General features: G+C 47.8%; 4 protein-coding genes and 1 long non-coding RNA gene across 6 annotated transcripts; 1 reads left to right on the forward strand and 4 right to left on the reverse strand.

Moving 5' to 3' along the window:
* Window positions 1–12,283: 12,283 nt before the first annotated feature.
* LOC123399735 lies at window positions 12,284–15,633 on the reverse strand. Of its 2 annotated transcripts, XM_045094121.1 has the most exons (4): window positions 14,033–15,633; window positions 13,416–13,537; window positions 13,018–13,344; window positions 12,284–12,931 (listed from the first exon to the last, which is right to left on the reverse strand). In XM_045094121.1, the coding sequence occupies exons 2-4, from the start codon at window positions 13,510–13,512 to the stop codon at window positions 12,684–12,686; spliced, it is 672 nt and encodes a 223-aa protein (XP_044950056.1). In that variant the 5' UTR covers window positions 13,513–13,537; window positions 14,033–15,633; the 3' UTR covers window positions 12,284–12,683. The 2 variants fall into 2 exon arrangements, with proteins under 2 accessions (XP_044950056.1, XP_044950055.1); XM_045094120.1 differs by lacking the exon at window positions 14,033–15,633 and having other exon boundaries at window positions 13,416–13,973.
* Window positions 15,634–17,633: 2,000 nt separating this feature from the next.
* On the reverse strand, window positions 17,634–18,988 carry LOC123399736. The gene is made up of 2 exons (XR_006610422.1): window positions 18,444–18,988; window positions 17,634–18,323 (listed from the first exon to the last, which is right to left on the reverse strand). It is a non-coding gene; the product is annotated as an uncharacterized LOC123399736 (long non-coding RNA).
* Window positions 18,989–33,122: 14,134 nt separating this feature from the next.
* LOC123396564 lies at window positions 33,123–34,305 on the reverse strand. Its single transcript, XM_045091466.1, has 2 exons — window positions 34,043–34,305; window positions 33,123–33,959 (listed from the first exon to the last, which is right to left on the reverse strand). Exons 1-2 carry the CDS (start codon window positions 34,214–34,216, stop codon window positions 33,123–33,125), a joined length of 1,011 nt encoding a protein of 336 aa, XP_044947401.1. The 5' UTR covers window positions 34,217–34,305.
* Window positions 34,306–37,948: 3,643 nt separating this feature from the next.
* Window positions 37,949–94,726, reverse strand: LOC123452495 (deaminated glutathione amidase, chloroplastic/cytosolic). The gene is made up of 9 exons (XM_045129152.1): window positions 94,502–94,726; window positions 90,603–90,739; window positions 90,107–90,235; window positions 87,973–88,031; window positions 44,655–44,767; window positions 39,233–39,325; window positions 38,753–38,855; window positions 38,290–38,372; window positions 37,949–38,177 (listed from the first exon to the last, which is right to left on the reverse strand). Exons 1-9 carry the CDS (start codon window positions 94,685–94,687, stop codon window positions 38,136–38,138), a joined length of 945 nt encoding a protein of 314 aa, XP_044985087.1. The 5' UTR covers window positions 94,688–94,726; the 3' UTR covers window positions 37,949–38,135.
* Window positions 94,727–97,464: 2,738 nt separating this feature from the next.
* Window positions 97,465–101,223, forward strand: LOC123396565 (probable isoprenylcysteine alpha-carbonyl methylesterase ICMEL1). The gene is made up of 7 exons (XM_045091467.1): window positions 97,465–97,584; window positions 97,891–97,922; window positions 98,761–98,898; window positions 99,417–99,482; window positions 99,615–99,758; window positions 99,870–99,960; window positions 100,270–101,223. Exons 1-7 carry the CDS (start codon window positions 97,465–97,467, stop codon window positions 100,285–100,287), a joined length of 609 nt encoding a protein of 202 aa, XP_044947402.1. The 3' UTR covers window positions 100,288–101,223.
* The last annotated feature ends 42,956 nt before the right edge of the window (window positions 101,224–144,179 follow it).

Here is a 144,179-nt window from a genome sequence, read left to right on the forward strand (position 1 = left end):
ATAGCACGAAGCTGAGGCATGAAACTTCAATAGAATAGACCAAGATATAAGAAAAACACTTCTTCGGTCTACAATGCAGAGAATGACAAGAAGGAACACCACCAAAATTACTCAGCCACTCCAGAATAATGAATGAGGAAAAGGTTGAGCCAACAATGAAAATTAATTGAAACCGATCTTGGAGAAGGAATGTGACTGATGGAATCCATACTTACGTCACACTTGAAAAGAATTAGAGATCTCCGAAAAAGGTTAAAAGAGCCAGATAAGATCCTCGAAAAACATGTGGGTTATGGGGCCACTCAAAAAAACCATAGTTGAACGAACTGCTTAAAAAAGAGAGATTGTAGTAGAAAAGAGAGATTGCACCGCTACAAAAGAAAGCTTGATGAGGTGAGAACCTCAAAATAATTGAAAGGACTGAAAACAAGACACTTGTGAGATACTTTCAACACTCCGGATAGAATAGAGAGAGGAATGAATAAAACAAGAGAGGCTTGAATAAAAATTACCAACATAGCAACCATTGAGCGAATGAAAAGGATATGATGAACACCGAAAGCTTTAATTGAATCCACCGGAGAAGAAAACAAGAATGAAGAGATGGTGAACTCGAAACTCCTGAGAATCTTCACAAAAACCACCGGATATGACACGAAAGAGAGGATATCGGAAGCAATAATGAAAGAACGGCACTTGGATGATAACTAAATCATGGAAGAAAAGGGCGGGAGGGTGGGAAAAGACAAAGACAACTTGGGACAGATGAGACAAACTACGGAAAGAAATGGGAGATTGATCTTGCAAATATTGGAGAAGACTGAATTCACTTGAAGAGAAGCACACCGAATGAGAATAATTGACATGACGACTCCGGTTTGAAAAGAATTGACAAGACAGTTTGATTGAGAAAAAGAATTAGCACTCCCATTTAAATATGGGAACGCTGCTTAGAAAAGATATGAAATCACCACTTGACATCGAAGCAACTCGACTTACCATACTCCAACAAAACAAAGGATGCGACTTACGGAACAAGCGAGAACAATTTCATGACAGAGATTATATTCGATATTTTTGTGGTAAAGTTCGCACGGGCTCGATCGTACATTGGATTGTCATATTGAAATGATGCTCGAATATGCTCCCTAGGCGTAGCGCACTACAAGGCTTGACGAAGCATATCTGATGACATATATCAAGACTGTCCTCTATAAGAACGACCATAAACAAACGAATCCACTAGATGTCAAACCCCAACGTCACATCATGCATCTGTTGGAAGATTATCCTAGGTAACTACTTGAATTCCCATCTGAGAACTCCCCAATTTTCTGGTTATGCAATCGGGTCCACGGATACAAGGAGTAAAATCCATCACTCAACTCCTAGCAATAATACTACCCATCCAGTGTATCACATCCGTCAACACATAACCAGAGATCCCAGAAACTCATCTAACTCATACCCTCGTAATCACAACGATACCAAGTATGGCAGTACATCCGGACACTCTCGGCCAGTACTAGGGATGTCGGACTCCTCTCGCCACTACTAATATTGAAGCAATTTCGAACATCCTTCGTCGTGAGATACTAAGAAATCTGAACGATAACGATGTGCTCAAGAATCACCTGGAGCTCAACTCTCTTGAAGAAATCAAGTCAGACAGGAGGCACCAAGACATAACTCCATCACATCGACATCATATAGATTCCAAAATACCCGTGTGATCCTCACAAAATGAGTGAGAAGAGAGGTAGAATTAAAATTCCTAAGTTGTAATTCCTCATAAGAGCATAGAAGAGGAGTAAAAACAATCGTACTCTCCGATATATAACTAGACCCAAAGTAGTTTTTCACTAGACTCGACTCGGCCAAGTTTGATCAATCAAGGGGGCTCCTAGGTCGGTACTGCTCTGATACCAACTTGTATCGCCCAAGATGCGATCTTATCCTTATTTTGGCAATAGGGCCTCGATAGGGATAGAAGTGCATCTCATCGTTTCACAAGAATGGATATCATTGCAAGTACATGTACAAAAAAGATGAGTATATGGAATTTGCTTACACTCGCCACAAGATACAACATATCATCTCAATACAACAATAGATTCAATCATCATGTAGAAGAGCAAGGTGTGACTACGAACAAAAACAAACGATAAAAGAACGACGTCCATCCTTGCTATCCCAAGTTGGCGGCCTAGGACCCGTCCTATGATCGATGAACAAGAAGAATAAGAAACTTCAAATAACACAACCATCGTGCTCACGTAAAAGTGACACTTTACATGTACATGCAATTGTTGTTGTAGTAATCTGTGAGCCACAAGGACTCAGCAATCTCATTTCTAAAGGTATGAAGACTAGCAAAGCTTAATGGGTGAGGTATGGTTAAGTGGTGAGGTTGCAGCAAGCGACTAAGCATTTATTTGACTGGCTAACTTACAAGTACAAGAATAAAAGGGGGGTGATCTACGCATAAACGGACGTGACTAATGATGATCAAATGAATGATCCTGAACACCTACTTATGTCAAACATAACCCCACTGTGTCTTCTTCCTGATGCAGAACACTGAGAAGAGACAGTCACGGTTATGCACATAGTTGGCTTATTTTAATTAAGTTTACTTCAAGTTATCTAGAACCGGATGTTAAACAAAGTTTCCAAGTTTGCCACATAACCGCGAGCATGACTTTTCGAAAGATTTAACCCTACAGGGGTGCTCCAACTAATCCATCACAAACTACCACACGCTGCGATGGAAACCTCGACTACGGAAAACTCGTGATCTCCTTGGATTCCTCGTGCAAAACCTCAACCTCAAGATATCCCAAAGTATCGTCGGAATCCCTTGCACAAGATGCTCGAGAAATGTAAAAACAAGTCTAGCAAGGCCGCTCGACGTGCCGACAATCCCGATAGGAGTCGTGTATCTCGTTCTGAGGGCACACTGGATGAGCTATGGTTACCACGCCAAAACACCGAGTTGCCCCGCGCAGCATTAAAAAGTTGCCTTGTTTGGAACCGACACCATCAGCATTGGCCCCGTGTATTATGTTGAATTACTCCTCGAGTAGCGCTAACTCCCTATGCGGCAATTAATTATCAGTATTATTATGTTGGGCAAATATAGTACCAATTTTGGGCCTTGCCAAATGAGTTGTATCCCCAAACGAAAGTCAAGGGGGTCCCCATAACAACCCCAAGCATGTTAGGAGCGCTCATTTATGGACAATACACCTGTAGCCGAAACTAAGGCGGCAAAGATGGAACAAAACATCAGGCTTGAAGGTCAGGCCTTCCACCTTTTACCAAGTATGTAGGTGCATTAAGTTAAATAGCATAATATGGTGTTATAATAAGGAACCCATGTTTTCACATGGAAGCAACTGCACCTGCAACTAGCAACACTATAAGAAGGTTGAGCAAGCGCTAACATAGCCAAACAATGGTTGTTGGGTTGTGGAAAGGTTAGAGGCTTTCATGGCAATATTGAGAGGCTGGCATTTAAATGGTAGGCAGCAAGACATAGCAAAAGAAACAAGACAACTAGCATGGGAATGGTAGTAATGGTATCTAGGAAAATACTCATCTTGCCTGGGATCCCACTTGTAAGAAGAACGAATACATGAAGTAGACGAACTAACGTAGTCGAATAGATGCTCACACTCCAAAGCGGTACAGAACTCTATCGAGAAGAAACAATCCGGAACAACAATCAACACACGATAACTCCACACATATTCATGACAAGATGCACAAACACATATGATGCATGTCCGGTTTAATTATGCATGGCATGACAAAGCACAACAATTTATTACTACACATTAAATGAAGCTCAATATGCAACAAGTTGCATATTGACGAAGCTCCACATTTAATTACTTAGTTCACTCTCGTTTAGGTACACGGCAATATTAAATATCGTTAAACATGGCAAGAGGTGAAGCATAAATAAACTACACTATCTAGGAATATTAAATGAGGCTGGAAACATCATATAGCATCTCCGAAATGAGCCCATGTGTAAATTTCAAACTCTATCTAGATATGTACTAAACACATTTTATATTTAATAAACAGAAAAATAAAGTGGAACATGTGATTCTACACGCCATTCTAGTCGATTTACATACATAGATCATTCACAACGAAGCTACGGTTTAAAAGGTATGACCAACACAAGATGACATGGCATGCATGAAAAATATATGCAAATGACAACCATGACATGTTAAAGCATGGATGCAACAAGTTATTATGAACTACATGTACCTCTAGGCAAGTTTAAATGAGGTCGGGACAGTGAACAACAATTCCGGTAAGTCCTCACATGTAATTTTGAATTTGCTACATGATGGGGTTGTACATTACGGGTAGGCCTACAGACCTGATTCCCTAGGCCCACCTAGGATCCCTTACGGACATCAATGTCCTTAAAGTCACCGGTGTAGCCTCAACCTCACTCGATACAGCATACCGTCAGTCGACGTGCCTGGAGTCACTCGGATCGCCTTATGCCAGTCGGATGCATCCTGGTACTCAGACCACAGCAAGGTGAAGCCACCGAAGAGGCTGCAATGGCTAAGTACTTAATCCATCACATGAAGTGCAGTGAAGACCCACGTTACCAGTAACGTCGAGAGTTATAGCTGTCGTTTCTAGTAACTTCCTTATTTATTAGCATTAGTTACCTTGTAATGAAGCTCGGCCGGTCGTGGCATGTACTATATAAGTCACTCCGGGGCTCCAACTCAAGGGTTCAACACCTTGTATTCTTTCATACTCCATAAGAAAACATTAGCCTCAGGGCTCGACATGTAGGGTTGTTACCACTTCCGAGTAGGGTGTGAACTCGTACATCCGAGTGTATCCACTACGCATAGTTAGACTTCGGCCCGTTGTTCGTACCCCTTGGTACTATTGTCAGGGTTATTCCAATGACACTTGGCGCCCACCATGGGGTTGTGCGTCTAGCAAATCTAGCGCAGTCGGAGATTTATCGCATTTTTTGTCAACACGATGACACTCGGTGGAGAGATCATCTTCAGTTCCCTCAGCTTCATCATCGATGACTCGGCGTGGCTGCAGGATGCGCCACTGGACACCAACGCCCTCCCTACATGAGGTACGTCCATTTTAGCGCAGTCGCGCACAGAGTCCTCATCCGGCAGTCGTCGGTGACGTATCACTCTGCATCCCCGCACTCCACTGTTGTTCGTCGCAATCTCTTCGGGCGCTCACGGATGCAGCGGTGGATCAAGTATGACATGGCCAATCACGCCATTTCTGGGCAGGTGGCCATGCTCAGCTCTGATGAGCTCACTGTTAGCCTCTTCCCATCATCAAGCGAGGAGTCACTCGGCGACTCCGACTGCGAAAGCAGCAGGGGTGCCACCAAGATCCTAATGGCCGACACCAAGAGGGGAGGCAACACAGGTTACGCCATGGAGAATTCTCCCATGCGTGACGGCGGAGAGCGTCGCCATGGCGATAACAGCCACCGCGTTCCGCAGCCGCTCACCGAGCAGCAGCGGGAGGAACTTCGGTGGAGGAGCGATCAAGCTCTCCACACCCCCATCACCGGGAACACCCCAGAGGAGATTGCGCTGGAGAACAGCGTCTGGCCAATCTAGTCGAGCGTGAGCGCCTTGAGCGACTCCAGCGGTCGCTCGACGCTCGGGCCATGAGGGACCAGCCAAGCTCCAGCCTCAGTCCCTTGCAATTGTTTCCGAACAGCCACGAGCGTCACATCGAGGTGATGCGAACACCTCTGCTGAACCTGGCCGCAACCACTCGGATCGCTGATTCAATTCATCGAGTGACAGTGCGGCTGGAGAAGGCATTCGACAGATCCAGACTCTGTTGAAGACTGTCATGCAGCAGAATTCCGCAGTGTTGCAGTCGCGACATTGCATTCACAGCAAGTCCGTCCACGCGGACACCGTGTAGCCGGCTCATAGCCCTAACGTGCATAGACGGCACCAAAGGTCTCCTCCTCTTCCGAGAGGGCCGCATGAAGACTGGAGGCAAGGTCACCGAGACAGAGGTAGGTCACCTCCCCAAGGAAGTGGCTCACTCGATCGCCGTCCTCATGATCACAGGCCAAGCCCCAACGGGCGTAGGGGTAATGAGGGCGACGACTACCTGGCCCCCGAGTTCAACGCTCGGTCTATAATCATGCAACACATGGTTAATCAATCGCGAGCTAGTCGGGGAGTGTACGGCCTCAAGTGCTTCGGTTGACACATCCCAGAAGCCGAAATCCCCTCCAACTACCAGTTGGCCACGGGGATCGGAAAGTTCAATGGTGAGTCGAAGCCAGAGACTTGGCTGGAAGACTACCGAGTGGCCATCCAGATCAGCGGTGATGACGACTACATCGCTATTAAGCAGCAACCCCTCATGTTGGAGGGGTCCGTGAGGGCATGGCTCAATCAGCTACCCTCCAGCAGCATCCACAGCTCTGGCGATCTCGCCTGACTGTTCGTCAAGACCTTCAAGGCCACATACAAGCGCCCAGGCGATCTGACGGAGGTGCGGCATTGTCTCCAGAAGAGCAACAAGACTCTTAGGGAGTACATCCAGCGGTGGACCACACTTCACAACATCGTTGAGAATGTCACCGAGCACCAGGCTCTTTGCGCTTTCAAAGCGGGCACTCGGTATCGGAAGCTCATTCTCAAGTTTGGCCGATCGGGTGACCTATCCCTCAGTCGGGCCATGGAGATCGCCAATCGGTACGCGAATGGTGAAGAAGAAGACCGCCTCCGCAGTGGCAAAGTCCGAGCGAGTGAAACCCCTTAGGCGGGTAACACTGGGAAGAAGCAGAAGCGAAAAGGCGACCAATTGGGCAAAGCCAAAGTAGCTGCTATCCCAGGGCAGAGCTAGAATAAATCCAAGAAGAAGGAGTGGGCTGGCAAAAAGAAGGCCGATTCCAAGAGCAGTCTTTTGGACCAGTTGTGTTCTCGCAAGGACGAGGAGGGGGAGACCATCCCCGCCAAGCACACAGGTCGTGACTACCGTCTGCCCCATAAGGAGATGGGCGGAGAGCCCTCCGGGGACAAGGAAAATGAGGACGACCCAGCGGACGCCTCCGGGTATCCGAACATTGAGGCGACCCTCATGATCTTCGCTGACGTCGAGAGCAAGAGCCGATTGAAAGTTATCAATCGGGAGGTGAACATGGCAGCCCCGGCTGTCACAAAGTACCTCAACTAGGCGAAGACGCCCGTCACACTCGACCAGTCGGACCACCCCGCCAACTTAGGCACCCCCGGGAGGTACGCGTTGGTGGTCGGTCCCGCAATCAATGGGTTCCTACTGCGGAAAGTCCTCATGGACAAAGGCAGCGGCTCAACATCATCTACATGAACACTCTCAAAGCCATGGACATCCCATTGTCCCGGCTGAGAAAGAGTAAAATGCAGTTTCACGGGGTCATCCCCGGGAGGAAGGCTGAATCACTCGGCCAGGTCACTTTGAGCATCGTATTCAGTAGCGAGAAAAAAAATCGCAAGGAGAGGTTGACCTTCACAGTGGTTGAGTTTCACAGCACCAATCATGCCATCCTTGGTAGGCCTGCCTATGCACGTTTCATGGCCCGCCCATGTTACGTGTATCTTAAGCTTAAGATGCCAGGGCCAAAAGGCGTGATCACGGTGATTGGAAATCGGAAGGTTGCCGAGGAGAGCCTCTAGCAAGGCTCTAGGATCGCCAACAAGCAGGTCCTTGCAGCCGAGCTTGATGGGTACAAGAAGGCAGTGGACACCGCAAATCTGCTCAAGTCGAAACGGACAGCTACTGAATCCACTTTTCAGTCGGCCGGTGAGACGAAGTAGGTCCACGCCCGCCCAACCGATCTGAGTGCTTCTATGACCAACATTTCCACCTCACTTGGAGATAAATAGGAAGCCGAGCTCATCTTGTTCCTCCGTGAGAACTGGGATATCTTTGCATGGAAGTCGTTTGACATGCCGGGGGTTCCCAGGGAGCTGGGTGTGTATCGCCTCCGAGTGCACCTGAAGGTCAAGCCCATCAAGGAACACATGAGTCGCTCCTCTGTGGAGAAGGGTAGGGAAATCAGCAAGGAGATTGCTCAGCTCCTAGCTGTCGGGTTCATCTGCGAGGTCTACCACTCTGAGTGGTTGGCGAACGTGGTCGTGGTGCCAAAGAAGAACAATTCACTCTGAATGTGTATTGACTTCAAGCACTTCAATCGGGCATGTTCGAAGGACCACTTCCCTCTGCCCCGCATAGATCAAATCGTAGATTCCACTGCCGGATGTGAACGCGTGTCGTTCCTGGATGCGTACTCCGGGTACCACCAGATTCGAATGTATGGAGCTGACGAAATAAATACAACCTTCATCACCACATTCAGGTGTTTTTGTTACATCATGATGCAATTCGGTCTCAAAAATGCTGGAGCTACCTTCGAGTGTATGATTCAAAATTGTGTGCAGGAACACATCAATCGGAATGTCGAAGACGACATCGTGGTCAAGTCCAGGAAAGGTTCCGACCTCCTGGCCGACCTCGCCTAAACCTTCGCAAACCTTGATGCTTCGGGATTAAGCTCAATCCGGCCAAATGCACCTTCGGTGTACCGGCCGGTAAGCTACTCGGTTTCCTTGTTTCCGAACGAGGTATCAATGCCAATCCCGACAAGATCGGATCCATCGTCCACACGAGACGGCCGGAACGCATCCACGATGTGCAAACGCTTACGGGCTACCTTGCGGCCCTCAGTCGCTTCATCTCAAGACTCGGTGAGAAGGCACTGCCTCTTTACCGATTGATGAAGAAATCTCATAGGTTCGAGTGGATCGATGAAGCGCAGGTCGCATTCGACCAACTCAAAGCTCTGCTTTCCACCCAGCCGGTGTTGGCTGATCCGAGCTGCTGGGAGCTCTTGCTCTTGTACATCGCTGCCACTAACCAAGTGGTTAGCACCATACTCACCGTAGAACGTGAATAAGCGGGCAAAGCGTACAAGGTACAAAGGCCCATCTACTACATTTCCGAAGTGTTGCCTGCTTCAAAACAAAAGTACCCACACTACCAGAAGCTGGTCTATGGGATCTACGTGACTGTGAAGAAGGTGGTCCACTATTTTCAAGATCACTCAGTCACTTTCATCAGTGACACTCCCATAGAGGAAATTCTGCACCATCGCGATGCAACCGGCCAAGTGGCCAAATGGACGATTGAGCTCCTACCACTGAAGATCAAGTTTGAAGCCAAGAAAGCAATCAAGTCTCATGCCCTGGCAGATTTTCTTGCCGAGTGGGTAGAGCAAGAGCAGCCGGCTCTAGTCATCCGCGAGCATTGGACCATGTTCTTTGATGGATCCAAAATGCTCCATGGCTCGGGGGCTGCAGTGATCCTCGTTTCCCCCAGGGAAGATCGATTGACCTACGTGCTCCAAATCCACTTCAGTTCGTCCAACAATGAGGCCGAGTACGAGGCCCTCCTGTATGGGCTCTACATGGCCATCTCACTCGGCATCCGTTGATTGATGGTTTATGGCGACTTGGATCTCAACGAAGTCATGAAGGAATGGGACATCTGAAGCCCGGCAATGACAGTGTACTGCTACGCGGTCAGAAAGCTGGAGAAAAACTTCGAAGGGTTGGAACTACACCATGTGCCCCAAGCCAAGAACCAAGCGGTCGACAACTTGGCAAAGATGAGGTCCACTCGGAAGATCGTTCCGAAGGGCGTGTTCCTCGAGCACCTACGCGCCCCCTCGGTCAAGGAGGATCCCTTCACTGAAGAGCCCCCACAAGAAATTGGTTTGTCTAATCCGGCTGAGATCAACGTACCGGTCGTGGTTGACCTCGTCCACGAGATGTTGGTCATCACTCCCGAATGGACACAACCTTATCTAGCTTACTTGCTCCGCAAGAGCTTCCCGAGAACAAAGAGAAAGCCCGCCAGATCATTCGGCGGTCTAAATCTTTCAAAGTACTCAGAGACAAATTGTACAAGAAGAGCGTTACACGAGTCAGGCAAAAGTGCATCTCTCCGGAGGAAGGACTACAAATCCTGCACGAGATCCACTCAGGAACCTATGGACACCGTGCGTCCTCTCAGACCCTAGTAGCAAAGGCCTTCCGAGAAGGTTTTTATTGGCCCCGAGCCATTGAGGCAGCAAGGGACTTGGTGGACCTGTGTCTCGGGTGCCAGTTCTACAAGAATCACTCGCACAAGCCTGCATCCGCACTGAAGACGATTTTGCTCACTTGGCCATTTGCTGCATGGGGCCTCGACATGGTCAGCCCTTTGCGCACCAGGTCGAGCGGATTCACCCACGTGCTAGTTGCGGTGGATAATTTCACCAAGTGGGTCGAAGCTAAATCCATCAAAAACTTCGACGCGGCGACTGCCGTCAGCTTCATTCGGCGGATTATCTTCAGATTCAGAGTCCCTCGCGACATCATCACCGACAATGGAACCAACTTCGACTCAGATGAGTTCCGCGAGTTCTGCCAATCCCATGGCACTTGGGTTAACTACGCCTCCGTGGCGCACCGGCAGTCGAATGGGCAGGCGGAATGGGCGAATGGCATGATACTTCAAGGATTGTCGCTGGCGCTTGGGTCGAAGAATTACCATCCGTCCTATGGGGTATGTGAACGACTTTGAATCGTTCAACCAGGTGTACTCCATTCTTCATGGTGTATGGGTCGGAAGCTGTCCTGCCGAGTGACTTACGTCATAAATCTCCCCGAGTGGAGCAGTACAACAAAGTCGAAGCTGAAGCAGCACGCCAAGACAATTTGGATCTTCTGGAGGAAAAGTGGGAGCTAGCCCTCTTTCGGCCCACGACGTACCAGCAAGACCTTTGATGCTACCATGACAAACAAGTCAGGGGCCGAGCGTTTCAAGAGGGGGATATGGTCCTCCGATTGGACCAACAGAAACCCCACAAGCTGGCACCCCCGTGGCAAGGGCCATTCGCCATCTCCAAAGTCCTGCACAACGGAGCTTATCGACTGTACAACATCAATAACAACGCGGAGGAACCCAGAACCTGGAACGCGGACCTCCTCAGCAAGTTCTACACATAGAACTTTCCTTTTTTATTCCTGTAATGAATCTGAATCAATAGAAGAATAAGGTGCTTACTTTCTTCAGCTATCCTAAGACACTTCACTCCAGTGCAACACACCCCTAGTGGGTGGAAAAACCTTAGCTGCGAACCTATTTTTCGCTTAAGGTAAAACATGCCTCGAGTGCAGACAATCTCCTCACTCGGGGGCTTAGCTGCGAACTAGTTTTCCCCTAATCCATGTTTGCAAGAACAAAACCATCTTGGTAGCGAACCTGTTTCGCCTAAGGTAGACCATTCCCCGAGTGACCGTGGAAACCTCCACACTCAGGGTCTTAGCTGTGAACTAGCCTTCGCCTAGGTTAAAGCGGTTCCGAGTGAAGACAAGATCTTCAATCGGACGCCAAGATGAACAAAACAAACATTTCTTGGTAGCGAACCTGTTTCGCCTAAGGTAAACCCTTCCCCGAGTGAGGACAGCCTCCACACTCGGGGGCTTAGCTATGAACTAGCCTTCGCCAAAGTTAAAGTCGTTCCGAATGAAGGCAAGATCTTCATTCAGATGCCAAGATGAACAAAACAAACATTTCTGGGTAGGGAACCTATTTCGCCTAAGGTAAACCCTTCCCCGAGTGAGGACAACCTCCACACTCGGGGGGCTTAGCCGTGAACCAGCCTTTGCCTAAGTTAAAGTGGTTCCGAATGGAGGCAAGATCTTCATTCGAATGCCAAGATGAACAGGACAATCATCCCAAGCTGCTGCTTTTGCGTAGGGAGACACAATCCCGAGTGAGGAGAACCTCCACACTCAAGGGCTTAGCCGCAAACCAATTTTTGCCTAAGTCACAAACGAGCCCGAGTGAGGACAACCTCCACACTCGAGGGATTAGCCGCGTACCAGCTTTCGCCTAAGCCACAAACGATCCTGAGTGAGGACAACCTCCACACTCGGCGGCTTAGCCACAAACCAGCTTTCGCCTAAGTCACAAACGAGCCCGAGTGAGGACGACCTCCACACTCGGGGTCTTAGCCGCGAACCTGCTTTCGCCTAATTCACAAACTATCCCGAGTGAGGACAACTTCCAAACTCAGGGTCTTAGCCGCAAACCAGCTTTCGTCTAAGTCACAAACAATCCCGAGTGAGGACAAGTTCCACAATAGGGGACTCGTACGCAAGCCAGCTTTCGGTTGAGTATAAACAACCCCAAATAAAGATGACCAAGCAAATAAGATCCAAAATCAATTGCGGATAAACGGGATCAAGTTCAGCTAAAGTGACGCAAAAGAGAGGGCCCAGAGCCCACTCGAAGTTTGAGGTTACATAAAATCACTCGGCATCCCGAGGCAAATTAAAGCTAAAGTGTGTTTCCTCCAAGCATCACTCGGAGGCCGAAGACTCCACCACTTCCATGAAGGTGTCAAGATCGATTCCCTATGCGATCCGTGTGGCCGCCTCCATGAACATATCCATGCAGTCTTCAAACTTGGTGCTTTTGCGGTTGACGACCCAAAGATTCTTCAGCTTCTCTTCATCCACCCCCTTGCAATGGATGTGGACGAGCGAAAGGGCAATGTGAGCTCCGGCCTTTGCTGACGACTTCTTCCACGACTTGAGTTAATTGGGAATGGCCTTCACACAGTTCACAACGGACTGGGCATCCTTCACGGTAGCATCTTCATGCACTTTCTCATGGTCAATCTCTCCAACGGTCGATTGAAGCAGCTTGAAGCAAGCCATTACATAATCAACGCGATCCTCCAGCCTGAGGAGAGACAAGGGAATGTTGTCCTTCAGAAGCCCTCTCTTGGGATCAATCTCCTTCTCTATTCGCGTCGTCTCTTCTTCAACACCGGCAGCAAAGGCTACACTCAACGGAAAATGGAGGATGAGAAACGTCACTCGGAAATTTTGGAATGATCATGGGGAAGTATTCAGACGCTCGACATACCTTTGTTCTTCTCAGAGAGCTCCACACTAAAGTCCTCGATGAACTTCTCCAGCTCAGCTTTCTTGGTAGTTGCTTTCTCGAGGTTGGTTTCCCACTCGGCGTAATGCTTCTTTAGCTCGGCAAGATCCGTCGTGGTCTTCTCCGCACCAGCTTTCACAAGCCAATTTTCTTCCTCCAAAGTGCCAACCATTTTGAGCTTGGCCTCAACTGCCTGGGTTTTCTGCTTGACATCCTTACAAGCGGATGCGAGTTCTTCGTCCCTCTTCTCAAGGGCTTCCTTCATGGTCACTAGAGAAATGTAATTCTTCAACCTCTCAAAAAGGCGATCTGAAAAGACAACCTCAGTCGGATAAGAAAAGACAACCTAATGGAGCGTTAGTCGGATGGCGAGGACATACCTTCAGCTATTCGCTTTTCCTGCTCCAGTCGCTTGCTCTCGGCGTTCTCTGCATAGGCTAAGTCAGAGTTCCTGCAACTCGTTTTCCATGGCGTCATCGCGGCCCACGGGCCCACAAGCAGTCTGTAGTCAACAAATACAAGAAAGACATAACATTATGCCGCGACTCTAAGACTACCGCCGACTGCCACAGTCGATGGTAGCCTCGGGGACTACACCCAATGGGTGCGCTCAGCGCGCCCCCACTAGAATGATAGAGGATAAGGGATTCATACCCGACCAACCTCTATCAATCAAAACAAAGAAACTGAGACTATTGCCGACTGCTCCAGTCGAGAGTAGCCTCGGAGACGACACCCAGTGGGTGCACTCAGTGCACCCCCACTCGAAGGATGGAAGAAAGAAAATGGCTCCGCACCTACTGTACTATATCGAACATACAAATAAAAAAGACTATTGCTAACTGACACAGTCGACGGTAGCCTCGGGGACTACACCCAGTGGGTGCGCTAAGCGCACTCCCACTAACACCCGATGGGTGTACGCCTCTGGGCATGCCCACTCGGGATTCCTACTAAGGATCAGATTCAAAAACAAATACATGCAGAAAGGACTTACCCGAATGTTCTTTGCCACAGCTTCACTCGTGTCGTATGCCTCCTTCCATCGCCCAACTATCACGTCTAGTTGAGCCAGGCCTCCTTGTGCGCCCCCTCCTGGTCTTTTGGGGTAGGGTGGAGCTAGAAGATGTTCCGATCCTTGGGGTTAGACGACGGAGTAGTCAGCGGATACTGTCTGAGTGACACTCCAGCCGGGGCAACCTCCTGCACCACAGGAGTCTTGGCCTTGATGCTCACTCGGCTGGGAGTTGGAGCCTGCTTCGGCACTTCTCCAGCTGTAGAAGGGACATCAGCGTCGAGTTCAATCACATCATGCGGCTCTGCACATGTCCACAAGATAGTCCAAACACCACTCGAATATCCAAAGCCCAAATTTCGAATGAATTGCTGGAAAAGCTCAAGGGTTACATTTTGATGAAGCAACATCAACTCAGCTCTACCTTTGTCAGAGGTCTTGGGATCTAGTGAAGCAGTTGAAGTATGAGGCCTACAAAAGAAACAACAAAGCCCGATCATCACTCGGAAGACATTGTTCAAACTGGGACAAATCACTTGGTAAAGATACTTACGCCGAAGCCACACGCACATCGACCTTGATACGCGGCAGAACGACCTTACGAGGCTTGGAGCTCGAGATCTTGGGTTGCATGGCAGCCTGCTCCGGCAGTGCCTCGGGCTGGCTCCGACCCCGCTTGGAGCTGCGAGTCGGCATGGCTGACGCACTCTGCTTCACTGTCAATAGAGTCTTTAGAGCGCATGTGCGGACTCCAAGGTCCTGGCGTGCCTTGGAACGGGTCTCGACCTAGGCTTCATTAGACAGAGAAGATTCCTCCTCGTCTCCACGCTCCTCCTCACTCTCCTCCGTCTCCTCATCGTCGCCTTCTTTGTCTTCGTCGTCCTCCGAGCCCTCTGGGATCTCGGCGTCTTGGTTTTCAGTGTCACTCTCCACATCAATGGGCGAGTGGTCAATCGCCGGTATGGAACTGACCAACCCCGTGAAAGCCTGCCGAATGAAGGGAAAAATGACAAATGGTAGTTGAAACAATGAAGAAATTCATTCGGTACACATGCTCGATGATTCACCTCATTCGGGTGATTATCCGCCGCGAAAGGAGGCACCTGCCTGGAGCCCCTGGGGTTATGTCTCATTGGGGTAATGGCCTTGAGTTTATTCTCCACCGCCTCTTCCCCGATCTCCTCGGGATGGATTCGAGTCGGATCATCCGGCCCTTCATATTTTCATATTGGGTGGACTCAAGCCTGAAGAGGTTGGATCCTACGATGGAAGAAGACCTCTAGGAGGTCCATCCCGTTCACACCCTTCCGGATCAAGGTAACGACCACTATCATCAATATATCTGCATCGGTCTTCTCCTCCTTGGACAAGGTAAAGGTAGGGGCCGCGTGGATCCTATCAATAGTATAGGGTGGGAGGCCCGAGTGACCCTCGAATACGGGGACGTCTCGGCAATAAAACCAAGAGTCCTTCCAGTTCTTCACTGACGCCGGGAAACTCATCTGGGGGAGCTACTCTTGCCCCTAAGCTGAATGCCTAAGCCACCACAAAGTTGTGCTACATTGGTTCTCCCCCCCCCCCCCCCCCCGAGGAGGAAGACTTCTTCACGGTCATCACTCGACACGTGAACAGGCGCTTGAACAAACCCCAATGCGGGTGACACACGAGGAAATTCTCACACAAAGACACACATGCGGATAGATACGAGACAACATTGGGGCGGGTGGTGGAGCTGAGCTCCGAAGAAAGCAAGAAATGCTTGGAAAAATGGATGCGGAGGCAGATAAAAACTTATGTCGATGTGGGTGACGAAGAGCACTCGCTCATCGTTCTGGGGCGTTGGCTATATCTTGCCATCCCGGGGCAGTCACCAGTTCCCCTGAGCGACCAGGCCTTCGCCCTCTAGCTCTAGCAGCCGCCCCTCCAAGACTCGGGACAACATCCAATCGCCCTGGATCCATCCTCGCGGGAGCACTCCGACGCTCGAGGAAGATCCACGCGACCCTTTCTTGGCCCTCTCAGCCTTTGACGTCGCTCCCTTCACCATGCTGGGCGGCGGAGAGGTCGGGGTCGGGAATCGATGGGGGCAGCCGGCGGTTCCTGTTCTTGGTGGCAAGAGGAAGAAGCGGAGATGGAAAAGGACACGATTCTGAGGCACGGTCTCCTCTCCCTTCCACCTCTCGTCTTAAATACCCAACGGGGAGATTCCCCATCAAGTACATCGCCGGCCCGAGGAAGATATGCAGTATCACGAGGATGGCGTGCACTGTAGCATGACGGCGACATCACACGCGCGGAAATTGGGGGGTCACCCCAGTACTTCCACTACATGTGTCTCTGCCGAAACCGCCGCGAGCGCACACACTCCCTCAATTCAAAAAGCTGCGAAAAAACCATCCCGCGTCGTATCCCGAATGGATTCTGTATCCACGGCGTGTGACGAGGTGAGCCGAATGTTCAGTGTGGATGACCAGATCGTCCCCCCTCCCACTGGACCCCGATCATTCGGGAAATCAGTGAGCAAGACCACATCGTCCTTGCCTCAATGTGAGTGGGGATCCGTCCCAACTCGCTTGAGCATGCAGAGTTCAGAGCTCTCGTTCGCCCGACTCGTGGAATCTATCTTCCTGAAAAATAGTCTATCACTACCGACTGCGGGCATACCTGTATGACCAAGCAGTCGAAATTCGTCACTCTTGAATCCATGGAGGTTTGCCGAGAGTCTGAATAACACAGGCCCGAGCTACAGCCCAAGAATCTCCAAAATGTTGGAGACATCGAAGGAAGTCATTCACTCGGTCTCCAAAACCTCAACCGATTCGGGGGCTACTGATGAGGTTGTACATTAGGGGTAGGCATATGGGCTTGCTTCCCTAGGCCCACCTAGGACCCCCTACGGACACCAATGTCCTTAAAGTCATCGGTGTAGCCTCAACCTCACTCGGTACAGCATACCGTCAGTCGGCCTGGAGTCACTCAGATCGCCATATGTCAATCGGATGCATCCTGACACTCAGACCACAGCAAGGTGAAGGCACCGAAGAGGTTGCAATGTCTAAGGACTTAATCCGTCACATGAAGGGCAGTGAAGACCCATGTTACCAATAATGTCGAGAGTTATAGTTGTTGTTTCTAGTAACTTCCCTATTTATTAGCATTAATTACCGTGTAATGAAGCTCGGTCGTTCGTGGCATGTACTATATAATCGACTCCCGGGCTCCAGCTCAAGGGTTCAGCACCTTGTATTCTTTCATACTCCATAAGCAAACATGAGCCTCAGGGCTCAATATGTAGGGTTGTTACCACTTCCGAGTGAGGCCCGAACTCCTACATCCGAGTGCATCCACTGCGCCAAGTTAGACTTCGCCCCTTCGTTCGTACCCCTAGGTACTATTGTCAGGGTCATTCCCACGACACTACACATCTTCCTAAAACATAATTTTAAAGTTGGTAAACAAGAAAATAAATGACATCATGTTGTCTACACATTTTTCTAGGCATGTTACATATGTGGATCATTTTAATCGAAGCTACAGTTAACTAGTTATGAATTAAATCATTTTAGCATGTCATCTATGCAAATTTAATTAAACAGCACATCTAAATATTTTTTAACACGCATGAAAGGTTGACATTATCAATCTAAACGAAATTCTAGTCCTTTTTCATATATAAATTATTTGCATTTGATGCACGGTTCTCAAGTTATTAAATGCATGAGTTTGGAGGGTTTTTTTTGTAAAGTTGTAATTCACGGGATAAATCCTAAAATCGTCGAGGGCGGAAAAGACACATCTAGGAAGAACCTAGTGGCTAGACAGTGTGGTATGGGTGAGGGTTGAATATTATACTACGCCCACATGCGCTGGATAGGCACACGAGGGGCAATCACCTTCTCGGCCTTGGGGACGTCGCTGTTAGAGGCGGACTAGGCCGAAGGGGGCGATACAGGCCTCAGGCGCGCTGGCCTACTGGCGACAGGAGCTGGGCCGGCTCGGGGCCTCGCGCTGAGAGTGGCCGTGGCTGCACCAGGTCGGGGCAAGTGGCCCAGGAGGCGAACGGGGTGCGGCACTCGTCGTCCCTGGCTCCAACCCGACACGAGCAGCAGGTGGGCGACGGCGGCAACACGGCGACGCGCGCGGCAGGCTCCTCCGGCAAGATGAGGGAGCTGGGTAGGGCCGGATCTGCGAAGGGACCTCCCGGATCCATCCATTCCGGTGGCTGGGGAGCAACTCCAAGGCACGACGGTGAACTACAGAGCTTCCATGGAGACTACCCTTGCGCAAGACACAAAAGGCCATAGCTTAGGGATGGAGGAGGAAGGAGAAAGGAATAAGAAGGGGAGGGGCGCGGCTGCACGGGCATGCTGCAGTCGCCGCCGGCGGTGGCTACCGGTGTCCGGGCGACGAAGGGGCCCCACGGGGCGCGGGGCTGGATGCTCGGCGCTTCTCCCCTCGAGCGAATGCGGGCACGGGAGCAGCTGCGGGCACGGGAGCATCTGCGGGCGGCGGCGGACGCGTCCTGGCCCAGATGGGCTCGACGGGCCCGATCTGGACCTCCAAGGCCGTGGGGGTGGGAGAAGGGGCTCTGGTTGGTGACGACTGAGGCTGGTGGGTGCGGGGATCGAGGGGAATTATGGTTAGGGTCCAAATTAGGTAGGTTTGGGGTCTATTCATAGAAAAATGAGGCCAGGGTTAGCTATTTTTAGCCTGACTCGAACCGTTCGATCATGACAAGATTTTGAACGGCTTTGATCATGGGTTAGGTTAGGTGGGTTGTGGGTTGTGTACAGTGGTAGTGGGATGAGAAGAGAGGGAGTTTGTGGTCATGACAAGATTTTGAACACCGAAAACGCCTCACAATTTAACCGGCCATAGTGCCGCTATATATATAATGGTTCGGGTATCAAATAAACTCCGAGTGCGACGAAATTTGGCAGGCAGCATACCTACATTGAAATAAGACCGCATGACAAGTTTGAACCCAATCCAAGAAAAGTTTATACACACTTCTAAAACAATATTTTTAATGGTGTCGCACGCGTGTGCGTGTGTGGTTGGTCTCAAAACGGTCAAGGACAAAATAGAGAGAACTGAAAACTACGAAGAGATGCAAGTTTTGAAAATTTACGACAACGGAGTGCCGATGCAATGCGGATGATGCGCATGATAGGATGATGAATGCGACAAACAAATAATTAACACGACGACAATGGAATAAAAGGAGAATCTTCTGATGCCTCAGTTCCGGGCTCTTACATTGCTGGTCTTGTGAGGCATGGTGATTTTTGCAAACACGGAACTACAACAAAGAAAGATAAAAGGCATGATGAGTCGGGTTTTCTAAGCCGGTTTTTATTCAATATCGTGGCCAAAGTCATCAACAAATAAAGAAGAGTCGGCATTCAAAGGAAGAAATGGATGACTCCTATGAGTCTACAAGTCATAGAGCCAACCAATGGTATGTCTTTGAGTAATGAGGAAGACTAAGCATTTCAACCATGTCAACACCATCTCAAAGCAGTCTAGAGGTACTATCAAGACTTAGTGAAACTTGCAAAGTGACAAACAGATTTCCTATTGATTCGGCTGAACAAGTGAATCTATATGATGCATAAAAAGGAACAATAATAAGCTCTAAATAGCGAAGCTACCGAAACAAAAGACATCTATGGAGAATCCAAATGAGTCTGCTATGGATCTACAAAGACTGCTAGGATGACCGCGATGGTAAAATCGCAACGGATGCGCACATGAAAAATGGTACATCTATAACTACAATCTACAACATGTATGATGAACTTCCGAGGAATGATGAATGGCAGTGTAAACCTAAAGTAGCAATGGGGAACTTACAAGGGTTCGCACTGGAGGAAGACTATGGACGACGACGTTCGAAAGAGCTCCATTGTCGACTACGGCGAGCTCCCGTGGCGGTTGCAACGGGACAAAGTCGCCTGAGAAGATGCATCGCTAGAGAGCTCGAGAGAGATGCCAAGGACGAGCGGAAGGAGAAGAGGTTAAATGGAAATTATCCAACTTATTTATAAGGGATCGACACCCGAAGAAGCGCAGTGAAAGGTGGGGTGGGTGTAGTAATTTGCGGCAAACAAGATGCCTCGATTTTGCGCCTAACAGGGATTTCAGCATTGTTTGAAAAAAGATTCGCCATGATGACTGGATGTCGTCAGCAAACACATAAGATGGCATCATGACATCAACTGTCGATAAAAACACAAAGTCTTGAACAGTGCAGATAACCTCGCAAAATATTGACCTGGGCAAATTTCCTCCTCAAAAATAGGAGATTACCAACTCAAAAGGCGACTCAAGCTAATCTTCACTTTTGAGAGATTCTCATTTGTATTTTTTCAGGATGAAGTTTAACATGGATAAATCCAAATTAAACTAGGGGCTAATGTTGGGGATATACCCCACGGTTAAACCCACCATGGGGATAACTCCCATGGGCTATAACTTGAACAGGAGGCCCGAGACATAAAGGCCCGAGGGGCGACTCACCAAGAGGTCGGCTCACCAAGGGGAACATGGAGATTCTCCTTCGCCCAAGTTAGTAGGATGTAGAATAAGACACGGGTTGCAATACAACCCGGATTCTATTGTAACCTGAAGGCCTTTGTTTGTATATATGAGGAGGAGCCCCTGAGGTGGAAAGGACGGGTAAGAAAGACTCGAGAGCTAGGTTAACAATTCCGCACTCTTGTAATCGAGTTGATCATTAATAAACACCAAATGAGGGGCGTAGGCTTTTACCTCCATGGGAGGTGCCGAACGTGGGTAAACTCGCGTCTCTCGATTCCGATCAACCCTGTTCAAGTCGCCACCTAGTTGCGATGGACCCGCACCTAAGTCCTTTCACGAGGACATCTGCCATGAAAAAACTACGACAAGGGGCGACTTCTCGATCGATGTCCAGGATGGCTGAGCAAAGACGATTGAGGTAGACGAACGCCTGCTCAATGTGCTCCTCCAGTTGGAGAAGTGCTAGAGCCAAGCTGTCTCTAAGAATTTGCCGAGATGGGTCCAGTTCCTTCTTGATTCTATCGGTCTCGTCCTTGATGTCAACATAGAATTCTAGGCACGGAAAGGCGAAAAAAAATCAAAGGCGAGCAAGATATTGAAGTAATGCAAGAATCATTCAGGTCGCTCAACTACATTTGAGCTTCTCACTCGTATCATTGCTGAACTCCTCGATAAACTGCTCCAGCTTGAGTTTCTTGGAAGAGACATGCTTGAACTTGGACTCCCACTCGGCATAATGCTTCTTCAGCTCATCAAGCTCCTCCGTAGACTTCTTTGCAGCAACCTCCAGGGTTTTCTTCTCCTCCTCCAGCTTCTCGATTGACTTGAGCTTGCCCTCGGCCGCCTTGGTCTTCCGACTGGCCTCCATCCAAGGAGACGCTAGCTCCGTATCCTTCTTCTCGAGGGCCTCCTTCATGGTGTCTAAAGAAGTAGAAGCCCTGAGCCTCTTAACAAGTCGAACATTTTTGCTATGAACATCTGATAAAGTAATCTCAATCAGACAGGGAGAAAAAACAAAAGCTAAGGCAGTCGGATGGAATGCGCTTACCTCCGAGTGGGCGCTTCTCCTGCTCCAGGTGCGCGTTCTTAACCTTCTTGGCCTCAAGGCTGATGTGCAGGTCCTGCACCTCCTTCTCCATGGTATTGTAGTAGCTTCCGAGCTCGCAAACACTCTGCCAACAAGAAACACAGACATAAAAAGGATATTAGTCAAACATCAGTAGAAAGAAACTCTAAGGCTCCCGTCGACTCAAACAGTCGACGGCAGACTCGGGGACTACACCTAGTGGGTGCGCTCAGTGCGCCCCCACTGGAAGGATAAGTGGTCGGATACTCCCACAAGATAAGCAACAAGGTCTACACCCTGACGGTCTACATCGAATCAATACAGGAATTAAGACTCCTGCCGACTGCTTCAGTCGACAGCAGTCTCAGGGACTACACCCAGTGGGTGCACTCAGCGTGCCCCCAGTGGAAGAACACCTAGTCGGTGTGCCCCATGCAAACCCTCTTAGGTAACAAAATAAAAAATCACATGCACATAAAAACTACCGACAAAGATTGGTACTTACGATAATGCTTACTCGAACATTCATCTTCATAGCCTTGATCGCGTCGTACGCCTCCTTCAGTCGACCATTCATCAGCTCCAGCTAGATCAGGGCCTCCTTGCTTGCGCACACTTGGTCCTTCGGGACGTGGTGCAGCACGAAGATGTTGGACGTTGGAGGGGTCGATGGAGAAACAAACAAGCCAGCTACGAGTGAGGCTACGGCCCTCGGAGTGGTGCCCTACACTGGAGTCGAGGCCTTGGCAGGAGAAATCCTGGTCACTCGGGTGGGGGAACATCCTGCATCACGACATCTGTGTCAACTGAAGGGTTGGCGGGTTGATCTTATCATCCTGGTGAAGCTCAATCACCTCATGTGGCCTTGCAAACAATAAAGATCACTCATACATTGGCGGCGGGAGAAATCATGACTTCCAAATGAAATCGAAGAAAGTTCAAATGTTACCTTTCGAAGATTTGACGTCAGCCTCGGTCCGGCCCTTCCCCGAGGCCTTGGGATCGAGTGAATCATTCAAGGTATTAGCTCTGCGACAAAGGCATTCCGGAAATCATATCACTCGGCCAACAGTCAAAAAATGTTAGCCAAAGTGGAAATGACACGCGGCAAAAGTACTTACGGTGAGGCCGCAAACATGCTCACCTTGATCCGCGACAGAACCGCCTTCCGAGGCTTGACAGTTGTCGTCTTAGGTTGCTTGGCTGCCTTTTCAGGTGACGTCGCAGGCTCACCCCGCCCTCGCTTCGAGCTGCGGGTCAGAATGGCTGATGTGGTCGGCTTTGTGGCACTCGGGGCCTTGGCACTGCGACCACAAGCCTCGGGGTCTTAGCGCGCCTTGAGCGGGTCTCTACCGGGACGTCCTCAGACGGGGAGGACTCTGCCTCGTCTCCGTCCTCCAAGTCATTGTTGCCTTCCTCGGACTCCTCGTCATCTTCATCTTTATCACCCTCGCCTCTCGAGCCATCTTGACACTCAGTATCACTCGCCACGTTCAGGGGCGGGCGGTCGACCATTGGCACCAGGCTGATCATCATTGTGAAACTCTATCGAGTGAAAAGAACAAGTTTGAGTCAAAAAAAGCAGATAAGCAACAATAATAAAATCACTCAGGTGAACCGAACTTCGGATTACCTCGATCGGCGGATTCTTCACAAAGAAAGGGAACACCGGCCTGGTCCCTCTAGGGTTGTCGCGCGCCGGCTGATGGTCATGAGCTTGGCATCTAGTGCCTTCGCCTCGAGATCCTCCAAGTGAGTCCGCGTCGAGTCATTCGGCCCCTCATACATCCACATGGGATGGGCCCTGGCCTGCAGGTCTTCCACCGGAAGAAGACCTCCAGCAGATCCATCCCGTTGATGCCCGTTCGCACCAATGCGACTGAAGCAATCACCAAGATGTCCACCTCCGTCCTCTCCTCCATGGACACGGTCAAGGAAGGCGTTGACTCCACTTGCTCCGCGAGTACGACGGGAGGATCGAGAGACCATTGCCGACTCGGACGTCCTCGCAATAGAATCAGGAGACTTTCCAGCCCTTCATCGAGTATAGGAATGACATTTGTGGGAAGCTGCACTTCCCCCTAAGCTGGATACTAAACCCCACGTAACTGGACTACATTTGTTTTCTCCCTGCACGAGAGGACTTCTTCACAGTCATCACTCGGCAGGTGAAGAGATGCTTGAAGAACCCCCAATGGGGATGACAACGAAGGAAATTCTCGCAAAGGGAAACAAAAGCGGCCAAGTAGGAGATGGCATTGGGGGGAAGGTGGTGAACTTGTGCTCCGTAGAAATCGAGAAAAGCGCGGAAGAAAGGATGTGGGGGCAGGGAAAAACCTTGCTCGACATGGGTCACTAAGAGGAACCGCTCATCCCACCGTAGCGAGGGCTCGAGATCGCCCTCCTCAGGCAGCCGCGAGCTCCCAGCGGCCACGAGCCCTTCCCTTCTTGGAACCTATCCATGTGGGTCCAATTTGTCATTGTCTTGAGAGCAATCAATGCATGTGAATTCATGTGACGTCCCTTGTATTTTCTCCCTTGCATGCATGCATGCCATATCATATCTTCCATGTATCATTGTGATTTTGTGATTGCAAGTGTGGTGGTGATGATGTGGTGTCTTGTGATTTCATGTGATGTTGGTGCATATGTGTTGTGGTGAGTAGTAGTAGTGTTTGTGGTGGTTGTTGGTTTGCAAAACCCTTTGGTTGCAAAACCCCACTCTCTCTTTATTCCCTAGTTCAAATAATTACTTGCTCCTAAGTTGGTTTAAAAATGTCTTTTATTTAGGGGATATTGTGGGTGTTAAGTTGTGCAAGTTTGGTGATTTCAAAAGTGTTTAAAACAAGTGCAATAAATACAAAACAGAGTCATCTAATTCTGTTTTGTGAAATATTACTTGCTCCTAAAAATCTTGTTTTTGTTTTATTTAAATAGGTCATATTTTTCTATGACCAGGGGGTATTTTCTTTTGATTTATCCCCAGTAGTTTTTGCCTTGTTTTATTTTTTCTTTCTGGCATTTCCTTTAAATAGAAGAGGCCGCAGGGTTTTCCTTTTCTTCTAAAAGGCGCCATAGTGGACTTCCCTCTCTTCTAAAAGGCGCGTTGAGGCACGTGTGCCTTTCGTTCCTCCTCCTGACGCCGTTGCCTCCCCGCGTATCCTTTTCGTCAGCCATCACAGAGCTCACATTGCCTCCGTGTGCGCACTAACGTCGAGGCTTCCCCTTTAAAGCGTTGGCGTCCGTGCCTCCTCCTTCCCTAGGTTTCCCCTCTCCCAGATCGCCGCCGCCACCTCTCTCCTTTCCCCATCTCTCTCTTCCTCCCCAAGGTAAGCCTCTGTACGTGCAGTAGAGAGATAGCAGTAGCTCGTCGCCGCCGATCTCCGCGCGTTCGTCGTCTCCGACGCCGGCCAGCATGTCCGGGAGCTCGGGGTGGTTCCCCGCGTTCCATTCCCGGCGCTAGGAGCCCCGGGTTTGACCGCTCCGACGGCCCCGAGCTCGTCAAGGGCACGCCCGCGGTGTTCTTCTTCCTCTCCTTCGGTTTGGCAACAGGGTCGTCTCCAGCCTTCTTCTTCCTCTCCGGCGGCGCCATCTCCCCCGATCCGAACCTCTTCTTCCTCCCCAAGGTGAGGATCAAGCTCTCGTTCCTTCCTCCTCGGTAGATCAGCCCGGATCTGGCGTGTGCGCGGGCGTGCTCTCTGTTTCGAGCAGCAACAGTAGCAGGTGAAGGTACTGCAGTAGTTGCAGGGTAGTTGTGTGAGGCGCAAGTGCATCTTGGCGTGTGCAGAGCGGCAGGGTGTTGCTTCCCGCGTGGCCATCTTGTAGCAGCACTAGCAGAGACGAGCTCATCGTCTCCTGTCGCCGACGAGCAGCATAGCTGCATCTGTGTCAGTTAAGTGCAGGGACATGCATGAGTTAGGTGTTCTGGATTCGATCCTTTTCTCTGTCAGACTTCGGTGCATAGCATAGTGGTGTGATGTTGTTGCTGCCAGTTGGAGGTTGTGGGTTCGATTCCCCCCTCGGCAACCTTTTGTTTAATTCTTCGGCGCAGTAGTTGGCGCAGCAAGGTAGTAACCTGCTAGGCGCTCTGTTTTGTCGAGCACACGGTGCATAGCAGGGCGGTTGAGTGCAGTAGGCAGTTCCAGGAGGTGCAGGGTTCAATTCCTGTCCCCCCCCTTTTGTTCTTTTTATTTTCTTTTGCAGTGGTGCTATAGCCTTGGGCTTGTTGTAGTGATCATGTGTAGTGCCATACACCTTGAAGATATTTTGTTATCTTCTCCTCTCTAAATCAGCATATGTGTGTGTGTGTGTATTACTTGATTTGGAGGCATGATAGTGTGTGTGCATTCTAAGATGAGGAGGTTTATGTGAGTGTGTGTGCAAGTGTGTGTGCGGGCTCCTACACACATGCTTGTGCAATTGCACAAGCATTTGAGTGTAGGTGTAGGCTCGAGGTGTATGTATGTGTTGATCCATGTTTACTTGCATGGTAGTTTTTCCCCTCATGTTGTTCTTGGGGTTTTAGTGCTTGTGATGAGATTGTGGTGTTGATATGTATGTGGTGAAAACAGCCCCATTTGCAACTTGTGCACCTCCTCATGTTTAATATGAGAGAGGGCATGGAATTTGTGTGTGTGGGTGATTTGGTGAGAGAAGTGTTTGTGTTGTTGATGTGCATGAATTCAACATGGGGTCAAAACCCTCATGTCCATATTGTCTTTGTGCACAAGAACATAGCTATGTGATACTTATTCTAGTGAGAGTTGCATAAAATGTTGCACTATTCACTATGTTGGATTCTATGTAGTTTTTCCTTCCTAGTTTGAGCTCACTTGCTCCAAGCAAGTGCATGTGTTTTATATATGGTTTTGGGGTAGAAAGATCCCAGGAATCCAATGGTGAAATCATTTTTGCCATTGGAGCATTTTCTGGAAATGACATATTTACATTTCCTTCTAAGTTTGGAGCTTGGTTCCATGAGTTGTGGTGAGCCTTTGTGTTTGCTTCTTGGTTGTGCTAGTAGAGGGTGACCCCCTCTACCTCATGTTGGTATCATCTCATGATTTGGAATCCATGTGTGCAAGTTGTGGCCATCCAAAGTAGGCATGTGGCTGAAATTCCAGATTAGTGAAAATCTGAGATTTTCACTAACTCTAAGAATCTGTTTATATTTTCTTCTCCTATAGATGAGGTTGTGCTGGTCATTGTGTTGTGATCTAGCCCTATCTTTCAACTAGAAAGTTGGACCTGATATGTTTGTATAGCTCCATGTAAACTTTCATGTCATTTGGAGCCCTGTAGTTATTGTTTTGGCTGCTGTCAAAAGGCTTCAGAGCAAAGACAGAAAATTAGGTGCAGGAATTTTCACAAAGTCCCTGTGATCTGATGGTTTTGGGAAAGTTTGCAGCCTTGTATCTTCCTGTGTTTAATTCCTTTTAGCGTGATTCTTGCTTGTTCTGGTAGTATTCTTGGCTAGCTACAGCCACATATATTATTTGTCATAGTTGGGTGGTTGTAGGTGCTTTGCATGTAGCTCACAAAGTGCTATGATGCAGGTTATGGCAGATTGTGTAGTTTTGTCATTTTGATGATTGTGAGTGCTTAGTTGATGTTGTGGTGTTCTTCTTTGCTCCACCCCATCCATGATGGGTTGTTTTATGTCTTGGCAACCTGGGAATACCAGATTTGTGCCATTTGAGTGTGTGGTGATGATTTTGACACGTAGGGCTTCATATCTTGTTTCGTTGATTCCCGTTGATCCGTAGCTCCGATTGTATTGTTCTTTATATGGTTTTGCATAGTTTTCACGAGACGTATCTGATCATGTCATTCTCATGCATGTCAAAATAGGTTAGCATGCAGTTCTGTCCAGGAACTTGTTTTAGCTTCTTAAGCTTGTGTTAGTGATAGAAATAGTGATGCATGCTCATTTTCATCTCATGCATCATGTGCTTGTTGCATCTTGAGGTGGTGTTGTTCATTGGATGTTATTCTTATGTTGGGTAGCACCGGGATCGGAGAACGAATACGTGGAGTCAGGAGAGTACGTGCAGGACGACCAAGAACCATTCCAAGTTGAGGATATCAAAGGCAAGATGATATGACCTTGATTCCATCTCTAGACTTGTTATGCTAGATTATGTTTCCTTTGTCATATGCTCGCTGCCTACCACTGAAATATTTGCCTCTTGATATTCCATGAACCCAAACATTGATCCCTTCCTAGCAAACTTGAATGGCTAAGTAGGCTTTGCCCAGCTACTAATGTTAGCGTTGCTAGATGCAGGTGCTTTGACTCATGTGATAACATGAGCTTGATATCATTCTCTTAAATTCTGTTATTTAATTAATGCACCTATATACTTGGTAAATAATGGAAGGCCTAGCCTTTTGCCGGGTGCTTTGTTCCGTTATTGCCGCCATAGTTACCGGCTACCGGTGTTTGATTCCATATCGATCGCACCTAACACGTTCGGGGTTGTTATGGGGACCCCCTCGATAAATCGCGTAGTGCTAAGGCTTGTCCGAAAGGACCCAACATTGGTGTTAATTTGCTAATCCCTTAATAATAATCTGCATAGGGAATAGCTACCCCGAGGAACTTAATCAACAACCCGGGCTAGTGCTCCTCATGAGTGTTGGTCCAAACCGGGCACTGCTCGGGGCCAACTCATGGCAACTTGAGTGATTTCTATCAGGCCATCGTGCGCGTAGCTCATCCGGCGTGTCCTGAGACTGAGATACGCGGCTCTTATCAGGGTCGTCGACACGTCGGGAGGTCCTGCTAGCCTTGCCTTACCTTAGCGATATATCTTGCATATAGGAATCCCAGTGAAGCTTTGGTTCTCCCCAGAGTTGAGGTTTTCCTCTAAGGAATCCGACAAGATCACGAGATTCGTGATAGAGGATTACTTTGCGGCCTGTGTACGTTTGTGATGGACTAGTTGGAGCACCCCTGCAGGGTTTAATCTTTTGGAAAGCCGTGCCCGCGGTTATGTGGCAACTTGGAATATTTTGTTAACATCCGGTATTAGATAACTTAAACAAAAGCTAATAAAATTGCCAACTGTGTGCGTAACCGTGATTGTCCCCTTGAAGATCTCTCTTCGATCGGGAACACGGTGGGGTTATGAATGACGTAGGTAGGTGTTCAGGATCACTTAGTGATTAAGTATTCATGACCGCTAGCATAGTCCACCTTCATAAATGCTCTACGTAAGTTAGCCACCAAGTCAAGCTTAGGATGGTGCAACCTTAAACACTTCACCTTATCCTACCTAATAACTTGACTAGTTTTGGCACCAAGGTCTTAGATTGCTGAGTCCCCGTGTCTCACGGATTCCTCCACAATACCAACAGGTTCAGGTACACCAGAGACAGATGATCCCGACAACACGCAGCTGGCGTGGCAATACGATGAGGAGACCGGCCGCCTGTACGTGAACTATCCAGAAGATTGAGGCGTGGTCGTGATCATGGGCCTGCACGCAGGGTAGCATAGCCTTTTCTCTGTTTTGTAGTCCGTAGCGGAACTACTTTGGTTGTATGCATGATGTACTCTGATATATTTATGAGAAGGCAATTGAACCCCTGATTGTCTATCTTTTATTATTATGTATGTGTTGTGTTACCTGTTTGCGAGACGCTTATATGCGCTCCTTTCCAATTCGGGGCCTCGATCCCCAGATCAGAAAGGACCGCATCTTGGTCGTTACAACTTATAACCTAGCCAACCAAATCTACAACCTTCAATGAGTGATCAAAGGGAGATCCACAAAATCCCACGAATAGCGCCTGTGTGGCACGTGGCGGATATCCCGGCATGGTGATCGAGGCGACGCGCCACTTTCGCCACTAACGGCAATGCCGCCGCTTCCGCGCGCGCATGTCTCCCATGATTCGGGACTTGAGGAAATTCCGGTGTGTTTCAATCCGAATGGATCTCGTATCCACTTGCCAAAAGCGATATGATTCGGTCCGCCAAACACATTGTCCCTCTGAAGGACTCGGATCACTCGAATATGCATGAACATGATCAAGAGAGTTCCTCTCGGTCGCGAGAAGGATCAGTCATAGCTCTTGCCCGGTCACTCGGGGACCTTGGCTCGCGTACGCCCGAGTCATTAGGATGTCTCTCCCGAGAGACGACCGAATGCTATCGAATGGTGCATAGCTTCCAAGCTAGTCCGATCATTCGGAAATCTCCAATTCTGAATCCGTTGCGGCTTTATTTTGGAACTGTGTGGAAAAGACCCAAGCTACTTTTCTAACGCCTCTGAAGCGTGGAGACACCATGAAGTGTGTTTCACTCGACCAATTAACCCTCAACCAATTCGAGGGCTAATGATGGAGTTACGTACAGGGGTAGGGTCATGGACCAGCCATCCCGTGGCCACGTGGGGCCCCACACGGTCATCAAAGTCCCAAGACTATCGAGGGAACTCATGTTTCACTCGGACCCACAAGGTCACTCGACCGGACATGCACGAGCACTTGGACATGTAGCAGCACTCGAACAAAGAGAATACATGGACGACATGGGAGCTGCAACGACCAAGGAACTTAGCATCTTGCATAAAGCGCAGTGAAGACCGACGTTACCTGTAACACCGTAGTTAGAGCTATTGTTACTAGTAACTTCCGTAGTTAATACTTATTAGCATTAAATGCCCTTGTAATGAGACACTACGGGTCCAGACGAACTCTATATAAGTCGCCCCGTAGCTCTAGCACAAGGGTTCAACACCCTGTTGTATTCACACCCCCCCTTAAAGCAAGCACTTCCCTCCGGACACGAGACGTAGGGTTGTTACCTCCTCCGAGAGGGGTCCGAATTCGTAAAATTCGAGGGTTACATTTGCGTCGTAGCTAGGCTCTGCCCTCTCATTCGTACCCCTAGTACTATTGTCAAGATCGTTCCTAGCGATAATATGTTTCAAAAAATGTTTAGAATTTCTAGAAAATAATTTAATTTTCAGAAAATGTTCAAAATACAAAATTTGTTCAATTTTTCAAAAGTTCTTCACATTTAAAAATATATATTTTCAAATTTTGTTAATTGCAAGAACTGCCCAAATTTTAAAAATTGGTTAAAATTTTCAAAAAGGTACAAAACTTTAAATTTTATTAAAATTTTCAAAAGATGTTTGGAATTCTTAAAATTTTGAATTTTAGAATAATCAGATTATCAAATTTTGTTTAAATTTTTCAAAAGATGAAACTTTCAAAAATTGTTTAAATTCTAAAAAAAACTTCAAATTTTCAAAAAATATATATTCACAAATGTTAAAATATTCAAAAAATGTTACTGTTTCCATGTTTCAAAAAAATGTTCAGATTTTTTAAATGTTTTATCATTTATTTGAAATATATCGGTTGCTACAGTACCGCCCGTCATGTCTAAACAGATGCAAGCTACCAAACAGAGTGTCAACTTAACATATCTCAACACATACACCGCTACCAAAAGATAGTAAACGCATGTACTCAACGCGTCCACTTAACATGTATCAAAAGAGAATAACCGTGCTAGATAGAGAATGCTACCAAACACACCCTTAAATCCTGGTAGGGGAATTTGCACAGCAGATGGGGCCTTTCTTCCACAGGGGAGATATACTCTTTGGAATGGTCATTTGGTTGCAGAGGGGGGGATATAAGGACATGTACAATGGTGCTATTTTAGAAGTGCCACAAAGGATAAATGATAAGGTGAAGGAGAGAGAACTCGAAAAAAAGGTTTTGCCTTCTCTTATTTAAGAGAAGACAAGAGATGATTTCTTAACACAATATGTCTCACCATGTTTTTAGGAATAACTAATTATAAAAGATAATGTTAAGAAATGATCCATAGTAGACTCTCTTTTTTGTCATCTTTAAATTACATGCAAGATTTAAAATAAAACTATTTTATCAATCATTGTAGCATCGGAAGGCAACGCCCGTAGGAGACGGAGCGAGGTGAGGGAGGGCTGCATGCTCAGATGGTGGCTATTTTTTTTAATATTGCATTTTTTATTAATTTCAAAAAATAATGCTCAAATGTGAAATTTTTCAAAAATATATCTGCCTCGGCTTAGGCGTGGCCGATAGGGACTAATCGGCCTAGCCAAGACCAATTAGTCCCAGTCGACCTTGGCTAGGCCGATAGGCGTGTCAACCTGCATGAGGGTGGATGACGGGGACTAATCGGCCTTGGCTAGGCCAATTAGTTCCTATCGGCCTAGCCAAGACCAATAAGTCCCTGTCAGGACTAATTGGTCTTGGCTAAGCCAATAGGTGCATGGGATTTTTTTCAACCTTAGCTATTTTTCCGACTCCATTTCCCGCCCATATTCACCCAATCTTTCCTGCCATTTCGTTCCCTCCTCCGTTCCCGCCAATATTTCCACGTCTCCATTCCCGCCAAATTTTTCGCACCACCTTTCCCGCCAAATTTTCCCCGTTTCTTTTCCCGCCAACTTTTGACCCTCTTATTTCCCGCCAAAACTTTCCCGCCTCATTTCCCTCCTCGTTTTCCCGCCATCTTCCTGGTCATCTGAGTCTATAAAAGGAGGCATTGGACTGCCTTCCTCCATCATCCAGCCTCACTTGAGAACACTACCACTGCCTTCCTCGATCATCCAGTCAATATGAGTTTGCCTTGCTCGGATCAGAGCATCAGGCCTAAGAAAATGAAGAGTGCGAGTTTGCCTCGGGGGGTGGAAGCAGTTCGATGTTGGTGCGGTGATCTCTGCAAGGTGAAGGAGGTGACGGATTTTTCAAATTGGTTGGGCATGAAGTTTTTCATGTGCGCCAATTATGAATCTGATCCAACGGAATCTATTTCTGCGTACATCAGGCTTCGGTATGGTCAAGTCATCCAGAATAAATATGTTGTTGATATTATTGTTTACTTGATATTCATTTTTTTTGGGTAGTCCCCTCCTCCTCTCTGCATGTACTATCGTTGGATTGACAAGGAAATGCCGGACTGGGCGGTGACCGAGATTCGTGAAAGAGGTCGCCGTGCATGGGCTAGCTTGGACTTGGAAGAGGCCGCGCGAAGGCTGAAGCAGCAGAGAAGAAAGAGTGGGAAGAGTACTGTGTGGAGCAGAGGGCTTTTCTTGATGAGATGATAAGAAAAAACCAAGAAGAGAAACTTCGGCTGGAGGAGGTTTACAGAAAGCGGGAGGAGGCCCGTGAAGCTGAGAGGGAGAGAAAGAGAGAAAGGCTCGTGCGGCCAAGGCAGCAGAAGAAGCCGGTGATGGAAAAGGAAAATATCCACGTTGGACTCAGTAGATTTATTTTATTGTATCCTAAAATTGTTGAATCTTAAATTCAGCAAGTTATATCAGCACGCTGTATCTTAAATTCAGCAAGTTGTATCATCACGTTGTATCTTAATTTCAGCAAGTTGTATTTTAATTTCGGCAAGGTGTATCTTACTTTGTTTGTAATCTCAAGTTCTTGGTAGTATATGTGTTATCCACGATGAACCAACTGAGCATAGAAATAGATATGAATATGTCTCTTAGAATACACATAAGTCTCATACATAAAATACACATAAGTCTCATACATAAAATACACATAAGTGTGCAGTGATACATAGAAGGGAAGAGTCAGCTTCACTGACGACGTCTCGGTTGGCGCTCTGGGGTGTGGGAGGCGTACTCCATCCCCACCTGTGGGGGGCCTAATGTTACGAGGAGGAATCTCGGATCCACCCTGGTCATACTGTGTATCCTGTGTGGGCCATGGTGGAGGAGTCGAAAACATGTTTGACCACATGTTTTGCTGCGATGGTGGCTCTTCTGGTTCACTCCCTAACCCGGATCCGGACGCCGACGCATCATGATATGCATAGGATCCTGCAGGAGGGACCATACCTGTTGGATGTGGATGAAACATGAAACCAGGAGTTGGATTGTGATGTTGCGGAGTTGGCTGAAACATGAAGCTTGATGACGGAGCATGGTGTTGTGGCTGATGCCACGCCGAACTGCCAGGCTGGTCAGGTGGGGGTGGATGTGGCATCGGTTCCACTCCTTGTAGACGTGGATGCGGCTGGTGTCGATGCATGGAGTGACGCGGCTGATGTCGATGCATGGAGTGACGCGGCAGCTGCGTAGACTGCGGCTGGTGTTGCACAACATCCGAAGTGCGGGTGCACGTGATAGCTCTATAGATATCTTTTATCCTCTGCTCGAGCCGCTTGACCCATGGTTGAATCTGAGACCTATGTACCAGAAGAGGTCCAATTGACAATTGTCGATCAAAGTTCATCACGTCAGTATGAAGACCGTATGCCAATTCACCCTGAAATTGTCATTAAGAATAATAAGTACGGATGACCCGATACATAGCAACAAGTTAAATGAGGTGAAGAGAATAAATATTACCGCATACTGTCTGGAACCAAAAGTATCATATGTCGGGTACATATCAGACGTATGCGGGTCCGGAATCTCATCTGTATTGGAATGCTGAACAATGCGTAATCGTGTTCTTCTCATGTACTCATCCAAATATGCATTGTATTCAGCGAGATTAAATGCTTCTTGTTCATGCCACATACGTTCAGTGGCAGTGTCCCATTCTGAAACGTACTCTTGAAGCCTGTTTAGCCACTAAGCCCGTGTCCTGTTGGTTCCCTTCCTTGTCATCCTGTAATAGAGAAACAAAATGGTGTTGTTTAACCGTAGGCCACAGAGAAACAAAATGTAATATACAATTAGTATATAATACATGTGGACCACTTCTGCCATCATGTTCTATGTATGCGGCGGAGGAGTCAGCTGCCGAAGACCGAACTGTCTCATAATGCGCTGCTGCGCCATCTCCTCAACAAAGACATCGAAGATAATCTTCGATTTCGTCATCCAGTAACCCCGATCTCTCGTGCGTAGCTCAGAAATACCACCGTGATATCTCGAAATTCCGGCTGCTTCCGTGTACGGTTGCCAAATAACTGCAATGTACGTATCAAACTGCTCATTTAGTGCAGTGTAGGCTCGCCTAGTCTGTTCACTAGCATACCGTCTCTGCGCAAGACATAAGTAAGTTTCAACCATAGTGTAAACTAAGAAGGTGGATAACATTATACCAAGGGACATACCTTGCGACGCGTCCAACACAGGCCGAAAGTTGGCAAGTCGATGTTATCATCATCTAACATGTTGCCCACATGAAAACTGTGGTCCACATCTATGTTTGGTCGTCCAATAGAAAACCTCTCCCACGACCACAATTGTAAAAACAGCGGCAACCAAGAATGGTCGACTTGGCCGTGGAAAGCTGATAACCGTTGCACATACCTCGGTAGGTAGCAGCTAATACCGCAGATCCCCAACTCCTCGGTGTGATCTGTTCTGGCGTCTCAGCGCTCGCGATTTCCAGTGCAATGGGGATGTAACGCGCACTCAAAGTAGTGACATGGTTCTTTGTGAACATCACCTTCCCGAGAAGTCACAATAGGTACGCCTCCAGGCTACGAGTAATCTGTATATCACTCAAAGGGACTCGTGGATAACCTGGAAATCTCTCGATCTGCAATCATGTAAGGAGAAAGAATTAGTTCATAACTTGAAGCGTGTGCATTGAAAGATAGGCGAGTACTGAACTAACCCTGAAATGTTGTAACCAGTCATACTTAGGTCCGTGCGCCTCTGACGCCAGTATTGGAGCCCCACCATATATATTGAAGAAACGTGTGCCAAAGTTTGTTGCCAATCTGGCAGGTCCTCTAACGGTCCTATGGCATTTCCCGCCAACGGAAGTCCGAGCAACATTGAGACATCTTCCAGCGTAGGAGCCATCTCACCCCAGCGGAAGTGGAACGTGTGGGTCTCAGGCCTCCATCGGTCCACTAAGAAAGTGAGCAAAAAGAGTCAATGCTGAGGTGCCTCGATGTCTCAGTGGCCTCAACTAGACGTGTGAAAGATAAAAAGCCCGGTCCATTTGAGTCTGCATACCATTGTCAACTTATCCGGACAAGAAACTTGAGCTACAAAAACTCTTTGAGTGGACATGGCCCAATTAAGGATGGCATCCTTCAGAGCTTGTTTGTTCGGGTAGAAGGCACCTGTCGCAATGTTGTTCTGGTGATACTGCCAGGCAGAATCATGACCGTCGTTCACCAACATTGCAGATGAGAAGTCCTGATTCCATGATGCAGGAATAGGCACTTCATGTGCATTCTCTTCTCCATCTGACTCGGCGGATTCATCGAAAATATCACCTGCTATATCTTCTTCATGCATCTGGTTTTGCATATGCCCCATCTATCTCATCGGCATCTGCCTCGCCGCTGACATAATCATCTGCATCTCCCCCTTTTGCCTGACTACTCTGGTCTACTTCGTAAACATCATCTCCAGCATGGGACGCATGCATTGACTGTGAATCATGCATCCCTACACTGCTCTCACCATACTCGTAGCTACATTCCACTTCAGGTTCAGTCACCGGCTCTATATTCTTCAAATACTAGAAAATATTTGCACTAGACCGGGTCCATAATGCATGAACACCGACGGCATGAGTTTCAATATTGAACCCTAAACATTTGGCCAGCCATTCTATCAACTGATTAACAGACCACGTTTTAGGGGAAGACACTGGCACCTCAACATACTGAAATTCACTAAGATCAACTTCCACCTCATTTATTCGAACAGTACCAGGACCATAGTGCAAACATAACTTCACTAAATCAGGCATCTCTGCTGACCTAATAAATTATTCAACAGGTAAAAAATTTAGAAGGACAAACCTAAATATATTTCCCAAATGTATGGGAGAACCTAAGAAAATTGTGAGCTACTTAATTCACTAAACTAAATATATACAAATCTATCAGAGCACCTAAAAATATTTAAACTACTTAATTCACTAAACTAAATATATATAAATCTATCGAACCAACTAAAAATATGTAACCCACTAAATTCAACTACTTAGTTCACTAAACAAAAAAAATACCCTTGAAGCGTGATGAATGACGAACGACGCTCGACGAACACCGACAATAATCACGAACGAGCAACCGACAGCACAACCTCCAACTCCACTGCAACAACCACCTTCATCCACATCACCACCAGCACCAAAAAAAGCTTAAGAAAAACAACCACGAACTAACCCATCACGAGTGAGACGGATGGTTTGGCTGCTCTGACCTTACACAATAAAACTACGGTGCAAAATGTGAGAAAAATGGGTAAGTAGGAAGAATATTAGATTTTTTGTGTGGGAAGAAAAGGGGAGAAAGGAGATAAGGAAGAATGGGAGGAAGGAGGAAGAAGGTGGCACGGAGGAGCCTGGCCGGCTTGCTGGCCACTTATCGGCCTAGCCCCGGCCGAGTGGTCCAGTCGGCCTGACCGTAGCCGACTGGGCTTCATCGACGTGGCATGCCCACTTATCGGCCGGCACGTGGCCGACAGGGCCCCTATCGGCCAGACAGAAGCTGACTGCACCTTATTGGCCGCACGTAGGCCGACAGGCCCCAGTCGGCCACGCCAACGCCGAAGCAGCACTATTTTTGAAAATTTTCGAATTGGAGCATTATTTTTCAAAATGAATAAAAAAATGCAATATTAAAAAAAAAATAGCCAGATGGTGCGAGGGAAACAAAGCGGGGAAGTTCTCCACGAGTGTCGAGTAATGGGACCTCTACCCCGGAAAAGAGCAGGGTTCGGGCAGACCTACCCGGCGAACTGGTCGTCCAAATGCCTCGTTTTCCCTGGCGAACGCTTCCGCGTGAGTTTCACGCTCTGGGAAAACACAAGGATCCCGGGGAGAACCCAAGCAACCAAATGAGCCCTTAGTGTGTTTGTTTACTCATTTCAATCCATACATAGTCCATACTGAAATATCCAAAACATCTTATATTTAGAATGAAGTGACATGAACTCATGCAAGTACTGCTGCCATGCATTTGTACTTACTCCCTCCGTTCCTAAATATAACTCTTTTAAATGATTTCATTAGGTGACTACATACGAAGCAAAATGAGTGAACCTACACTCTAGAGTATGTCTATATACATCCGTATGTAATCCTCTAGTATAATCTCTAGAAAGACTTATATTTAGGAACGGAGGGAGTACATGTCAACATACACACAAACATCAAATTCCCTGGATTTGGTGTTTGGTTGAGCTTTTGGCTTAAAAGACCCAAGTGCTCAATCAAACACAACCTAAGCTGTTCTTAAGCTTTGGGTTTGGATCCGCTTTTGATTTATCTGGACCATAAGCTGAGGTAGAAGCCATCTCAAACCCAATCATAACGTGCTCTGAGCCATGTGGATATGCCATATTTACTAGATATGCTACCATAGTTGTAGCTTATTTTGTTCTATGACATGTCTCACTGAAGATACCAATCTAACTGGACCCTCTTGTGAACAAAATGGCAGTTATTATACACAAAAGAAGAATCTCCAGAACGTGGGCATAAGAGCAGCGAAGCGTACAAGGCCACCTTCAACTATTATGGTGACGAGGATTTCCAGATGCTCTCAAACTTGCGGTGCTGCAAAACATAGGATAATTAAGCCATTAGAGAAGCTGCAAAACATAGGATAAAATACAGCTTCTGGAGTACCTGGACCGGAGCAAACAGATGGTACATGAGACATTATTACCTCAGAGATTGGCATTTTGGTTCGCACAGCCTCAACTTTTGACAAGTCGATATCTGCTACAGCAAATCCAGTGGACAGTCGATCTGTAGCAAAAATTCAGATCATTCATCCAACAATAAAAAAGGGTACTAGTGGCAATACTTTGTAAAACTTGTTCCATAGAACATTACTTTAAAAATATTGAATAAAAATGAACACAAAATTATCAGCATGAAAAAATTGACAACTATTTTCCAGCAGAACAATATGAAAGAAGCAAATACTGACGAGGAGCTCAACAGAAAGTCACTGTTGATAGTTCTTAACTGTTAAGGTACAAAACATGAAAAGAACCCAATATAATCTTCCAAGTCTCTACACAAGAATCATAACTTACTATGTACTTCCTCCGTCCGGAATTAGTTGACACACAAACGGGTGTATCTAGAGTAACAGCTAAGTATAACAAAGTAAAAAGCCATACCTGGAAGTCGAGCTATAACTGTTCCCCATGGGTCAATAATTATAGAATCACCGTAGCTTTCTCTTTTCTCATTGTGTTTTCCAGCTTGAGCCGCAGCAATAACCTAAGAAATATTGGAAAAGTGTTCTTAAGTTGCCTAACTTCGAAAGCCAACCAAATAATTTTGATATTTCACTGAATTCCACATAAAGCAAAAGCTTTTGAAATAAGCATAGCTCACTTGTTCTGAATCTGCAATCAGAGGCAACCCTATATATGGTGGATTAACAAGTAGCTCATGTACCAACTATTCACCTCCACTGATGTGATGAGTTTGCACATGTGTTTCATGTGTAAAATTACAAATACCGTAGGTATCTGTACTAATAGTCTGGCATTAACTTATATATTATCGTATCTCATGTTGCTAAGTAACAACTAAAACAACTAAAACCTACATTCAAAAGTCAATGGGCAGCGAGAAGGGTTAGATTTCCGTACATAACATTGTGTCTCAATTGCACGAGCACGAAGGAGAATTTCCCAGTGTGCCTCCCCAGTTACCTTTGTGAATGCAGACGGTACGAGCAAGACCTAAAAAAAATGAAAATTTAAGAAAAGACTCAAAAATTATGCAATATTTCTGAACATTCCGAAGGGTATGAATGTATGATGAATAACATCTTAATACAAGGCTATCTTAAATACTCCCTCTGATCCATATTACTTGCCGCAGCTTTAGTACAACTTTGTCGGAGGGAGTATTATAAACTGAGTGCAGTACAGTGGAATACACAACACCTGAGCTTGATGCTTAAAACGCAAACATTGGTAAAGCTCTGGAAATCTCAAATCATAGCAAACAGTAAGCCCCAATCGTCCAAAAGGGCTATCCACCACAAGGACAGTATCACCTGATAAGTGAGTAAACATAAAATGAGAAATCACATATAAATCTGTGAACTAGAACTCAATCAAATAATCTGCAGGTACTATTACAACACTATATTGAATCCCTTCCACAGTCAGGTCAATACGTATTAGGCTGGAAGTAGGTTTTTTCAAGGAAAAACATCTTGGTTGGCTGCACGTACAAAAAGTGCAAATTTTCCTTACACAATTTCCTAATGATCCAAGAAAATTTGAAGGCTACTGGATATGTTATTTTATAGAGAAGAAGCATAAGGTGGTCTTTGAGCTTATGCCCAATTGCTGATACAAAGATCTTGTTGTTAGGAATATGCAACTTGTATTCCCATGAGGCCATAGGCCGGTATATATACATGTACAGGTGATGGACTATATGCAGGAAACCCCTTATATATTGGAATAAATACAAAAGGATACATGACTTATATTATAACTCTAACACCCCCCCCCCCCCTCAAACTCATGGTGGATGAACAACACTGAGTTTGGAGAGATAAAAGCCATGTTGTGCTCTAGTCTGGGCCTTCGTCAGGAAATCCGCCAACCGTAACTCTGAAGGCACATACTGAAGACCAACAACCTGATCCTGCACAGCAGCGCGCACCTAGAAAGCATCAACACCAATATGCTTGGTGAGCTCATGCTTCACAGGATCGCGCGCAATGCTAATAGCACATGTACTGTCAGATAAAAGCAGAGTCGGTGTAGTGACAGAAACACCAAAATCCTGAAGTAACCACCGTAACCAAGTCACCTCCGCCGTCAAAAGAGCCATCGCTCACAACTCAGCCTCTGCACTCGAACGGGAAACTGCAACCTGTTTCTTCATCTTCCAGGCAATGAGAACCACCAAGAAAAACACAGTAAGCAGAAAGTGAACGGCGATCTAAAGGATCACTAGCCCACGTAGCATCCGAATAGGCCTGAAGCTGTAAAGAACTGGAGCGAGGAAAGAATAGACGGTAAGAGATCGTGCCCCGAAGATATCGGAGAACACGGAGGAGATGACTATAGTGAACCGATGTGGGAGCAGAGACGAACTGACTCAGAATATGAACCGGATAAGAGATATCCAGACGAGTGACAGCGAGATAAACAAAACTGCCAACAAGATGACGATAACGCGTCGGGTCAGGCAGGGGATCACCATCAGTAGCAGAAAGGTGAACATTGAGCTCCATAGGAGTCTCAACAATGTGCTCATCAGTAAGAGCAGCACGAGCAAGAAGATCCTGGATATACTTTTCCTGAGATATAAAGAAGCCATCAGAGGTAGAAGAGACTTCAATCCCAAGAAAGTAGCGAAGAGGTCTAAGATCAGACATAAGGAACTGCTCACTAAGGCGGGCCTTGACAAAGGCAATATACTCGGGGTCATCCCCAGTGATGACCATGTCATCAACATAGAGAAGAAGAAGAGTCCGACCACGAGGAGGAAGGTGAATAAACAATGTTGCATCATGAACACTGGGTGAAAAACCAGCGGTAGTCACCACAGATGCAAAACGCTCAAACCAGGCGCGTGGGGCTTGCTTAAGGCCATAGAGAGAGCGACGAAGACGACATACCATGCCATCAGGAACAGAATACCCAGGTGGTGGCTGCATGTACACCTCCTCACGCAGCTCACCATTAAGAAAAGCATTCTTAACATCAAGCTGAGAGATAGACCAGTGTCGTGTAGAGGCCACTGCAAGAAGTGTACGAACAATGGTCATATGAGCCGGTCATATGAGCCACAGGAGCAAAAGTCTCGTCATAATCACGAACATGCTCCTGCTGAAAACCACGAGCCATAAGACGAGCTTTGTGACGCTCAAGAGAACCATCGGAGCGAGTCTTAACCTTGTAGACCCACTTACAAGTGATGGGACGCACTCCGGGAGGAAGGGAAACAAGATCCCACGTACCAGTGCGTTCAAGAGCAACAATCTCCTCTACCATCGCAAACTGCCATTCAGGATGAACAACAGCCTGATGATAAGTAGTCGGCTCAAGAACGGCAGCACCAGCGGTGGAAAATCCAAAGCGATCAACAGGCGGACGAGGACAAGAACGCAAGCCATAAGTAGGCTGAGATGAGGAGGACGAGACATCCACAGAACGTGAACGACGAGTGTAACACTGAGGAAAAGATGGAACAATGGAAGGAGGAATCGCCAAGATAGAATCGGGGAGGGGCGACGAAGAAGTCATCGGAGATGAAGGTGTAGAATCTGGTGACATGCTAGACGAGGAGACCGTGGAAGATGGTGGCGACAAATCGATTGGAGGTGGAGAAGCAGAGGGAGCGGAACAAAGAGGCAAAGGCTCGACAGATGTGATAGGTGTGTCAGGAAAAGTGAGGAAAGATATATCCTCCACGGAAAAAATCAAGGAAGATGGGCATGGGTAGAAGGGACGAGACTCATCAAAAGTCACATCCCAAGAGATACGCATCCGACGACCAATAGGATCCCAACAACGATAGCCCTTATGCTCATCACTATAGCCTAAGAAGACACACTCAACAGACTGAGCGGTCAGTTTGGTGCGTTCGCGGGGGGCAAGAAGAACATAGCAAACACAACCAAACAAGCGAAGCATCGAATAATCGGGAGAACGATCAAAAAGACGCTCGAAAGGAACACCACCCTGTAGAGCAGCAGAAGGCTGGAAATTGATGAGATAGGTGGAGGTGGAGACGGCCTCAGCCCAAAAATGAGGCGGGAGAGAGGCAGCAATCATCAATGCACGAGCCGTCTCAAGAAGATGACGATGCTTTCGCTCAGCCACGCCATTCTGAGCGTGAGCACCAGGACAAGAGAATTGAGAGATAGTCCATTGCTCAGCAAGAACACCACGCAACATCTTAGAGATATACTCACCAGCGGAGTCAGCACGGAACACACGAATGGGAGAAGAGAACTGAGTATGAACCATGGCAGCAAAACACTTATAAATGGACAACACCTCACTACGAGAAGTCATGAAATAAAGCCATGTGTAACGGGAGAAGTCATCTATGAAAATAATATAGTATTTATGACCCCCTTTCGAAGCGAAGGGAGCCGGACCCCATACATCGGAATGAACTAAATCAAAAGGACGCTTAGACACTGACTCACTATGTGGATATGGTAACTGAATCTGCTTGCCAAGACGACAACCCTGACAATCTAAAGAGGCATCTCCTGAAACAGACCCCAGAAGACCTCGACGAACTAACGACGACAAACGAGAACCACACAGATGACCAAGCCGATGATGCCACTGCTGGAAGGAACCAGTAGCCGAGGCGACCAAAGCGGAAGAACTGGCGATAGAGTGTGCAGCGAAAGGAACATGAAGCCAGTCCAACTCCCAAAGACCCTCAGAATCACGGCGGCGAGGACCAGCCCCAACCAGAGTGTGCGTGCGACGGTCCTGGACAGAACAAGAGTCAAGGTCAAGGATGACACGACAACCAAAATCAGCAAGTTGACCAGCGGAAAACAGATTCATGGTAAGTCGAAGAACATGAGCAACATCAGGAACATAATAAGGAGTGGTAAGAGTGCCTCTACTAACAACAGGAAGGGGAGTACCATCAGCGGTGAGGACATGAACAGGAGAATCAAGCGATCGAAGAGAGGACAGAGTGGAAGAATTAGAAGTCATATGAAAGGAAGCTCCAGAGTCCAGAACCCATGGGGATGTACCTGACTGTGTAGAAGGTGGTTGCTCAGTGCGGGAAGCCTCAGTCACATAACCAGCAGTACCCGTCGAGGAAGAACCTGAAGCAGCGAGCAGACGCTTAAGTCTCAGAATATCCTGCTCAGTCAGAGCGATGGCTGAAGCTGTCGAGGTAGATGACGAAGTCTCTGTAGATGATGATCGCGCCTTGCGCAAGTGTTTCTTCTTCGTGTAGCAGTGGGACTCAATATGACCATCATAGTTGCAGTAGCCACAATGTGGACGGGGGCGACCTAAGCCTCCAGAAGGAGTGGGCAAGAGCGGCGGAGCACTCGAGCGAGAAGGTGTCGGTGCAGCAGGTAGCGTAGAAGAAGACCGAGCAGCGAGCAGCGAGCACCGAGGGAACCTCCAGCAAACCAGCACCACGTAAGCGAGTCTCCTCAGCACGAATCTCAGAAAGCGCCTCCATGAGAGAGATACGACCACGAGCAAACAACTGAGCACGTCGGGGCTCAAACTCCTTACGGAGCCGAGACAGGAACTCGTAGACGCGATGAAACTCCAAATCGGCCTGGACAGCCTAGCAACAGGGGCAAGTACGACAACCAGCACTGCGGAGAGAATCAAGCTGGCGCCAGATAGCAGAACTCTGTGCGTAGAAGTCATCAACAGTAGAGTCACCTTGCTGAAGAGCATGCTCCTGACGGACCATAGAGAGGTATAAGGCATCACCCGAGGGCTCATAGCGCTGACGAAGGCGAGTACACATCTCAAACACAGTAGGAAGGCCTAGAAACTCAGAGGCAAACTGAGGCAGAACGCTAGCAGTGAGAACAGCTGCAGCACGAGCATCATCATCAAGCCACTGGGTGTAAGCAGACAGAGCACCATGATACGTCTGAAGAGCCTCCTCATAAGCCAAAGCCTTCTCATCATAAGCACGGATATCGGCCTCATCAGCAAGCTTAGCCGCATCCTTGGCGTCCTGAGAAGCATCCGCGGGAAGAGCCGGTGGGGTTGACGGAGTGGGAGCCACGGGAGGAACCGGACATGGCGGACAGCAGACCTCGCCAGAAAGAAAACCCCATAGACGGATGCCACGCATGTGAATGCGCATGAAGCCAATGAACTCGGTGTAAATAGTGCCATCAAAGAAAAGACTCAAAAATTATGCAATATTTCTGAACATTCCGAAGGGTATGAATGTATGATGAATAACATCTTAATACAAGGCTATCTTAAATACTCCCTCTGATCCATATTACTTGCCGCAGCTTTAGTACAACTTTGTCGGAGGGAGTATTATAAACTGAGTGCAGTACAGTGGAATACACAACACCTGAGCTTGATGCTTAAAACGCAAACATTGGTAAAGCTCTGGAAATCTCAAATCATAGCAAACAGTAAGCCCCAATCGTCCAAAAGGGCTATCCACCACAAGGACAGTATCACCTGATAAGTGAGTAAACATAAAATGAGAAATCACATATAAATCTGTGAACTAGAACTCAATCAAATAATCTGCAGGTACTATTACAACACTATATTGAATCCCTTCCACAGTCAGGTCAATACGTATTAGGCTGGAAGTAGGGTTTTTCAAGGAAAAACATCTTGGTTGGCTGCACGTACAAAAAGTGCAAATTTTCCTTACACAATTTCCTAATGATCCAAGAAAATTTGAAGGCTACTGGATATGTTATTTTATAGAGAAGAAGCATAAGGTGGTCTTTGAGCTTATGCCCAATTGCTGATACAAAGATCTTGTTGTTAGGAATATGCAACTTGTATTCCCATGAGGCCATAGGCCGGTATATATACATGTACAGGTGATGGACTATATGCAGGAAACCCCTTATATATTGGAATAAATACAAAAGGATACATGACTTATATTATAACTCTAACACCCCCCCCCCCTCAAACTCATGGTGGATGAACAACACTGAGTTTGGAGAGATAAAAGCCATGTTGTGCTCTAGTCTGGGCCTTCGTCAGGAAATCCGCCAACTGTAACTCTGAAGGCACATACTGAAGACCAACAACCTGATCCTGCACAGCAGCGCGCACCTAGAAAGCATCAACACCAATATGCTTGGTGAGCTCATGCTTCACAGGATCGCGCGCAATCCTAATAGCACATGTACTGTCAGATAAAAGCAGAGTCGGTGTAGTGACAGAAACACCAAAATCCTGAAGTAACCACCGTAACCAAGTCACCTCCGCCGTCAAAAGAGCCATCGCTCACAACTCAGCCTCTGCACTCGAACGGGAAACTGCAACCTGTTTCTTCATCTTCCAGGCAATGAGAACCACCAAGAAAAACACAGTAAGCAGAAAGTGAACGGCGATCTAAAGGATCACTAGCCCACGTAGCATCCGAATAGGCCTGAAGCTGTAAAGAACTGGAGCGAGGAAAGAATAGACGGTAAGAGATCGTGCCCCGAAGATATCGGAGAACACGGAGGAGATGACTATAGTGAACCGATGTGGGAGCAGAGACGAACTGACTCAGAATATGAACCGGATAAGAGATATCCAGACGAGTGACAGCGAGATAAACAAAACTGCCAACAAGATGACGATAACGCGTCGGGTCAGGCAGGGGATCACCATCAGTAGCAGAAAGGTGAACATTGAGCTCCATAGGAGTCTCAACAATGTGCTCATCAGTAAGAGCAGCACGAGCAAGAAGATCCTGGATATACTTTTCCTGAGATATAAAGAAGCCATCAGAGGTAGAAGAGACTTCAATCCCAAGAAAGTAGCGAAGAGGTCTAAGATCAGACATAAGGAACTGCTCACTAAGGCGGGCCTTGACAAAGGCAATATACTCGGGGTCATCCCCAGTGATGACCATGTCATCAACATAGAGAAGAAGAAGAGTCCGACCACGAGGAGAAAGGTGAATAAACAATGTTGCATCATGAACACTGGGTGAAAAACCAGCGGTAGTCACCACAGATGCAAAACGCTCAAACCAGGCGCGTGGGGCTTGCTTAAGGCCATAGAGAGAGCGACGAAGACGACATACCATGCCATCAGGAACAGAATACCCAGGTGGTGGCTGCATGTACACCTCCTCACGCAGCTCACCATTAAGAAAAGCATTCTTAACATCAAGCTGAGAGATAGACCAGTGTCGTGTAGAGGCCACTGCAAGAAGTGTACGAACAATGGTCATATGAGCCGGTCATATGAGCCACAGGAGCAAAAGTCTCGTCATAATCACGAACATGCTCCTGCTGAAAACCACGAGCCATAAGACGAGCTTTGTGACGCTCAAGAGAACCATCGGAGCGAGTCTTAACCTTGTAGACCCACTTACAAGTGATGGGACGCACTCCGGGAGGAAGGGAAACAAGATCCCACGTACCAGTGCGTTCAAGAGCAACAATCTCCTCTACCATCGCAAACTGCCATTCAGGATGAACAACAGCCTGATGATAAGTAGTCGGCTCAAGAACGGCAGCACCAGCGGTGGAAAATCCAAAGCGATCAACAGGCGGACGAGGACAAGAACGCAAGCCATAAGTAGGCTGAGATGAGGAGGACGAGACATCCACAGAACGTGAACGACGAGTGTAACACTGAGGAAAAGATGGAACAATGGAAGGAGGAATCGCCAAGATAGAATCGGGGAGGGGCGACGAAGAAGTCATCGGAGATGAAGGTGTAGAATCTGGTGACATGCTAGACGAGGAGACCGTGGAAGATGGTGGCGACAAATCGATTGGAGGTGGAGAAGCAGAGGGAGCGGAACAAAGAGGCAAAGGCTCGACAGATGTGATAGGTGTGTCAGGAAAAGTGAGGAAAGATATATCCTCCACGGAAAAAATCAAGGAAGATGGGCATGGGTAGAAGGGACGAGACTCATCAAAAGTCACATCCCAAGAGATACGCATCCGACGACCAATAGGATCCCAACAACGATAGCCCTTATGCTCATCACTATAGCCTAAGAAGACACACTCAACAGACTGAGCGGTCAGTTTGGTGCGTTCGCGGGGGGCAAGAAGAACATAGCAAACACAACCAAACAAGCGAAGCATCGAATAATCGGGAGAACGATCAAAAAGACGCTCGAAAGGAACACCACCCTGTAGAGCAGCAGAAGGCTGGAAATTGATGAGATAGGTGGAGGTGGAGACGGCCTCAGCCCAAAAATGAGGCGGGAGAGAGGCAGCAATCATCAATGCACGAGCCGTCTCAAGAAGATGACGATGCTTTCGCTCAGCCACGCCATTCTGAGCGTGAGCACCAGGACAAGAGAATTGAGAGATAGTCCCTTGCTCAGCAAGAACACCACGCAACATCTTAGAGATATACTCACCAGCGGAGTCAGCACGGAACACACGAATGGGAGAAGAGAACTGAGTATGAACCATGGCAGCAAAACACTTATAAATGGACAACACCTCACTACGAGAAGTCATGAAATAAAGCCATGTGTAACGGGAGAAGTCATCTATGAAAATAATATAGTATTTATGACCCCCTTTCGAAGCGAAGGGAGCCGGACCCCATACATCGGAATGAACTAAATCAAAAGGACGCTTAGACACTGACTCACTATGTGGATATGGTAACTGAATCTGCTTGCCAAGACGACAACCCTGACAATCTAAAGAGGCATCTCCTGAAACAGACCCCAGAAGACCTCGACGAACTAACGACGACAAACGAGAACCACACAGATGACCAAGCCGATGATGCCACTGCTGGAAGGAACCAGTAGCCGAGGCGACCAAAGCGGAAGAACTGGCGATAGAGTGTGCAGCGAAAGGAACATGAAGCCAGTCCAACTCCCAAAGACCCTCAGAATCACGGCGGCGAGGACCAGCCCCAACCAGAGTGTGCGTGCGACGGTCCTGGACAGAACAAGAGTCAAGGTCAAGGATGACACGACAACCAAAATCAGCAAGTTGACCAGCGGAAAACAGATTCATGGTAAGTCGAAGAACATGAGCAACATCAGGAACATAATAAGGAGTGGTAAGAGTGCCTCTACTAACAACAGGAAGGGGAGTACCATCAGCGGTGAGGACATGAACAGGAGAATCAAGCGATCGAAGAGAGGACAGAGTGGAAGAATTAGAAGTCATATGAAAGGAAGCTCCAGAGTCCAGAACCCATGGGGATGTACCTGACTGTGTAGAAGGTGGTTGCTCAGTGCGGGAAGCCTCAGTCACATAACCAGCAGTACCCGTCGAGGAAGAACCTGAAGCAGCGAGCAGACGCTTAAGTCTCAGAATATCCTGCTCAGTCAGAGCGATGGCTGAAGCTGTCGAGGTAGATGACGAAGTCTCTGTAGATGATGATCGCGCCTTGCGCAAGTGTTTCTTCTTCGTGTAGCAGTGGGACTCAATATGACCATCATAGTTGCAGTAGCCACAATGTGGACGGGGGCGACCTAAGCCTCCAGAAGGAGTGGGCAAGAGCGGCGGAGCACTCGAGCGAGAAGGTGTCGGTGCAGCAGGTAGCGTAGAAGAAGACCGAGCAGCGAGCAGCGAGCACCGAGGGAACCTCCAGCAAACCAGCACCACGTAAGCGAGTCTCCTCAGCACGAATCTCAGAAAGCGCCTCCATGAGAGAGATACGACCACGAGCAAACAACTGAGCACGTCGGGGCTCAAACTCCTTACGGAGCCGAGACAGGAACTCGTAGACGCGATGAAACTCCAAATCGGCCTGGACAGCCTAGCAACAGGGGCAAGTACGACAACCAGCACTGCGGAGAGAATCAAGCTGGCGCCAGATAGCAGAACTCTGTGCGTAGAAGTCATCAACAGTAGAGTCACCTTGCTGAAGAGCATGCTCCTGACGGACCATAGAGAGGTATAAGGCATCACCCGAGGGCTCATAGCGCTGACGAAGGCGAGTACACATCTCAAACACAGTAGGAAGGCCTAGAAACTCAGAGGCAAACTGAGGCAGAACGCTAGCAGTGAGAACAGCTGCAGCACGAGCATCATCATCAAGCCACTGGGTGTAAGCAGACAGAGCACCATGATACGTCTGAAGAGCCTCCTCATAAGCCAAAGCCTTCTCATCATAAGCACGGATATCGGCCTCATCAGCAAGCTTAGCCGCATCCTTGGCGTCCTGAGAAGCATCCGCGGGAAGAGCCGGTGGGGTTGACGGAGTGGGAGCCACGGGAGGAACCGGACATGGCGGACAGCAGACCTCGCCAGAAAGAAAACCCCATAGACGGATGCCACGCATGTGAATGCGCATGAAGCCAATGAACTCGGTGTAAATAGTGCCATCAAAGATCACCGGACAACGAGGAACAACAACGTAGCCCGATGAAGCAGACATTTTAAAAAAAAAAAAATTGGAATAGAAATCAGTCAACGGGATCTAGACCCGCGTCGACGGCAGAGATAATCGCTCTAGAGGGCCTCGATCCAGCAGGGGAGACGAGGAGATCGAGCAGAGCCGTAACCACCAGAGCAGACATTGACGAGATCGAGCAGAGCCGTAACCGCCGCAGCAATCACGAGATCCAGTAGGGAGACGGGATCGACCAGCTTCGTGCGGGCGACGCAGCTACGACGGGATCGAGCGACGCGGTTTCTGGTTGCTGGCGACCGGATCGGGGAGGCCCTGGTATCCGCTGGCGACCGGATCGGGGAGGCCCTGGCGACGCGGCTTCGACGGGATCTCGCGGCTTCTGGTGCGGGCAACCAACCGGATCGGGGAGGCCCTGGCGACGCAGCTTCGACGGGATCTCGCGGCTTCTGGTGTGGGCAACCGGATCGGGGAGGCCTAAGATAGAGCAGTTGCGGGATCGATCTGGCTGGTGACGGGAAAGAGAGGCCGGCTCGACGGGATCGATCTGGCCGGGAGCGGATCAACAACACGAGTTGCGACGTGTAAAAGTTAACCTAACTCTAATACCATGTTAGGAATATGCAACTTGTATTCCCATGAGGCCATAGGCTGGTATAATATACATGTACAAGTGATGGACTATATGCAGGAAACCCCTTATATATTGGGATAAATACAAAAGGGTACATGACTTATATTATAACTCTAACACTTGTCAAGTGTCATTGCAGTATCATTCAGATAGTTGGCGGAAGATATGCATCAGTATGAAAAGAGCAAATGAATTTGTAGGGGTGTGGAGACTAACCTCTCTATAGCTCTAGCGGCACTTGTTGAAGTGTATATGTGGATCGCCTAGCCCTTTTCATCAGTTTGGACTTTTAGTTGCGTTGGTTAGTCCAGGAAGTATTAGTATTAGTCTAGGAGTCCTTATTAGTCTATTAGTATTAGTCTAGGAGTCCTTATTAGTCTATGTTTACTTCCCTTGCACCTCAAGTCATGTGTAATATATATATGCCCCTTGGGCCTTCAATACAGATAAGTTGCTTTCCTAACATGGTATTAGAGCTTAGGTTAATTTTTTTCGGGCGCAGCAACTCGCCCTCCCGATCCAATCTCGCGCTTTTCTTGCGTGGTCAGTGCTGCCCAACGACAATCCGGCGGCTCCCTCGACTGCGGCCATGGCGGACTGGGCGGGGCTCCACGAGAACTTCTCCTGCTGCTCGTCCCACGCCTCCCCTCCCTCGACCTCCGCAGCTTCCGCGCCGTCTGCGCCTCCTGGCTCGCCGCGGCCGCCACCTTCGCCTCAGCCGGCAGCCGCCGCCTCCAGCCGCCGCCGCCTCATCTGGATCTCGCGCCCCCAGCCGCCGCATGGATCCAGATCGGTCCGGGCCTTCCAGATCGACGACCGCCGCCTTCATCTATGAGGTCGCCACCCTTCATGCGGCCGTCGGGATGCTGCCTGCCTCGAGCAAGGAAGTGGCGCCCTCCTGCAGCTGTTGCCGTTCCGCCTCCAGTTGCATCCCGAGCGTATGTCTCTTCCCTGTGGACGTGCACGAGTCTCTTCCCGGAGCAGCTGGTAGCGTGCATGCTGCTCTGCGTGCTCCTCTGTCTACTTCCGCATGCACGCCATGCTGCCCGCTGGTGCTAGCTACCACTTGCTACAACGTGGTGTAACGTTCTGCTGCTACTGGCATGCTGCTCCATCTACTGTCGCAAGCTGGCCTTACTACGTGTTGCTGCTAGCTGCTTCCTCCTATACTATGTGGTGATGTTTCCTGCTACTACGTGGTGCTCATGTCCCCGTTGTTCCTAGTTCTTTTAGTTTCCATAATTCAGCTACGTCCACCAAATCCGTTGATATTTTGTGTTTTCTCATGCCATGCGAGTCCACCATACCTTAGTCCGTCAGCCTTTCTCCGGTCCTGATCCTTTCTATGCAACTTTTGTGGCCTATTTGCCCTTGTTGTTTTCTATAGGATTTTCTAGACTTCTTTTGCATTGTCGATCTACGTCCATCGTGCCTTAACCGCCGAGCTTCTTTTGCCGTCGGTTGTCGTGGACTATGATTTTCTGCACAATGTTTTATTCTCTTGATGTGCCATCTTCTTTTGACAACCCATCTTCTCTTGATACTTATGTTGTATCTTCAAGTGATGCGGTGTCTTTCTCTGATGTGCCATCTCTTCGGTGTCTTCCTCTGATGTGTCATCTTCTTTTGACAACCCATCTTCTCTTGATACTTATCTTGTATCTTCAAGTGATGCGGTGTCTACCTCTGATGTGCCATCTCTTCGTTATCTCCTTCGGCGACTCGACAAGTTTTGAAGACTCTTCATGCTACGATGACACTCTCAAGACGCGGATTTGGATTATCAATTCTTTTTTTAGCATTACACTTCTTCAAATGCAATGCTATTGCATACGCTTTGCATTTGAGGGGGGGGGGGGGGGGGTAGGAAGTATTAGTATTAGTCTAGGAGTCCTTATTAGTCTATTAGTATTAGTCTAGGAGTCCTTATTAGTCTATGTTTACTTTCCTTGCACCTCAAGTCATGGGTAATATATATATGCCCCTTGAGCCTTCAATACAGATAAGTTGCTTTCCTAACATTGTTAAGCTTCATGCACTAGCCAACGCAACCAAAAGTCCAAATTGATGGAAAGGGCTAGGCAACCCACATATACACTTCAACAGTATGGTTCTATCATGTTGAACTGGGTTATTTGCTATATTAATTGCTGACCTGTTGTCACACCGTACATTTATACAACTGCTCTTCAATATCTTCGGCTCTTCTAATAGATTCCTTGTCCATAACAACTCACTCAGTCCCTGAGACATGGCTCTGAATTCAGCCTCTATAGTTGATTTGGAAGCAACGGGTTGTTTCTTTCTTCTCTAAGACACTAGATTTCCTCCTACAAGAACACAATGGCATGAAGTTGATCTCCTGTCAGGCAGCTAGCCCAATCAACATCATAATTGTTACAGTATATGTGGATTGCACTAGCATTTCCATTAGTTCGGACTTTTGGTTGCGTTGGCTAGTGCATGAAGCTTAACAATAATAACCATCTACCACAAGGTGTCCATAACTCCTATACAACAGTCCTTTCCCAGAAGAACCTTTCAAGTATCTCAAGATTCTATATACTGCCTCAAGATGTTCACTTCTAGGCGCATGCATATATCTGTTAACAACGCTTACTGCAAATGCAACGTCTGGTTGTGTACGACACAAGTACAACATCTTCCCACCAATCACTGATATTTTTCTTTATCCAAAAGATCACCTGATTGGGCATTAGGAAATAGGCAACTTGTATTTCCTGGGGGCAAAGGCCAGTATATACATATACATGTACAAGTGGTAAATACGCAAGAAACCCCTCAGACAACGGGAGAATACACAGGCTACACAAGGAACATAATATAACTCTTAAAACTACTCTCCACCTCTTGACAAATTTCACCAACCTGAGATTGTTCATGTCCTTCAAATATGACAGTGAGATCAATTTTCTCACCATAGAAAGGTTCCGATTCATGGAATGTAACACATCCATGTTCACAAAAGTCATCCTCTCATACATACTCTAGCATTTGTACCCTTTTTGTCCCAAAGAAACCCAATAAAGATGCAATTGACTGCCCGAGGATCCAGTTTGTTAACTGATGGCCTATGATCACGAACAAAACAATCATCACAAGATTTCTGTGATTTGGAAGTGTAATTATTTTTACTATTAATCCATATCCTTTCCTTCATACATTCGTACATATTAGATGATAAATCCGTAATGTGTTTACTATATAGATGCACGAATCTGTACTTTAAATAATATCCATTGGTAAATGAGATTTATCGGGTTTTCTTACCTGATACAATAATCTTTTGGCTGTAACTGTTTTATGTGGTTAAAAATGATTTCTTCCACTTTTAATAAATGTGGTGGTTTTCAACTTCAATCTGTTTTCTTTAATTTCATTTTACCATCTACTCTCTTTCATGTCGTTGTTACATATTTCCTTGAAAATAAGAGACAAGACAGGGGTGGCGCCCACCACAATTACAAGTCCGAGGAATTACAAGTTGGTGCAAGGAGGGTTTCGCGAGCGGCCTGCGAGTGTCATGACCAAGATCATCATCTTGAGATTGATCACGTTCTTCATGAATAGAAAAGAAAAATGTGACTACTGTTGATGATGGTGGCAAACAGGAGAAGTAGCAACATAGATGGGTTACTAGGAGTGTGCATCGATTTGGTTATCCCATTGCAACCGAACACCTTGGGAGAATCTGGAAATTTATTTTCTGTGAAAAACAACTGACACGGTGATTTCATACTTGTCACCCGGGATTGCATGCGGTTAATCAAGAATGTGGCCATCATGACAGCTTCACTTCAGGAGGAACTTGGCCACATTCATGGTGAACATCAATGCTCGGGTCACCTTCAGAACCGGCGCTTCACTTGGAGTAATGAGCGACAAAATCCGACACTTTACAAGCTGGACTCCATGTTCTGCATCGACGAGTGGAACATTTATTTGGGCACGCATGTTCTCCATGCCTTATCGTCGTCCCTGTCGGATCATTGTCCGCTGGTTCTCGCCGACGACTGTGGACCATGAAGGCCACGCACGTTCAAGTCTGAAAATTTCTGGGTCTCCATCCCAAGCTTCCAGGATGTGGTAAGGGAGGCTTGGCAACAGGATTCGGGCCATCATGAGCCATGTCAGAACCTTTTCCACAAGCTGAGAAAGACCGGGGCTCATCTCTCCAACTGGAGCAGGGCACTTTTCTCCCAGGCCAAGATCCACCTTCATGCAGCCCTTATGATTATCCTTAGATTAGACTCGGCTCACGGGACGAGAGCGTTGTCCGCAGGGGAGCTCCTACTCCGTTCTGGTCTCAAGAGAAGGGTTATTGGCCTCGCGGTCATTGAGCGCACGAGGAAAAAAACAATGCTCCAGGATCAGGAATTTAAAGGAAGGTGACGCCAATACGAAGTTTTTCCATCTAAGGGTAAATGCGCGTAGAAGGAAGAATCACATCCATCGTCTGAAGCACAATAATGGTTGGATCACGGATCATGCTCAGAAGGAGGAGATCATCGCCGAGCATTTCTCTGATACCTTGGGCGGGGGTGGTAGAAAAGAGAAGGATTTCAACTGGGACAATTTGGACTTCCCTGACGTGGATTTGACGAGTCTTGGGAACCCCTTCACGGAGGAAGAGGTCAGCACCGCCATTAGCCAAATGCCCAAGGATAAGGCTCCCGGACCGGGATGTTTTTCAAACACTGCTGGGAGATTGTCAAGGAGGATGCCATGCGCGTGATTCACTACTTTGGGTCACTCCAAAGTGCCAACCTTCACTGGGTCAACTCTGCCAACATTGTGCTTCTGCCTAAGAAGGATGGCGCGGAAGGCATCACCGACTTCAGACCCATCAGCCTTATTCATGCCATTGCCAAGATTATCGCCAAGATGCTCGCACTTAGGCTCGGGCCACACATGGCCATTGGCCAGCTTAATTTCCAACTCCCAGAGTGCGTTCATTAAAGACGAGAAGTATCCATGATAACTTCATGTATGTTCGCAACCTTGCCAGTCGCCTGAACAAGAACAAGACACCCACTTTGCTATTTAAACTTGACATCCGCAAAGCTTTTGACTCGGTGAGTTGGGACTATATCTTGCACCTTCTTCAGCGGAGAGGTTTTCCGAGCATCTTCAGAGACTGGATCACCGCTCTCCTTCGCACTTCATCCTCTAGAGTCCTCCTTAATGGGGTAGCAGGGCCGCCAATTCTGCATGGCCAAGGCTTTCAACAGGGTGACCCTCTCTCTCCCTTACTATTCGTCATTGCCATCGATCCACTGCAACAACTCCTGAACCTTGCCACCTCGCACGGATTGCTTCACAAGGTTAGGGGACATGGCTCTACCGTCCGGACCTCCCTATACACTGATAATGCTGCTGTTTTCGTCAAGCCAATCAAGGATGACGTGGCCAACCTGGCCACCATTCTGAAAGGCTTTGAGGAGGTTATTGGCCTTTGCACCAATTTTCAAAAAAGTTCGGTAGTACCAATCCGGTGTCGGAACCTTGATCTTGACAACATCCTCCATGGGCTCCCAGCCAAGAGAGCAACCTTTCCGCTAAAATATTTAGGGCTACCTTTGTCAGTAAGGCAGCTCGGACGAGTTGACTTCCAGTACTTGGTGGATCAATCTGCGGGCAGACTTGTGCCATGGGAATGTTGTCTCTGTAAACCTGCGCCTGTTTAGCTGTCAGTTTAGTTTCAGTTAGAGAATAAACCAGCTGTTGTTCGAGCCTGTTCGTGCAGTAGCCGGGTCGTTGCTTTCGCTAGGGTAGTTAGCTTGCTTATCAAGTTTAGTTGGATAGGTCAGCCGCCATGCGCGAATCATGGGATGGCACGAAGTCAAGCGAGTGTGTGTCGTGGGTAGTGGGGAGCTGGCATGGGATGGCATGCCGAGAAGCTTGGATCACCCCGTTTTCCCTGTAATTCAGCAGAATAAATAGCAAAGAGAAGAACAGAAAAGTTGCAGGTTTTACGCAACGCAAAACAAACTCTCCCACGCTCTGAAATCCACAGATCTTGCTGCCGCTGGCTGACAATTGGTACCAGAGCTAGCGTTCGCGCGTTCCCTGGGGCGCCATGGCCGGCAGCAAGGAGGGAGAGGCAGTGGAGAAAGGAGGGGGCAAGTCGCCAACGAGGTCGCCGTCACGAACGCCGACGACGCGAGCGCGCGGAAGGAGCGTGGTTTGGAGGGGCGGCAACGAGGTCGTCGTCCACGAGCGCGTGATCCGCGACGCCGGCGCAGGCTTCCACATCATCTACCCCACGCTGACGCCCACCAACTACATCCAGTGGGCGCACGTGATGAAAATTAACCTGCGCGCGCAGGGCCTCTGGGAGGCCACGTCCGAGATGGGGGAGCCAGGGGATCGCGAGGACATGGCGGCGCTATCGGCACTGATCCGAGCAGTACCGCCGGAGTTGGTGCCGATCCTCGCCACCAAGTCCACTTCTGCAGAGGCGTGGGAGGCGATCAAGCTGATGAAGATGGGGGTGCACCGCGCACGGAACGCGACGGCACAGCGCCTCCGCAGGGAGTTCGAGGCACTCGTGTTCAAGGACGGCGAGACGCTCGACAGCTTCGCCATCCACGCCACGAACGTCGCCAACAACCTGCGATCCCTGGGTGACACAGTGGAGGAGGTAAAAATCATAGAGAAAATTCTCAATGCCGTTCCCCCCATGTACTCACAGATAGCCTGCTCGATCGAGACGCTACTCGATCTCGAGGAGCTATCCGTGGAGGAGCTGATCGGCCGCCTCTCCTCTGCTGAAAAGCGGTACGGGGGCGGCTCATCGGAGGGCGCAGGGTCCCAACTCCTCCTCACGGAGAAGGAATGGATCGCACGGGGCAAGAAGATGAAGGAGCAAGGCTCCAGCTCCGGCGGCGGCGGCGGCAGCGGCAAGAAAGGCCGTGGCAAGCCGCAGAACGGCAAGGGGAACTCTGACCGCGATATGTCGCAAATCAAGTGTTACAACTGTAACAAGTATGCAGGGCACATCTCGCGTGACTGCAAGGAGCCACGGCGAGAGAGAAAGGGGCAGCAGCAGCCGCGTGCACAGGCACACCTCGCCAAGGCCGAAGAAGAAGAGAAGGCCGCCCTCCTCATCCGCAGCTGCACGATCAGCGACGACGACGGCCCGTCACTAATGATGGCGCAAGTAAACGCACCAACGACGCAGCCAAACGGGGACGGTGCGGGGAGTGCAGTGGTGGAGGAACACGCACTCCTCGCCAATGACCCGTGCCACGACGACGCCTGGTTCCTCGACACAGGGGCGAGCAACCACATGACGGGGCACCTCTCTGCCTTCTCGGGGCTGGACACCACCGTCACCGGTACGGTGAAGTTCGGCGACGGATCGCTGGTGGAGATCAAGGGGCGCGGCACGGTCCTGTTCGCGTGCGCCAACGGTGACCACCTCGCCCTAGCCGACGTCTACCACATCCCTCGCCTTCGCAGCAGCATCATCAGCCTCGGGCAGCTCGAGGAAAACGGCTGCAGGATCACAATCCGTGGCGGATACCTCATGCTCCACGATCGGCGCGAGCGTCTTCTCGCCACGGTGCCAAGGGCGCGGAATCGGCTGTACATCGTCACGCTCGTCATCGCCAAACCAGTCTGCCTCGCAGCGGTTCGCGGTGACGAATCCTGGAGGTGGCACGAGCGCTACGGCCACCTCAACTTCGACGCTCTCCAGAAGCTAGCGCGCCGTGACATGGTGCGCGGTCTGCCCGCAATTGACCATGCGGGGCAGCTGTGCAACGGCTGCCTCGCTGGGAAGCAACGCCGCGCCTCCTTCCCGCAGCAGGCGAAGAAGCGCGCCACGGGTCTGCTTGACCTGGTGCACGGCGACCTCTGCGGTCCGATCACGCCGGCGACGCCAGGGGGCCGTCGCTACTTTCTTCTGCTAGTCGACGACCTGAGCCGCCACATGTGGCTCACACTTCTGACGATGAAAGATCAGGCTGCAACGGCCATCAAGCAATTCAAGGCCGGCACGGAGGTGGAAACAGGGCGCAAGCTGCGCCTGCTCCGCACGGATCGAGGGGGAGAGTTCACGGTGGCCACGTTCGCTGCGTACTGCGCAGATGAAGGCGTGGGACGGCAGCTGACGGCGCCGTATTCACCCCAACAAAACGGCGTCGTGGAGCGCCGTAACCAGACGATCATCGCCACCGCACGAAGCATGATGAAAGCCATGGCGGTGCCGGCGAGGTTCTGGGGGGAGGCGGTGGCTACCGCCGTCTACCTCCTCAACCGCTCGCCCACGAAGAGCGTCGACGGTAGGACGCCGTTTGAGGTATGGCACGGATACAAGCCCGATGTAAGCTACCTGCGTGTTTTTGGCTGCGTGGTGCACGTCAAGACCACGAAGCCGCACCTGTCAAAGCTTGAAGACAGGAGGAAACCAATGGTGTTCTTCGGCTACGAGCCCGGCTCGGTGGCGTACCGTGTCTTCGATCCTGTCGGGAATCGCGTGCACGTTACACGCGATGCCGTCTTTGATGAAGGAACCCGCTGGGACTGGGAAGGCACGGCGGGGGCACAGGAAGCTGCCCCGTTCCACGTCAAGTTTTTCTCCTACCCGGTCACGAACACCTTCCCTGCAGGATCGGGCACGACGGGTGAAATCCCTGCTCCTGAACCTGCTACGCCTGCACCAACACCGGACACCTTCGCTGACGACGGCGCATCAGCGGGACGCCCCTCGCCACCGCCAAGCGCCAGCACCATCGCGGGAGCGACAGACACTCCTGCACCACGCCCAGCGACGGCTCCTGCTGCTCCACCCCCACTGCACCCCATGCTCACGCGGGCACGCGACGGCATTGTACAGCCTAACGAGTTGTATGATGACTTCGTTTTGGCAGCGGAGGTGGACGCATACGATCTAAGTGAGCTGTGTCTCGCCGCTGCAGAGGAGCCTGTCAGCGTGGACGCAGCGCTCTCAGAGGAGTGCTGGAGCAAGGCCATGGACGACGAGCTGGGGTCTATTCGCGGCAACGGCACGTGGGAGTTTGCCACACTCCCGCGCGGTCACCGCGCGATAGGCCTCAAATGGGTCTTCAAGGTCAAGAAGGACCCAGACGGCAACGTGATCAAGCACAAGGGCTACGTCCAACGGCAGGGGGTGGACTTCGACGAGGTCTTCGCACCGGTAGCAAGGATGGAGACCGTGCGGCTGCTGCTCGCGGTGGCTGCCCACTGTGAGTGGCGGGTGCACCACATGGACGTGAAGTCCGCGTTCCTCAACGGCGACCTCACGGAGGAGGTCTACGTGCACCAGCCACCAGGTTACGTCAGCGTCGGCAACGAAAACAAGGTACTGGGGCTGCGCAAAGCACTCGATGGTCTTCGTCAGGCGCCGCGGGCATGGAACGCAAAGCTAGACGACTCCCTCGTCTCCCTTGGTTTCGAGAGGAGCCCGCTTGAGCACGCCGTGTACAAGAGGAGCACCGGCGAGGAGACGCTCATCGTGGGCGTCTACGTCGACGATCTCATCATCACGGGCACCTATGAGGAGATCGCTGCATTCAAGGAGCAGATGCACCAACTGTTCGACATGAGTGATCTCGGCCTGCTGAGCTACTACCTCGGGCTGGAAGTTAAGCAGGAGGCAGGCGAGATCACCATCTGTCAGGGATCATATGCAGTCAAGATCCTAGAGGCGGCAGGGATGGCTGGCTGCAATCCCTGTCACACGCCGATGGAATCACGTCTGAAGCTGTGCAAAGGAAACTCTGCTGACGCTGTCGACGCCACGCGCTACCGGAGCATCGTCGGCAGTCTCCGGTATCTATGCAACACTAGGCCCGACATCACTCACGCCGTCGGGATGGTGAGCAGGTACATGGAGGCACCCACGACGGCACACTGGGCTGCCGTGAAACACCTTCTGCGCTACATCAGCGGAACGACTGGACTTGAATGCTGCTATCTGAAGGGGAGGACACCAGATCCCGTTCTGACAGGGTTCAGTGACAGCGATCACGCCGGTGACCTCAATGATCGGAAGAGCACAACTGGGTACGCCTTCTTCCTCAATTCAGGCATCATCACATGGACGTCGCAGAAGCAGAAGGTCGTCGCGCTCTCGTCCTGCGAGGCGGAGTACATTGCGGCGGCAACGGCGGCGTGTCAGGGGGTATGGCTGAGTCGACTCCTCGGCGAGCTGATCAGCAAACCCCTGGCAACGGTGAAGCTGCGGATAGACAACATGTCTGCAATCAAGCTCTGCAAGAACCCAGTTCATCACGAGCGGAGCAAACACATCGACACTCGCTATCACTACATTCGCGAGAAGGTGGGAGAAGGCAAGGTGGACGTAGAGCACAGCCAGCTTGCCGACATTCTTACCAAGGCGCTGGGACGCACAAGGTTTGTGGAGATGAGGCTCAAGCTTGGAATCATGGAGTTCACGTCAGAGTGTCAGGTTTAAGGGGGGATTTGTTGTCTCTGTAAACCTGCGCCTGTTTAGCTGTCAGTTTAGTTTCAGTTAGAGAATAAACCAGCTGCTGTTCGAGCCTGTTCGTGCAGTAGCCGGGTCGTTGCTTTCGCTAGGGTAGTTAGCTTGCTTATCAAGTTCAGTTGGATAGGTCAGCCGCCATGCGCGCATCATGGGATGGCACGAAGTCAAGCGAGTGTGTGTCGTGGGTAGTGGGGAGCTGGCATGGGATGGCATGCCGAGAAGCTTGGATCACCCCGTTTTCCCTGTAATTCAGAAGAATAAATAGCAAAGAGAAGAACAGAAAAGTTGCAGGTTTTACGAAACGCAAAACAAACTCTCCCACGCTCTGAAATCCACAGATCTTGCTGCCGCTGGCTGACAGGGAAGGAAGATATATTGCGACCCCGGGCCATGTGGTTTTGGTTAAATCGGTCCTGACATCTCAGGTCATCTTCACCGCGACTGCCCTAAACATTCCTAAGGGCACTCTGGACAACATCAACAAGATTGAGAGAGCCTTCCTACGGTCGGCCTCGCATAAGACGACTGGTGCCAAATGCAAAGTCAACTGGGAGTGCGCCTGCATGCCCAAGGAGTTGGGGGGGGGGGGGGTTTGAATCTTGATAAATTCTACCGAGCTCTTCGTTTGCGCTGGCTATGGCTTGAATGGACCGAGCCAACAAGGCTATGGGTGGGCTCGGGTAACCCATGTGACGAGAGAGACAAGTATTTCTTCTACGCGTACACAACCATTGACAACGGTGCCCGGACACCCTTTTGGGACTCCCCTTGGCTAAATGGGACTAAACCCAAAGACACCGCCCCTCTGATCTTCAAGGCATCCTCGCAAAAGATATGGAAGGTTCGGGAGGCCTTGAATAATGCCGCATGGATTAGCAAGATCAACCTTGGAATAACGCTCTGGCTGGACGATCTTAGGCAATTTCTCTTGCTTTGGACTGCCCTCCAGGGAATCCAGCTAAATGCGCACACCGAGGACTCCATCATGTGGAAGCATACTGCCTCAGGAGAATATTCTTGCTTCTTCTGCGTATAATGTGCAATTTCTGTCCATCACCTATACTGACATGTGCAAAGTTGTCTGGAAGACCTGGGCACCCCCGAACGTTAAGTTTCTCGCATGGTTGGCAATCCAGAACCGGATTTGGACAGCAGACAGGTTGGCCAAGAGGGGATGGCCAAACTGTGGACTTTGTCCGCTTTGTACAAGGGAGCAAGAAACCGTTGAACACCTTTTCTTCAAATGCCAGTACACTCTCAGGCTATGGAGATTGGTAAAAGAGTGGCTTCAGCTCGTTAGCTTGGACAACTCTGCTTGGCCTGCCTACAGGACCATTAAAGACTGGTGGCACGGCATGGCATCCTCCCACAGGATTCACAGAAGGGCGATGGCCTCCCTCACTATGTTAGTGAGCAAGACGATTTGGGATGAGACAAATGCAAGGGTCTTCCGTTCCACAAACACGCCACCGTCCATCCTCCTTCGCACCATATAATCGGTGGCACAGCTTTGAGCGACTACGGGAGCAAAGCATTTGGGTGTATTCTGTTGGGAGAGTAGAGTTTTTTGTTCGGTGCGGTGCCCCCTTTTTTGATGGGGGAACTTTCTTTCTTTGCTGCTAGCCTGTCAGCAAACTCTGTCAAACTCCTCCTTCCTTAATTATTAAAAAGGGGCAAAGCTTTTGCCCCCCGTTTCAAAAAAAAAGTAGGTGGCAACTTTTTCTCTCTGCCACCCCACCTTGAGAAGGTCTGTCAGGACAAGATGTTTGATGCAGGATACCCTTGTCAGACATGAAGGCACCAATGGCCTTGTTAACATACTCAGTGTCATTGTCTCATCTGAGTGCTTGAATTTTCACATTAAATGAGTATGAACAAGTGCATAAAAGTTTTGAAACACTGGAACACCTCATCTTTGTCTTAGAAGATAGACCCAAGTCATCCGAGAATGGCAATAATCTATGAACGTAACGAAGTACTTCATACCACTGATAGATAACACGGAACATATCAGAATGGATTAACACAAAAGAAAATATGCTCCTGACCCCCTTACTCACATATGAGCTTCTGGTATGTTTAACAAACTCACACGCATCGCAGTTCAGCTTGCTCTTGTCCACACCACTCATTACATCAGGAAATACTTGATGCATTTTGTCAAAAGACACATGCCCCATCCTACAGTGATGGATTAGGGCTCTAGTCACCTTACCCTCAGCCACTGCAGCTAGAATGTGCATTCTCTCCAGGGCCGCCTTGTTGCGGTCCATGTACCACAGCCCCCTACACCTCGCTTCAGTCTCAAGACTCCTGCACGTCAATCTCTCCTAAATCAAGCACACAACTTTGTAAAATTATTCGGCAATCAATTTGGTCAATCTAAGCACTCAGCACACTAAGTTGACGGGAAAAGCTGACACATGCCATACTGAGGATAATTCAATACTCAGGTGTGCAGCTGGCTGTCCCAACACCTTTGATTGGTTGGGCTGTGCAATATACTCTGTAAATGGTTTTCTGATGTGTAAGGGAGTGTGGAATATAGGATGTTAACTCATAAAAGTCTCCAGCAACATGTTGTGATGCTCCAGAGTCAAGAACCCATTCAGAATTTATTTTATGGGATGCTATTGCTGCGTGCTCAATGTTACCTTCATTTGAATCGACAAAGTTGGCATGCCAAGTAGCAGTCTCTTGTTCCCTGCAGGCTGCTTCCCCTCAGCTGAGGTAGCTATATTCGCCTTGAAAGCATTTCAATAACCACCATGCCCAGTCTGATCACCACTTCCATTCTGACCACCTCTGTTGCTACTGCCACCACTATACCCTCGACCTCTGCCTCTGCTGGGAGGTTCTGGGCAAAAAAACTGACATGCCCTAGATGACCACAGCTATAACAGCCCCTAGGACCTTGCTGGTCAGCCACTCTATAAGCCAATTCATTTCCATGTCCTCCTCTAGACTGCAAGCGTACCTCTTCCAGGGACATCGCAGCAATGGCCTCATCTATAAACACAAGCGCATGCCTGCTCTCAAAACCTTGATTAAGACCTTTTAGAAACTGCATCTCACACCTGCACTCAATCCAATTCTTGGCAATCTCCATGGATTCTGCATGTGGAAGCTCAAGCGGATCACACTGATCCAGATCCGCCCAAAGATGTGGCAGCTCATTCACAGGCACCATCACGCTTGCCACCTTAACGAACAGCATGGATCTTGTCTTTGATTTGAGACACGAGCATCAGATTTCCCTTACCAGAGTACCTCTTGGACAGCAGGGCCCACACACCAGAAGCACTCGACAATGCCTCAACAGACACTGCAATAGTTGGAATCAAGGATGAAGCCGCCCTTTGGGCCAGCACCGATGCTTTAGGGCTTCGTGCCATCACACCCCAAACATGGGACGTTCATTGATGTGCTCACGAGCATTGTAACAGCCTCCTGGGAGAAATGTAATCCAAACTCCCTCTTTTCAATGCAATGAAACGCAAGCTCTCTTGCGTTTTCTCGAAAAAAAACATCCAGGCCAGTAGCAGGGAGTCAGTGACACTCCACTTCTTCCATTCTGAGCTCTCATTGTCAGCTGGTTCTTCAACCGTTCCAAGAACATATCCCATATTCCCATCAGACCCTTTGTCTTAAAGATCAGCAAGGCCCGCCTCGACCAGCTCAGGTCGCTGCTCACGTCATTCAACTTGACATCATTGGGCATGAGCTCAAGCTTGAACACCTGATGCAGGAGGTAACCCCTCGGCAACTTTCACAGTCATGAGCTGCGCAAATTTCTCTATAGCAGCAGCAAGTTCGCTCCCCATGATTGCCTCCCCCTCTTCTTCTCCTGACTGTACCACCCTCCAGTGCTGCCTCGGTCTCCCAAAAAACTTCAGCAACTGCAGCAGCTCATCACCTACAGCACCACTGCACCCAGCAGCTTCCTCTGCCAAGCACCGAGAGCTCAGCAGCCAGTCGCAGCTTAGCACTGTGTCGTCTTAGTTTTGTCCCAGAACGAGGTCGAACCACACCCGAGCCGCGCCTCCCCTTGCGCAGCACCAGCAGCTTGTCCCCTTCTCTAGCAACACCCCCTTTTCCACCTCCTTCCTTGTCAAGACTGACGACGATAGCGGTGATGTACCGACAGTTATCCTACGGCTGGGGGGATACTTCGTCTACGTGGCGTCACCACCGTTGGATCTCATATCTACGTACGGTAGCGTTTCAGGTTAAGCTACAGCTGTCGCTGGGCTCTGCTTATAACAGCCGGGCTGTGGCTGGAAAGGATCATCTATCATTCTATTCGCTGGGCTCTTGCATATGCTTAATAGATACGATGGCTTCTGTTCTTAGCCGATACCCTTGATTTCTCTCTCGATTCTCATCTTAGATCCATCTTGTTCCTGCAAATCACTAGCGGAATCTGACAAATTGGTATTCAGAGCCAGGCTTTCCTCAGCCACAATTTTTTTTTTCTTCTTTTTTGTGAGAAGGAGCGATTCCCACCCAAACTCCCTCCCGATGTTCTGAGTTGACGCGATCTGAGCATGATCTGCTACGGCGGCGCTGGTGGCGGTGATCTGAACCGGGGCGGCGTTGGAGGCGGTGAAGTGTTCGTCTGTAAATCAGTAGTGAGGATGGGTTGCTAGAGATCACTTCTCTAGCGGTAAAATTCCTGATCCATCGCTGATTCGTGCAGTTTTAGAGGCATGGATCGAGAAGGCGGCAGGATCTGAGGAAGAGAGCCTGGTTACCGGTAGAATTCCGGCAGTAAAATTCCCTCTCTTTTTCAGATCAAGGCGATGGGGCGCCCGAAGGCGACTGATGACGCGGATCTCCAGGAGGTGTTGTCTCTGCGTGATGATTTTGATGTGCTGCAGAAGGATAACTCGTTGATGCGTGTGGAAGTATCTAAACTGCAGGCAGATGTGCAATCTATTGGTTCCAAGCAGGGAGAGATATCTTAGAAAGTTGGAGGTATTGAGAAAGCAGTACTTGATCTGGGCCAGCAGTTATCAGCAATCAGTTCTGTCTTAAGCAATATGATGACTCCGCGGCGAACACTTCGTGCGAGGACTGCACTTCACCCTCACGCTTCGTCCCTGGAGCAAGCTCGCTCATGCCGGCTGCGGCGCGTTCGAGTACCGCGTTGAGCTCGAGCTCCGCGGTATTCCCGCCCATGCCTGGCACCTCGCAACGGCGGAGCATATCCTCGGACCCAGCGTGTGGATCGAACGCCTCCACCCACGCACGCGTTCTCGCGCCGACCTCGGCGTGTTCCGCCTCTCTGGCCGCGCCCATGACCCCAGCCTCATTCGCCGCTCCGGCGAGCTCGAGATCGTTGAGCTCATCCCTTCCGGCTCCACCTCCGTCGCGCCCTCCGTCCGCACGCTCATCTACCCCTTCACTGTCGCGCTCTCTCGCTCCGAGGTGGACAGAGCGGTGGCCCGTAGCGCGGGGGGTAGCGCAGACCCTGGCGACGACAGCGGAGGGGCTGGAACCGGCAACGACCGGCCACTGGCCCAGGGCCTGGCCGCGCCCGCCGCCGCGCCCGCAAGCGCCGCCGCACCGATGCGCCGCCGGCCGGCCATGCAGATGGCATGGCAATCGACACCCTCGGCTGGCACACGGCAGGCCGTGCGCTTCGAGTCGACGGGGTGGCCGTCTCTAACTGGCCCTCTGCTCACTCGGCAGCGCCGCCGTCCGTACGCTACGCGGGGAACAAGATGGACGGCTGGCCCGGTCAGCGTGGCGGGGCCCAGCACCCTCGTCGCTTTGCCAAAAGGGGAAAGCAAGTTTGGCAGCCAAAGGGGCCACCCCCTGTGGCTGCTCCTGCGAAAGCTGCCGTGCCAACAGCGGCCTGCCCGACAGGATCAGAGGCACCGCCAGCTGGCGAACACCCATTGGCCCCGAACCCACCCACGACTGCGGCCCGGACCAACGACGGTTCAAAACGCATGTCGCCTAGCGCGGGGTCGTGCGGACCCATTGGACCCAGCAACGCTGCGACCAACCAGGGCGCACCTCGGGATCAGGAGGACCCCCCTCCCTGCAGCGAGGTACCAGACACCCAGCCAGCGGGGCCCATCCGCGCCCCTGGCATTGATCCTGTGTCGGGACAAAGCGGCGATTCGCCTGGGTCACGCCCTGCTCCTAGTTTGGAGTCTTCTGCAGACTGGCCCACACGAGGCCTGGCGCGGGAGGACGAGACTAACGGTGCCTCCACCGCCACACCGGCCGGTATTGACCCTACGAGGACGGCCCATGCGAAGGCCCAGACGCAGCAACCCCGTGTGCAGGCCCAACTCCGCTGGGCCCCTTGCGCTACTGGGCCAGGAGCCCAGCTTTGTGGCCGAGACGCCATGCACGCCGCAGCTGATCGACGACGAGCCAACACCCGCGTCGGCTACCCCAACGCCTGGCAGGTTCGCTTCGCCTCCTGTCACGATGCGTCGCACAGGAGTGCGGAAGACGAAGCCTCGCGCGCTCACGCTGGAGGAATTCCTCACGGCCGCCACCAAGCACCTGAACGCGGCTCTCCCCGCGCCCGAGAGACGCCCACGACATCGCCCATTGAACTTCTCCCCCACCCAGCGCCGCGGCAGATCAGCCACTAAAGCTGCACAGTCAGCCGCTCCTCCGACCGCGGAGAGAAGGGCGCAGGTCCAAGTGCTGCGCACACTCGGCATCATCGGGCTAAACCAGAAGATCATGCAGGCCGAGATGCGTGCCTATGATGGGGTCTTCGCCACGCCCATCCCCTTGACTGTGCTCGCAGCCATCGCTGCTTTGGTGGACCGGGAGATTCCATCTAGCTTGAGGAAGCGTCGAGTCCCTCCGACCCCGTCGTCGCCACTGTCGCGACTTAGCCCTGTCGCACCGCAAGGCCCGTCGATCTCGTGTCTATGGATCACGGCCTTCAGATAGTTGTGGCAAATGTGCGAGGCATGAACGCCCGCGCGCGCAGGTCGAGCATTAGGTCGCTCCTTGGCACAACGAATGCATCGGTTGTATGTCTGCAAGAAACAAAGATGGCATTGATTTGCTCGTCGACCGTCCTCGAGGCGTTGGGATCAGAGTTCGACGATTACACGTACTTACCCGCCGATGGGTCGAGAGGAGGCATCCTCCTAGCGTGGAAAAGCAAAGTGGTGTCCATCACAGACCCTTTGTTCACCACAAACGCTGTCTCCGCCAAGCTCTCTACCGCGACAGGGACACCATGGTGGATCACCGTGGTATACGGACCACAGGACGACGCGGCAAAAATAGCGTTCATGCAAGAGCTCCGTGATGTGCGTGCAGACTGCACCGGCCCATGGATGGTGTGTGGGGATTTTAACCTCATATACAAAGACGAGGACAAGAACAATGGGAATCTAGACCGACGCATGATGGGCCGCTTCCGACACCTCATAAACGACCTGGCGCTCAAGGAGATCTACCTAAACGGGCGGCGGTATACCTGGTCCAGCGGGCAGTCACCGCCCACCCTGGTCCACTTGGACCGTGTGCTGTGCACATCCGACTGGGAGGACATGCACGGAGAATGCCACCTACGCTGCCTTGCGTCCGTTATATCGGACCACAGCCCGCTGCTCCTGGATTGCTCACCACTGCCAAAAGGACGCCCACGGTTCCATTTTGAAGATTTCTGGCTACGCCTCGACGGCTTCCAGGAAACGGTGCAAGCTGCATGGCACTCTGTCCACGACGACGACCCATTCCGGCGCCTTGCGCTTCGCCTCCAAGCCATTGCGCGCAGCCTGACTAGCTGGAGTGCGCGCTCGGTCGGGAATGTGAAACACAAGCTTGCGATAGCCAGGGAGCTGTGCCTGCGCTTCGATGGTGCGCAAGAGACCTGGGTCCTCAACCCCAGCGAGCAATAGCTGCACAAGCAGCTGAGGCTGGTCCACCTCGGCCTGGCCTCCCTGGAGCGCTCCATCGCACGCCAACGGTCGCGCATCCCCATGCTCCAGGACGGAGACGCCAACACCTCGTTCTTCCATCGACAATGCACCTACCGCAGGCAGAAGAACAGAATCCATACCCTAAACGTTCATGGTCGGATTCTTACGGACCAGACAGATATGGTGGAGGCGGCCTTCGAGCACTTTGACGCGCTGTTGGGCACGCCGGTGGAGCGCGACTGCGCGCTAGACCTTGAGCAGCTCATCGAGCCTCGCGACCTGCTCGACCTCGACGCGCCCTTCGGGGCCGACGAGATCTGGAACGCCGTGAAGCGACTGCCGGCCCGGAAGGCGCCTGGCCCGGATGGATTCACCGCTGAGTTCATCCGTGCCTGCTGGGATATTGTCCAGCACGACTACGTCGCCGTGTTCCAGCAGCTCTACGAGATGCGAGGGCGAGGGTTTGGCCGGCTCAACCAGGCCCTCCTCACGCTGATTCCGAAGCGAACCGACGCGAGCAGCCTGGGCGACTGTCGCCCAATAAGCTTGATACACCTCGTGGCGAAAATCTTCGCCAAGGTTCTGTCCTTGCGACTAGCGCCAAAGCTGAATGACCTGGTGAGCCGCAACCAGAACGCGTTCATCCTCGGCCGCAGCCTCCACGACAACTTTGTCCTCGTGAGGCAACCAGCCCGGATGCTGCACCAGCTGGGAGCGCCACGAGTGCTGCTCAAACTCGACCTAGCGCGCGCCTTCGACTCCATCGCATGGCCCTTCCTGTTCGAGGTGCTACGCCGGTTTGGGTTCGGAGACAGATTCCTTGAGTGGCTAGCAATCTTGCTATCCTCGTCAAGCACTAGGGTGCTCGTCAACGGGGAGCCTAGCCCTCCCATATGGCACCGGCGTGGGCTGCGCCAAGGTGACCCGCTATCGCCGCAGCTGTTCGTCCTCGCCGTCGACGTGCTGGGAAGGCTGGTCAAACGCGTTGTCGATCTTGGTATCCTACAACAGCTACATCCACGTCGCGCCATCCTAGCGATGTCCCTCTACGCGGACGACGTAATGCTATTCTGCCACCCCGTGCGCAGCGACATTACTGCAGTCAAGGAGATGTTGCTGCTGTTTGGGCGAGTGTCAGGACTGCACGTCAACTTTGGTAAGAGCTCCACAACACTCTTACGCTGCAACCAAGAGGAGGCTGAACCGATCGTTCTTCACCTGGGATGCCCAATTGTGGAACTGCCCATCACATATCTCGGCATCCCGCTCACGGTGCGACGACCCACCGCGGCGCAGCTGCAACCGGTCGTGAGCCGGACTGCCGATGCCCTGCCGGCATGGAAGGCGCACCTCACAAACCGCGCCGGCCGCCTCGCGTTGGTAAAGTCAGTCCTCGCCGCGATCCCCATCCACCAGCTCCTTGTGCTCGCCCCGCCCAAACGAGTCATCAAGCAGCTCGAGAAGATACAGAGAGGATTCCTATGGGCCGGAAGAGCCGAAGCTAAGGGAGGGCACTGCCATGTCAATTGGCGACGCGTATGCCGGCCTATCTCCCTTGGAGGCTTAGGCGTACGCGACCTTGAGCGTGTTGGGCTTGCATTAAGGCTGAGATGGCTATGGTTTTCACAAACAGACATAGATCGCGCATGGGCTGCGCTGTTTTTTGCCTCCACGACCATGGAGCTGGGGAACGGGTAGATGGCCCTGTTCTGGGAGGATCGCTGGATCCAGGGCGATCAATCAGCGAGATCGCGCCGCTGGTATATGCCTGCTGCCCCAAGCGACGGCGGAAGCATAGGACGGTGGCACAAGGTCAACATGGAAATAGTTGGACCCGCGACATCCAGGGCGTGTTTGGCATACACAAGATGGGGTAGTTTCTCCAGCTCTGGCAGATGATCGCGGACACCATCCTCACCGAGGAGCCCGACCGCCTGATATGGAAATGGACTACCACGGGCACATACTCAGCACGGTCTGCCTACCTTGCCACGTTCCATGGATCAGTAACCTGCCCGGCTTGGAAGATGATATGGAAGGCATGGACGCCGCCAAAGGTTAGGTTCTTCCTCTGGCTTGCGCAGCAGGACAGATGCTGGACTGCAGACCGACTCGCCCGTCGCGGCCTGCAGCACCATCCACGATGCCTTCTATGCGGCCAGGCCTTTGAGACTATCGACCACATCATCATCGAATGCCCATTCACCCAACAGATTTGGCACGAGGTCCTCGCGTGGTTTCGATTGCCAGTAGGATGCCCCAACCAGGAGGCTCGCTGCTAGACTGGTGGAACCGCGTGCGACACAACACCCCCCACCCACAGAGAAAAGGGCTGGCATCCATCACCCTGCTCCTACCCTGGATGGTATGGAAGCACCGCAACGATTGCGTGTTTGACAGGGCACAACCCTCCATTGCTGCACTAATGTCAAAAATCAAGGAGGAGGCTACCTTGTGGGCACGGGCTGGAGCCAAAGGGCTTCGGGTTATCCTACCGCAGACATGGGATGTACACTAAGTAGCATTAGAATGCTTGTATCCTGCCTCCTAGGAGGAATGTAACAAACTCTATCTTTTCAATATAATGAAACGCAAAGGTCCTTTGCGCTTTCTCGAAAAAAAGGTTTTCTGGTGAGGATCCTGTTGGTTGGATTAGGCAGTGCAACAAATATTTCCAAATGTCAGCTGCACTAGAAGTGTATAAGGTTTCCTTAGCTCAAATGTATATCATTGATGAAGCTGATACATGGTTAAGAAGATCTGGACTCTTAAAGAAAAATTGTCTTGGAAACAATTTGGAGAAGTGGTGAAAAGATTTTCAAGTCGGGGATCCTATGACTTACTAAAAAATTCAATACTCTCAAACAGGACAACAATTTAGTGTATGAATACACAAAGTGTTTGAAGATTTAATGGCAGAAGTGCAGGAAGGAAGTCCAGAGCTTAGTGAACTTCGGTTTGTGAGATGTTATGTAAATGGACTAACAGATGGAATCAAATATCAAATAAGACCTCACAAACCACAAACATTAACAGATGCTTATTGTGTTGAAATATGAGATGAGCCTAAGGCCCATGAGACAATTTCGGAAAATCTCTAAGGGCCCATGTAGGTGGTGGCATGACAAGGTGGTGGTGGGAAGTTTAGTCCACCCCCCTAGTGGAGAAGAAGTTGGACCCCTTTATAAGGGTCTCTCTTCTACATGCTATTGGAGAGTGAGAAGAGAAGAGGCCCTCGCGCACTCCTCCTCCGCCGCCCGCCTCGCCACGCCTCGCCTCGACGCGCCGCGGGTTGCGGGAATGAGCCGAGCCGAGCTCATACCTACGCGCTTATTTTTGCCGGTCAGGAACGGAGAATACATAATGGATGCGCCACGATCTGAGACGTCGGATCGTGGGCTGTTACCAACTCGGACGTGGGTTCAGCCCACGTCTCTCCACCCGGCCGCCTATATAAGCAGGGCTAACGCCAACCCTAGCCGTCACAAGATCAGATCGCCTCTGCCTCACGCGCTCGTTCCTTTGCTGCTGCTACCGCCGGCGACTCCGTCCCGTTCACCGCGTACACGGTCGATGGGAGAGCAGGCCTCCGAAACCCCACCTCTCCGGATCCTGTACGGGAGAGGAGCGATTAGGTTTTTGGGGAGCGATCACGCGACTGCTCGCCTCCGTCCGTCTGCTTCGTCTACGTCCGCGTCGCCCTCATCATCACCATGTCTTCACCAACCGAAGCCGACCGTCTCGCCCGCGAGAAGGCCGAAGCCGACCATCTCGCCCGCGAGAAGGCCGAAGCCGAGAAGAAGGCGGCAGAGGATGTTGTCGCCACCACCGCTGCTGCTGCGGCCAAGTGGCCGGTCGGAGGGTATAATTCGTTTATCCCGCTCCTGTTTATTTTAGGCTTTTAGCCCTAGTAGTACTAGCTATATGCGTAGATGGTTTTGCTATATGCGTAGTATTTGCTAGTCTGCTCCGTGATCAGTATGTCATGAATCTAGTCAATGCCATGTGAGTAATTATTTCATGGATTAATCTACCCGAAAAATTGCCTATTTACTCAACAATCCAAAAACTTAATGTGTGTAGGAATTTTTCGAGTAATGGTTTTGCTGCTGCACTGAAACCGGATAAGTTTACCGATACTTATTTCAAGCGTTGGCAAACGAGAACCACCTTATGGCTCACGGCTATGAACGTGTTCTGGGTAGCCGGTGTCACTCCTACGGGAACGATCACTCCTGAACAGGAGAAGGCGTTCGCGGAGGCCACCATGCAATATGCTTGGAGCAGTTATAAGCGTGATCGGAGATAAGCTGGTTCATGCATATTTACATATGCATGTTGCCACAGAGTTGTGGGAGGCACTTGAATCTAAATTTGGGGCCACTGATGCTAGGAACGAGATGTATATTATGGAGCAGTTCCATGATTACAAAATGGTTGAGAACCGTTCTGTACTGGAACAAGCTCATGAGATAATATGCATTGCTAAAGAACTTGAGGTTCTGAAGTGCAATTTACCGGGAAAATTTGTCGCGGGGTATAATCGCTAAGCTCCCTAATTCCTGGAGGAACTTTGCTACTACTCTGAAACATCAGAGGTGTGAATTCTCAGTAGAGGATATCATCGGCCATCTGAGTGTTGAGCAGAACTCGAGAGCAAAGGACTCGCACGGAAAAACGGTCCAAGGTCCTTCTGCTGCCAACATGGTACATCAGAGGAACTTCAATTCCCACAAGCCCAAGGGGAAGAATTATGTCCAACAGAATACCGACTTTAAGAAGGGTAAGAAGACCTTCAAGAAGAACAAGAAGGGTCAATAATGGTTCTGAGGAACATTGGGCCAGTAAGTGCCCAAACAAGTACAAGAAGCCAGGGCAGGACTCCAAGTCTACCAATATGATTGTGAGCAACAATGAAAGTGGTGCATCTGGGTACGGTAATTTGTTTACTGTATTTTCGGTTTGTCAACCTACCGATTGATGGGTAGACACAGGTGCAAATATTCATGTGTGTGCTGACATATCATTGTTCTCTTCTTACCAGGTCACAGGCCGAGGGTCCATATTGATGGGGATGGCGCGAGTGCTTCTGTTCTTGGTGTTGGCACGGTCGGTCTGAAGTTTACTTCAGGAAGGATCGTGCAGCTGAAGAACGTGCAACATTTCCCCGCCATCAAGAAGAATCTCGTTAGTGGCTCCCTTCTGTGAAGAGTGTTAGGAAGTATTAGTATTAGTCTAGGAGTCCTTATTAGTCTATTAGTATTAGTCTAGGAGTCCTTATTAGTCTATGTTTACTTTCCTTGCACCTCAAGTCATTTGTAATATATATATGCCCCTTGGGCCTTCAATAGAGACAAGTTGCTTTCCTAACATGGTATTAGAGCATTAGGCTTTTTTTTCGCACGCGCAACTCGTGCTCTCGATCCAATCTCCCTCCACGCAGGCTAATTTTCTTCCCGCCGGCGCTCCTCTCGGCCTCCCGTCTCGATCTCCCGTCGATCTCCAGGGCGCTCTCGATCGACCCCGTGCCCCTGCTCTCCCAGATCGACAGGGCCCCGCCCCAGGCCTCCCGCTGCTGGTTCTCGCCAGTTGCAGCGCCTGCCAGCCGTCCCCGTCCCGATCTCGTTTCGATCCGGCTCGGCTCGGGCTCAGGGCTCGGATCCGCCTCCAGTCGCAGCAACCGCCAGCCGCCGCCCTGATCCCGTCCTGATTTCGCTTGGATCCGGCTTGCTACTGCTGGTTCTCTGAGGATCCGCTTCGCTCCAGCCAGATCAAGCCGGAGCGGTTTCCCCATCAGTACGCGGCTAGGACGCGGTTTCCATCACCAGATCGAGACGGTTCCTCCCGTGGCTGATTCCTTTCATCAGCCAGACCCGTGGCTCGATTCCTTTCATCAGCCAGATCGAGCCGCAAATCAAGACGTTTCCTCAAGCTCCAAGTCATCCAGATCAAGACATTTCCTCCCGTGGCTGATTCCTTCCATCAGCCAGATCGAGCGGCTTCCTCCCATCGCGTTCGCATCAGACGGTTCCTCCCGTGGCTCGCCAGATCTGACGCGTCATCTCGTCAGAACGAGTCGGCCTCCTATCTGACGCGGAATTAAAAAAAAAGATGTCTACTGGATCGGGCTATGTTGCTGTCCCTCGTTGTTCGGTGATCTTCGATGGTAGTAACTACACCGAGTTCATTGGCTTTATGCGCATTCACATGCGTGGCATTCGTCTCTGGGGTGTTCTTTCTGGCGAGGTCTGTTGTCCGTCACGTCCGGTTCCTCCTGTGGCTCCCACTCCGTCGATCCCTCCGGCTCTTCCTGCGGATGCTCCTCAAACTACGAAGGATGCAGCTAAGGTTGCTGATGAGGCTGCTATCTGTGCTTATGATGCAAAGGTCTTGGCTTATGAGGAGGCTCTTCAGGTGTATCACGGTGCTCTGTCCGCTTACACTCAGTGGCTTGATGATGATGCTCGTGTTGCAGCTGTTCTCACTGCTAGTGTTCTGCCTCAGTTTGCCTCTGAGTTTTTGGGCCTTCCTACTGCCTTTGAGATGTGGACTCGCCTTCGTCAGCGCTATGCGCCCTCTGGCGATGCCTTATACCTCTCCGTGGTTCGTCAAGAGCATGCTCTTCAGCAAGGTGACTCTACTGTTGATGACTTCTATGCACAGAGTTCTGCTAACTGGCGCCAGCTCGATTCTCTCCGCACTGCTGGTTGTCGTACTTGCCCCTGTTGCCAGGCTGTCCAAACCAACTTGGAGTTTCATCGCGTCTTCGAGTTCCTGTCTCGGCTCCGTAAGGAGTTTGAGCCTCGGCGTGCTCAGTTGTTTGCTCGTGGCCGTATTTCTCTCATGGAGGCGCTTTCTGAGATTCGTGTTGAGGAGACTCGCTTACGTGGTGCTGGTTTGCTGGAGGTTCCCTCGGTGCTCGCTGCTCGGGCTACATCTACGCCCCCTGCTGCACCGACCCCTTCTCACTCGAGTGCTGCGCCGCTCTTGCCCACTCCTTCTGGAGGCTCAGGTCGCCCCCGTCCACATTGTGACTACTGCAACAATGATGGTCATATTGAGTCCCACTGCTACACGTAGAAGAAACACTTGCGCCAGGCGCAATCATCATCTACAGAGACTTTGTCATCTACCTCGACAGCTACAGTCATCGCTTTGACTGAGCAGGATATTCTGCGACTTAAGCGTCTGCTCGCTGCTTCAGGTTCTTCCTCGACGGGTACTGCTGGTATTCTGACTCAGGCTTCCCGCACTGAGCAACCACCTCCTACACAGTCAGGACCGTCTCACGCACACTCTGGTTGGAATTGGCCTTCGCCACCATGATCTTATTTTTTCTCTTCCGCTGCCATCATCCCTAATCTAGTGTGTGTTTTCTAGTTTTCTTTGTTTTCCGCTGCGTCCACCAAATCCGTTGATATTTTGTGTTTTCTCATGCCATGCGAGTCCACCATACCTTTGTCCGTCAGCCTTTCTTTGGTCCTGATCCTTTCTATGCAACTTTTGTGGCCTACTTGCCCTTGTTGTTTTCTATAGGATTGTCTGGATTTCTTTTGCATTGTCGATCTACGTCCATCGTGCCTTATCCGCCGAGCTTCTTTCGCCGACGGTTGTCATGGACTATGATTTTCTGCACAATGCTTTATTCTCTTGATGTGCCATCTTCTTTTGACAACCCATCTTCACTTGATACTTATCTTGTATCTTCAAGTGATGCGGTGTCTACCTCTGATGTGCCATCTCTTCGTTATCTCCTTCGACGACTCGACAAGTTTTGAAGAGTCTTCATGCTACGACGACACTCTCAAGACGCGGATTTGGATTATCATTTCAGCATTACACTTCTTCAAATGCAATGCTATTGCATACGCTTTGCATTTGAGGGGGGGTGTTAAGAAGTATTAGTATTAGTCTAGGAGTCCTTATTAGTCTATTAGTATTAGTCTAGGAGTCCTTATTAGTCTATGTTTACTTTCCTTGCACCTCAAGTCATGTGTAATATATATATGCCTCTTGGGCCTTCAATAGAGACAAGTTGCTTTCCGAACATAGAGAAAGGTTTAAGTTGGTCTTCGGGTCTAATAAAGTAGTTGTTACGAAATATGGACTTTTTGTTGGAAAAGGTTATGAATGCGGAGGTCTGTTCCGCCTTTCCCTTGCCGATTTTTGTAATAAAGTCGTGAACAATATTCATTCAAGTGTTAATGAATCTGAAGTTTGGCATTCACGTCTTTGTCACATAAGCTTCGATTTTATGTCGCGGCTAGCAAAACTGAATGTAATCCCGAGTTTCACTTTAGCCAAAGGTTCTAAGTGTCATTCGTGTGTGCAAGCAAAGCAACCTCGCAAGACTCACAAGGTTGTAGAGGAGAGACACTTGGCGCCATTAGAACTCATACATTCTGATCTTTGTGAGATGAATGGTGTGTTGACTAAAGGTGGAAAGAAATATTTCATGACATTGATAGATGATTCCACTAGATATTGCTATGTGTATCTGTTAAAATACTAAAGATGAGGCTCTACACTACTTTAAAATCTATAAGGCAGAAGTTGAGAATCAACTTAAAAAGAAAATTAAACAAGTTCGGTATGATCGTGGTGGAGAGTACTTCTCAAACGAATTTGATTCTTTTTGTGCGGAACACGGCATTATTCATGAGAGGATGCCTCCCTATTCACCCCAGTCAAACAGGGTTGCCGAGCGGAAAAACCGTACTCTAACTGATTTGATTAACGCCATGTTAGATACATCGGATTTATCCAAGGCATGGTGGGGGGAGGCTATATTGACTGCGTATCATGTCCTGAATAAGGTTCCTACAAAAGATAATGAAGTCACTCCCTATGAGGAGTGGTCAAAGAGAAGGACAACGCTCTCGTACTTACGTACTTGGGGCTGCTTGGCGAAAGTCAATGTGCCGATCCCCAAAAAGCGTAAGCTTGGACCAAAGACCGTGGACTGCGTTAATTTGGGTTACGCTAAGAATAGCGTTGGCTATAGATTTCTAGTAGTGAAATCTGAGGTACCGGACGTGAAGGTCGGTACAATTATGGAGTCGAGGGATGCTACATTCTTTGAGGATATTTTTCCCATGAGAGATATGCAAAGCACTTCTAAACAGGAACATGAGGAAACTCCTGAGCCTGTCATTCCTATGGAATATTATGAACAAACACATGATGAAAATCCTGAGGAGGATGACAAGGAAACCCTTGGTAGGGGCAAGAGACAAAGGACTGCAAAGACCTTTGGTGATGATTTCTTCGTATACCTCGTGGATGATAATCCCACTTCTATTTCAGAAGCGAGATCGATTCCATCATGGCTAATGGGATATGGGAAATTACTGATCGTCCCTATGGTTGCAAACCATTGGGATGCAAGTGGGTCTTCAAAAGGAAGCTTAGGCCCGATGGTACGATTGAAAAGTACAAGGCTAGGCTTGTGGCCAAGGGCTATGCCCAGAAAGAAGAAGAAGATTTCTTTGATACTTATTCACCTGTGGCTAGACTAGCCACCATTCGAGTACTACTCTCATTGGCGGCCTCGCATGGTCTTCTCGTTCATCAAATGGACGTTAAGACGGCTTTCCTGAACTGAGAGCTAAACGAGGAAATCTATATGCAACAGCCAGATGGCTTTGTGATAGATGGTCAGGAAGGAAAGGTGTGTAAGTTGCTGAAATCTTTATATGGTCTGAGACAAGCACCTATGCAATGGCATGAGAAGTTTAATACATCTCTGACATCTATTGGCTTTGTTGTTAATAAAGCTGACAAATGTGTATACTATCGCCATGGTGGGGACAAAGGAGTTATATTGTGCTTGTATGTTGATGACATACTGATATTTGGAACCAACCTCAAAGTGATTGAGGAGATTAAGTCTTTTCTATCTCAAAACTTTGAGATGAAGGACCTTGGGGTGGCTGATGTTATCTTGAACATCAAGCTTTTGAAAGATGATGAGGGTGAGATTACACTTCTGCAATCCCACTATGTTGAGAAGATTTTGAGTCGCTTTGGATATTCAGACTGCAAAATTTCTCAAACACCATATGATCCTAGTGTGTTGATTCGAAAGTTCAAAGGCACAGCTATAGATCAATTGAGATTCTCTCAAATTATTGGTTCGCTTATGTATCTAGCTAGCGCAACGAGGCCTGGCATCGCGTTTGCTGTGAGCAAACTTAGCCGGTTTGTTGCCAATCCGGACGATGTTCATTTGCGTGTTGTTGAAAGAATTATGCGCTACCTGAAAGGTACTGTCAACCACAGACTTCACTATATGTTAATGCGCTACCTGTGGGTCTCATACCCATCGGTACTTGAAGGGTATAGTGATGCGAATTGGATCTCTGATGCTAATGAGATGAAGGCCACTACTGGTATATGTTTACTCTTGGAGGTGGTGCTGTTTCTTGGAAGTCTTGCAAGCAAACGAGCTTAACAAACGAGCTTAACGAGATCGACAATGGAAGCAGAATTAACAGCATTAGACACATCTGGTGTCGAAGCAGAATTTCTTCGAGATCTTTTGATGGACTTGCCTGTGGTTGAGAAGCCGATTCTGGCTATCCTTATGAACTGCGATAATCAGACAGTTATTGTCAGAGTGAAGAGTTCAAAGGACAACATGAAGTCCAATAAACATATAAGAATGAGATTGAAGTCTGTCAGACGTTTGAGGAACTCCGGAGTGATAGCGTTGGATTACATCCAAACGGCTAAGAATTTGGCAGATCCCTTTACTAAAGGGCTATCACGTGTTGTGATAGATAGTGCATCGAGGAAGATGGGTATGAGACCCACATGAGTTGCCATGGCAGTAACCCAACCTATATGATCGGAGATCACGTGAAGTAGGACCTGGGAAAACAAGCCAGTGGTGAACTGAGGAGAGTAACTTTACTAACCCACTCTGTTGGAGATTCAATACTTTCGGATATTGTATGGTAGGATGACTATTGTCTTAATGTGTTCTAAAGCTTATGTGTAAGCAAGATGTTGTCCTACAAAGCGATCTTTGGAGGAGCACACCTATATGAGCCCGACCGCTGGTCACAGTCTATGAGATTGGGGTGATCTCTAGTAAACTCATGAATAGGCACGGAGTGTGACTAATATGCTCCACCCGAAGGGTCAGCCTTCGGTAGCCTAGTACCAGTAAGACTTGTGGTGAAGCTTCTTTACGTCAAACTGACAATTCAAGGCCCAGTAAGACTTGTGGTGAAGCTTCTTTACGTCAAACTGACAATTCAAGACATAGTCCATTGTTCAATTGTAAAGGAGTGTAGCTGCTTCCTCTAGGTGAAGCTCGACCTTAACAGGTCTTCACTGAAATATTGGTATTATCAAAACAATGATTGGAACGATAAGAACACAATGTGCCCTTGAGATCTGGTGATTGTTGAAATATGAGATGGCCCTAAGGCCCATTAGACAATTTCAGAAAATCTCTAAGGGTCCATGTAGGTGGTAGCATGACAAGGTGGTGCTGGGAAGTTTAGTCCCAGCCCGCTAGTGAAGAAGAAGTTGGACCCCTTTATAAGGGTCTCTCTTCTACATGCTATTGGAGAGTGAGAAGAGAAGAGGCCCTCGCGCACTCCTCCGCCGCCGCCCGCATCGCCACGCCACGGCTCGTCACGACGCGCCGCGGGTTGCGGGAATGAGCCGAGCCGAGCTCATACCTACGCGCTTATTTTTGCCGGTTAGGAACGGAGAATACGTAACGGATCCGACACGATCTAAGACGTCGGATCGTGGGCTGTTACCGACTCGGACATGGGTTCAGCCCACGTCTCTCCACCCGGCCGCCTATATAACCAGGGCTAACGCCAACCCTAGCCATCACGAGATCAGATCGCCTCTGCCTCACGCGCTCGTTCCTTTGTTGCTGCTACCGCTGGCGATTCCGTCCCGTTCACCGCGTACACGGTCGACGGGACAGCAGGCCTCCGAAACCCGCCTCTCCGGATCCTGTACGAGAGAGGGGCGATTAGGTTTTTAGGGAGTGATCACGCGACTGCTCGCCTCCGTCCGTCTACTTCGTCTACGTCCGCGTCGCCCTCATCATCGCCATGTCTTCACCAACCGAAGCCGACCGTCTAACCCGCGAGAAGGCCGAAGCCGAGAAGAAGGCGGCAGAGGATGTTGCCGCCACCACCGCTGCTACTGCGGCCAAGTGGCCGATCGGAGGGTATAATTCGTTTATCCCGCTCCTGTTTATTTTAGCCCTAGTAGTACTAGCTATATGCGTAGATGGTTTTGCTATATGCGTAGTATTTGCTAGTCTGCTCCGTGATCAGTATGTCATGAATCTAGTCAATGCCATGTTAGCAATTATTTCATGGATTAATCTACTCGGAAAATTGCCTATTTACTCAACATATTGTTTAGCAAAGGATGTGGAGCCCTGCCATCCTCCTATGGTTCTTCAAACAAAGAAGCCTGGTTATTCCTATAACAGAAACAGCATGTCAATATACACAATGAGTCTTCAACTTTTGCCACTCCACAATATCAAGCACCAGCAAAACCACCTGATACAACTTTTGTCAACAACCAAAAATTCGGAAAACCTGGAGAATCCTGGAGATGTGGTGACAAATGGGTACATGGTCACAAATGTAAGCTAATTCTTAGTGTCCATTTTGTTAGAGTTATAATATAAGTCATGTACCCTTTTGTATTTATCCCAATATATAAGGGGTTTTCTGCATATAGTCCATCACCTGTACATGTATATATACCGGCCTATGGCCTCATGGGAATACAAGTTGCTTATTCCTAACATGGTATTAGAGCTAGGTTAACTTTTGCACGCCGCAACTCGTGTTGTTGATCCGCTCCTCCTCGTCCTCCTCGTCGCCGGATCCCGTCTTGAACCGACTCTGCTCTCGCGGCCTCTACTTCAGGCGCCGCCTAGCCTCGATCCGCCAGGATTCAGAGAGAAGCCGTCTCAGATCGAACCTGGTATCCAGCCTCTACTCCGTCTCGGATCGATCTCTGGAAGGTCGGCTCCTTTTTAGCTTCTGGATCCAGACGGGATCGAGCGCCTCTGGACGGGATCGAGCGCCTCATCCAAACGGGATCGAGCGCCTCCTCCTGCTGCCGATCCAATCCAGACGGGATCCAGACGAATCTCCTCCTGTCGCTTTGTGACGCTCAAGAGAACCATCGGAGCGAGTCTTAACCTTGTAGACCCACTTACAAGTGATGGGACGCACTCCGGGAGGAAGGGAAACAAGATGCCACGTACCAGTGCTTCAAGAGCAGCAATCTCCTCTGCCATCGCAAACTGCCATCCAGGATGAACAACAGCCTGATGATAAGTAGTCAGCTCAAGAACGGCAGCACCAGCGGTGGAAAATCCAAAGCGATCAACAGGCCTTAAGCAAGCCCCACGCGCCTGGTTTGAGCGTTTTGCCTCTGTGGTGACTGCCGCTGGTTTTTCACCCAGTGTTCATGATCCAGCATTGTTTATTCACCTTTCTCCTCGTGGTCGGACTCTTCTTCTTCTCTATGTTGATGACATGGTCATCACTGGGGATGACCCCGAGTATATTGCCTTTGTCAAGGCCCGCCTTAGTGAGCAGTTCCTTATGTCTGATCTTGGACCTCTTCGCTACTTTCTTGGGATTGAAGTCTCTTCTACCTCTGATGGCTTCTTTATATCCCAGGAAAAGTATATCCAGGATCTTCTTGCTCGTGCTGCTCTTACTGATGAGCGCATTGTTGAGACTCCTATGGAGCTCAATGTTCACCTCTCTGCTACTGATGGTGATCCCCTGCCTGACCCGACGCGTTATCGTCATCTTGTTGGCAGTCTTGTTTATCTCGCTGTCACTCGTCCGGATATCTATTATCCGGTTCATATTCTTAGTCAGTTCGTCTCTGCTCCCACATCAGTTCACTATAGTCATCTCCTCCGTGTTCTCCGATATCTTCGAGGCACGATCTCTCACCGTCTATTCTTTCCTCGCTCCAGTTCTTTACAGCTTCAGGCCTATTCGGATGCTACGTGGGCTAGTGATCCTTCAGATCGCCGTTCACTTTCTGCTTACTGTGTTTTTATTGGTGGTTCTTTCATTGCCTGGAAGACGAAGAAACAAGTTGCAGTTTCCCGTTCGAGTGCAGAGGCTGAGTTGCGAGCGATGGCTCTTTTGACGGCGGAGGTGACTTGGTTACGGTGGTTACTTCAGGATTTTGGTGTTTCTGTCACTACACCGACTCTGCTCTTATCTGACAGTACAGGTGCTATTAGCATTGCGCGCGGTCCTGTGAAGCATGAGCTCACCAAGCATATTGGTGTTGATGCTTTCTATGTGCGCGCTGCTGTGCAGGATCAGGTTGTTGCTCTTCAGTATGTGCCTTCCGAGTTACAGTTGGCGGATTTCCTGACGAAGGCCCAGACTAGAGCACAACATGGCCTTTATCTCTCCAAACTCAGTGTTGTTCATCCACCATGAGTTTGAGGTGGGGTGTTAGAGTTATAATATAAGTCATGTACCCTTTTGTATTTATCCCAATATATAAGGGTTCCCTGCATATAGTCCATCACCTGTACATGTATATATACCGGCCTATGGCCTCATGGGAATACAAGTTGCTTATTCCTAACACATTTAATGCAACAAGAGGATACAGATCAGGAGGATACTGCTGAGGAGATCATACAACAAGAACAAGAGGAAATCAATGAGGAGGATGAACAGGTGATGTTTGTTTCTGCTCATGCTATTGGGCATCAGTAGTTGCCTACTACAACACCAACAGTCATTGTGCACATCAATAGAAAAAGAGCAGTGGCTTTGCTGGATTCTGGCAGTACCACTTCTTTCCTTAGCCAGGATTTTGCTGTCAAATGTAACTGTGACTTAAATCCAGTTAAACCAAGAGCTATTGCTGTTGCTGGAGGTGGCAAACTCATGTCTACTACTGTAGCTCCAAAGTGTGCATTTCAATTAGCTAAGCTCAAGTTCTGCCATGATTTCAGGGTACTTCCACTACCTAGTCATGATATGATCTTAGGGTATGATTGGTTTGCCATTGCGAGTCATGTTGCTTTCAACATACCAGAAAACACTTTCAGTTTCACTTTTCAAGGAAAACAAACTATATCCACTGCTATATATAACAATGCTGCGACAGTCAAGGAAGTGCCAGCAAAAACAACTAGTAAAATCTTGGAAAAAGGAGCAGAAGGATTTTGTTTCAAATGCACAATATAGTTTTGGAAGCACCTAAGGGTTTCCAAACTCCTCCTCAGCAACAAAAATTACTCATGGATTATGCTGGTCTGTTTGAAGAGCCTGCATCTCTTCCTCCTCATAGGGAGTTTGACCACACAATCCCTCTGAAACCTGGGACTGACCCACCCCATTCAAAACCTCATAGAGTTCCTCGGCATCAAAAGCAAGAAATGGAAGAGCAAATCAAGAAATTGCTAGCTGCTCACTTTATTAGACACAGCCAGAGTCCATATGCAGCCCACGTTCTGTTAGTTAAAAAGAAAGATGGTTCAATGAGGTTGTGTACTGATTTCAGAAAATTAAATGCTGCTACAATCAAGAACAAATTCCCTATACCTGTCATAGAGGATCTGTTAGATGAATTGCATGGAGCTAAATACTTGTCCAAATTGGATTTGAGAGCAGGCTATCATCAGATAAGGATGCACCCTAAAGATGTCCCTAAAACAGCCTTTAGAACATTCTTAGGCCACCTTGAATATTTGGTCATGCCATTTGGTCTTTCCAATGCACCAGGGACCTTTCAGGCAGTTATGAATGATACATTTGGCCCTTATCTGAGAAAATTTGTATTGGTTTTCTTTGATGATATACTCATCTACAGATTAACACTCAAAGAGCATTTAGAACACATACAGACAGTCTTACAAATTCTCATAGATAACCAGTTATGTGCAAAACTGTCCAAATGTGTGTTTGTTGTGCACCAAGTGGAATACTTAGGACATGTTATATCTGAAGGAGTGGCAACAGATCCAAAGAAAATACAGGCTATAAGGGACTGGCCTACTCCAGATAATGTCACAAAGTTGAGAAGTTTTTTGGGCTTAGCAGGGTATTACAGAAGATTTATTAAAAATTATGGTCTGGTCTGTAGACCCTTGCATAATTTATTGAAGAAAGGACAATTTTGTTGGTTAGAAATTCACACTCAAGCATTCCACCAAGTCCAACAAGCACTAAATACTGCTACTGTACTAGCTCTACCTGATTTTTCACAACCATTCATTTTGGAAACTGATGCATCAGGCAAAGGCATTGGAGCAGTGTTAATGCAACAAGGCAAACCAATAGCTTTCTATGGCTCAGCCTTATGTCCAAGAAATGCTGCTATGTTAACCTATGAAAAAGAAGCATTGTCAGTCTTGGAAGCACTTAAAAGATGGAGACATTATTTGTTGGGAAGAGAATTTTTGATAAAAACTGACCAGCAATCTTTAAAATTCATCACAGATCAAAAGAACACTGAAGGGTTCAGCATAAGTTAATGATGAAATTGTTGGAATTTAATTTCAAGATCCAGTACAAGAAAGGAGTGATGAACAAAGTGGTTGATGCTCTATCCAGAGTAATACCATCTTGCATGGCACTATCTACTGTGACACCGGTGTGGGCACAAGAGTTAATGGAAAGCTACCAACATGACCCTGTATCAAAACAATTGCTGGAAAAATTGGTGCTACAACCTTCACATACTATTGAGGATCACCAATTGGTAGCTGGTATTATCAGATACATAGGAAGAATCTTAGTTGGCAGTGTCAAAGAATTGAAAATCAGGTTACTAGAAGCTCTGCACAGCTCTCCAGTTGGGGGTCATTCAGGCATGAGAGCTACATATCAAAGAGTTAAGAGCATTTTTTATTGGCTTGGTATGAAACATGAAGTGGAAAATTTTATTGCAGCCTGCCCCATTTGTCAGAGCTAAACATGAAAAATTGTTTGCAACCTGGGCTGTTGGATCCTCTACCTATAGCTGACATGGCCTGGCAGCATATTTCAATGGATTTTATTGAAGGACTGCCCAAGTCACAAGGAAAGGAAGTGATATTAGTGGTGGTCGACAGATTTACCAAGTATGCACATTTTTATCCCATTGTCTCATCCTTACACAGTGTTGACTGTAGCTCAAGCCTTTGTGGATAACATCCTCAGATTTCATGGGACTCCACAACTCATTATCTCAGATAGAGACAGAATATTTACGAGCAAACTGTGGAAAGATATTTTCTCTGCCTGGAAAAGTGAGCTCAGATACAGTACTGCCTATCACCCTGAGACTGATGGCCAGACTGAGAGAATGAATCAATGTTTCGAATCATATCTCAGGTGCATGACTCACTCACATCCAACCAAATGGAGCTCATGGATTTCTCTCGCTGAATACTGGTACAACACCACGTATCACACTGCTATAAAAATGTCATCATTTCAAGCTTTGTATGGTTTTGCCCCTCCATTAATTTCAGAACTGGTTGTACCTGGTCCTGAAGATGAAGAAGCACAAAACTTCTTGTTGGCTAAACAACAAATGCTGGAGCAACTGAAAGAAAATTTGCACAAAGCTCATAACAGAATGAAGCGCTATGCTGATGTAAAAAGAGTGGAAAGAGTTTTTGACATTGGGGACATGGTATATCTCAAGATGGCACCATACAGACTAGCAGCATTCGAGTTCAGAGGAGCTCTCAAGTTACAACATAGATACTATGGCCCATTTTGGTGATTCAAAATGTGGGCAAATTTGCTTACAAACGCCAATTTCCTCCACATGTGAAGATACATCCAATGTTTCATGTTAGTCAGCTCAAGAAACATATTGGGCAGAAATCCATACCCAGTCCTAACCTGCCAATGGTCAACACTGATGGGTCTATAAAGACTGGTCCAGAGGCAGTGCTGCAAGTAAGGCAAGTACCAAGGAACAATATACCAGTGGTAGAATGGCACATTCAATGGGTGAACTTGTCTCCGGAGGAAGCGGCATGGGAAGATGCAGATTTCATCAAGTATACCTTCCCAAAGTTTTTCAAAACAGCAACCCAAGCGTGGAGAGCAGATCAAGAACGCCGCGAGGCCTCGTCGGTTCTTTAGAAGGGGGCAATGTCAAGACTGACGACGATGGCGGTGATGTACCGACAGTTATCCTACGGCTGGGGGGATACTTCGTCTACGTGGCGTCACCACCGTTGGATCTCATATCTACGTACGGTAGCGTTTCAGGTTAAGCTACAGCTGTCGCTGGGCTATGCTTATAACCAGCCGGGCTGTGGCTGGAAAGGATCATCTACCATTCTATTCCCGTGCTAAGACTAGCAAATATACTCTTGCATATGCTTAATAGATACGATGGCTTCCGTTTTTAGCCGATACCCTTGATTTCTCTCTCGATTCTCATCTTAGATCCATCTTGCAAAGCACTAGCGGGATCTGACATTCCTCTCCAACCTCAAGAACCAGCAACCGGGAGAAGAACTAGCAAGCAGCAGAACAGAAGGACCAGCAAGGAGCCAGAGGAATCTGGCCATAGACCAACCCCGCCGTCGCCGTTCACGCCCCGCCGACATCCGCCCTGCCTTACCGCACCACGAGCTCACACACAGACCCGCCTCCTCGCATGCTGCTTGCCCAGATTTGACATTTCCTCACCGGATCCCGCCGCTGTCGTCTCTTCACGCCCCGCCCTCTGATGCCATGTAGGGATGTAGAGACTAACCTCTCGGTAACTCTGGCGGTGCTAATTGCCAGACATCGACAACCTCCTCCTCTTCTAGGCCAGGTACATGGGCCTGGGCCTTATGGGCCAGCCTGGATATGGGCTCACATACAACAGTATTCAAGATTTTCTAACATTTAGCTTTGTAGCACAGAAAACACCAAAAGATCCAGTAATCTATAATGAATGTCTTCCAAAATCTTCTAAGAAAATGAAGTATATTGCAAATGGCAAACCAGATACACCATGAACAATTTTGTCCAAATTTAGGGAATCCAGAATAAATATGACAGAGTATTATTGCCAATTATTATACTTATAGCATGATCTCTATCATTTAAAATTGTTTAACTAGACCAACATGATGCTAAGAAAAGTGACAACGAGTTAGAAATTTGAAATAACTTCAATACGAGAGTAAACTTATAAGAGAAACTTTACGCACCACTGATATACAAGATTTTAAAACAAAATCCAACAGATAACATGTTCATTTTAGACCAACTCTAGCAAATATACATATATTGCACGGAATAGACAAAACTTGGAAAACGGGATTAATAAATAGCACCTGCTGTTGTGAAACGGCTTTCCTTATACACCATGTTGCCAGGTACATCCACATCAAACCTTCAGCATGACAATCCCAAGGTTAACTACCGAACTACAGTATTGCAAATGCACCGCAACAAGGAAAAAGTAGAAGGAAGAAAGAAGGTCATTTGCCAAAAGTTCCTTATTTAGACACAAGTCCAGAAATATAATTCTGCAGCTCTGTGATATGACGTGACAAATGTACTTGTGATCAACATTTCACTTATTTGGAAGTAACAATATATATGCAGCTTATAGCTCTTCAATTCATAGCATCATTTGCCCTTACCATGTAAATTGAAGACCGACAGTTTAACATTCTATTACTGAAAACCCTAACCACAGACTTGACTCACTGCAGAATGAAGGTATTGTTAAGCTTCATGCACTAGCCAACGCAACCAAAAGTCCGAACTGATGAAAAGGGCTAGGCAATCCACATATACATTTCGACACCCCCTCTCACGCGTGACGCGGAAAGTCAACATGTGGATAGACTCAAAGGTATGACTCAAGCGGCCTATACGTGGACAAAGGGGGGCAACAACAATTTTTGGATAAATTGCGACAGCCAGGACTTGAACTCAAGACTTTGGGCTCTGGACTCTGGTACCATGTTATGAAAGCAATTTATCTCTATTACATAGCCCATGGGGCATATAGATATTACACATGACTTGGGGTGCAAGGATAGTCTAATAAGAACTCCTAGATCAATACTAATACTTCCTAACAACCCCCCTAAAATGCAAAGCGTATGCAATAGCATTGCATCTGAAGAAGTGTAACACTAGAAGAAGAAAAAAATCCAAATCCGTGTCTTGAGAGTGTCGTCGTAGCATGAAGAGTCTTCAAAACCTGTCGAGTCAAGCCAAAGGGGATAACGAAGTGATGGGACATCACAAGAAGATACCGCATCACTAGAAGATACAGGATAAGTAACAAAGAAGATGGGTTATCAAAAAAAGATGGCACATCAAGAGAATAAAGCATTGTGCAAGAAATCATAGCCCACGACAACCGACGGCAAAAGAAGCTCGGCGGTTAAGGCACAATGGGCGTAGACCGACAATGCAGAAAGAGTCCATGAAAATCCTATAGAAAACAATAAGGGCAAGTAGGCCACAAAAGTTGTATAGAAAATACCAGGACGAGAGAATGACTAAAGGCTGACGGACAAAGGTATTGTGGACTCGCATGGCAGGACAAACACAAAATATCAACGGATTTGATGGACGCAGCGCAAAATATAGAAAACTAGGAACAGACTAGATGCTATGAAGGAAGACTAGTGACGATGGGCAGAGAAGAAAAATAATAAAAGATCTGTTACATGAGATCAAGCAGCAGACCAAGACTGTCGCACAAAGCAACTCAGGGCAGCCAGACAGAGAAACCAGATCCAATTGGGTGACTAGCAGACGGAGCGGCAGGAAGTAGCCAGCAGCACCGCGTAGCCGCAGGTAAGCAACTAGCAACATGTAGCACCACGTAGCAGCAGGCAACACCAGGTGGTAGCGAGTAGCAGCTAGCACCAGCAGGCAACATGGGGTGCAGGTGAACACGTACGAAGAGCAAGCACGTGAACGGGCAGGCAGCTGGCGACATCGATCAGACCTGGAGAGGCGTCCTCCGGATTTGGGAGCAGCGGCCTGGGCAGCCGCCAGTTCCATTAGGATTGCCGAGCAGCCTGGAGCTAGCAGCAGGTGGAGCGGCTTGGGCATAGATGTTGGTGGCGACTGGTTGAGGCGGCAAGCAGCGCACGTCTTGGGCGGGAGTAGCGGTGGCGGTCCTTGCAGACTCGATCAATCTGGCATCGCTGGGTCGAAAGAAGGCCAGAAAAAAAATGATCCACAGGCGAGTTGCGGCGCCGGAGGAGACCTAAAACTAGGCTCTAATACCATGTTAAGCTTCATGCACTAGCCAACGCAACCAAAAGTCCGATCTGATGGAAAGAGCTAGGCAATCCACATATACACTTCAAGAGGTATGATAACAACTCAACAGATATAGGCAGCTAAAATAAAGTACTCGCAAATATTACCGAAGGCAAGTTTCTCGCAAATATTACTGAAAGCAAGTTTCTCCCAAGAGCGGTGAAAGAAACTTACAAATGAATTTTCCGGTATGAGCTCCTAACTTTTCCAGATTCATCGATTAATACATGAGTATTGTACTGGTGCGAATCATCTGGGCCCCTTTCTTGAAACCCTCCAAGAGACAACCACATACTTGACTCACTGCAGAATGAAGCTATGATAAGGGCTCGACATGCTGATTCACTCCATTTAGAAACCTCAAAATTGCAAGGATTTTTTGTGCCAACAGATAGTTAATGAAGGAGCATTACGTACACGTGTGTACTTATCTATATAAGCTAACAAGGCGTACAAAGTAAAAAACCACATGCTGAATATATAGTTAGAAAGATCCATCTGTAAGATACATATTAAGTTAGACCAGTGTGAAACAATTATTCCTAAATCTAAGAGCTAATAGTGTCAAAGGCTAGTAGGCGAAGTAGATTGGAAAATCAAAAGGCTTAGTCACTACAAAGTACAGTACAAGTGAGAAAGCTCATAAATTGAGAAAAATGTTCTTACTAACTTTGCAAGTGAGCAATATCTCTGCATTATTGGGCCATCTAATGGTTCGGCTAGCTTAACAGACTCGCCATCCTTGGATCCTATGAAGGAGAAGACCTCAGGGAAGCAAAGAAATTTGACTCCAGCCAGAGCAGCTTCCTAAGAAAAGATTATCTCAAATGATGGTCTACTATGCATTTATCTATGAGAGCTTGCAATAAAGTAGGGAAACAAAAAGGAACAGCATTACTTGTTGTACAATGAATAAAACCAATGAGGACTCCGATAGGTGCAGCACACACATAGCATAGAACTCAGTTTGGAAAGCTTTGCTTATATTGTTTTTAAGGCGTCCTGCCTTAGACGCTTAGGCGATAAGGCGCCCCGGCAGCGCCTTACAAATATGTCCGCCTTAGGCGCTTAGGCGTCGCCTAGGCGCTAAGGCAGGTGGTGCCCGCCTTAGGTCGCCTTAGAGCATCTCTAGCAGACCCCGTATATCGCCGACCCGCAAAAGCCGTTTACAGTTCGCGGAAAAACGGTTTTGCGGGCCGGCAAACCGGACCGGTAAAAAAGGATATTCGGAATATCATTTTTACGGGTCCGGTTTGCGGGGTCTGCTCGGCCGTCCTCCGCCGCCGACTCGTAAATCAATAATTTCCATTTCAATTTCAAGCATGAAAACACTTTTTTTTGCTTCTTTATTTTCTTCAAAGGCATTGGATACATAATAATTCACCAAATATTTGCTAAAATAGCAAGACCAAAGAAAACAAGAATCATAATTAGGCATTTTAGAAGATATCCAACTTCCATAATTGCTCACACTAGTTGGACCAACATCCTCTCCATGCATTCATTGTTGATCTGTGGATTCTTGATCTTACATTCTTCATTCTTCGGCTTTGATTCTAAAGAATTAGACGTTGCTTCCCCTCTGATTTCTATTCTAATTGAACATGCAGCCGCATCATTAGCCTCAATTATACTAAGGAGTGCACGAACATCTATTAAATTTCTTCCTATCAATAAATCGATGTATTCTTCTTCCCAATACCAAAATGAGCATCCACCTTCCTACACACTTGAACATCTCAATAAGCTACCGAAATTGAACCAAATAAGTTCACAAAGCCGAACGGAAACAAGAACATACCCGTCGTTATTGCATTTGAAGAATACCCATCTGAGGTGTTGCCGCGTGCTAGATGTTAGCCGCAGCACAATCTCTGTGCAGTCGTCGCACTGTATGAGCGGCATCGGCAAGCCGGCGAGCCGCTGCGCGAGCACCGAGCCCGAGCGACGGCATGCCGAGTCCTTGTCGGCAAACCGATGACAGCGACTAAAGGACGAACCAGTACCTCCATGCGGTGTTGGCGCTTTGCCGAGGCTGTGCGGCCTGGTCCCCGACTAATCCATGGCTTGGCACAGCCGCTGGTGGCCGGAAATGCCAGATCCGACAGGCACGACAAACAGTCGCCGATCTACAACTACAGGAAGGGGTAGAGGTCAATCCCGGACGTGTGGCGGCCCGCCGGCTGGTATGGATGGAATCGTAGGCGGCAGCCCGGCGGCGGTGGGTAGGGGAAAAGCGCGGACTGAAATGTACCACCCGCCAACCGCTCTCGCTATATACAGGGCACCGACGGGGCGAGGGGGAGAGCCTGCGTTTTCGCGGGTTGGGGTGGGAATTTCACCGCGCCCCGCAAAAATATTTACGGACCCGACGTGTGGTTGCCAAAACGGACCCGCCGCCACACTACGGTCGCCGCAGACACCGCCTGAGAGGAGGAAGAGAAAGGTGGACACAGTGGTTGTTTCCCCGGCGCACGAACGCCGCCGCGACAACGGCTTTTTTTGAGCTCGAACACAACCCCACAGCGGTTACAACGATGGCCGCGCCGGCTATATACCCAAGCCGGCACCAGGGCACGCACCCACGCCTCCCACTCGCTTGCGGCCACGATCCGCACGCTCCGCTCGCGCCCACGACGCGCTCCAACACGCGCGGCCCACGGCGAGCTCCAACGGGAACGCCCGCAATCCCCCTGCGTGACTCGCCAACCGCCTGGACTAGTTCGACGCACACGCTATGCGACCGGCACGGACACCCCCTGTGCTCGCGACTACCTACGCACGCATGCACCCGCCACGAGCCCAACGCGTCCCGCTCGCACACGCACGGTCGGCGTGGCTTATGCCCGACACACAAACCCCTAAGCCACAGCCTAGAGGAGCATGTCGTCCTCGACATTGCCGTCGACGAGGAGGGCCTGCTCCGCTACCTCCGCCTTCCTCGGCTTCGTGCAGTCCCGATGGAAATGGATGCACACCCCGCAGTTGTAGCACTGGTCGCGTCGCTTCCCTCCGTTGCTCGACGGCGGCTGCTGCCGCCGTCGTCGTGGTTGAAGCCGCCGCCGCGCTGTCGTTTTCGTGCCTACCACTACGCTGCCGTGAGCATCAACTGCTCCTCCGCGCGCTCGCCGCAAGCCTGAGCGTCGTCGTGTGCGCTCGTCGAAGGCTTTGAGCCATCCGAGCGCCTCCTCGAACGGCATGGCATCGACATCGCAAAATTGCTCGATGCCCGCCACCGTCGCGTATAGGTGATCCGGCACCGTGTCAAGCAGTTTCTTGATCATCGTTGCGTCGTCCCAAGCCCCGCGTACCGCGCCGCCATGCTCCCGATCCTGTCGGCGAACGCGTCTAGGGACTCGTCGTCCGCCATCCGCAGCCAATCAAAATCGCCGCGGAGTGTGGCCAACCGCGTCGACGAACCTGGTCTTCAGGCAAGCCCATACCTCCACCGCTGTCTTCTTCGGGGATACCTACATCAACAGGTCCTACGAGAGAGCCCCGAACAAATAGGCACACGCGGGCTTGTCCTTCTTCGCGATCACCGCCGGTGCCGAGTCCTCCGCCGGCACCACCGCCTCCCAGAGCCCGGCAGCATCCAAGTTCGCCTCTACCTTGATAGCCCACGTGGTGTAGTTCTCACCAGTGAGCGCCGGCACCTACATCGGCAACGAACCCCCCGCTCCGCCGGTGTACGGGACAAGCGACATTGTTGGTGATCACCCTTCGTCACGTGGCTCTGATACCAATTATTGTTGCCAAAACGGACCCACCGCCGCACTGCGGTCGCCGCAGACACCGCCTGAGAGGAGGAAGAGAAAGGTGGACACGGTGGTTGTTTTTCCGGTGCACGAACTCCGTCGCGACAACGGCTTTTTCTTGAGCTCGAACTCAACCCCACAGCGGTTACAACAATGGTTGCGCCGACTTTATACCCGAGCCGGCGCCAGGGCACGCACCCACACCTCCCACTCGTTTGCGGCCACGATCTGCACGCTCCGCTCGCGCCCACGAGGTGCTCCAACGGGCGCGGCCCACGGCGAGCTCCAACGGAACGCCCGCAATCCCCCCGCGCGACTCGCCAACAGCCTGGACTAGTTCCACGCACACGCTACGCAACCGGCATGGACACCCTCGTGCTTGCAGCTACCTACGCACGCACGCACCCGCCACGAGTCCGACACGACGCGTTTGCGGGATCTGATCGGGTAACTTTTTTCACGCGGAACCGTATTTTAACGGTTATTTTATGGGTCGGAGCTTGATATGTGGTCTGCTAAAGATGCTCTTACCACCTTATAAACAATGGTTATAATTCATCTATTCGTGCATTCCAGATCCCAGAAGAGCATATCAAATGCAGAATTTCTCCTCTTCCTAGCTTTTCCGAGATGAAATGCTACAATTTCTCCATTTCAATAGCCAAAACATATTGTCTGGTAACTACAAGCTTGCATATCTCCTTCTTGCTGCAACTAGATGTTTCTTCCAGTTTCAAATCGCAGCAGGCAATCAACTCCATGCTCGCGGCGGTGCAGGGTTAGGTCTATAGGGGAAAGGAGGAAGGCTTGCCTTAGTGAGGCGGGAGCAGGTGGCGTAATTGGCGTCGAGGTCCCCCACGGAGGTCATCTGCACCACACCCACCTTCCCCTGCGACGCAGCGGAGACAGAGGATAACGACATGGCGCGGGCAGAGGAGGGCGGCGGAGGCGGCGAATGGGAGAGAGACCGCGAAGGAGGCCAAGGGGCCAAGGCCATGACAAGTAGGGGAAGTCAATACCCAGCCGCCTGCAGCTCAAAAAAAAAATACCCAGCCGCCTGGGTCACCTGCTCGTGGGCACGAGCCGAGGAAGAGGTCCCACGTGGTCTCGTCGCGACCGTTGGATGAAACCCATTGCATCTTAGGCTACGCAGGACAGTGACATGGAATAGATTAGTAACGTGTCTAAATTATTACTCTCTCCGTTCCTAAATATAAGTCTTTTAAGAGATTTCATTAGAGAACTACATACAGATGTATATAGACATATTTTAGAGTGTAGATTCATTCATTTTGCTTCGTATGTAGTCCCTTAGTAAAATCTTTAAAAGACTTATATTTAGGAACGGAGGGAGTACTTCATATTGTAGTTGATAGTAATATAAGGATAGTAATATTGAGTTTTTTATTTATATTAGCTTATAAACTTATTTTTCTTGATATGTTTATAGACTCATCTTCTCCCGGTATGTATGATGTTACTCATAGTATGAGTAACTAGATATGTTATTCAATTTCTCTCTTTTCTCATTAATTAGCTATCACATTATGTTTTTTTTTTCTTAGGTGGCATTTATTGTTACTATCTATATTATTTCTATTCAGGACCGGGCCACGATGATTCCAAAAGTGTGGCATGCACGGGGCCCAAAAATCTAAGGGGCCTAAATTTTTATATAGGCCTAGTATAGAAAAAAAATGGTATTGGGCTTGATGATGCTAGAGTGGGCTGAAGACCTCAAGTCGAGGGACCAGCCATGCGAACTTCTCGTGATCTCGATCGGGACAGGATTTTCCTAAAAAGAGGCTACATGGATTGTGGCTACAGAAAGTTATTAATCGTGGCTACACGATAGGGGCATCGGACAAACAGAATTTATTATGGCTACAGGAAGTCGCCTCGACGCCTCATATCATTGTCCGTCGCCTTATTTCATCGCCCTGGCCAAGCCCTCACCTCGATAAGCAGCCGGCCCTAGCGAGTTTCGAGTTCGCACTCGTCTCCTCGACTCGTCCCTCGTCACTACTCATTAGATTGAGTTGTCATTGCCTTCCTCACCTCTTCTCGATCTCTCAAATTCCAGACTCATCGACATCGTCTCGTCGTATTGATTGATTACCGTCTCCTCCAGCCTTCTGGTATGTTTTTTTACATGTTCAATTGTTATGTAAGACATTGTATTATATATATTTTTTCTTGTGAGATATATATACATTATAATAGCTCATTAGTTAATTTTATGTGAGATAGGGCCTACTTTTTAGTTTTGCAAGGGCTTCGGATTTTGCCGACCCGGCCCTGTTCCCGCTGTGGGTAGTCTTAGGTTAGTCAAAGTGAAGAGTAACTTAGACTAGCAACATATGCATGTTACTAATCTATATTACTACCTTCATAATAGGCAATATCATATATGTGATAACATAGATGTCTCCATTTATTGCTTTATAGAATCATTTTCATTGAAAAACGTTGTGTTATGATAACATATTATGTTACTCTATTTGCCTCCCTTCTCATTAACTATTCGCCACATCACTGCTTTCTCCGTCACGGTTTAGAAGGCGCAGTTCCGTTTACATGTATTTTCAGAATATAAGATTATTAAGACGCGTGACATTTATTATTGTGTGAATTAGGAGTACCAGTAGGCTGCATGCACTCCTCGTTTAGTGGTTGTGTGAGTTACCGTGCATTACCTTCTCAAATAATAGGCGTCGTGCAGTTATTGTGTGAGTACTTGCGAAAAAATTAGAGTCAATCAAGATTTACCTTGGTCCCAAAGATCGTTGATGTGCGCCTTCTAAACCGTGACGAAAGAAGTACTTTTGTTTATGTGGCATATATGTTACTACTTATGTCATTTCCATTATAACCAGCCTTAAAACATGATTAATACTTTACCTATACTCACTCATTTTCAGTTTACATGACTCAAATTTGAAATTTCATCATCAAAACAAATGGTGAAGCAAGAAATATACTTCTGTCAATCCTAATTTATCTGTGCACAAGTCGAGACCTAGATATCAAGGAGGATATGGTTGCGTCTCTTTTGGACTACTTTGCTTCTTTGCTTGAACAGGTAGTTTAATTGGTGTATGCAATGGATTGAATAGCCGTTTTAGTTTTTTTCTCTCCTTCATGCGCGTGTCAGAGATCGTTTGCATGATGCGTTGATTGGTAAAAGCATCGTTGTCACTGTAAAATTAATGCATGCACATGTCATAGACTCAGTCAGTGACGGAGCTAGACAGGATGTTCAGAAGGGCGAGGTAGCAAATATGGTTGTTTGGGGTCAAAAGCTAAAATAAATCTAATCTAAACAGCCCAAAAAAAACCAGGTTTTGTAGTGAGGCTCGGGCCATGGAATGTGCTCGCCCCAACTAAGCTTCGTCGTTGGACATGGGGCAAGATGAAAACATAGACGTCGAAAAAACAATGCAAAGATTAATCTCTCCCTAATAATAAAGCAAATTGGGTTTATGGTCGTCCGTCGTGCTATTTTTGTAAAAACATCCCTGTCGTTTCGGATAATTAACTTGCAGTCCTGTTTTAAGTGGATACTTTGAGAAAACATTTCGTTCTTACACAAAACCCATGTAGTTTTGCCTACTCAACCCGCGATCTTTTTCACATTTGGATAGGGTCAACGCGGCGGCTCGAGCTCCCCCTCCCCTCCCGATCCGGGCTTGGCGTGGATGGATCTAGCGGCGGGTGTGGCGTCTTGCTTCGGTGGCGACGACACCCTGCCTATCCAGAGAAAGAGAGAGAGACATGGCGTCAGGAAGAGAGGACCCAAAGGAGAAGGAGAAGGGGCACAAGGCGAGGGAGGCGGTCGTGGGCGCGGATCAGGGCGAGGCGGTCCGGGTCGACGTCCACCAAGACGTCCTTGCCGTAGGTGAGGCGGTGGAGGAGCCAGTCGTGGCGGCCGGCTAGGTGCCGCTCCTGTGCGCTGTCATCGACGCCGGGGAAGAAGGGGCGTTGGCAGGCCGGGAAGAAGCAGGGCTCGTACCGGCAGCTCCGCTCGTGCTCTTCCACGACGTGCCGCGGCACGGACCCAGCTCCCTCCCTCCCCTCCCCCTCCTCCTCCCGGCCGCCCCTCCTCCTCCTCCTCCCCTCGCTGATGCGGTGATGGGTGTGGTGGTGGATGGAGGAGCAGAGGGTATGAAATCGGCCCTGGAGCAGTTCAACTCGAAATAGATACTCTGCATCTCCTTCAACCATGGTTCCAGGTAACCACTCAGTCTCCTGCCCATTCTACCGCCAGTACTGTGGTGCCCGGGCATCGTACCGAGGCTGGGTGCTTGATTATGGTCAGTGCCTCAGTAATTGCAGTAATCGATGCATCATCAACAATGACTGTTATTCTCCAATTGAAGTCTACCTAGGATTGTCATGTTGTTCTGTTAATTTAGTATTGCTTGTTTCATCGTAGGATTGTGTTGAGAGGGTTATTTGTGTAGTGTCAAACTTGAAGGGATTGTGTTGGTGTTGTCGAGGCTGGTGTTGACCATACTTGAGGTGTAGTATTTGATAAATGTCTTGCTTAGTTTCACGTGTTACCATACGTTAGGCCTTGGAGAGGCTGATTCTTTGGAGTTTTAACTGTCTTATGTATCATACTCATGGAGCATAGCAATGATTTGTTTGCAGAAACTTCCCTCAGGGGACTATTGGTGACATGGTAGAAGACGTATCACGAGGAATCTCATTTGTCTGTAACAATTTAGCTAGCTATGGAGGTGATCCTGAAAGGCTTATAACTTATAACTGGTCAAAAATTTAAGCTTGGCTATTGCAAATCACAAACATTCCTTGTAATATATGTCCTACACATGTGCACATATGAAAAATCTTCTGTGGTGCTTTAGAAATTCATTAGTGTGGAAGTTGAGGTAGAATGTATAGAAGGTGTTGTTCATTTCATTATTCATCTTTTCTAGGACTATAATGGTGTGACTTAAAACAATGACTTATGTTTCGCTTCCAAAAGATCATTGCTGCACTATATCCTGAAAGCATATTATAGTCATTTTGTTCTGATATTTTCTATGTACATCATGCTAACAGGATTTATCTTGTTGGACAATCTGCTGGTGCACATATTGCTGCTTGTGCTCTCATAAATCAGGCTATCAGAGAATGTGGTGAAGATACTTCCACTTGGAGTGTTGCACAGCTAAAAGCATACTTTGGTATTTCTGGCGGGTAAGCATGGGACTAGCACAAATTGTATGCCCCTTTTTCTTGGCAATCTGCATGAGTAATCAGTTTATTGCATTGTCAAATATTTTCAGTCTGTCCAATAGAGTTTGTCTCTACCTGCAGCCTGCAATTTAGTCTCTTGTGCTTATTTGTTCGGCAGAATGTGAATATGCCTGTTATAAATTATGATGGTGGAATAGTGCCAGTAATCAGTTTCGTGCACTGTCAAGTAGAGTTCATCTCTACCTGCAGCCTGCAATTTAGTCTCTTGTGCTTCTTTGTCTGGCAGAATGTTAATATACTTGTTCCAAATGAAGAGGGACAATTTGCCTTTTCAGCAATGCTAGCTTGCAAATTACAGTCTCCTGCTACACTGCTACTTGTGGATACCTTTAGCGCCTTTGTCCAAAATTTAACCGTGTGACCTATTACACTTTATAGGAGCATCATTACCGATTCACACACAAGAATGCCTGAGAATGGCTGTATTGTCCTTGACATTTTTTGTTTTGTTTCTGCAGTTATAATCTTCTTAACTTGGTTGATCATTTCCATAGGCGTGGTCTTTACCGGTCCGTCTTCCTCAGGTATTTATCTTTGAATGTTAGCATTTATTCATGTTTTGACACCAATTTTTATTTTCCCTTCTGTGAAAAAGGAAGGCAAATTTCTTGCCTACTATTGTCAGGATACTATACCATTGGAACCTTATGTTTCAGCATTATGGAAGGCGAGGAATCATTGAGGAAATTTTCTCCAGAAGTCGTGGTTAAGGACGTAGCAGTTAGATCCGCAGTCTCTTTGTTGCCACAAATCATCCTTTTTCATGGGACAAGTGACTGTTCAATGCCCTCTGCTGAAAGGTGGGTCAAACTGAAATCATTGGCAACATCAGATTTTATAACTGTGCCCTCTCATGAGCCTTTACATGTATTCTGGATATTGGTATGAACTGACTCAATCAAAAAATGCAGTGAAGCATTCCTTGCTGCTTTACAACAGCGTGGTGCTAAAGCGGATCTATTCTTATACGAAGGAAAGACACATACTGATTTATTTCTTCAGGTAATCATTACGAGTTGTGACTAGCACTGTTTGAAAGGAATTCTTTGCTTGAACATTTTGACCCTCTTTATAGTCTTTCGAAGTGCTTAATTTATCCATGTTTAAATAGGAAGTACATTGTTTTCTTTGTGAACTTAATATTTTTGTGATTTCGAGCATGGTCGTGAGTCTTGCTCTCGTGGGAAAAAAAGTGCTCGGTTTAGAGTATAGCCCTTTGCTTTGTTGTTTTTTCGTGCTAGGTTTGCTCATATGTCGCTAACTGAATACCTCTGGAGCTCAGTAGAAAATGATTGGGTTGTCTTGGTGTAGAGTGCAGACGTACTTTGATCAGTTGAATCGCAAGTCTGCGGAATAAAAATGCCCGCTGGAGCCATTCTAAGGAAGAAGAAGAAGAAGCGTAGCCTGCACCTAGGTACTCCTATGTCTGAAGCCCGCCGTTTTATTATGATGTTACTCAGAATGAAACTGCTGTGACAAGTACATCGTTCACATTCATACTGTGTGTGCGATGGTTAGTATTTCGGTCATTTATTCAGTAGTAGTGTTGCAGACAATATTGTGACCCTGACCAGCAGAACCATGCCAATTACTTGCACATCTCCTTGTCAGGAACCAGGCTGCATCTTGTGAAGAAATCAACACTTGTCATGTTATTAACTGAAGAAATTGACACCCGGCGGTTATCTTCATCAAATCTAGCAGCAACTTACCGGTTTCCCTGGAGCTACGGCACACTGCCACACTCTTCATCATGCATCCAACAAGCTCTGAAGACTGGGGCTGCCGCTATTTTGGATTATGACCTTTACTATCTCGTTGTTCACCAGCTTTGATGCTGCTTTGCCAGGCAGTGGCAGATGTCATCATCTCCAGAGTGGAGAGGAGATGTGCACAATTCACTGAATTATGCGCCATCAATCAGCTGAACATGCTCTTGAAATCATGAGCTGCTTCTTCGCCATCAACTGCATCATCTTGTGCTGCTGTGAAGATGACCAAGGTGTATGGAATGGGCGCAGAACCATCAAATTTCTCCATCGGGCCTTCATCATGCAGTTGGTAAACCTGTAGTGTTGTACAAACTGAAGTTCCTCTTATGATGTGTACGTGCATTCATAAGGTGGTCGGTCACCACATATTAGACATTATTTATTTACGTCTCGGGTTATAACTGTTGGCGCACCTTTCCTTCTATTTTTTATTTTCGATAAAGAACATTTCATCCGACCGATATATTGAGGTGATACAACAGTATTGAAAGAATGCCGAGATAAGCAGGGCAGGAGATGTGTCACGAGATCCTTCACCAGTTGCTCGACATCACAACCAATGTGTGTTGTGAAGGTGTGCAATTGCTCACTGTCGGGGAAAAGAACATGCAGTAGTACTTGTACTAATAAAAATTCAGGGGGAGATGTGACTCCCTTCATTGCATGTGCTTCTGTGCTGCTCATTCATGTTGGTGTGTTTCTTTTTGTTACGGTGTCAGTGTGCGCTCTGAATTATTTTACTAAAAGGACTTTTAATGTTAAAGTGGGTAAAGCAATTTGGTCCTCCGTCACCAGCTTTAGGGCATCTCCAAGGCTAATTCGCAAATTTTATGTTGCAACACACGGGCATATATTATTAGGGAGAGATGAAATGGGATGGGAGAGATGATGCTGCAATTTGTCTACCAAACGATAATGCCTTTTTTTAATACCGTCAATTGTTATTGTACTGTAAGTCGTTTGGGCCAAGCCCAAAATTCAGAAAATGTTCAAGAAAAATATTTATTTAAAAAAAAATCATTTTTTAAAAAAGCTGGAAATTCATAAAAACAATACTTCTTTTTAAAACATTTATCATTTAACCTTATCATCGACAATTATTAAAAATCCATATAAAAATGATGCACAATAACACATGAAGCAAGTTTTGCCAAAAACAATAAAAAATATTATTCAAAAAATATTTATGGAAAATATGTTGTACACACAAATGACATTTCCAATAAAAAAACGTTATTATCACACTATAAAAAAATCCTTTGGAAAAACAATTAACAATTTATCTCTTACAACAAATTTAAAAAATTAATATTTTTTTAACTATTATAAAAAAATCCATCCAGTTCTTATGTAAGCATTACCTAATATTTTAAAAAGAAATAATTTAACATTATTATACACATTTATTTCAATTAATGTCGCATAATGGCACAACAAGCATATTTTATATTCTTTTCCTGCCCGGTACAACGCACGGGCATTTGTACTAGTTAGGATAAAATGGGAAAAAATTATATCGCAAACCAAAAAAATAAATCTAAGGGGTATCTCATACTTTAAAAACTACAAAATAATAAACCAATGCATTAATTTGAAGTAATTGTAGTGCATGCATGCTTAGCCATTTGGTGAGTAGGAACCCTATATGCATACGTACAAAGATTTAATGAGCATGGAAATCTCAAGAGGAGATGAGGATGAGCCCTTTAAGTTAGAAAAAGAAAAGATAAACCCTATAAACCGAAAAGAATGAAAAAGCTAAGAACGGTCTATATAAAGTTGGTATATCACATATAGCCAACATAATAGCTTATTTGTACAATATTATCTCCGCCCTGGTTTACCGGTACCATGCTATTTAGAGTCATATTTTATCCATGATCTTATTTAACTAATAAAAATATAAGTTATACATAGCAAAATAAATATTATCAAAAATTATGTACAAATATGAATTGATGATAAAAAAAGTGTTGACATGTAATAACATTTTGTTAGTTAAAAATTAACAGAAAATACGAAACGGACTAATAAATGTGATAGTGTTGGGGAACGTCGCATGGGAAACAAAAAATTTCCTACGTGCACGAAGACCTATCATGGTGATGTCCATCTACGAGAGGGGATTTCCGATCTACGTACCCTTGTAGATCGCACAGCAGGAAGCGTTAAGAAACGCGATTGATGTAGTGGAACGTCCTCACGTCCCTCGATCCGCCCCGTGAACCATCCCACGAACCGTCCTACGATCCGCTCCGATCTAGTGCCGAACGGACGGCACCTCCGCGTTCAGCACACGTACAACTCGACGATGATCTCAGCCTTCTTGATCCAGCAAGAGAGACGGAGAGGTAGATGAGTTCTCCAGCAGCGTCACGGCGCTCCCAAGGTTGGTGATGATCTTATCTCAGCAGGGCTCCGCCCGAGCTCCGCAGAAACGCGATCTAGAGGAAAAACCGTGGAGGTATGTGGTCGGGCTGTCGTGGCAAAGTTGTCTCAAATCAGCCCTAATACCTCAGTATATATAGGAGGGAGGGGAGGGACCTTGCCTTGAGGCTCAAGGGAGCCCCAAGGGGTCGGCCGAAGGGGGGAGGAGGAATCCTCCTCCAATACTAGTCCAACTAGGATTGGAAGGTGGAGTCCTTCCCTTCCTTCTCACTTCCCCTTTTTTTCTTTGAATTTTCTTATCCCCTGCGCAGGGCCTTCTTGCGCTTGCCCACCATCCCACTAAGGGCTGGTGCGGCACCCCTAAGGCCTATGGGCTTTCCCGGGGTGGGCTGCCCCCCCGGGTGAACATCTGGAACCCATTCGTCACTCCGGGTACATTCCCGATAATACCGAAAACTTTTCGGTAATCAAATGAGGTCATCATATATATCAATCTTCGTCTTTGGACCATTCCGGAAACCCTCGTGACGTCCATGATCTCATCCGGGACTCCAAACAACATTCGGTAACCAACCATATAACTCAAATACGCATAAAACAACGCCGAACCTTAAGTGTGCAGACCCTGCGGGTTCGAGAACTATGTAGACATGACCCGAGGGACTCCTCGGTCAATATCCAATAGCGGGACCTGGATGCCCATATTGGATCCTACATATTCTACGAAGATCTTATCGTTTGAACCTCAGTGCCAAGGATTCATATAGTCCCGTATGTCATTCCCTTTGTCCTTCGGTATGTTAGTTGCCCGAGATTCGATCGTCGGTATCCGCATACCTATTTCAATCTCGTTTACCGGCAAGTCCCTTTACTCGTTCCGTAATACAAGATCCCATGACTTACACTAAGTCACATTGCTTGCAAGGCTTGTGTGTGATGTTGTATTACCGAGTGGGCCCCGAGTTACCTCTCCGTCACACGGAGTGACAAATCCTAGTCTTGATCCATACTAACTCAGCAGACACCTTCGGAGATACCTGTAGAGCATCTTTATAGTCACCCAGTTACGTTGTGACGTTTGATACACACAAGACATTCCTCCAGTGCTAGTGAGTTATATGATCTCATGGTCATAGGAATAAATACTTGACACGCAGAAAACAGTAGCAACAAAATGACACGATCAACATGCTACGTTCATTAGTTTGGGTCTAGTCCATCACATGATTCACCCAATGATGTGATCCAGTTATCAAGCAACAACACCTTGTACATAGTCAGAAGACCCTGACTATCCCTGATCAACTGGCTAGCCAACTAGAGGCTTGCTAGGGACAATGTTTTGTCTATGTATCCACACATGCATCTAAGTCTTCATTCAACACAATTATAGCATGGATAATAAACGATCATCTTGATACTGGAATTATAATAATAACTTATTTATCATTGCCTCTAGGGCATAATTCCAACAGTCTCCCATTTGCACTAGAGTCAATAATCTAGCCCTCACATTACCATGCGAATTACATTGTAATAAATCTAACGCCCATACAGTTCTGGTGTTGATCATGCTTTGCCCGTGGAAGAGGTTTAGTCAGCGGGCCTGCTACATTCAGATCCGTGTGCACTTTACAGATATTCACGTCCTCCTCCTCGACGTAGTCGCGGATGAGGTTGAAGCGTCGTTTGATGTGTCTGGTCTTCTTGTGAAATCGTGGTTCCTTTGCTAAGGCAATGGCACCCGTGTTGTCACAAAACAGGGTTATTGGATTCAGTGTGCTCGGCACCACTCCAAGATCCGTCATGAACTGCTTCATCCAGACACCCTCCTTAGCTGCCTCCGAGGCAGCCATGTACTCCGCTTCACATGTAGAATCAGCTACGACGCTTTGCTTGGAACTGCACCAGCTTATCGCACCCCCATTAAGAATAAATACGTATCCGGTCTACGACTTAGAGTCGTCTGGATCTGTGTCAAAGCTTGCATCGACGTAACCCCTTACGGCGAGCTCTTTGTCACCTCCATATACGAGAAACATCTTCTTAATCCTTTTCAGGTACTTCAGGATATTCTTGACCGCCGACCAGTGATCCACTCCTGGATTACTCTGGAACCTGCCTGCCATACTTATGGCCAGGCTAACGTCCGGTCTAGTGCACAACATTGCATACATGATAGAACCTATGGCTGAAGCATAGGGGACGAAACTCATTGTCTTTCTATCTTCCTCAGTTGCTGGGCACTGAGTCTTACTCAATTTTATACCTTGTAATACTGGCAAGAACCCTTTCTTGGACTGATCCATTTTGAACTTCTTCAAAACTTTATCAAGGTATGTGCTTTGTGAAAGTCCTATCAGGCGTTTCGATCTATCCCTATAGATCTTAATGCCTAGAATGTAAGCAACTTCTCCTAGGTCCTTCATAGAGAAACTTTTATTCAAGTAACCTTTTATGCTCTCCAAAGGCTCCACGTTGTTTCCAATCAGCAATATGTCATCCACATATAATATTAGAAACGCCACAGAGCTCCCACTCACTTTCTTGTAAATACAGGATTCTCCAACCACCTGTATAAACCCAAATGCTTTGATCACCTCATCAAAGCGTTTATTCCAACTCCGAGATGCTTGCACCAGTCCATAAATGGATCGCTGGAGCTTGCACACCTTGTTAGCATTTTTAGGATCGACAAAACCTTCAGGTTGCATCATATACAACTCTTCCTTAAGGAAACCGTTAAGGAACGTCGTTTTGACATCCATCTGCCAGATTTTATAATCGAAAAATGCATCTATTGCTAACATGATTCCGACGGACGTAAGCATCGCTACGGGTGAGAATGTCTCATCATAGTAAATTCCTTGAACTTGTGAAAAACCCTTTGCCACAAGTCGAGCTTTATAAACGATCACATTACCATCAGCGTCCATCTTCTTCTTAAAGATCCATCTGTTCTGAATAGCCTTGCGGCCTTCAGGTAGTACTTCCAAAGTCCACAATTTGTTCTCATACATAGATCCTATCTCGGACTTCATGGCCTCCAGCCATTTGTTGGAATCCGGGCCCACCATTGCTTCTTCATTATTCGCAGGTTCATTGTTGTCCAACAACATAATTGATAAGACAAGATTGTCGTACCACTCTGGAGCAGTACGCGATCTCGTCGACCTGCGAGGTCCGATAGAAACTTGATCCGGAGTTTCATGATCATCATCATTAACTTCCTCCTCAACCGGCGTCGCAACGACAGGGGTTTCCCCTTGCCCTGCGCCACCATCTAGAGGGATGAGAGGTTTGACAACCTCATCAAGTTCTATCTTCCTCCCACTCAATTCTCTCGAGAGAAACTCCTTCTCGAGAAAAGCTCCGTTCTTAGCAACAAACACTTTGCCCTCGGATTTGAGATAGAAGGTATACCCAACTGTCTCTTTTGGGTAACCTATGAAGACGCACTTTTCCGCTTTGGGTTCCAGCTTTTCAGGCTGAAGCTTTTTGACATAAGCATCACATCCCCAAACTTTAAGAAACGACAACTTTGGTCTTTTGCCATACCACAGTTCGTATGGTGTCGTCTCAACGGATTTTGATGGTGCCCCATTTAAAGTGAATGCAGCTGTTTCTAATGCATAACCCCAAAACGATAACGGCAAATCGGTAAGAGACATCATAGATCGCACCATCTCTAATAAAGTACGATTACGACGTTCGGACACACCATTACGCTGTGGTGTTCCAAGCGGTGTCAACTGTGAAACAATCCACATTGTCTTAAGTGAGCACCAAACTCGAAACTCAGATATTCACCCCCACGATCAGACCGTAGGAACTTGATCTTCTTGTTACAATGATTTTCAACTTCACTCTGAAATTGCTTGAACTTTTCAAATGTTTCAGACTTGTGCTTCATCTAGTAGACATAACCATATCTACTCAAGTCATTAGTGAAGGTGAGAAAATAACGATATCCGTCGCGTGCCTCCACACTCATCGGACCACACACATCGGTATGTATGATTTCCAACAAGTCACTTGCACGCTCCATTGTTCAGGAGAGCGGAGTTTTAGTCATCTTGCCCATGAGGCGTGGTTCGCACGTGTCAAGTGAATCAAAGTCAAGTGACTCCAAAAGTCCATCGGTATGGAGTTTCTTCATGCGCTTTACACCAATATGACCTAAGCGGCAGTGCCATAAAAACATGGCGCTACCATTGTTAACTCTAACTCTTTTGGTCTCAATGTTATGTATATGTGTATTATCACTATCAAGATTCAATATGAACAATCCTCTCACATTGGGTGCATGACCATAAAAGATATTACTCATAGAAATAGAACAACCATTATTCTCTGACTTAAACGAGTAACCGTCTCGCAATAAACAAGATCCAGATATAATGTTCATGCTTAACACAGGCACTAAATAACATTTATTTAAGTTCATAACTAATCCTGATGGTAACTGAAGTGAAACTATGCCGACGGCGATTGCATCAACCTTGGAACCATTTCGCACACGCATCGTCACTTCATCCTTCGCCAGCCTTCGCTTAGTCCGCAGTTCCTGTTTCGAGTTGCAAATATGAGCAACAGAACCGGTATCGAATACCCATGCACTACTACGAGAGCTGGTTAAGTACATATCAATAACATGTATATCGAATATACCTGATTTTTCTTTGGCCGCCTTCTTATCAGCCAGATACTTGGGGCAGTTGCACTTCCAGTGACCCATACCCTTGCAATAATAGCACTCGTTTTAGGCTTAGGTCCAACTTTGGGTTTCTTCGTCAGATTGGCAACACGCTTGCCGCTCTTCTTCGAATTACCCTTCTTTCCTTTGCCGTTTCTCTTGAAACTAGTGGTCTTATTCACCATCAACACTTGATGCTCTTTACGGAGTTCTGACTGTGCGACTTTCAGCATCGCGAATAACTCGTCGAGTGACTTGTTCATCCCTTGCATGTTATAGTTCAACACAAAGTCCTTATAGCTTGGCGGCAGTGATTGAAGAATTCTGTCAGTGATAGCCTCTTGCAGGATTTCAATCCCCAGCTCAGCTAGACGGTTTGAGTACCCAGACATTTTGAGCACATGTTCACTGATAGACGAATTCTCCTCCATCTTGCAAGCATAGAATTTATCGGAGGTCTCATACCTCTCGATTCGGGCGTTCTTCTGAAAGATAAACTTCAACTCCTGGAACATCTCATATGCTCCATGACGCTCAAAGCGACGTTGAAGTCCCGGCTCTAAGTCATACAAGACTGCACATTGAACTACTGAGTAGTCCTCCTTACGTGTTAACCAAGCGTTCTTAACATCTTGGTCAGCTGTGGCGGGTGGTTCATCTCCCAGCGCAGCATTAAGGACATAATCCTTCTTCCCAGCTTGCAGGAGCAACTTTAGATTATGAGCCCAGTCTACAAAGTTGCTTCCATCATCTTTCAACTTACTTTCTCTAGGAACGTATTAAAATTCAGGGTGACTGTCGCGTGAGCCATTGATCTACAACACAAATATATTCAAAGTGGACTTAGACTATGTTCAAGACAATTAGAGTTTAACTAATCAAATTACTTGCTAAACTCCCGCTCAAAAAGTACATCTCTCTAGTCATTTGAGTGGTTCATGATCCAATTCCACTAGCTCAAGTCCGATCATCACGTGAGTTGAGGATAGTTTCAGTGATAAGCATCCCTATGCTAATCATATCAACTATATGATTCATGATCGACCTTTCGGTCTCATGTGTTCCGAGGCCATGTCTGCACATGCTAGGCACGTCAAGCTTAACCCGAGTGTTCCGCGTGTGCAACTGTTTTGCACCCGTTGTATGTGAACGTTGAGTCTATCACACCCGATCATCACGTGGTGTCTCGAAACGACGAACTGTAGCAACGGTGCATAGTCGGGGAGAACACAATTTTGTCTTGAAATTTTAGTGAGAGATCGCCTCATAATGCTACCATCGTTCTAAGCAAAATAAGGTGCATAAAATTATTAACATGACATGCAATTCATAAGTGACATGATATGGCCATCATCACGTGCTTCTTGATCTCCATCACCAAAGCACCGGCACGATCTTCTGTCACCGGCGCCACACCATGATCTCCATCAACGTGCCGCCATCGGGGTTGTTGTGCTACTCATGCTATTACTACTAAAGCTACATCCTAGCAATATAGTAAACGCATCTGCAAGCACAAACATTAGTTTAAAGACAACCCTATGGCTCCTACCGGTTGTCGTACCATCGACGTGCAAGTCGATATTAACTATTACAACATGATCATCTCATACATCCAATATATCACATCACATCGTCGGCCATATCACATCACAAGCATACCCTGCAAAAACAAGTTAGACGTCCTTTAATTGTTGTTGCATGTGTTTACGTGGTGACCATGGGTATCTAGTAGGATTGCATCTTACTTACGCAAACACCACAACAGAGATGTATGAATTTCTATTTCACCTCATGCAAGGATCTCCTCGGTCAAATCCGATTCAACTAAAGTTGGAGAAACCGACACTCGCCAGTCATCTTTGAGCAACGGGGTTGCTCATAGCGATGAAACCAGTCTCTCGTAAGCGTACGAGTAATGTCGGTCCGAGCCGCTTCGATCCAACAATACCGCGAAATCAAGAAAAGACTAAGGAGGGCAGCAAATCGCACATCACCGCCCACACAAACTTCTGTGTTCTACTCGAGATGACATCTACGCATGAACCTAGCTCATGATGCCACTGTTGGGGAACGTCGCATGGGAAACAAAAAATTTCCTACGCGCATGAAGACCTATCATGGTGATGTCCATCTACGAGAGGGGATTTCCGATCTACGTACCCTTGTAGATCACACAACAGGAAGCATTAAGAAACGCGGTTGATGTAGTGGAACATCCTCACGTCCCTCGATCCGCCCCGCGAACCGTCCCACGAACCGTCCCGCGATCTGTCCCACGATCCGTTCCGATCTAGTGTCGAACGGACAACACCTCCGCGTTCAGCACACGTACAGCTCGACGATGTTCTCGTCCTTCTTGATCCAGCAAGAGAGACGGAGAGGTAGATGAGTTCTCCGGCAGCGTGACAACGCTCTGGAGGTTGGTGATGATCTTATCTCAGTAGGGCTCCGCCCGAGCTCCCTAGAAACGCGATCTAGAGGAAAAACCGTGGAGGTATGTGGTCGGGCTGCCGTGGCAAAGTTGTCTCAAATCAGCCCTAACACCTCAGTATATATAGGAGGGAGGGGAGGGACCTTTCCTTGAGGCTCAAGGGATCCCCAAGGGGTCGGCCGAAGGGGGGAGGTGGAATCCTCCTCCAATCCTAGTCCAACTAGGATTGGAAGGTGGAGTCCTTCCCTTCCTTCCCACTTCCCCTTTTTTCTCTTTGATTTTTTTATCTCCTGCGCAGGGGCCTTCTTCGGCTTGCCCACCAGCCAACTAAGGGCTGGTGCGGCACCCCTAAGACCTATGGGCTTCCCCGTGGTGGGCTGCCCCCCCGGTGAACATCCGGAACCCATTCGTCACTCCCGGTACATCCCCGATAATGCCGAAAACTTTCCGGTAATCAAATGAGGTCATCCTATATAGAAATGTTCGTCTCCGGACCATTCCGAAAACCCTCGTGACGTCTGTGATCTCATCCTGGACTCCAAACAACATTCGGTAACCAACCATATAACTCAAATACGCATAAAACAATACCGAACCTTAAGTGTGCAGACCCTGCGGGTTCGAGAACTATGTAGACATGACCCGAGGGACTCCTCGGTCAATATCCAATAGCGGGACCTGGATGCCCATATTGGATCCTACATATTCTACGAAGATCTTATCGTTTGAACCTCAGTGCCAAGGATTCATATAATCCCGTATGTCATTCCCTTTGTCCTTCGGTATGTTAGTTGCCCGAGATTCGATCGTCAGTATCCGCATACCTATTTCAATCTCGTTTACCGGCAAGTCTCTTTACTCGTTCTGTAATACAAGATCCCGTGACTTACACTAAGTCACATTGCTTGCAAGGCTTGTGTGTGATGTTGTATTACCGAGTGGGCCCCGAGATACCTCTCCGTCACACGGAGTGACAAATCCTAGTCTTGATCCATACTAACTCAACGGACACCTTCGGAGATACCTGTAGAGCATCTTTATAGTCACCCAGTTACGTTGTGACGTTTGATACACACAAGGCATTCCTCCAGTGCCAGTGAGTTATATGATCTCATGGTCATAGGAATAAATACTTGACACGTAGAAAACAGTAGCAACAAAATGACACGATCAACATGCTATGTTCATTAGTTTGGGTCTAGTCCATCACATGATTCACCCGATAATGTGATCAGGTTATCAAGCAACAACACTTTGTACATAGTCAGAAGACCATGACTATCCTTGATCAACTGGCTAGCCAACTAGAGGCTTGCTAGGGACAGTGTTTTGTCTATGTATCCACACATGCATCTAAGTCTTCATTCAACACAATTATAGCATGGATAATAAACGATTATCTTGATACAGGAATTATAATAATAACTTATTTATCATTGCCTCTAGGGCATAATTCCAACAGATAGTAGTTAGATATAGACATTCACTAAATCATCATTACTTGACCTACCTTTTTTTGTCACAAAGTTTTCTCAAGCTCATGTTGCAATTGGCTACTAATTTAGCTACAAACCATTTTTCTTCTCTCTCTCTTTAATTTTATAAAAATACTATATTTAAATCTTTATATCATGCTTACATTATCTTATTGTACTTGCTCTTAGAGCATGTACGAGAATACTACCTCAATCTTGGTTTACTTGCCCCCTCGTATTTTAGTTCACACTTTGACCATCATTTTCACTAATAAAATATATATTATACCTAGAAAAAATAATATTATTAAAAACTACATTCAAATACGAATCCAACAATGTAATCTTCGATGACATTCATTAACATGTACTAGTCAAATATGTGGTCAAACTTTAATCCAAAATACGATGATGACTACTCGACGAGAACGGAGGTGGTACTATGTTAAGGTCATGCTCGGTTAATCTTGTCACCATAGGCGATTTCAATTTGGAGATAAATAAGGAATATATCCTAATATATAGATTGGAAAGGCTTGAGGAGTAGCGCGACCTGTATTGGAAACAAAGGGCATACCTTGATTGGTTGGCTAAGGGAGATCGAAACACAAAGTATTCCCACAAATGTGCTTATGGGAGAAGTGGTGTGGATCACCCTACAGTCATCCCCATGAATACTACATCAACTTCTCAAGAGCCAAGTGGTCGTACGACAAGAGCTCATGCGTGTTTTATTGAACATGAGGTGAACTCGCCCCTTAATGATTCACAATTTCCCTCATGTGAGACATGACTACTAGCTCTAACATATGTGATATGCGTGCTTACGTACCAAGGATACGAGCATGGAGGAGGTTGGAGCGGGAAGCTACACCACCGGGCATCCGATAAGATTACCGAACATCTAGTGCAGTGCGAAGAGGATCTCCCGGTAAAACAAGTTGCATGTCAACTCTAAGCGGTCGAACATTTGGCGCGTCCCAAGCCTCCATATGATTGGCCTACACCATAAATCCAGTGTCACTTGTCCAGAAGAAAAATGCTAGAATTCTGACACCCACTAGAATTTCGAGCCCTCACGATTCACCGGACATTCAACGATTACAGAAATTTCGGCGCCACTTCACCCGAGAAGAAATTGATAGAAGTCTGGCATCCATCGGACGTCCGCACCCGTGGGAACCACCGGACATCTGATATTGCTTGCATGTAGGTCAGAGGATTTCGGCACATGTACCCATCTCTACCCCTCTAGACTACAAATACTCGTCCCTACCTTCGTATTAGGGTTAGCATAGTATATGAAAACACATAGGGAGAGCTTTGATCCTTGTGTCTCCATCTAGGGGATTAAGACCTTCCAAGGAATAAGAATCCCTAAGATTACGAAACCTTCTTGGGGAGAAGGGTCCCCGCCATAGGATCATCAAGACCTCCCAAGGGAGTAGGATCTCTTAGATCTCAAAACCTCATACCCTTTCGTTTTGAGAAGAAATCTTCCTGGTGTTTTTCCTCGGCTTGATCCTGTATACTTGTGAATCTCATGTGCGTCATTCTAGTGGATGTGTGATTTCGACTTGTTTGAGAGAATTCCTCGTCTTCTTGCTTGTTCTTCCTTTCCTACCTCCAAGTGTGGAAAGATTGGACACTTAGTGTTTCACTCTACATTATCTTGGATCAAAGTAAGGTTGATTCACATCTTGGAGTCCCATCCCCACACTTTCTAGCCTATATTTGTTTTCTTTTTGTACAAATTCACAAATCCCCACCCAAAATAGCAGTACAAAAAAATGTTGTTGTTCTTGTAAGATTTTGTTGGATTGGGTCCACAAATTTGTTGTTGGCAAGTGGATCTAGGGTTTTCCCCACCTTCACATCCTTTTCCATGAAATCTGCCTCACACCACACCCAAAAAAATTCTCCCATCACTGAATCCACAAAATCCCGAGGTCAACCTCGATTTTGCCCACCCATCGAACGTCTACCAACATCACCGGACTTCTGGTACCATTAGTCATCGGACATCCGTCCACCACCAGAATCCGGTCAAATCCGATGAAATAGATTTTATTTTAAAAAAATATCGTTCTACACACCGCTGCAATAGGCCACCATTATGTTCCATAACACCACCAAGGCTTTCACATACACCCCATCATACTCTCATGCCACCTTAAACCATTCTTTCCAACTTAAAATTTTGAGATTTTGAGTTACAACTTTTCGTTTCCTAAGGTGTTTTGGGTAATGTTGGGGGAATGACCCCCACGTAGGCTCAAGGACACTTGAACCCTTTTCAAAACATTGGGGCCGCATGCGCCCCTTAGTCCGACTCGCCCTAGTCGGCTCCCACGACACGGTCAGGCTTAGCGTAAAGCCACCCAGTGGGCCGGCTCCGAGGTGACCCGATCGCCGGTAGGTTAGTGTATGTCTCATCGCTCCGTACGACAAGACCTCACCTAGACGGTAAGGCGTGGCGTGGGTACAGTGGAGGTGGGCGTATCGCTGGTCGGAGCCGACTTCGATCGGGCGACGCGACACTGTGGATGCATGATACGTCTCAAACGTATCTATAGTTTTTGAAGGTTTCACGCTCTTATCTTGTCTTCTTTGTATGTTTATGTACCTTTTTATATCTTTTTGGGGACTAACTTATTTATTCAGTGCCAAGTGCCAGTTCCTGTTTTTCCGTGTTTTTGACTCTTTTCAGATCTGATTTTGGAACGGAGTCCAAACGGAATAAAATCCCCGAAATGATTTTTTTCCGAATGAAAGAAGACCAGGGAGCCTTTGGGCCAAGCCAGGTGGGCCCGAGGGAGCCCACAAGCTTGCACCACACCACCAGGGGGGAGGCGGCGGTGGGCAAGCTTGTGGCTTCCCAGGCCGCCTCCTGACCTAGGTTTTGCGCCTATATATTCCCAAATATTCCACAAAAAATCAGGGGAGCCTCGAAAATACTTTTCTGCCGCCGAAAGCTTCCGTTTCCGCGAGATCTCATCTGGAGACCCTTCCGGCGCCCTGCCGGAGGGGACTTTGGAGCTGGAGGGCTTCTTCATCCTCATCATCGCCCCTTCAATGACTCGTGAGTAGTTCACTTCAGGCCTACGGGCCCATAGTTAGTAGCTAGATGGCTTCTTCTCTCTCTTGGATCTTCAATACAAAGTTCTCCATGATCTTCCTGGAGATCTATCCGATGTAATCTTCTTTGGCGGTGTGTTTGTCGAGATCCAATGAATTGTGGACTTGTGATCAGATTATCTATGATATATATTTGAGTCTTTGCTTATTTCTTATATGCATGATTTGATATCCTTGTAAGTCTCTCCGAGTCTTGGGTTTTGTTTGGCCAACTAAATCTATGATTCTTGCAATGGGAGAAGTGCTTGGTTTTGGGTTCTGCCATGTGGTGACCTTTCCCAGTGACAGTAGGGGCAGCAAGGCACACATCAAGCAATTGCCATCAAGGGTAAAAAGATGGGGGTTTTATCATTGCTTTGAGATTATCCCTCTACATCATGTCATCTTGCTTAAGGCGTTACTCTGTTCTTATGGACTTAATACACTAGATGCATGCTGGATAGCGGTCGACGTGTGGAGTAATAGTAGTAGATGCAGAAAGTATCGGTCTACTTGTTTCGGACGTGATGCCTATAGAAATAATCATTGCATAGATATCGTCACGACTCTGCACAGTTCTATCAATTGCTCGACAGTAATTTGTTCATCCACCGTCTACTTGCTTTCATGAGAGAAGCCACTAGTAAACACTACGCCCCCCGGGTCTATTCACATCCATCGTTTACACCTCCGCTTTTACTTTGCTTTGTTACTTTGTTGCTTTCAGTTCTCAAACATATCTATAATTTTTGATGGTCTCACACTGTTATCTTGTCTTCTTTGTATGTTTTATGTACCTTTTTATATCTTTTTTGGGGACTAACTTATTGATTCAGTGCCAAGTGCCAGTTCCTGTTTTTCCGTGTTTTTGACTCTTTACAGATCTGATTTTGGAACGGAGTCCAAACGGAATAAAATCCCCGAAATGATTTTTCCCGAACGAAAGAAGACCAGGGAGCCTTTGGGACAAACCAGGTGGGCCCCAGGGAGCCCACAAGCTTGCACCACGCCACCACTGGGGGAGGCGGCGGTGGGCAAGCTTGTGGCTTCCCTGGTCGCCTCCTGACCTAGGTTTTGCGCCTATATATTCCCAAATATTCCGCAAAAAATCAGGGGAGCCTCAAAAATACTTTTCTGCCGCCGCAAGCTTCCGTTTCTGCGAGATCTCATCTGGAGACCCTTCCCGGCGCCCTGCCGGAGGGGAATTTGGAGTTGGAGGGCTTCTTCATCATCATCATCGCCCCTCCAATGACTCGTGAGTAGTTCACTTCAGACCTACGGGTCCGTAGTTAGTAGCTAGATGGCTTCTTCTCTCTCTTGGATTTTCAATACAAAGTTCTCCATGATCTTCATGGAGATCTATCTGATGTAATCTTCTTTGGCGGTGTGTTTGTCGAGATCCGATGAATTGTGGACTTGTGATCAGATTATCTATGATATATATTTGAGTCTTTGCTGATTTCTTATATGCATGATTTGATATCCCTAAAAGTCTCTCCGAGTCTTGGGTTTTGTTTGGCCAACTAGATCTATGATTCTTGCAATGGGAGAAGTGCTTGGTTTTGGGTTCTGCCATGTGGTGACCTTTCCCAGTGACAGTAGGGGCAGCAAGGCACACATCAAGCAGTTGCCATCAAGGGTAAAAAGATGGGGTTTTTATCATTGGTTTGAGATTATCCCTCTACATCATGTCATCTTGCTTAAGGCGTTACTCTGTTCTTATGGACTTAATACACTAGATGCATGCTGGATAGCGGTCGACGTGTGGAGTAATAGTAGTAGATGCAGAGAGTATCGGTCTACTTGTTTCGGACGTGATGCCTATAGAAATAATCGTTGCATAGATATCGTCATGGCTCTGCACAGTTCTATCAATTGCTCGACAGTAATTTGTTCATCCACCGTCTACTTGCTTTCATGAGAGAAGCCACTAGTAAACACTACGCCCCCCGGGTCTATTCACATCCATCATTTACACCTCCGCTTTTACTTTGCTTTGTTACTTTGTTGCTTTCAGTTCTCACTTGGCAAACAATCTATAAGGGATTGACAACCCCTTCATAGCGTTGGGTGCAAGCTTTTGTGTTTGTGCAGGATCTTGAGATACTCTTCTGCCGGATTGATACCTTGGTTCTCAAACTGAGGGAAATACCTACGACCACTATGCTACATCACCCTTTCCGCTTCGAGGGAACACCAAGGCAAGGCTCCAAGGCCACGGGGGAAATCCTTTGCATACTTTCCTAGGAAGTCCCTTAAGGCGTAGCCGCAACTGAAGGATTCCTGGTGCCGTTGTTGAGGAGTATCAAGCAACACTCCTATATCTGGCGCCGTTGGAAGGTCTTTTGTTGCAGTAGCAGAAGAATTTCTGGCGCCGTTGCCGGGGAGGAGAAATCAAGATCTATCCAAGTAGGTCTCACAAACTCTTCTCTTGCATTTACTTTTGTTGCCAGTTGCCTCTCGTTTTCCTCTCCCCCACTTCACATTTGCCGTTTTCATTCGCATTTCTCCTTCGTCGTTTCCTTTTGCCCGTTTCATTCTCTCTTCCCGCTCGTTTGTGCGTGAGATAGTCCGTCAGTGGCTAGACCCACCACTCCAAACGACACCCCTGAAAATGGAGTTCTCAATTTCAGGCAGAATGAGGAAGAAAATTTGAAGGACGCTTGGTACAGGATTTGCAATGCTCAAAGTAGATCTACTCGTAAGCAATGCACTACCGTCCTCCTTTGCAGTTTCTATGTTGGAATTTCTCCTTGGAATAGGTATATCCTTGATACCATTGTAGGCGGGTACTTTTTGGGGAGCCATACTGTTGACTCCTATAGAGCTATCATTAATTTGGTAGGCTCACCCCCGCTCATGGTTAATGGAACTATCTTGACCTTGGAACACCTGATGCAAAGGCTTGACGCTATTGAAAACAAAATTGCCACAGTTGAACTTATTGAGGGTTTGGATAGAAAGATCCACAATCAAATCACTCTGTATGGATCCAAAGTGGGAAACTTTTTGAAAAATTTAAAGGAGAAGGTGTTGGAATTATGCCCTAGAGGCAATAATAAATATAGTTATTATTATAATTCCTGTATCAAGATAATAGTTTATTATCCATGCTATAATTGTATTGCATGAAGACTCATTTACATGTGTGGATACATAGACAAAACACCGTCCCTAGCATGCCTCTAGTTGGCTTGCCAGTTGATCAATGATAGTCAGTGTCTTCTGATTATGAACAAGGTGTTGTTGCTTGATAACTGGATCACGTCATTGGGAGAATCACGTGATGGACTAGACCCAAACTAATAGACGTAGCATGTTGATCGTGTCATTTTGTTGCTACTGTTTTCTGCGTGTCAAGTATTTATTCATATGACCATGAGATCATATAACTCACTGACACCGGAGGAATGCTTTGTGTGTATCAAACGTCGCAACGTAACTGGGTGACTATAAAGATGCTCTACAGGTATTTCCGAAGGTGTTAGTTGAGTTAGTATGGATCAAGACTGGGATTTGTCACTCCGTATGACGGAGAGGTATCTCGGGGCCCACTCGGTAATAAAACATCACACACAAGCCTTGCAAGCAATGTAACTTAGTGTAAGTTGCGGGATCTTGTATTACGGAACGAGTAAAGAGACTTGCCGATAAACGAGATTGAAATAGGTATGCGGATACTAACGATCGAATCTCGGGCAAGTAACATACCGAAGGACAAAGGGAATGACATACGGGATTATACGAATCCTTGGCACTGAGGTTCAAACGATAAGATCTTCGTGGAATATGTAGGATCCAATATGGGCATCCAGGTCCCGCTATTGGATATTGACCGAGGAGTCTCTCGGGTCATGTCTACATAGTTCTCGAACCCGCAGGGTCTGCACACTTAAGGTTCGACGTTGTTTTATGCGTATTTGAGTTATATGGTTGGTTACCGAATGTTGTTCGGAGTCCCGGATGAGATCACGTACGTCACGAGGGTTTCCGGAATGGTCCTGAAACGAAGATTGATATATAGGATGACCTCATTTGATTACCGGAAGGTTTTCGGAGTTACCGGGAGTGTACCGGGAATGACGAATGGGTTCCGGGAGTTCACCGGGGGGGGGCAGCCCACCCCGGGGAAGCCCATAGGCATAGGGGGAGCCACACCAGCCCTTAGTGGGCTGGTGGGACAGCCCACAAGTGCCCAATGCGCCAAGAGAAGAAAAATCAAGAGGAAAGAAAAAAAAGGGAAGGAGGTGGGAAGGGAGGGGGACTCCAACCACCAAACCAAGTCCAACTCGGTTTGGGGGGGGGAGTCCTCCCCCCCTTGGCTCGGCCGACTCCTTGGGGGTCCATGGACCCCAAGGCAAGGCCCCCCTCCCTCCTCCTATATATATGGAGCAATTAGGGCTGATTTGAGACGACTTTCTCACGGCTGCCCGACCACATACCTCCACGGTTTTTCCTCTAGATCGCGTTTCTGCGGAGCTCGGGCGGAGCCCTGCTGAGACAAGGTCATCACCAACCTCCGGAGCACCGTCACGCTGCCGGAGAACTCTTCTACCTCTCCGTCTCTCTTGCTGGATCAAGAAGGCCGAGATCATCGTCGAGCTGTACGTGTGCTGAACGCGGAGGTGCCGTCCGTTCGGTACTAGATCGTGGGACTGATCGCGGGATTGTTCGCGGGGCGGATCGAGGGACGTGAGGACGTTCCACTACATCAACCGCGTTCTATAACGCTTCTGCTGTACGGTCTACAAGGGTACGTAGATCACGCATCCCCTCTCGTAGATGGACATCACCATGATAGGTCTTCGTGCGCGTAGGAAATTTTTTGTTTCCCATGCGACGTTCCCCATCAGTGGTATCAGAGCTAGGTTCATGCGTAGATGTCTTCTCGAGTAGAACACAAAAGGTTTTGTGGGCGGTGATGTGCGCTTTGCTGCCCTCCTTAGTCTTTTCTTGATTCCGCGGTATTGTTGGATTGAAGCGGCTTGGACCGACATTACTCGTACGCTTACGAGAGACTAGTTTCATCGTTACGAGTAACCCCCTTTGCTCAAAGATGACTGGCAAGTGACGGTTTCTCCAACTTTAGTTGAATCGGATTTGACCGAGGAGGTCCTTGGATGAGGTTAAATAGCAACTCATATATCTCCGTTGTGGTGTTTGCGTAAGTAAGATGCGATCCTACTAGATACCCTTGGTCACCACGTAAAACATGCAACAACAAAATTAGAGGACGTCTAACTTGTTTTTGCAGGGTATGATTGTGATGTGATATGGCCAACGATGTGATGTGATATATTGTATGTATGAGATGATCATGTTGTAATAGAAATATCGACTTGCATGTCGATGGTACGGCAACCGGCAGGAGCCATAGGGTTGTCTTTATACTAACGTTTGTGCTTGCAGATGCGTTTACTATTTTGCTAGGATGTAGTTTTAGTAGTAATAGCATAAGTAGCACGACAACCCCGATGGCAGCACGTTGATGGATGATCATGGTGTGGCGCCGGTGACAAGAAGATCGTGCCGATGCTTTGGTGATGGAGATCAAGAAGCACGTGATGATGGCCATATCATGTCACTTATGAATTGCATGTGATGTTAATCCTTTTATGCACCTTATTTTGCTTAGAACGACGGTAGCATTATGAGGTGATCTCTCACTAAAATTTCAAGACGAAATTGTGTTCTCCCCGACTGTGCACCGTTGCTACAGTTCGTCGTTTCGAGACACCACGTGATGATCGGGTGTGATAGACTCAACGTTCACATACAACGGGTGCAAAACAGTTGCGCACGCGGAACACTCGGGTTAAGCTTGACGAGCCTAGCATGTGCAGACATGGCCTCGGAACACATGAGACCGAAAGGTCGATCGTGAATCATATAGTTGATATGATTAGCATAGGGATGCTTACCACTGAAACTATACTCAACTCACGTGATGATCGGACTTGGGATAGTGTAAGTGGATCATGAACCACTCAAATGACTAGAGAGATGTACTTTTTGAGTGGGAGTTTAGCATATAATTTGATTAAGTTGAACTCTAATTATCTTGAACATAGTCTAAGTCCACTTTGAATATATTTGTGTTGTAGATCATGGCTCACGCGACAGTCATCCTGAATTTTAATACGTTCCTAGAGAAAGCTAAGTTGAAAGATGATGGAAGCAACTTTGTAGACTGGGCTCGTAATCTTAAGCTAATCTTACAAGCTGGGAAGAAGGATTATGTCCTTAATGCTGCGCTAGGAGATGAACCACCCGCTACGGCTGATCAGGATGTTAAGAACGCTTGGTTAGCACGTAAGGAGGACTACTCAATAGTTCAATGTGCAGTCTTGTATGGTTTAGAACCGGGACTTCAACGTCGCTTTGAGCGTCATGGAGCATTTGAGATGTTCCAGGAGTTGGAGTTTATCTTTCAGAAGAACGCCCGGATCGAGAGGTATGAGACCTCCGATAAATTCTATGCTTGCAAGATGGAGGAAAACTCGTCTGTCAGTGAACATGTGCTCAAAATGTCTGGGTACTCAAACCGTCTAGCTGAACCGGGGATTGAACTCCCGCAAGAAGCTATCACTGACAGAATCCTTCAATCACTCCGCCAAGCTATAAAGGCTTTGTGTTGAACTACAACATGCAAGGGATGAACAAGTCTCCCGGCGAGTTGTTTGCGATGCTGAAAGTCGCAGAGTCTGAACTCCGTAAAGAGCATCAAGTGTTGATGGTGAGCAAGTCCACTAGTTTCAAGAGAAACGGCAAAGGCAAGAAGGGCAATTCGAAGAAGAGCGGCAAGCCTGTTGCCAATCCGCCGAAGAAACCCAAGGCTGGACCTAAGCCTGAAACAGAGTGCTTCTATTGCAAGGGTATGGGTCATTGGAAGCGCAATTGCCCCAAGTATCTGGCAGATAAGAAGGCGGGCAAAGAAAAATCAGGTATATTTGATATACATGTTATTGATGTGTACTTAACCGGCTCTCGTAGTAGTGCCTGGGTATTTGATAACGGTTCTGTTGCTCACATTTGCAACTCGAAACAGGAACTGCGGAATAGACGAAGGCTGGCGAAAGACGAAGTGACGATGCGCGTAGGAAACGGTTCCAAGGTTGATGCAATCGCCGTCGGCACAGTGTCACTTCAGATACCATCGGGATTAGTGATGAACTTAAATCATTGTTATTTAGTGCCTGCGTCGAGCATGAACATTATATCTGGATCTTGTTTATTGCGAGACGGTTACTCTTTTAAGTCTGAGAATAATGGTTGTTCAATTTCTATGAGTAACATCTTTTATGGTCATGCACCGAATGTGAGAGGATTGTTCATATTGAATCTTGATAGCGATACGCATATACATAACATCGAGACCAAAAGAGTTAGAGTAAACAATGATAGCACCATATTTTTGTGGCACTGCCGTTTGGGTCATATTGGTGTAAAGTGTATGAAGAAACTCCATGCTGATGGACTTTTGGAGTCACTTGACTTTGATTCACTTGACACGTGCGAACCATGCCTCATGGGCAAGATGACTAAGACTCCGTTCTCCGGAACAATGGAGCGTGCAAGTGAATTGTTGGAAATCATACGTACAGATGTGTGTGGTCCAATGAGCATAGAGGCACGCGGCGGATATCGTTATTTTCTCACCTTCACTGACGATTTAAGTAGATATGGTTATGTCTACTTGATGAAGCACAAGTCTGAAACGTTTGAAAAGTTCAAGCAATTTCAGAGTGAAGTGGAAAATCATCGTAACAAGAAGATCAAGTTCCTACGGTCTGATCGTGGGGGTGAATATCTGAGTTTCGAGTTTGGTGCTCACTTAAAACAATGTGGAATTGTTTCGCAGTTAACACCGCCTGGAACACCACAGCGTAATGGTGTGTCCGAACGTTGTAATCGTACTTTGTCAGAGATGGTGCGATCTATGATGTCTCTTACGGATTTGCCGTTATCATTTTGGGGTTATGCATTAGAAACAGCTGCATTCACTTTAAATAGGGCACCATCAAAATCCGTTGAGACGACACCATACGAACTGTGGTATGGCAAAAGGCCAAAGTTGTCGTTTCTTAAAGTTTGGGGATGTGATGCTTATGTCAAAAAGCTTCAGCCTGAAAAGCTGGAACCCAAAGCGGAAAAGTGCGTCTTCATAGGTTACCCAAAAGAGACAGTTGGGTACACCTTCTATCTCAAATCCGAGGGTAAAGTGTTTGTTGCTAAAAACAGAGCTTTTCTCGAGAAGGAGTTTCTCTCGAGAGAATTGAGTGGGAGGAAGATAGAACTTTACGAGGTTGTCGAACCTCTCATCCCTCTGGATAGTGGCGCAGGGCAAGGGGAACCTCTGTCGTTGCAACGCCGGTTGAGGAGGAAGTTAATGATGATGATCATGAAACTCCAGTTCAAGTTTCTGTTGAACCACGCAGGTCGACGAGATCACGCGCTGCTCCAGAGTGGTACGGTAATCCCGTCTTATCAATCATGTTGTTAGACAACAATGAACCTGCGAATTATGAAGAAGCAATGGTGGGCCCAGATTCCAACAAATGGCTAGAAGCCATGAAATCCGAGATAGGATCCATGTATGAGAACAAAGTGTGAACTTTGGAGATACTGCCTGAGGGCCGCAAGGCTATTCAGAACAAATGGATCTTTAAGAAGAAGACGGACGCTGACGGTAATGTGACTGTTTATAAAGCTCGACTTGTGGCAAAGGGTTTTTCACAAGTTCTAGGAGTTGACTACGATGAGACTTTCTCACCCGTAGCGATGCTTAAGTCCGTCAGAATCATGTTAGCAATAGCTGCATTTTTCGATTATGAAATCTGGCAGATGGATGTCAAAACGGCGTTCCTTGACGGTTTCCTTAAGGAAGAGTTGTATATGATACAACCCGAAGGTTTTGTCGATCCTAAAAATGCTGACAAGGTGTGCAAGCTCCCGCGATCCATTTATGGACTGGTGCAAGCATCTCGGAGTTGGAACAAACGCTTTGATGAGGTGATCAAAGCATTTGGGTTTATACAAGTGGTTGGAGAATCTTGTATTTACAAGAAAGTGAGTGGGAGCTCTGTGGCGTTTCTAATATTATATGTGGATGACATATTACTGATTGGAAACAACGTAGAGCTTTTGGAGAGCATAAAAGGTTACTTGAATAAAAGTTTCTCTATGAAGGACCTAGGAGAAGCTGCTTACATTCTAGGCATTAAGATCTATAGGGATAGATCAAAACGCCTGATAGGACTTTCACAAAGCACATACCTTGATAAAGTTTTGAAGAGGTTCAAAATGGAACAGTCCAAGAAAGGGTTCTTGCCAGTTTTACAAGGTACGAGATTGAGTAAGACTCAGTGCCCAGCAACTGATGAAGATAGAGAGCATATGCGCTCCGTCCCCTATGCTTCAGCCATAGGTTCTATCATGTATGCAATGCTGTGCACTAGACCGGATGTTAGCCTGGCCATAAGTATGGCATGTAGGTTCCAGAGTAATCCAGGAGTGGATCACTGGACAACGGTCAAGAATATCCTGAAGTACCTGAAAAGGACTAAGGAGATGTTTCTCGTGTATGGAGGTGACGAAGAGCTCGCCGTAAAAGGTTACGTCGATGCAAGCTTTGACACAGATCCGGACGACTCTAAGTCGCAGACCGGATACGTATTTATTCTTAATGGGGGTGCGGTAAGCTGGTGCAGTTCCAAGCAAAGCGTCGTAGTAGATTCTACATGTGAAGCAGAGTACATGGCTGCCTCGGAGGCGGCTAAGGAGGGTGTCTGGATGAAGCAGTTCATGACGGATCTTGGAGTGGTGCCAAGTGCACTGGATCCAATAACCTTGTTCTGTGACAACACTGGTGCCATTGCCTTAGCAAAGGAACCAAGGTTTCACAAGAAGACCAGACACATCAAACGATGCTTCAACCTCATCCGCGACTACGTCGAGGAGGAGGACGTAAATATATGCAAGGTGCACACGGATCTGAATGTAGCAGACCCGCTGACTAAACCTCTTCCACGGCTAAAACATGATCGACACCAGAACTGTATGGGTGTTAGATTTATTACAATGTAATTCACATGGTGATGTGAGGGCTAGATTATTGACTCTAGTGCAAGTGGGAGACTGTTGGAATTATGCCCTAGAGGCAATAATAAATATAGTTATTATTATAATTCCTGTATCAAGATAATAGTTTATTATCCATGCTATAATTGTATTGCATGAAGACTCATTTACATGTGTGGATACATAGACAAAACACCGTCCCTAGCATGCCTCTAGTTGGCTTGCCAGTTGATCAATGATAGTCAGTGTCTTCTGATTATGAACAAGGTGTTGTTGCTTGATAACTGGATCACGTCATTGGGAGAATCACGTGATGGACTAGACCCAAACTAATAGACGTAGCATGTTGATCGTGTCATTTTGTTGCTACTGTTTTCTGCGTGTCAAGTATTTATTCATATGACCATGAGATCATATAACTCACTGACACCGGAGGAATGCTTTGTGTGTATCAAACGTCGCAACGTAACTGGGTGACTATAAAGATGCTCTACAGGTATTTCCGAAGGTGTTAGTTGAGTTAGTATGGATCAAGACTGGGATTTGTCACTCCGTATGACGGAGAGGTATCTCGGGGCCCACTCGGTAATAAAACATCACACACAAGCCTTGCAAGCAATGTAACTTAGTGTAAGTTGCGGGATCTTGTATTACGGAACGAGTAAAGAGACTTGCCGATAAACGAGATTGAAATAGGTATGCGGATACTAACAATCGAATCTCGGGCAAGTAACATACCGAAGGACAAAGGGAATGACATACGGGATTATACGAATCCTTGGCACTGAGGTTCAAACGATAAGATCTTCGTGGAATATGTAGGATCCAATATGGGCATCCAGGTCCCGCTATTGGATATTGACCGAGGAGTCTCTCGGGTCATGTCTACATAGTTCTCGAACCCGCAGGGTCTGCACACTTAAGGTTCGACGTTGTTTTATGCGTATTTGAGTTATATGGTTGGTTACCGAATGTTGTTCGGAGTCCCGGATGAGATCACGTACGTCACGAGGGTTTCCGGAATGGTCCAGAAACAAAGATTGATATATAGGATGACCTCATTTGATTACCGGAAGGTTTTCGGAGTTACCGGGAGTGTACCGGGAATGACGAATGGGTTCCGGGAGTTCACCGGGGGGGGGGGGGGCAGCCCACCCCGGGGAAGCCCATAGGCATTGGGGGAGCCACACCATCCCTTAGTGGGCTGGTGGGACAGCCCACAAGTGCCCAATCCGCCAAGAGAAGAAAAATCAAGAGGAAAGAAAAAAAAGGGAAGGAGGTGGGAAGGGAGGGGGACTCCTCCCACCAAACCAAGTCCAACTCGGTTTGGGGGGGGGAGTCCTCCCCCCCTTGGCTCGGCCGACTCCTTGGGGGTCCATGGACCCCAAGGCAAGGCCCCCCTCCCTCCTCCTATATATATGGAGCAATTAGGGCTGATTTGAGACGACTTTCTCACGGCTGCCCGACCACATACCTCCACGGTTTTTCCTCTAGATCGCGTCTCTGCGGAGCTCGGGCGGAGCCCTGCTGAGACAAGGTCATCACCAACCTCCGGAGCACCGTCACGCTGCCGGAGAACTCTTCTACCTCTCCGTCTCTCTTGCTGGATCAAGAAGGCCGAGATCATCGTCGAGCTGTACGTGTGCTGAACGCGGAGGTGCCGTCCGTTCGGTACTAGATCGTGGGACTGATCGCGGGATTGTTCGCGGGGCGGATCGAGGGACGTGAGGACGTTCCACTACATCAACCGCGTTCTATAACGCTTTTGCTGTACGGTCTACAAGGGTACGTAGATCACTCATCCCCTCTCGTAGATGGACATCACCATGATAGGTCTTCGTGCGCGTAGGAAATTTTTTGTTTCCCATGCGACGTTCCCCATCAGAAGGAACTTATAGTTAATGATTCTTCTAGAATTGGCAAATTAGAAGATGTCATAACCAACTTGGGTTCCGCTTTTGCCGCTGTGCAAAATACTCCAAATCTTACTCTCAAAAAGACCGTCAAGCCTGTTTTTGTTCCTAAGGCTAGTGGTGAGTCATCCAATAAATATGAAAATCTTAAGATGATAAATGATCACACTACCTATGGTTCAAGCACCAAAGATGACTATACGTGACTCCATCACTTTCGCCTAGCTAAGGGCGTTGAACAAAAGCTCTTGTTGGGAGGCGACCCAACGAATCTATCCTTTTTCTTTCTGTTTTGTGTTTTCCACACTTTCATAATTCTGTTATGATTGCGTTTTTTGTGTTTCTTTTTACGTTTGTGCCAAGCAAAACCGTTATGATTAGTCTTGAGGATGATCGTTTGGTCATGCTGGGAAAGACAGAAACTTTCTGCTCACAAAAAGAATTGTCATTTTTTTTCTGTAAGAGATTTTGAGTTGATTCTTTTTGCTGCTGATTTCTACGCAAATTCTTCAGACTGTCATAGTTTTTCAGAATTTTTGAAGTACCAGAGGTATACAAAACATACAGATTGCTACAGACTATTCTGCTGTTAACAGATTCTGTTTTTGTTGTGTTGGTTGCTTATTTTGATGAAACTATGGATAGTATCGGGGTGTATTAGCCATGGAAGATTGAAAGTACAGTAACCCAAGATCAGCACAAGTAGAATTTAAGTTTTCTACAGTACCTAAGGAAGTGGTGGTTTGTTTTCTTGTACTAATGTTATCACGAGTTTCTGTTTAAGTTTCATGTTGTGAAGTTTTCAAGTTTTGGGTGATGTTCTTATGGACAAAAAGATAAAGAGTGGCAAGACCTCAAGCTTGGGGATGCCCAAGGCACCCCAAGATATTCTAGGATGTCGTAAAATCCTAAGCTTGGGGATGCCCCGGGAAGGCATCCCCACTCTCGTCTTCAATCCATCGGTAACATTACTTGGGGCTATATTTTTATTCACCACATGTTATGTGTTTTTGCTTGGAGCGTCTTGTATCGTAGGAGTCTTTTATTTTTGTTGTGACACAATCATCCTTGCTTCACACCTAGAGAGAGAGACATGCACACACCGTGATTTTGTCGAGCTTCACGTATATCTTTTGGTAGACAATTCAGCTCACATGTGCTTCACTTATATCTTTTAGAGTGCAGCGGTGCGTGGCTTGGTAGTTGATCTATGCTTTGAAAGTAGTCTAAAAAAGGGGTAGTTATCCAAAGGGATACTAAAAATTCCTCCTTCATGTGCATTGAATAGTTAGAGAAGTTTGATTCATCTCAATTAGTTTTGAGTTGTGGTTATGGTAATATTGGAATCATGCTAGTAAGGTGTTGTGGATCTAGAAATACTTGTGTTGAAGTTAGTGATTCCCGTATCATGCACGTATGGCGAACCACTATGTGATGAAGTTTGAGCATGATTAGTCTTTTGATCGTCATCCTTTCCGTGGTGGTCGGGATCGCGCGATGGTTTATACCTACCAACCCTTCCCCTAGGAGTATGCGTTGAATGCTTTATTTCGATTACTAATAAAACTTTTGCAACAAGTATATGAGTTCTTCATGACTAATGTTGAGTCCATGGTTTAGATGCACTTTCACCTTCCACCATCACTATCTTCTTAGTGCCGTGCAACTTGCGCCGGTGCACAAAACCCACCATTAGCCTCCCTCAAAACAGCCACCATACCTACCTACTATGGCTTTTTCAAAGTCATTCCGAGATATATTGCCATGCAACTACCACCATGATATGTGCCACCACGTCTACATTGCCTTTGCATGATCATAAGATAGCTAGCATGATGTTTCCATTGATGTCTATGCCATGCTAGATCGTTGCCATGGTACACTACCGAAGGCATTCCATATAGAGTCATAATTGCTCTAAGTTTTGAGTTGAAAGTGTGATGATCATCATTATTGGAGCATTGTCCCATGTGAGGAAATAAAAGAGGCCAAAGAAGCTCATAAAAAAGAGGCCAAATAGCCCACCAAAATAATAATAATAATAAAATATGAGAGAAAAAGAGAGAAGGGACAATGCTACCACTTTTTCCACACTTGTGCATTTTGAGCACCATGATCTTCATGATTGAGAGTCTCTCGTTTTGTCACCACCATATAGCTAGTGGGAAATTCTCATTATATAACTTGGCTTGTATATTCCAATGATAGGCTTCCTCAAAATTGCCTTAGGTCTTCATGAGCAAGCAAGTTGGATGCACACCCACTAGTTTTCTTTAAGAGCTTTCACATACTTGTAGCTCTAGTGCATCACTTGTATGGCAATCCCTACTCATTCACATTTATATCTATTGATGAGCATATCCACAACTCATTGATATGCCTAGTTAATGTGACTATCTTCTCCTTTTTGTCTTGCAACCTCCACCACATTCCACACCATCTATAGTGCTATAACCATGGCTCACGCTCATGTATTGCGTGAGAGTTGAAAATGTTTGAGAAAGTAAAGGTGTGAAACAATTACTTGGCCAATACTGGGGTTGTGCATGATTTAAATTCGTTGTGCAATGATGATAGATCATAGCGAGACTATATGCTTTTGTAGGGATAACTTTCTTTTGGCATTGTTATTTTGAAACTTCATGATTACTTTGCTAGTTTGCTTGAATTATTATTGTTTCCACGTCAATAGCAAAGTATTGTTTTGAATCTAATGGATCTGAACATTCACGTCACATAAGAGGAATTACAAAGGACGCCTATGTTAGGTAGCATGAAAACATCAAAAATTCATTCTTATCACTTCCCTACTCGAGGACGAGCAGGAGTTAAGCTTGGGGATGCTTGATACGTCTCAAACGTATCTATAATTTTTGATGGTTTCACGCTGTTATCTTGTCTTCTTTGTATGTTTTATGTACCTTTTTATATCTTTTTTAGGGACTAACTTATTGATTCAGTGCCAAGTGCCAGTTCCTGTTTTTCCGTGTTTTTGACTCTTTCCAGATCTGATTTTGGAACGGTGTCCAAACGGAATAAAATCCCCGAAATGATTTTTCCTGAACGAAAGAAGACCAGGGAGCCTTTGGGACAAACCAGGTGGGCCCCAGGGAGCCCACAAGCTTGCACCACGCCACCACTGGGGGAGGCGGCGGTGGGCAAGCTTGTGGCTTCCCTGGTCGCCTCCTGACCTAGGTTTTGCGCCTATATATTCCCAAATATTCCGCAAAAAATCAGGGGAGCCTCGAAAATACTTTTCTGCCGCCGCAAGCTTCCGTTTCCGCGAGATCTCATCTCAAGACCCTTCCCGGCGCCCTGCCGGAGGGGACTTTGGAGTTGGAGGGCTTCTTCATCATCATCATCGCCCCTCCAATGACTCGTGAGTAGTTCACTTCAGACCTACGGGTCCGTAGTTAGTAGCTAGATGGCTTCTTCTCTCTCTTGGATTTTCAATACAAAGTTCTCCATGATCTTCATGGAGATCTATCTGATGTAATCTTCTTTGGCGGTGTGTTTGTCGAGATCTGATGAATTGTGGACTTGTGATCAGATTATCTATGATATATATTTGAGTCTTTGCTGATTTCTTATATGCATGATTTGATATCCCTAAAAGTCTCTCCGAGTCTTGGGTTTTGTTTGGCCAACTAGATCTATGATTCTTGCAATGGGAGAAGTGCTTGGTTTTGGGTTCTGCCATGTGGTGACCTTTCCCAGTGACAGTAGGGGCAGCAAGGCACACACCAAGCAGTTGCCATCAAGGGTAAAAAGATGGGGTTTTTATCATTGGTTTGAGATTATCCCTCTACATCATGTCATCTTGCTTAAGGCGTTACTCTGTTCTTATGGACTTAATACACTAGATGCATGCTGGATAGCGGTCGACGTGTGGAGTAATAGTAGTAGATGCAGAGAGTATCGGTCTACTTGTTTCGGACGTGATGCCTATAGAAATAATCGTTGCATAGATATCGTCATGGCTCTGCACAGTTCTATCAATTGCTCGACAGTAATTTGTTCATCCACCGTCTACTTGCTTTCATGAGAGAAGCCACTAGTAAACACTACGCCCCCCGGGTCTATTCACATCCATCGTTTACACCTCCGCTTTTACTTTGCTTTGTTACTTTGTTGCTTTCAGTTCTCAAACATATCTATAATTTTTGATGGTCTCACGCTGTTATCTTGTCTTCTTTGTATGTTTTATGTACCTTTTTATATCTTTTTTGGGGACTAACTTATTGATTCAGTGCCAAGTGCCAGTTCCTGTTTTTCCGTGTTTTTGACTCTTTACAGATCTGATTTTGGAACGGAGTCCAAACGGAATAAAATCCCCGAAATGATTTTTCCCGAACGAAAGAAGACCAGGGAGCCTTTGGGACAAACCAGGTGGGCCCCAGGGAGCCCACAAGCTTGCACCACGCCACCACTGGGGGAGGCGGCGGTGGGCAAGCTTGTGGCTTCCCTGGTCGCCTCCTGACCTAGGTTTTGCGCCTATATATTCCCAAATATTCCGCAAAAAATCAGGGGAGCCTCGAAAATACTTTTCTGCCGCCGCAAGCTTCCGTTTCTGCGAGATCTCATCTGGAGACCTTTCCCGGCGCCCTGCCGGAGGGGAATTTGGAGTTGGAGGGCTTCTTCATCATCATCATCGCCCCTCCAATGACTCGTGAGTAGTTCACTTCAGACCTACGGGTCCGTAGTTAGTAGCTAGATGGCTTCTTCTCTCTCTTGGATTTTCAATACAAAGTTCTCCATGATCTTCATGGAGATCTATCTGATGTAATCTTCTTTGGCGGTGTGTTTGTCGAGATCCGATGAATTGTGGACTTGTGATCAGATTATCTATGATATATATTTGAGTCTTTGCTGATTTCTTATATGCATGATTTGATATCCCTAAAAGTCTCTCCGAGTCTTGGGTTTTGTTTGGCCAACTAGATCTATGATTCTTGCAATGGGAGAAGTGCTTGGTTTTGGGTTCTGCCATGTGGTGACCTTTCCTAGTGACAGTAGGGGCAGCAAGGCACACATCAAGCAGTTGCCATCAAGGGTAAAAAGATGGGGTTTTTATCATTGGTTTGAGATTATCCCTCTACATCATGTCATCTTGCTTAAGGCGTTACTCTGTTCTTATGGACTTAATACACTAGATGCATGCTGGATAGCGGTCGACGTGTGGAGTAATAGTAGTAGATGCAGAGAGTATTGGTCTACTTGTTTCGGACGTGATGCCTATAGAAATAATCGTTGCATAGATATCATCATGGCTCTGCACAGTTCTATCAATTGCTAGACAGTAATTTTATGACCCACCGTCTACTTGCTTTCATGAGAGAAGCCAGTAGTAAACACTACGCCCCCCGGGTCTATTCACATCCATCGTTTACACCTCCGCTTTTACTTTGCTTTGTTACTTTGTTGCTTTCGGTTCTCACTTGGCAAACAATCTATAAGGGATTGACAACCCCTTCATAGCGTTGGGTGCAAGCTTTTGTGTTTGTGCAGGATCTTGAGATACTCTTTCGCCGGACTGATACCTTGGTTCTCAAACTGAGGGAAATAGTTATCACCGCTATGCTACATCACCCTTTCCGCTTCGAGGGAACACCAACGCAAAGCTCCATGGCCACGGGGGAAATCCTTTGCATACTTTCCTAGGAAGTCCCTTAAGGCGTAGCCGCAGCTGAAGGATTACTGATGCCGTTGCTGAGGAGTATCAAGCAACACTCCTATTTCTGGCGCCGTTGGAAGGTCTTTTGTTGCAATAGCAATGCACAGTACCAACCAATCCATGACGACGTTGACACGTGGCTACCGTGACGGCCAGCCGACGAGTCACTATGGCGACGAAACTCTACCGTCAGCGGGCCTACACGCGACAAGAACGCATAGCCGACGGTCCCATGACCGTCTAGAGAGGTTGCGAGCCGGGGTCCACCCCTATTACCCTTGCATATTGTAAGATGGGAGTTGACCTATAAAAGCCCCCAACAACCCTCCCAGCTTGGGGGGTTGATTGCCGCCCCCACACTCACAGGAGAGGCACAGAGATCAAGCCAGCTCCTTCTTCCTCTCCCACGACCAACTCAAGGAGCGCCATTGTACTATCATCCCCCACATATTTGATCTGACAAGACTAGAGGTGTTACCTCCCCCGAAGGGCCGTGAACCTGGGTACATCATGTGTCTCGCACCGGTTGTCCCCAATATCGCCTCCGGAACCTACCAACGCACTTTGGCCCCAACCGCTCTTGATAAGCCACCCAATTGCATCTGTCGTGAGAACACCACACACATGGCGCCCACCATGGGACCGTTTGCAACATCATCTAGAGTCATGTTTCGGACGAGACCCTTCACCGCCTCCGGCGAGCGCATCACGCATGGGCTACTATGCACGCCCGTGGCATCCGGTTCCGCGGGAGATGGCACAACGCGTGGCACAAGCTTCGCCTGTCCCGCAGGCATCGCCATAGTCCCGTTTTGCGAGCTATGCGTCTTTGTCGCACTCGTTCTCAATGAGTACCCCAACGAGGTTCTCACCTTCTCCGACAAGCTTCTATCTCCTGATTGCGGTGCTCTTGACGACATCTACTACCTTTGTGTCTGCGTCGAGGTACTGACCACCGGATCCAGCACAAGATCTGCACACGGCTAGGCGACGGCCACGGCTACAACCCGCGCTGACCATCTGGCCCCTATGTGTTGCCATGCAGCACCTTCGTACCCCCATCACGCCTACCGCCAACCCGGCTGCCACCTCAGCTGAGCTCGAGGAGATCCGCAAGAAGCTATTTGTGAAGATCTTCTGGACAAGTGACACCGAGTTGAATCTCTGGGCGCTCAAAATTCCCAAAGATCTGAATCCTTTGCTAGGTTGCCTCGGGCCCCCTTTTATAGCTCAAGGGGTGTCCACAGTGGCAATTGACATGATCAAATAGCTAATAGTGCTATCATACCTGACTCTGGCACTTAAGGCAGAGCGCCATAAATGCAGCCCTAGGTGGCGACCGGGGATGCGTTCCCAGCAGGCTTGTGCCACCCATGAGCTGGTCGTGGCTTGAGGTCTTGACACGCTTCTGGATGGGTGTCAACAGGATGCAACTTGTCTTCCGGCGCGGCTCCACGTAGCTAGCGAGAGCCACCTAACCATCTGGGGGCTTGACACCTCATTGACTAGTGACTCGTGTAGCGATGAGGTGGGGTCGTGGCAGGCCGGCCCACGCGTGCCGGGGAGGCGCCTTGCTGGGTCTTAGTGAGAATGGTTGCGCCTTTTCTCCCGGCAGGCGCCGTGAGTCCTTGGCGCGTCTTGGAGTGTTGGTGTTGGTCTTGAGATTGGGGATGCTTCCGACGCCCGTGCATAAGTCAGGGGCACTAGGTACCCCATTATTAGTGCACCGACAGGAGCCCCCGGGCCTGGCCCATACTCGCTCGCGTAGCATTGTTGGGTCACGCCCAAAGTTCATGCGTGAGCATGGAATTCGCAAAGAGGTAAGAATTATCCCACCGTTCTGCATCGTCCCACCTCCCCGAGCCGTTTCCGCCATACGCGCCGCTTGCATTGCACGAATCTTGTGGTGGGTGCGCGAGACTTCAAGGCCTGATCATGGTAGGAGCCGCAGTGTCATGGATATGATGGATGGAGTAGTTACCTGTTCGCCCATGATGGTGGGCAACAACATAGATGGAGGTGGGTGATGACCCTTGGAGTGTAGGAGAGCCAGCCCCCCATGTCCTCCCTATAAAAGCGGGAGGGTTGCAGCAGACGATGCTCATCCATCCTCCCCCCTCTAACCTAAGGTTGAATGGTTTTGCTCTTCTCTCCTCGTTGTTCAAGGTAGCTTTGGTTCTTGGCCATGGTGGGGAAGCGTGGGTGTCCCCCATCCTCTGTGGGGGCGACAAGAGCTTCCCGTTCAGATCATGCAGCCGCTTTAGTCGTAACACCGAGAGTTGACAAACCACAGGAGGTGCAACCCCGTATGCGCGGTAACCAGGTGACAAAGGCACCAGCGGCTCTCCGGATACCGCGCGTCCGTGGCGCCATGTTTGGCGTGCATGGGCAGAGATTTTCTCCTGCGAGTTCTTGTCGAAGGTAGGGTGGATCCCTCATACGTCTCCAACGTATCTATAATTTTTGATGGTTTCATGCTATTATCTTGTCAAACTTTGGATGTTTTGTATGCATTTTGTATCTTTTTTGGGACTAACTTATTAACTCAGTGCCAGGTGTGAGTTCCTGTTTTTTCCGTGTTTTTCACCTTTTTCAGAGGAGAATATTAAACGGAGTCCAAACGGAATAAAACCTCCGAAAAGATTTTTTCCGGAACAGAAGATACGCAGGGAGCTTGAGAACCAAGGCAGAGGGCACCAGGGGAAGCCACAAGCCCCCTAGCCGCAACCTGGGGGCGCGCCTAGCAGGCTTGTGGGCCCCCTGTGGCTCCTCTGCCCTACTTCTTCCGCCTATAAATCCCCAAAAAATCCAAAACCACGGGAGAGAGCCACGAAAATACTTTTCCGCCGCCGCAAGCTTCTGTCTCCGCAAGATCCGGACGACTCTAAGTCGCAGACCAGATACGTATTTATTCTTAATGGGGGTGCGGTAAGCTGGTGCAGTTCCAAGCAAAGCGTCGTAGCAGATTCTACATGTGAAGCGGAGTACATGGCTGCCTCGGAGGCGGCTAAGGAGGGTGTCTGGATGAAGCAATTCATGACGGATCTTGGAGTGGTGCCAAGCGCACTGAATCCAATAACCTTGTTCTGTGACAACACGGGTGCCATTGCCTTAGCAAAGGAACCGCGGTTTCACAAGAAGACCAGACACATCAAACGACGCTTGAACCTCATCCGCGACTACGTCGAGGGAGAGGACGTAAATATATGCAAAGTGCACACGGATCTAAATGTAGCAGACCCGCTGACTAAACCTCTTCCACGGCCAAAACATGATCAACACCAGAACTGTATGGGTGTTAGATTTATTACAATGTAATTCACATGATGATGTGAGGGCTGGATTATTGACTCTAGTGCAAGTGGGAGACTGTTGGAATTATGACCTAGAGGCAATAATAAATATAGTTATTATTATAATTCCTGTATCAAGATGATTGTTTATTATCCATGCTATAATTGTATTGAATGAAGACTCATTTACATGTGTGGATACATAGACAAAACACCGTCCCTAGCAAGCCTCTAGTTGGCTAGCCAGTTGATCAAAGATAGTCAGTGTCTTCTGATTATGAACAAGGTGTTGTTGCTTGATTACTGGATCACGTCATTAGGAGAATCACGTGATGGACTAGACCCAAACTAATAGACGTAGCATGTTGATCGTGTCATTTTATTGCTACTGTTTTCTGCGTGTCAAGTATTTATTCCTATGACCATGAGATCATATAACTCACTGACACCGAAGGAATACTTTGTGTGTATCAAACGTCGCAACGTAACTGGGTGACTATAAAGATGCTCTACAGGTATCTCCGAAGGTGTTAGTTGAGTTAGTATGGATCAAGACTGGGATTTGTCACTCCGTGTGACGGAGAGGTATCTCGGGGCCCACTCGGTAATACAACATCACACACAAGCCTTGCAAGCAATGTGACTTAGTGTAAGTTGTGGGATCTTGTATTACGGAACGAGTAAAGAGACTTGCCGGTAAACGAGATTGAAATAGGTATGCGGATACTCACGATCGAATCTCGGGCAAGTAACATACCGAAGGACAAAGGGAATGATATACGGGATTATATGAATCCTTGGCACTGAGGTTCAAATGATAAGATCTTCGTATAATATGTAGGATCCAATATGGGCATCCAGGTCCCGCTATTGGATATTGACCGAGGAGTCTCTCGGTTCATGTCTACATAGTTCTCGAACCCGCAGGGTCTGCACACTTATGGTTCGACGTTGTTTTATGCGTATTTGAGTTATATGGTTGGTTACCGAATGTTGTTCGGAGTCCCGGATGAGATCACGGACGTCACGAGGGTTTCCGGAATGGTACGGAAACGAAGATTGATATATAGGATGACCTCATTTGATTACCGGAAGGTTTTCGGAGTTACCGGGAATGTACCGGGAATGACGAATGGGTTCCGGGAGTTCACCCGGGGGGGGGGGGGGCAACCCACCCCGGGGAAGCCCATAGGCCATAAGGGTGGCGCACCAGCCCTTAGTGGGCTGGTGGGACAGCCCAAAAGGGCCCTATGCGCCATACAAAGGAAAATCAAAGAGAAAAAAAAGGGAGGTGGGAAGGAAGGGAACGACTCCCACCCACCAAACCAAGTCGAACTCGGTTTGGGGGGGGGGGAGCCTTCCCCCCTTGGACTCGGCCGACCCCCTTGGGGCTCCTTGAGCCCCAAGGCAAGGTCCCCTCCCTCCCACCTATATATACGGAGGTATTGGGGCTGATTTGAGACGACTTTTCCACGGCAGCCCGACCACATACCTCCACGGTTTTTCCTCTAGATCGCGTTTCTGCGGAGCTCGGGCGGAGCCCTGCTGAGACAAGGTCATCACCAACCTCCGGAGCACCGTCACGCTGCCGGAGAACTCTTCTACCTCTCCGTCTCTCTTGCTGGATCAAGAAGGCCGAGATCATCGTCGAGCTGTACGTGTGCTGAACGCGGAGGTGCCGTCCGTTCGGCACTAGATCGTGGGACTGATCGCGGGATTGTTCGCGGGGCGGATCGAGGGACGTGAGGATGTTCCACTACATCAACCGCGTTCACTAACGCTTCTGCAGTACGATCTACAAGGGTACGTAGATCACTCATCCCCTCTCGTAGATGGACATCACCATGATAGGTCTTCGTGCGCGTAGGAAATTTTTTGTTTCCCATGCGACGTTCCCCAACAGTACCTGAACCTGTTGGTGTTGTGAAGGAATCTGTGAGCCACGGGGACTCAGCAATCTATGACCTCGGTGCCAGAACTAGTCATGTTATTAGGTAAGGAAGGTGGAGTATTTAGGTTGCAGCATCCTAAGCTTTATAGTGGCTAACTTACGTAGAACATGTATTGAAGGTGGTCTACATTAGTGATCGAAGTTTAGCTAATCACTAAGTGATCCTGAACACCTACTTACGTCAATCATAACCCCACCGTGTTCCCGATCAAAGAGAGGTCTTCGAAGGGGATAGTCACGGTTATGCACACAGTTGGCAATTTTATTAGAGTTATGTTCAAGTTATCTATAACCGGATGTTAACAAATATTCCAAGTTGCCACATAACCGCGGGCACGGCTTTCCGAAAGATTAAACCCTGCAGGGGTGCTCCAACTAGTCCATCACAAACGGTCATGGGCCACAAAGTAATCCTCTATCACGAATCTCGTGATCTCGTCGGATTCCTTAGAGGAAAACCTCAACTCTCGGGAGAACCAAAGCTTCACCGGGATTCTTATACGCAAGATATATCGCTAAGGTAAGACAAGACTAGCAGGACCTCCCGACGTGTCGACGACCCTGATAAGAGCCGCGTATCTCAGTCTCAGGACACGCCAGATAAGTGAAGCGTACAGTGGCCAAGGAAATCTCCCGAGTTGCCCCGGGATGGCCCCGAACGGTGCTCTAGTTTGGACCAACACTCATGAGGAACACTGGCCGGAGTTGTTGATTAAATTCCTCGGGTAGGCCATTCCCTATGCAGATTATTAAGTGATTAGCAAATTAACACCAATGGTGGGTCCTGCCGGACAAGTCTTAGCACTACGCGATTTATCGAGGGGGTCCCCATAACAACCCCGAACGTGTTAGGAGCGATCAGTTATGGAATCAAACATCGATAGCCGGTAACTATGGCGACAATAACGGAACAAAACACCCGGCAAAAGGCTAGGCCTTCCGTTATTTACCAAGTATATATGTGCATTTATTAAATAACTGATTTAACATAATGATATCAAGCTCATGTTATCACATGAGACAAAGCACCTGCAACTAGCAACGCTAACATTAGGAGCTGAGCAAAGCCTACTTAGCCATTGAAGATTTGCTAGGAAGGGATAAGTGTTTGGTTTCATGGCAATATTAGGAGGCAATTATTTCAGTGATAGGCAGCGAGCATATGACGACGAAACGTAATCTAGCATAACAAGTCTAGAGATGGAATCAAGGTCATATCATCTTGCCTGTGATGTCCTCGGCTTGGAACTGCTCTTGTTCATCCTGCACGTACTCTCTCGGATCCACGTACTCGTTCTCTGACCCCGGTGCTACCCAACATAAAAATAGCATCCAATGAACAACAGCACCTCAAGATGCAACAAGCACATGATGCATGAGATGAAAATGAACATGCATCTCTATTCTACTCACTTGCACATGCATGAGAAGTAAATACAAGTTCCAGGACAGAACTGCACTCTAAGCTATCTTGACATGCATGCGGATGACATGAACATATGCGTCACATGAAAACGATACAAAACCATATAAAGAACGTTACAAATGGAGCTACGGATCAACGGAAAACAACGAAACAAGAAATGGCGTACTACGTATCAAAATCATCACAACACTCACCAATGGCATACTTCTGGTATTCCCAGGTTGCCAGGACATAAAACAAACCAACATGGATGGGGTGGTGCAAGGAATATCACCACACCATCATCTATGCACTCACAAGCCCCAAAACATCAAAACTATACAATCTGCCATAAACAGCATCATAGCATTTTGAGGGCTACATGCAAAGCACCTACAACCACCCAAATATGCCAAATAGGATATGTGGCAGAAGCTATTCAAAAGTACTACAAGCACAATCAAAAAGATAATGCAAAGGAGTTACACACAGAAAGTTACACAACTGCTAACTTGGACAAAAATATCAGTTTTCAGGGACTTAGTGAAAATTCCAGATTTTCACTAGCTGTTTATGGTCTGAAGCATCTTGACAGCACCCAAAACAATATCTACACGGATCCAAATGGAATGAAAATTTACAGAGAGCTAGACAAGCACAAAAGCTACAACTTTCTAGTTGATAGCAAAGGCTGAATCACAATACATGGACTTCTACAAGCACAACAACAGGAGAAGAAAATATAAGCAGATTCTCAGACTTAGTGAAAATCATAGATTCTCACTAAACTGGAATTTCAGCCACATGCCTACTTTGACTAAGCACCACTTGCACATATGAACTACTAAGCATGAAACAAATACAACACGCCATAGAGGGGGTCACCCTCTAATGCCACAACAAGGAGTCAACCTCTTGGGCTCACCACATCTCATGGAACCAAGCTCCAAACATAGAACAAATCTGAAATATAACATTCCCAGAAAGTGTTCCAAAGGCAAAACTGACTTCACCAATGGATTCCTGGGATGATTTTACCCCAAAAACATATAGAAAACCTATGTGCTTGCATAGAACTAATGGGCACAAACTAGGAAAGAAAATCTACATGGAATCACATATAGTGAATAGTGCATCATCACATGTGCTATTCACTAGAACAACACCTACACAAACACTTGCACTCTATCAACACTACATTGGTGCACATGAGGGGTATACCTCATGCCCTTCTGCCTTAGCACACCACCACACACCACACACATCAAGCACTAGCAAGAAAGCACCTACATAAGCCAATGAGGACACACACACTAGATGACACCACATCATCTATACCCCTACACATATGAACATGCTCAAGTGCTTATCCAAGGCTCACCAAGCCTTGGGAATGTGTGGGTCACCACACACTTACCACACACTCATGACAAGAGCACCTACACACACACAATATATGTGTGTGTGGGGGGGGGGGGGGAACCCACACACACACATACACGACACTTGGTGCATGAGTTCATCACCATGCACATGGACACACCCCACACACATATATATCATGATGTACATCTACACAAGCACAAACACCACACTAGGCATGCCACAAGGCCTACACCATCATCACTACCACATACATGAACTAACACATACATATGTTCAAACATGAACTACACATGCCACACCACCACTAAGCTAGCAAAACTAGCAACACATGCTGTTGGTGGCAAGCAAAAATACCCACATGAAGATCTAACACCCCACCTACATCTATGAAAGCATACAATGCAAAAACAGAAAAGAATGCAACAAAAATTAAAAGGGGTGGGGAGGGATTCGATCCCTAGACCCCCTAGTAACTACACACAACAGCAAGCCACCCTGCTACTACACGAGCACTTCACAGAAGAGGGAATGATAACAGGGTAACTTCTCTGCTGCTGCCACTGTCGAAACAAAATCAAAAAGGGGGGGTGCACTCTCTGGGACTCGAACCCACAACGTGCCAGAACTTCCACAACATACTGCACCACTATGCTATGCTTCGGAAGCTTGATAGAACAGGGGAAAAGAACAACATAATCTACCACGATGTCCTGCTATGCTCTACACAGTGATATGACGACAGAGAGTTCGCCGGAGCACGCCTACTCGACTAGTGCTCCTCTACGGGACACCCGCACCATCAACTACAACTGCGTGGGAAGCCGTCTCCCTTAGCACGTCGAGCAGAGCACACGCATCAGGGACCAACACCACACTACACTCAGGAACTAGCTCGTGGGGAAAGGGAGAGAAGAGAGCTAGCTCACCTAGGGGAATGAAGAAGAGGAACCGATCGGGAAGAAGCCGGAAGAAGTCTGAGGAAGATCTGAAGAAGCCCTGTCGAACCGAAGTAGAGGCGCGGTGCAGAACCGAAGCAGGGGAGGAAGAACGCCGGGTGCATGCCCATGACGTTGAGCTGGACGTCGGTGTGGTCGTTCCCCGGCCTCACCGAGGACGGGAATGGGGCGCGGGCACCTCTCTCGAGCCCCTGGACATGGCGGCCGGCGCCGGAGACGACGGGAGCAGGGTAGACGTCGCGACACTTCTCTCTCTCTCTGTGCAACCTATCTACAGAACCCTTACCTGAGGGGAAAGGAGAGTTGGAGGGAGTTGGAGGGAGATGGAGGGAGGAGTGGCGGCAACAGATGGGGAAAGGAGGAACCCTAAGGAAGGGGGCATGCACGCCGAGGCTATATGGGGGCCTCGACGTCCGTGAGCCCTCACGGCGACTCGCTCTCTCTCTCTGAAGTATGACGGAAAGCAGGCACGAGGGTAGACGATGTCAGGAAGAAGGAGTAGCGCGCAAGCTGGGCTCTAGGTGGGGAGGCAGCGAGGAGTTCGGCCACGGGAGGGGAAAGTGGCCCAAGGCTGGCGACAGATAAATGAGAAGGAATTCCTTGGAGGGTTTTCTATTTAAAACCAACACCAGAAAACAAATAACTCCCAGGAAAACCTATGTCACCAAAAATAAAAGTAAAAATACCCCTGGTCATAAGAAAGTATGACCTATTTAATAAAAATAGTAAAAGGATTTTAGGAGCAAGTAAATATTTACAAAACAGTATTTATTCCACTGTTTTGTGATTAATTGCACCCTCACAACATAGTTTCAAAATAGCAAAAACACATCGTCATATCCACCACAAAATATGCTAAATCAAGGACATTTTAAAACAGGGAAGGAGCATAAGAATATTTGGGTTTGAGATAAAAGAGAGGGAGATGGTTTTGAAACCCTAGGCAATCGAACTTAGATACTTACTACTACAAGCAACACCCACTTATCAACACCCACCAGATCACATCACAACTCATATCATCACACACCACGAATGATCACAAAGCCACAACACAAGGACATGAAATGATGGTGATGCATGCATGCAAAAAAAGAACAATGCAAGGTGACACATGAAATCATAACACATAGAAGCTCTCATATCAATGACAAGTTGGACCCACATGGAGAAGGTTCCAAAAAGGGAAAGATACATTCTTGGGGCATTACAAACTCTCCCACACTACAAAAAGATCTCGCCCCGAGATCTAAGACTGAAAGAACTCCGGAAATTCAGAACGGAGGTGATCCTCGCGTTCCCAAGTAGCCTCTTTATCGGAATGGTGTGACCACAACACTTTGAGAAATTTGACAGTCTTGTTGCGGGTCTTGCGCTCAGTGACCTCGAGAACCGCAACTCGATGCTCATGATAAGATAGATCAGGCTGAAGGTCGATGTCTTGAAGATGAACAGTGCGCTCGGGGGTCTTGAAGCACCTCCGGAGCTTAGAGACATGGAAGACATCATGCACATTTGCAAAGTTTGATGGGAGCTCAAGCTGGTACGCAAGGTCGCCTCTCTTGCCAACAACTGTGAACGGACCAACGAAACGAGGCGCAAGCTTGCCTTTGATGCCAAAGCGTTGCGTACCCTTCATAGGCGACACCTTGAGATAGACGAAGTCATCAAGCTCATAAGACATGTCATGATGCTTGCTATCATAATAGCTTTTCTGACGGGACCGAGCTGCTCCGAGGTTATCACGAATGACCCGACACATCTCCTTAGCTTCTTCTATCAAGTCATTCCCAAGAATCTGACGCTCGCCGGTCTCGGACCAGTTGAGCGGGGTACGACACTTCCTGCCATAGAGAATTTCAAACAGAGCCTTGCCAGAACTAGTTTGATAATTGTTGTCATACGAGAACTCCGCAAAAGGCAGACAATCCTCCCACTTCATGCCAAAAGAGATAACATAGGCTCTCAGCATATCCTCAAGAACTTGATTGACTCGCTCCACTTGACCACTAGTCTGAGGATGAAAAGATGTGCTGAAGCGTATCTTCGTGCCCATCGCAGACTGAAAAGATTCCCAGAACTTGGAAGTGAAGATACTTCCGCGATCCGAAGAGATCATCATAGGCACGCCGTGCAAAGACACAATCCTGGAAATGTACAACTCTGCAAGCTGAGCTGCCGAAATGGATTCCTTGACTGGAACAAAATGAGCCACTTTACTCAACTTGTCGATGACGATGAAGATGGCATCATTACCCTTCTTGGACTTCGGAAAACCGGTGACGAAATCCATCTCAATATGATCAAACTTCCTCTCAGGAATGGGCAAAGGAGGCAAAAGACCTTGGAGTCCAGCAGAAGGTCTATTTCAAGTCCTGATACATCTTGGAGCTTCCAGGATGAATAGAGAGCAGATAGTTATGAACTTATTCCATGATTACCTTTCTGAGATCACCTTTCGAAATGACAAGACGATCCTCGAAGAACAACGTGTCTCTAGCATCAACACTTAAGCACTTATATTTGGGAAGACCCTTTGCCACGCCAATCTTGACTTTCTTCACCATTGCATCAAGAAGCTGTGATGCTGATGACCCACAAGTATAGGGGATCAATTGTAGTCCTTTAGATAAGTAAGAGTGTTGAACCCAACGAGGAGTAGAAGGCTCTGATAAACGGAT

Source organism: Hordeum vulgare, chromosome 5H (assembly GCF_904849725.1).
Source record: "Hordeum vulgare subsp. vulgare chromosome 5H, MorexV3_pseudomolecules_assembly, whole genome shotgun sequence".
Lineage (NCBI taxonomy): Eukaryota > Viridiplantae > Streptophyta > Magnoliopsida > Poales > Poaceae > Hordeum > Hordeum vulgare.

Excerpts from the sequence above, each read along its gene's own strand:
- LOC123452495 (XM_045129152.1), bottom strand. The coding sequence starts at position 94,687 with ATGGCCTTGGCCCCTTGGCCTCCTTCGCGGTCTCTCTCCCATTCGCCG. Across the intron at positions 90,740-94,501 it reads CCTGCTCCCGCCTCACTAAG|GAAGCTGCTCTGGCTGGAGT; the intron begins GCAAGCCTTCCT and ends ATCTTTTCTTAG. Across the intron at positions 38,856-39,232 it reads CAATTGAGACACAATGTTAT|GTTATTGCTGCGGCTCAAGC; the intron begins GTACGGAAATCT and ends AATATTTCTTAG.
- LOC123396565 (XM_045091467.1), top strand. The coding sequence starts at position 97,465 with ATGGCGTCAGGAAGAGAGGACCCAAAGGAGAAGGAGAAGGGGCACAAG. Across the intron at positions 98,899-99,416 it reads TACTTTGGTATTTCTGGCGG|TTATAATCTTCTTAACTTGG; the intron begins GTAAGCATGGGA and ends TTGTTTCTGCAG. Across the intron at positions 99,759-99,869 it reads TCAATGCCCTCTGCTGAAAG|TGAAGCATTCCTTGCTGCTT; the intron begins GTGGGTCAAACT and ends CAAAAAATGCAG.
- LOC123396564 (XM_045091466.1), bottom strand. The coding sequence starts at position 34,216 with ATGTGGCATGAACAAGAAGCATTTAATCTCGCTGAATACAATGCATAT. Across the intron at positions 33,960-34,042 it reads TTGGTTCCAGACAGTATGCG|GGTGAATTGGCATACGGTCT; the intron begins GTAATATTTATT and ends TGACAATTTCAG.
- LOC123399735 (XM_045094121.1), bottom strand. The coding sequence starts at position 13,512 with ATGACGCCATGGAAAACGAGTTGCAGGAACTCTGACTTAGCCTATGCA. Across the intron at positions 13,345-13,415 it reads GGAAAAGCGAATAGCTGAAG|ATCGCCTTTTTGAGAGGTTG; the intron begins GTATGTCCTCGC and ends TTGTCTTTTCAG. Across the intron at positions 12,932-13,017 it reads GCTCTCTGAGAAGAACAAAG|CCTTTGCTGCCGGTGTTGAA; the intron begins GTATGTCGAGCG and ends CGTTGAGTGTAG.